Source organism: Pecten maximus, chromosome 2, assembly GCF_902652985.1.
Source record: "Pecten maximus chromosome 2, xPecMax1.1, whole genome shotgun sequence".
In the NCBI taxonomy this organism is placed as follows: domain Eukaryota; kingdom Metazoa; phylum Mollusca; class Bivalvia; order Pectinida; family Pectinidae; genus Pecten; species Pecten maximus.
In genome coordinates, this window is record NC_047016.1 from 24158065 (window position 1) to 24302243 (window position 144179).

Genomic DNA, 144179 nt, shown 5'->3' on the forward strand with positions numbered 1-144179 from the left:
CTATACCACTATCCCAACGTACTATACCACTACTCTCACGTACTATACCACTACCCCATGTACTATACCACTATCCCCACGTACTATACCACTACCCCCTTGTATTATACCACTACCCCTCACGTACTATACCACTACCCCCACGTACTACACCACTACCCCCACATACTATACCACTACCCCTACGTACTATACCACTACCCCTCACGTACTATACCACTACCCCCATGTACTATACCACTACCCCCACGTATTATACCACTACCCCTCACGTACTATACCACTACCCTCACGTACTATACCACTATCCCCATGTACTATACCACTACCCCTCACGTGCAATACCACTACCCTCACGTACTATACCACTACCCCCACGTACTTTACTACTACCCTCACGTACTATACCACTACCCCCATGTACTATACCACTACCCCAACGTACTTTACCACTACCCTCACGTACTATACCACTACCCTCACGTACTATACCACTACCCCCATGTACTATACCACTACCCCAACGTACTATACCACTACCCCCACGTACTATACCACTACCCCCACGTATTATACCACTATCCCAACGTACTATACCACTACTCTCACGTACTATACCACTACCCCCACGTACTATACCACTACCCCCACGTACTATACCACTACCCTCACGTACTATACCACTACCCTCACGTACTATACCACTACCCCTCACGTACTATACCACTACCCCCACGTACTATACCACTACCCCTCACGTACTATACCACTACCCTCACGTACTATACCACTACCCTCACGTACTTTACCACTACCCTCACGTACTATACCACTACCCTCACGTACTATACCACTATCCTCACGTACTATACCACTATCCTCACGTTCTATACCACTACCCCCACATACTTTACCACTACCCCAATGTACTATACCACTACCCCCCACGTACTATACCACTACCCCCACGTACTATACCACGACCCCCAAGTACTATACCACTACCCCCACGTACTACTACCCTAACGTACTATACCACTACCCCAACGTATTATACCACTACCCCCACGTACTATACCACGACCCCCAAGTACTATACCACTACCCCCACGTACTATACCACTACCCCAACGTACTATACCACTACCCCTCACGTACTATACCACTACCCCATGTACTATACCACTATCCCCACGTACTATACCACGAACCCCACGTACTATACCACGAACCCCTTGTATTATACCACTACCCCTCACGTACTATACCACTACCCCCCACGTACTATACCACTACCCCCACATACTATACCACTACCCCTCACGTACTATACCACTACCCCTCACGTACTATACCACTACCCCCATGTACTATACCACTACCCCCACGTATTATACCACTACCCCTCACGTACTATACCACTACCCCTCACGTACTATACCACTATCCCCATGTACTATACCACTACCCCTCACGTGCAATACCACTACCTTCACGTACTATACCACTACCCCCACGTACTATACTACTACCCTCACGTACTATACCACTACCCTCACGTACTATACCCCAACCCGCACGTGTAATACCACTACCCTCACGTACTATACCACTACCCCCATGTACTATACCACTACCCCAACGTACTTTACCACTACCCTCACGTACTATACCACTACCCTCACGTACTATACCACTACCCCCATGTACTATACCACTACCCCAACGTACTATACCACTACCCCCACGTACTATACCACTACCCCCACGTATTATACCACTATCCCAACGTACTATACCACTACTCTCACGTACTATACCACTACCCCCACGTACTATACCACTACCCCCACGTACTATACCACTACCCCTCACGTACTATACCACTACCCTCACGTACTATACCACTACCCTCACGTACTATACCACTATCCTCACGTTCTATACCACTACCTCACGTACTTTACCATTACCCCCACATTCTTTACCACTACCCCCACGTACTATACCACTATCCCCATGTACTATACCACTACCCCTCACGTGCAATACCACTACCTTCACGTACTATACCACTACCCCCACGTACTATACTACTACCCCCATGTATTATACCACTACACCCACGTACTATACCACAACCCCCACGTACTATACCACTACCCCTCACGTATTATACCACTACCCCATGTACTATACCACTACCCCTCACGTATTATACCACTACCCCTCACGTGCAATACCACTACCTTCACGTACTATACCACTACCCCCACGTACTATACTACTACCCCCATGTATTATACCACTACACCCACGTACTATACCACTACCCCAACGTACTATACCACTACTCTCACGTACTATACCACTACCCCCACGTACTATACCACTACCCCAACGTACTATACCACTACCCCCATGTACTATACCACTACCCCCACGTACTATACCACTACCCTCACGTGTAATACCACTACCCTCATGTACTATACCACTACCACCACGTACTATACCACTACCCCCATGTACTATACCACTACCCCCAAGTACTATACCACTACCCTCACGTACTATACCACTACACCACGTACTATACCACTACCCCCATGTACTATACCACTTCCCACACGTACTATACCACTACCCCCACGTACTGTACCACTACCCTCACGTACTATACCACTACCCCCACGTACTATACCACAACCCCCACGTACTGTACCACTATCCTCACGTTATATACCACTACCTCACGTACTATACCACTACCCCCATGTACTATACCACTACCCCCATGTACTATACCACTACCCCCATGTACTATACCACTACCCCCATGTACTATACCACTACCCTAACGTACTATACCACTAACCCCTCACGTACTATACCACAACCCCCCACGTACTATACCACTACCCTCACGTACTATACCACTACCCCCACGTACTATACCACTACCCTTCACGTACTATACCACTACCCTCACGTACTATACCACTACCCCCACGTACTTTACCACTACCCCGCACGTACTATACCACTACCCCTCACGTATTATACCACTACCCCCATGTTCTATACCCCCGTGTATTATACCACTACCCCCACGTACTTTACCACTACCCCAATGCACTATACGACTACCCCACGTACTATACCACTACCCCCCACGTTATATACCACTACCCCCATGTACTGTACCACTACCCCCACGTACTATACCACTACCCTAACGTATTATACCACTACCCCCACATACTATACTACTACCCCCACGTACTATACCACAACCCCAACGTATTATACCACAACTCCCACGTACTTCACCACAACCCCAACGTATTATACCACTACCCCCACATACTATACTACTACCCCCACGTACTATACCACAACTCCCACGTACTATACCACAACTCCCACGTACTACACCACAACCCCAACGTATTATACCACTACCCCCACATACTATACTACTACCCTCACGTACTATACCACTACCCCCATGTACTATACCACTACCCTCACATACTGTACCACTATCCTCATGTTATATACCACTACCCCATGTACTATACCACTACCCCCACGTACTATACCACTACCCCCACATACTATACTACTACCCCCACGTACTATACCACTATCCTCATGTTATATACCACTACTCTCACGTACTATACCACTACCCCATGTACTATACCACTACCCCCACGTACTATACCACTACCCCCATGTACTATACTACTACCCCCATGTACTATACCACTACCCCCATGTACTATACCACTACCCCCATGTACTATACCACTATCCCCACGTACTATACTACTACCCCCACGTACTATACCACTATCCTCATGTTATATACCACTACCCCATGTACTATACCACTACCCTCACGTACTATACCACTACTCTCACGTACTATACCACTACCCCCATGTACTATACTACTACCCCGCACGTACTATACCACTACCCCCATGTACTATACTACTACCCCCATGTACTATACCACTACCCCCATGTACTAAACCACTACCCCACGTACTATACCACTACCCCTCACGTACTATACCACTACTCTCACGTACTATACCACTACCCCCACGTATTATACCACTACCCCGCACGTACTATACCACTACCCTCACGTACTATACCACTACTCTCACGTACTATACTACTTTCCCATGTACTATACCACTACCCTCACGTACTATACCACTACCCCACGTACTATACCACTACCCCCACGTACTATACCACTACCCTAACGTACTATACCACTACCCCCATGTACTATACCACTACCCCCATGTACTATACCACTATCACCATGTACTATACCACTACCCTAACGTACTATACCACTACCCCCATGTACTATACCACTACCCCCATGTACTATACCACTATCACCATGTACTATACCACTACCCCCACGTACTATACCACAACCCCCACGTATTATACCACTACCCCCACGTACTGTACCACTACCCTCACGTACTATACCACTACCCCCATGTACTTTACCACTACCCCAATGCACTATACGACAACCTCACGTACTACACCACTACCCCTCGCGTATTATACCACTACCCCTCACGTACTATACCACTACCCCAATGCACTATACGACTACCCCACGTACTATACCACTACCCTCACGTACTATACCACAACCCCAACGTATTATACCACTACCCCCACGTACTATACCACTACCCCCATGTACTATACCACTATCACCATGTACTATACCACTACCCCCACGTACTATACCACAACCCCCACGTATTATACCACTACCCCCACGTACTGTACCACTACCCTCACGTACTATACTACTACCCCATGTACTATACCACTATCCCCATGTACTATACCTATACCCCCACGTACTATACCACAACCCCCACGTACTATACCACTACCCCCATGTACTATACCACTACCCCCATGTACTATACCACTACCCTCACGTACTATACCACTACCCTCATGTACTATACCACTACCCTCATGTACTATACCACTACCCCCATGTACTATACCACTACCCTCACGTACTATACCACTACCCTCATGTACTATACCACTACCCTCACGTACTATACCACAACCCCCACGTACTATACCACTACCCCGCACGTACTATACCACTACACCGCACGTACTATACCACTACCCCCACATACTATACTACTTTCCCATGTACTTTACCACTATCCCCATGTACTATACCACTACCCAACGTATTATACCACTACCCCCACGTACTATACCACTACCCCCACATACTATTCCACTACCCCTCCGCATTATAACACTACCCTTACGTATTATACCACTACCCTAATTATCATACCACTACCCCACTGTACCACTTCCCCACATGTTATACCACTACCCCACGTGTTCTACCACTACCCCACATGTTATACGACTTCCCCACGTATTATACCACTTCCGCACGTGTTATACCACTACCTCTCTGTACCACTTCTCCACATGTTATACCACTACCCCACGTGTTCTACCACTACCCCACATGTTATACCACTTCCCCATTGTAACTGTATACCTAGCCTCATCCATAACCTTGATTTACTGTATACCCGGCTTCACCCATACCCTTGATTTACTGTATACCTGGCCTCACTTATACTCTTGATTTATTGTATACTTGGTCTCACCCATATCCTTGTTTCACTGTATACTTGGCCTCATCCATACCCTTGTTTCACTGTATACTTGGCCTCATCCATACCCTTGTTTCACTGTATACTTGGCCTCATCCATACCCTTGTTTTACTGTATACTCGGCCCCATCCGTATCCTTGTTTTACTGTATACCTGGCCTCCTGGTACCCTTGTTTTGCTATATCCATCCGTCCTCACGCGTACCCTTGTTTTACCGTATACCTGGCCTCCTGGTACCCTTGTTTTGCTATATCCATCCGTCCTGACCCGTACCCTTGTTTTACTATATCTATCCGTCCTGACCCGTACCCTTGTTTTACTATATCTATCCGTCCTGACCCGTACCCTTGTTTTACTATATCTATCCGTCCTGACCCGTACCCTTGTTTTACTATATCTATCCGTCCTGACCCGTACCCTTGTTTTACTATATCTATCCGTCCTGACCCGTACCCTTGTTTTACTATATCTATCCGTCCTGACCCGTACCCTTGTTTTACTATATCTATCCGTCCTGAGACATATCCTTGTTTTACGCCTCATCCCATGGTAATTTCGAATTGTCTTACTCTACGTCACAGTTCCATTGGTTTCCTGACCTCGTCTTACACTTATACTGGTATCGTGATATGATTTAACCTACATAAAAAAACCGGATGGCCCTTAAGCTATTCACAAATATCCATACCAGAGGTTCTATAAAAGGACGTTGATATTGAATGTTCACAGTTATGGAGTTAGACGATTAGTCCAAACGTGGTTACCTGTTGGTACGCATGTATACTTCAGTGGGGCAGAGCTATAATTTTGGTGCCAGACACCAGGTGACAAACACCCTTACTTCACACATGCAAATGTTACCTATAACAATTAGTATTAGCTCATTTCTAATGACACTAAAAGTTTGCTCGTTTGCAACAACACTGAATATTTCTCTCATTTATAACTGAACTAAATGTTAGATTCTTTATAGAGGAACTAAACACTGACTCGTTTACGGCAGCACTAATTGTTAAATAATTACATCCCTAAATTTTAGCTTGTTTACGAGCAATGAGACCAGCTGACACATCGACCTGTACACAACAATACAAATACCAGAAACTTGCTATGTGTGAGCAGAGAATAACATGGGAGTCACATTATTGGTCGGGCAAAATGTTCTAACACTGCATACTCACAAATATTAATATCTTTATGTGGAGTTTATTTAAGACGGATTTAACCTTGATCGTTAACATGACACTGAGTTATATTTGTACTACTGTACTACCGATAACTGGAATGGCCTGTCCCTGTCCTGTTAACGTGCATGTGTACCCATATACTCAAACGTGACCTCGACAAACAATTCCAGTGCGTTGACCCAGTTACCGAGTAGCTAGCAAGCGTGATGACCTGTTAACTCTATGGAGAGGTCAGCTTGCGTGTAGTGCGTTTACGAGCGAGGCACGTTTTCTCTGCTCACGTTACCTGATGAGATACACGTTCTAGTGTGTCACGTTTTCATGGTGTATTACACCAGTCTGTGCGACAATAAGGTGGATACAGATTCTACCACCTTTAAATAAACACTCATATCAACTGTGAATTGGTGAGAGAGATTAAGGATATAATAACTGTATTTAAACAGACCCGGACAGGGTACGAGACGAGGCCCTTCGTCATTTGTATCGCTATTATTATAATCAGGATATATAATGTTGTTGATGCCGATGGTGAATTACATGTCATGCATAGATTGTGTTAAACAAACACAATCCACTGATCAAATATCACGATTCTCCGGAGAGAATAAAGACAATTTGATGTGTATTATCTAACTCTTTTACATTGTATAAAAAAACGGCAAAAATACAACTTGTCACAGCACGTCTCTCAATATTATGTGCCAACATCATCCTATTTTAAGGTATTATCATTGTTTTTTAGTTAGTTACAAACACAAATATTTAATCTTTAAATCAATCTTATTGTGTATAAGGCTACTATGAATTAACAATGACTGCTCCTTTCATTTACAAATAAATTGTGTTTTATGATTGTACCCAATTAAACATACGGTTTAGACAGTAGTAGATTATTTAGATCTCTCCAAATAATAACAATAATTGAAAACTACTAATGGTAAAATTCTAGTTTATGATAGAAAAATAGCCAACCAATCAAGCTATTAAAGGATGATGTCTTATGGTTGCACACTCAAAAACGGTTATTTATCCCTATAGGTAAAACTATAGGCTGAAAATACGGACACACGAGTGTGTACCGTAAACATCGGTATATAGACTGACAATATAACGGCACAAGAGTGTGTACCGTAAACCTCGGTATATAGACTGATGGTATAACGACACACGAGTGTGTACAGTAAACCTCGGTATATAGACTGATGATATAACGACACACGAGTGTGTACAGTAAACCTCGGTATATAGACTGACAATATAACGACACACGAGTGTGTATAGTAAACCTCGGTATATAGACTGATGGTATAACGACACACGAGTGTGTACCGTAAACCTCGGTATATAGACTGATGATATAACGACACACGATTGTGTACCGTAAACCTCGGTATATAGACTGACAATATAACGACACACGAGTGTGTACCGTAAACCTCGGTGTATAGACTGATGATATAACGACACAAGAGTGTGTACCGTAAACCTCGGTGTATAGACTGATGGTATAACGACACACGAGTGTGTACCGTAAACCTCGGTATATAGACTGACAATATAGCGACACACGAGTGTGTACAGTAAACCTCGGTATATAGACTGATGATATAACGACACAAGAGTGTGTACCGTAAACCTCGGTATATAGACTGATGGTATAACGACACAAGAGTGTGTACAGTAAACCTCGGTATATAGACTGATGATATAACGACACAAGAGTGTGTACCGTAAACCTCGGTATATAGACTGATGATATAACGACACACGAGTTTGACAGTAAACCTCGGTATATAGACTGATAATATAACGACACAAGAGTGTGTACCGTAAACCTCGGTATATAGACTGATGATATAACGACACACGAGTGTGTACAGTAAACCTCGGTATATAGACTGATGATATAACGACACAAGAGTGTGTACCGTAAACCTCGGTATATAGACTGAAAATATAACGACACACGAGTGTGTACAGTAAACCTCGGTATATAGACTGATGATATAACGACACACGATTGTGTACCGTAAACCTCGGTATATAGACTGATGATATAACGACACACGAGTGTGTACAGTAAACCTCGGTATATAGACTGACAATATAACGACACAGGAGTGTGTACAGTAAACCTCGGTATATAGACTGATGATATAACGACACACGAGTGTGTACAGTAAACCTCGGTATATAGACTGATGATATAACGACACAAGAGTGTGTACCGTAAACCTCGCTATATAGACTGATGATATAACGACACAAGAGTGTGTACCGTAAACCTCGCTATATATACTGAGAAGAGTCAAAATTATAAATATATCTGTTATTAGTGAAAATGACACATACCAAACGCTGAAAAATGATATTTCTGTGTGAAAGCAACCATATTTCTATTTGAAAAATCCACACAGAATTACATTTTTTATCATTAAATCGTCAACAAATGTTACAATTATTTGACAAAAAAACAACAACATTTCTAATGGTAAATGTATTCAAAGCAATTCATAAACACATTAAACCCACAGCTAAGCAAACGAAGTCACTTAGAGTTATCGCTCTTGGTGTAATAAAGCGATAGTTATACCACAACTAAGGCTTTATTCACTGACTTGGTCAAAGCCTGACACTACCCTGTCTTTATGCTATTTTTGTATAATAAATTACATGTATATCTTTTTCTGTAGGTGAATCCATTTTTTTTTTAATTTACTTCTCAATATGTATCTTTCCAAGAAGATATATCTATATATATAAGATATATATTTTCTAATTATTCAATGTTTCAAAAAGTATCCTTACATTTATCCTGTTAAAAAAACAATTAACGTGCTAGTTTATATATTTTTCAAACTTTGTTTGATTCCAGGACAGCCAAGGTATGACCACGGACCGAGAGATTCCGGACCGAATGGTACAAAAGTCGAGTCTGTTCCAGAAGTTGAAATTGAAGAAACACAGGGTGAGGCGTTTAATGGGGAGCGTGGACAGTGCGATGGAGTCCGATGATGTCGTATCCAGTTTTGAGTCATCTGAGTTTGACCTGACGAGTCAACACTCGTCTAGTGACGAAGGTGACAGTGGTTATGGGAGCACCAGGGACAGACGGAGGAAACTAGTGAAGACTCATCAGAAATGTGATATCAAAGCCTCAACGACATCTGTGAAGGATGCAAGAAAGGAGCATGCCCCAAAGTCGAAACAGGCACCGCCTTTTGGTTTTGCATATTATGGAATTACGCCGGATATGATCAGTGGCCAGAATGTGTCGCATCCAGAATCTGAAGCCGACCAAAGACATGCAAATGTAGGATTTATTCCAGTTCTAACTCATATGTTTCCTCAGTATCCGGGGAGTGTCGGGAATACCGTGGACACTGAATCATCGGGACAAAACGAACCACCTAACACTAGTGGTATAAAACCGGTAATTCTAACTCAGTTCCCACCAACATTCATCATGACAGCCAAAGGGCCCGTGCCTATCATCAGCAACTGTGGTCCGGGAGGATTTCCACAGTTTCCAATGTTAAACATGAATCATTCGGAACAGAAAAAGACAGAGCAGTTTGTTCAAATGGTTACTCCTAATCAGTTGGCTGGGATGCAAGTATCTCAGGGTCAGTGTGAAAACCAAAGTCAAACAGATGATACATATACCCAAAAGGAACAGCTGAAAACAAAGACACAGGATTATAGTTTCATAGAACATTATACAAACGGAAGTTTTGTATACAAAGGTATTCTTAAAAAGGGGGATTGCATGACTTCAGAGAATGATCCTTTCCCGATGGCAACGGTGTCGCAAGCATGTCCCAACGACGAACAAGAGGAACAGCTTGTGTGTGCCATCTGCAATGACCGAGCGACCGGTCTCCATTATGGCATCATTACATGTGAAGGGTACATTCATTTTACTTCCATTGTTGGCCCCTCTTGTACTTAGTATTAGTATTGTTTAAAATTCCTGTTAACAGATATGACCATTCAAGGTCAGTCTTACTCGTGTGTGAGATCGGTGCGTGTAGAGTAGTGTGTTTGTGTGTATTTAGGGAGGCTGCAGTATTGTTTGTGTTTGTCTCCTTGTGATAGGAATTGATGCTGACTTTATAGTGCTACCTCACTGAACTTTACCGTGGAAGACACCCAGCAGGAAACCCCACTAGGTCACATTATACTGATAATGGGCAAACTAGCCATCCCACACCCAACAAAATGCTGAGTGCTAAGTAGGGGTAGCAACTTACATTTTATAGACTCTTGTGTGACAGAATCAAAAGCCTTCCCTATCAGGGCGAACGTTCAACCACAGGCCAAAAGTGAGAGAGAATCAAGAAAGACATTAGGACTAAGCCCAAGCTTTAGTCCATTCATATAAATCATGCAATGGAGTCATCTGGCACAATCCTAATGGCCCACCTGAGGAACAGACCCTCTTGTATATATATATACATGTATATATACAGCGAATTGGGAACTTAGTTTTATATACACATTAGCGATGTTGTTTTTCAGGAAAATTTTATTTCTCATCTTTCAAATCATGAAATGGAATTTTATAAAAATACAGAATCGAAAATATGTCGATACTTTACTATAGGTATACATTAAAGAAATTGTACAGTAATTGATGAAAATTAGTAATTTTAATTGTTTAACAGTTTATCTAACATTTCCTCTTTTTTTGCCTAATTGCTATAACATATTAACCTTGTGAGTTGTGAAGGACTTTTGGACATCTTGTTTGTCTTTACAGGTGTAAAGGTTTCTTCAAACGAACGGTTCAGAATAAACGAGTGTACAACTGTGTCGGGAATGGGAACTGTGTGATAAACAAGCTGCAACGGAACAGATGTCAATTCTGTCGCTTCAAGAAGTGTCTGCAGATGGGGATGGTCTTAGCAGGTAAATACACATTCTGCTCTATCAGAGTTACTGCCCCTCCTTTCATGCAAAACCCTCGCCTATCTGTCAAACTTGTGGTTCTCTCTAGAATTAGTTGTCTGTCGGTCAAACATAGAAGTATTTGTGTCGTTTAACAGCTAGACGGCCTCGGGTATCTCGTAAAGATTGCTTTTTGACGACTATAAAGCAAATTAAAATTTCAAATATAATCCGTACAGACATTGGCGGCAGAATTAGATTTTTTACTTCTATTTAATACCAGATTTTAATCTAAGTTTTTTTGTTTATTTCAACCTTTTGTAGCTGTACGAGAAGATAGAATGCCTGGTGGACGGAATTCAGGGGCTGTTTATAATCTTTACAAGGTGAGACAACCAGATATAAACAACTTACCGGACATTATATTAGATATAACATAGATAATACATAGATAATACATATACCTCCCTAGTCCTCGTGGTACATTGTAGAGTACAAGCGTCCAATAGTGTTGTAAGCAGCGGACTTAATGCAAACATTTAAAACCTCCTCGTCCGAGCACTACATCTCTACATTGAATAATTTCAGGTAAAATACAAGAAACACAAGAAGAAAGACCAGATGGTAAAACTGTTCAAGGAACAAGTCGCCCAGATCAAAGTTGATGGCAGTGGTAATAAAATCGAAACGGAAATGGTTACAGAAAGTAAAAGACTACCCGTGCCATTTCGAGTCTCATTCAACAAAGAAGGCATGCCGCAATTTGTTCAAAAAGAACACAGATCCCAATTCAGGCCAGGCAGCACCTTCTCCAGAAGTGCAAAGCTCTCGACGTCAAAACAAATACCATGGGAATCGGACATGGATAGGACTTCTGTGCCTTCAGAAACAGAACTGTCACAAATCACATATTCGCGTGCCTCTTGCTCTACAAATTCTATGTGTAGCTCAGATGGACAGACGCCCATTTTACCGAGCGCTGCTAGTAGTTTTACTGACGAAGAACAGTGTTATGTTCCTACAGAGTCTCTAGGTGGCCAAACGTGTTTGACCTATGACAAACGCTACGCTAATGACTCGGCCAATGGTGGATCATCAGTTCTAGCTCAAAGATCTGTTCACGCAAATTGTAGAAAAAATAACCATTTGTTAAGCTTGTTGGAATCGAGTCACCCTCCAATTAAGGACGAGAGTGAGCCACGCTATAAAACGCAATGCAACTCTACGGTTACATCACAAGCCAACTGTTTTACATATCGGACGGTTCCTCAGTATACTAGAGAAACAGCACCGGAATTTTCATTTGCTAAACCTGATGGTATGCAAAAGTGTATGGACTTCAATATCGCTCGAACGACAACAGATTCCGTTCCTATGGTTAATGATCCTCATCGTTTATTGAGTTCCAGGACTAGTATTGAAGGTATAGCGACAGATAGAGACGAGCTTAACTCGCAGACAAGGGAAAATGTGGATCGGAGCGATGATGTAACAGAATCTATGTGCGGGCATTACAAATGCCATGCCACACAATTATGCCATTATCAGCAAGGAAATTTCCCTCGGGTAAAAAACAGGGAGGCATCTGAACGAGACACCTATAAACAGCTGACACGGGATTGTCGATTGTCAGACTACGCTACGAATGAGGATCGGTTTTCGTCGACCCTTGTTACACAAAAAGCTTGTCAATTAAAGCGCTATTCGCTTGACAATTCATTTTCTGAGCATCTATCGGAAACACAAGATCAGAAATCATTAGAGGAATGCTGCAAAGAGACACAAAGCTATCCACCAAGCGAATGCTTATCGCATCCTCTGATAAATGACTATACCAGCGAAAGGCGGTATTATCCATGTAAATCGGATACTCAGGGGTTTGTACAACGCCTAACATCACAAGAAACAGTGGCACATCGTTATCGAAACACCAACCACTCACCAGAAACACTGAAAACGAATGATTCAAACGAAAGACAGAATACTTTTGCTCAAAACTATTTACAAGATCAACGTTCTTTACCACTAAGCACGGGGAGTATTGGTCTACCAACACCAGACCAGGGGACGTGTGACTGCAGACATTCAGGACATAATCCCGAAGCTACCGCTGGTATACAAACGGGCGATGCGACTGGCAATGATATGAAAACAAGCCGTGTTAGTTTGTCACACCAAGACATTAAATCGCTGCCGTCCTGGCACCCACAACACGGCGAACATCCGGATTATCGGTCAGAACCTGTGTGGAATATTGATAGGCAAACGCCGGTAAATCACGAGGGAAAACTTGCGCTCAGCAACAAGAGATCCCATGATAATTCTAATATAAACCAACGGCACGAGTTGTTGATCAATCAAAATCGTTTCCACGATGGCCACTGTTGTAAAATGACATGTGACTCTTTTCATCGTATCAACGAGCCGGCACCAGACAACCACACGCCAGAGGAAGAGCAGGTGCTTGCTGAGAATCATAGGTCGGACCGGAACGTGCATAAGGATGGTTTACGATTTAATTCGACAATATCGGACAGAACGAGTTTTGAATCACGAATTCACGCAAGTGAATCGTCTCTTTCTTCGTCAGACCAAGAACTTCGTACACCAGAAATTCACCGTCAGTTGATTCAGGGACTTGTGGATTGTAACACATTGTTGAATATTTCCGGTTCCATCAATTTCGACGATAACGATTGGATACAATCAGATATGACAAACAATTTCTGTCGTCTTGCCGATGAAATTGTAGACAAATTAGTGGCATGGACAAGGCATCTGCCTTTTTACAACGATATCCCACTGAACGTCCAATCCCGAATCCTCACGAACCGCTGGCACGAACTGCTGGTGTTGATTACAACATCTCGTCGGACACTAGCTCTCCAAGAGGACCATCGGTCGTCTGATATGACCTATAAAATGCTGCTGAATTTAAACATGCAGAAGCTCGACAGCTACCTGTCGAGGATGTATAAGGAGCCCGTAAATCTGGACAAACACAAAGTCCAGGACATCATGGAACGATTGACTATGATCATGTTCAGATTTCTGCAGATGCGAATTGGAGTCCGGGAATTTGTGTCGCTACAAGTTATCCTGCTGCTCAATCACAGTAAGTCAGTCCGTTTTTTTTTCTCAATAATTTGATCTTTTACTGTTTTTATGGAATGACATATGGTATGATGCAGTTCCTGTTAACATTATACTTTGAACTACCTATCTCAAAAACTCGAGGGCTGGCGCTTAATTCTTTGGTCATTAGTTAACTGGGCTAGAATGCTATCTAGTTTCCTGTTTAGACAACTCTTCTGTGAAAATTTACGAGTCAGTATATAGTATATATACTACAATGACATCTTTGCCATCATTACCTTGTTGTCCATTTGAGTTCTCTTGAACTCTTGATTAATTGCAATTTTCAATATATGCTGTATTTCCATTGATGTTTGATCTGTTTCTCTAAGTGAGGTATAATTCCATGTCAGCCCTATGCTTAACCTTCGTGTTAAGTATTTACACTATACATATGACTTGTTTTTGTTTCAGATGAATCCGCATATCATGCGAAAGTCGAAAGCATACAGAATAGGTACACGAAGGCCTTAGAGTGGTACGTGAAGAGAACATTTCCCCAGGATCCGACAAGACTTAGAGAACTGCTTATCAGATTACCAGAGATCCAAACCGCATCAAGCTTGCTTTTGAAGAACAAAATGATCTACATTCCTTTCTTCATCAATGCATGATGTCGATCTACGTACTGTGAACATCATGATGTCGATCATCATACTGTGAACATCACGATGTCGATCATCATACTGTGAACATCACGATGTCGGTCATCATACTGTGAACATCACGATGTCGGTCATCATACTGTGAACATCACGATGTCGGTCATCATACTGTGAACATCACGATGTCGGTCATCATACTGTGAACATCATGTTGTCGATCATCATACTGTGAACATCACGATGTCGATATAATACTTTGAACATCATGATGTCGGTCATCATACTGTGAACATCACGATGTCGGTCATCACACTGTGAACATCATGATGTAGATCATCATACTATGAACATCAACGTGGAACAGGTCCTTATTGTAGTGTGTCAACAGAACAGTGGCACAGATGTTTATTATAGAGGTGATAATTTATTTTTAATGATGAGAATATATTATCCAATATGTAAATGAGAATTCATGTCGCTTACAAATATGTGTATGGTATATGGTGACATATTGTTGTCTTTTCAAATATGTGTATCGTATATGGTGACAAATCGTTGTCTATTACAAATATCCGTATCTGATACATTTGTTTTCACATGCATGAAGGAATAATGGACGAGGTCATTAACTGTGATGGAATTGAGCAGAAAATAAGTGTGGGGCTTTGATAGCAAAAATGAAAAATGAGAAACGCTGATAGAAAGAAGGAAAATGAGTATACTAACAGTGAAAGGAAGAAAACAATGGCAAATGACGGTGATAGATAGAAGGAAAATTATATTATTTATGGTGATATAAAGAAAGAAAAATAAGTTCATCAACGATAATAGAAAGAATGAAAAATATGTTTATCATGGTGGTAGAAAGACAGAAAATGAGTTTAACAGTATGTTAACTATAAAAACTGGGGGGGGGGGGGGGATGTAAATGTGGGGGCTATGATAGAAAGAAAGGGTATAAAGTCAGCGTTTTTGCTGATATGCCAGACTAATACAATTATAATATTTTTGACATTGTCCAACATTTCCTCAGTAAGTCGAAAAGATTTCTATTTTCGTAATCGGTACGCTTGCTTCATCAATGTTTCTATCTACTATAAAATCTACCTTGTTCATCACCATTTGTTGCACATGTCATCTTCAAAGGTCGCCTTGTCAATATCTTAAGGAATACAGATTGCAACACTGATGTACGTCAATGGATATTTTGTTGTTCCAAATTAAGTTGATACAACCAGTAAACATGGATTATAGACTGTGAAATGTGTTTATAAATTGTTGTAATGAGTTATTTAGCCTCATGATACCAACAACTACATTCTAATTAGGTTTTCATCCTTTAATGCAGTTATTTCTGTTTTTGTTGTCTTATTAAGTATCCCCCCTTCCACCCCCTTCTCCAGTTGTTCCTCTGATGTAGGTTTATTAAGGTGATAGAAAGAAGGAAAATAAGTTTATTAACTGTTATAGGATGGAGAGGAGAGAGTGTGAGATTTTGATAGCAACTGGAGATTTTGAAGATTGTTATGTGATGTAATTCGATATAGTTTTCTTGCAAAAGTATTGTTTGTGCGTGTACCATGCTAATTTCACAGGTAAGGTTTGCCTGATGTTTAATATTGTTTCATGAAAATTTATCGTTCACTTCCGTTGTCGTATTTGTATGTTGTGTGGGAATTCAAGATTGGCAAAATTTGAATCATTTGCTTGCATATAAATTGTGGTACGACGGGTTGTAGCACTAGTGGGATTTTAGGATATGGTTATGAAAAGTTGTTGAAATATATGGGACCACTTGGAAACCCATAGGTAACACTTCTGAATCCCGACTCTGCATGTACCTGGATGTTGATATCCAATAAGTTGATCGACCATAGGTTGCATTTGATCATAATTTGTATTGATTTGGTTGAAAGTGTAAGTTATTGATAAAGATTACAAAGGCGACAGGTTTCTTTGTGTCGTCATCAATGTTAATATAACTATATTAAAGTGACTCAATGTTTGGACTTCGTTCTTGTTCTCTATTTAGTTAGACTATTTACAACATAATACTACTTTATGTAAAAAGTGGTCAAATATTGTACAGCTTGAAACTTCAACCGATCAACATCAATCAACATTCGACATTGTGTTTGTCGTCATTTGCTGTATTTTTATCGGATGTAGCCCGAGTAATCATATAACTAGTCACGTTACTCAAAGAGACAAACATAATATTCTGCTGCTTGACTACATTATAGCGAGATTGATAATCATTCTCAAGATCTGCCAATCACGTGTACTTACATATGGAGTAGAGTGAGTGATTCTACACTTATTTCTGTGTTGAAGTCAATCAAGTTCTTATGCATATAATTATCGGTTCGTGTTAGTGTAACTTGAAGGGGAACGGACGATGCTGTAATCGGTCTTCGGTATTTCATCCATGTGAGGCTGTCTTCAAAATAATGAAAGCAATGTATGGCCACCTCTCTCGTCAAATTTTGTGGGATCTGCAGACATATTTTACGTTACATGTATACAAGCGTAAAAGATTAATAACGTAACGATAATACACGTCAAAGAAGTTATTTGGTCACTTTTAACTCGGACTTTATCCTTTCTCAGATTAGAACGCGATAAGGCCGTAATAAGAGTCCAGTTGACCGGTAGCTAAGCCAGCCGGACAATAACGAGAGGAAATGTACCCATGGTTGGTCGACCCTGGATTAGAAGGTGATGTAGAAATATACTCCAGAATGAGAACCAGCACGTAACTGAGTCCACACGATCAGGAGAAACATCTCGTCAAGGTTGACAAGGACTATCTTAGACTCCGTGGGGTTTTATGTGCCGTTTAGAGAGTCATTTGAGATTAACCTGCAGAGCCAACATATAATAAAAGCGATGTGTGCTGAAATCATGATGCACGGATATGAATAGAGGGAATCAGACACAGAGACATGAAAAGCACGGGAGATCTTACTAAGAAAGAACAATAGTGGAAAAGAAACAGCATTGAAAGAGAATATATTTATCAAGTGCAAGACCTGCAATTAGGATAGAAAAATAAAAACTGCCCAAAGATCAAGTCGAGAGGAACAACAAAGCAGAAATCTGAACGGCCATTTTAAATGTTTATATACCGATATCGATAGTATCTCGGCTAACATGTTAGAGCTAAATCTTGGTATATGAATATGAATCTCATAGGATTAACGAAAATGTCTTACCTTACTAAACAGAATTCTCTATACCTGGACACGGTCTATTTACGAGTTTATGAATAATACGGGTAATTGTCACAAGGATTTACAATGTTTATCTACAAGGGCATATCTTCATGGAGTCGGATTTAATGTGGAAACATATTTAAAGAAAGTGTCTGGATAAGACTAAGATGTCTGGTAATCACGGTCTACCAGTTGGGCATATATACATAGTAATGAATATAAAAGTCTGAATCCTAATTATGAAAGTAGAGAGTAACGCAACAAATTGATAACAAATGTGGATCTAAATCATAGCCACTTCCTGTTAGACAGGTGGTATCTTAACTTCCCTGGCTTGCAAACAAGAAATTTTATTGTAACTGACAAGGAGTTGAGAGTAGAAAAAAGTATCCATCCTTTTGAATGTATCTTTTGTACCACGCTGGTATTACTCGATGTAAACCAATATGAGACACCCGGACCTGATCAACTGCATCCCAAATTATTGAAATAAACAATAAACAATAAAGTAAACAATAAGTGCACCGTTATTGACAAAATCATTGAATATCTAAATAAATAACCAGATGAGAAAAAGCAACAAACTCGGGAAGGACGCACAAGGCGAGCGTGATACACAAGATAGTTCGAAATCAGGAACAGGAAACTACAGACCCGTCAGCCTTAACAACATTATTGACACATGAATAGATAGATATAAACAGAACAACATATTTTACAATGGACAATTCGGCATTAGCGCATTTGCAGTGAATGATGGTATTAGTGAAATAGCCAGAAAGAGGTCAACTCCATGTGATATATACAGACGTGATCAGTGCTGTTGAAAGCGAACAAGTACATTGTATTTCATTTTGTCGATGAATTCCTGCTAAATAGTTTTAAAAGTTATATTTCCCAGAGAATACTGTCCGTCAGTTCTCTTGGCAATTAACTATACCCTCGCGGACGATACTTAATTATACCGTCACCGATGTCTTAACGTCCGTTATGATGATTACAGTTAACATTTTATACCGCTCTAAATTTGTGTTCGGTTGGACAAGTGTGCTGACTACAATGGTCGTTATAAAATGGAACTAGATGGCCTCATATCGTCCATTTTGTTTTACTGACCAGACTGAAAATTGAATGGGTATAACTAGGAACAAGGGGAAACATTTAGTAATTCTCACGAATAGCGATAACCAACTTCAACAGGTGAAACCCAAATGGCTGCCTGTCCTTTCAGTATTTTATAACGAAATAACGATAACAAGAATTCTTTACGAACAACTAGAGACAGCAAACGGACGAAGGGCAATTTGAATATCCCACCACAAAAACTGTTAAAAAATGTTCTATAAGTGACAGTAAAAGAAATGAAACCAATCCCTTTATATGCATAAGAAGTTCTGCTAATAATTTGATGTATTACCTTAGACATTATACTATTTAGATGCTACCTATTAATGTGATAAATGATGACCACTTCTTTACGTATAAGCACGTGTTTGTTAGATTTTTTTTTCAGAGATACAAAAGAGGTATGTTATTTAAATATTGCTACCTCTTTCAAAGAATGGAACATATACGAAATTAAAAAAAAAAAACATCGACATTCAGAATCAATATACATTTTGTATATATATCGGTTAGAAATTTAATCATGTGATTTATGAACTGCTGTAAAATCAAGTTACTGCCAATATGACCATTTGGCTTTTTTTTTTTTTTTTTTTATGCTCAGATATAGGCTCATAGATATATCTTAATATTATATGTATATAGTCCAACTTCTCATTCATATTTCATTACCATACTTTTACATTTCTCGTTATACAAATCATACAAACGTGGTGTTCATAATTTCATCCTCGAAAGTAATAATCTCTGTCTGTCTCTCTCTCTGTCTCTCTCTCTCTGTCTCTCTCTCTCTGTCTCTCTCTGTCTCTCTCTGTGTGTCTCTCTCTGTCTCTCTCTCTCTATGTCTCTTTCTCTCTGTGTGTGTGTCTCTCTCTCTCTCTCTCTCTCTCTCTCTCTCTCTCCTTCAAACACACACACACACACACACACACACCCTTGCACACACGTACCCTTAAAACAGAAGCAGAAACTCTATACTAACGGCAGCATACTTGCATATACGTGCTGGTTTATACACAGACCCACACAAAAATAGAGAATACTCACAGTAAAAACACCATCACCATCAGTACACACGCAGCGTATATATCACCAATACGCCCTTTTCATGTAAACATAATACTTTCATTTACCCATCTTTACACATAGATCATAACTTTCTATTTTAGTACATTTTAAGAGCTAATAAGCTCGCAGAGCCATGTTTATCATCATTGCACATTCTCTATTGATTCTTTTAATCATTCTTTTTTATTCGTTTTTTACATGTTACTCGTTTAAATACATTGCTATGCTTTTCAATAATTTTATATCTCTATATCGTTGTAGGAGTAATTTTCTCTCAAGAAAATGTTTGAATAAAGACACAATTGAACAACTGTCTACCCTTCTATTAGAGATGTGGTAGTGTTTATATATTGTATAACCAATCAGGGACATAAGAATGTTAAATTCTTTGTACTTCTTATCAACAATCTTATATCCTATCACGATGTAATACATATTTCTTAGCTGAACATTGTAATTATGTTTTTGTAAAAGATCATGTATCAAATTCCACAATGGGTCTACACATTGACATTCAATAAAATAGTGTTTATAATCATTCTTAACTTTACATATACAACATTCATCATTATCAATAATATTCCATCTTTTAAGTAAGATTCCATTTGGAAGAATATTATGGAATAGCTTCCATTTGAAATTTTTTCGTTATTCTCTATTAAGATATCATTGATAAATTCAAATAATTCATGAAAAATCAAACCACTGCTTTCTAACTGAAACAAATCTTCCCACATACCTCTGCAGTATGACTCTGATTTCTTTTTTCTTATAAATGCTAAGTAAAGAAACTTATTATTTACCTGATCAAGTTTTACACCCACTCCTTTATCAAAGACTAATAAATCAGAGTCAGTTTGTACATTTACCCGTGCATTATCTCCCTTGATTTTGTCCTTCCATTCTTTAGGAATAGCTTTCTTTACCTGACTTACCTCACTTATCCAGTCTCTCGTTTCTTTTAATTGTTGGTAAATTTTTATTTCATTTATACTATCATTATCAATTATATCGTTGATAAAAATTAACCTGGACTCAATCCAGGTCTTAAAAATTAGCGACCTTCCGTTAAGTTTGATGTGTTTATTTCCCCAAATGATCTCTTGACAAATATCTGTAAAGTTATAATCAACGATCGGCGCGTTATTTTCTCTAAGTTTCAACCATGATTGTAGGATGTTAATATAAAAATATGGTACATCGTTTTTTGGAAGGTTGCGTATGTGTCCTGGGGACATACGAAACAACACAGTGGCGCCACCAAGCTTTTCCAAATAATAATTTGGAATCACCTTCCAACAGGCGTCTACAGGAGATACTAACCTTTGTATCCAGGCTACATTTAAAACATCAATATGGGATTCAACATCCCGTATTAATAAACCGCCTTCCGATTTATCACTTATCATAACACTACGTTTAACACGCTCCGGCCCATTGTTCCAGATAAAACAATATATTTTCCTTTCAAGCTCCTTTATTTGTTCTTTACTTACGTATTGGACACTTGCTAAGTAGGTTATCTGTGGTCAATTTTCTTTTTTTCCAGTTTTTGATTAGTTCATCAATGCTTTCTTTCTGTACTAGATTTTGTAAAACGTATAACCTTTGCCTTTGAACACGAATTTTATGTAGTTTCGCAATATATTCTAATAGGATATCTAATCATTTTGAGAAGTTGCTATTCATTCATTACTTTTGGCTGTCGTTGTATACCTCGGCATTCATCAAACACAACTTGTCGATAGACATCTGTTTAGCAAGTTGATTAAATTGACGATGCATGCCTTATTGTTTAATAAGTTCGATAATGTTCATCATTGACGTACAATCAATATAAGTATACCTGTCGAATCTCCAGTTCAAAGTTTGGTTTGGAACCAGCAGATATTCTCATGTAATTTTGTTTTGACAGAGTACATTCCACTACACATGGTTGTAATAAAATGATACACACAAAACAAAACAAAACAAAATAAATGTCAGATGCAAGTTGGATTTTCAACTAATAAAATGCAAAAGGAACGGTAGTTCTACTTCCGTATGGATGATATTCTGAGGCCTTTACTTCACCACTTCTTAGCTGGTTACAAAATGTCCCTGAAAATTGTACAAAAGACACACGATAGAAGCAACTAAGAATTGGGAGTTAGGGTTAGGTACAGGAAAGCCAAATGACTATGGTATGATTTTATTTGTGCAATATATAATGTAAAATCTGTTATTAATCAAAGAACACCTTAGAACGACAGACAAATTCAACAGTGTTTAATCGAACTACAAAATTAGGCCGATGAAAGAGGCTTGACATTTCTCAAATCCAAAATTGTGTGCATGCATTTCTGCAAAAAACAAAAAACGCACACAACGACCCAAATCTTTCACTTTATTGCACCGAAATTCCTGTTGTCGAACAGACAAAATGTATTGGCCTCATTTCCGATTCAAAACTGTCCTTCATTCCACACATAAAACATCTAAGGGATAAGTGTTCCGCGGCGTTGAAAACTATACGAGTCCTTTCTCATACTATAGGGGAGCGGACTGTGAAATGCTTTTGCGCATTTCTAGATCACTTCTTCGAACAGAACTAGACTACCTTTGTATAGTATACGAGTCGGCACGCAGTTCTTATATGCAAATGCTAGACCCAATCAATAACAAGGGGATTCGTCTAGTCCTAGGAACCTTTCGAACAACACCTGTTAGAAGCCTTCACGTGGAAGCTAATAACAACCTCTTTATGACAGAAATAAAATTTACATTACAGTTTGCAGTTCAACTTAAATCATCCCCCTAAATAGCATGCGCTTGACCCAGTATTCAACAAAAAATACCAAAACATTTATGCAAAGCCCAAAACTACTGCCAACATTTGGTATCCGATTTAAAATCTCCTGCAAGAACTCAACATAAAAATTGACCGACATAGCTGAATTTAAGATATCTGATGTTACCTAATGGAACATACAAACATATTATTCTAATGGTACGTTACATGAGCGAGGTAAATCCAGTATAATGCCCGAAAAACATAAATCCTTCTTTCGGGAATGCATTTCGAATACCCCTTCTCATACAAAACTTTACACAGGTGATTCCAAAGAAGGTGAGAAAGAGACTGTAGCCTGCTGTACTGCTAATTTCTGCACAGACGGCATCTCAATATTTTCCGCCGAAGCATGTGCCTTCGGTTTAGCCCTCGGCCATATCGATGAACATCGTATTAAAAAGGTAAACATGTGTTCCGACTCTGTCTGTCGTTCAAATCTTACAGTTACGAGATCTTAAAAATACACTCGTTTTTTTTTTTACCTGTATTTGTCTCCGCTACACCCTTGTTTATAGTAAGATAATGAATTTTAACACCATGGGCCTAACTAAATAAAAACACAATGCTTTATAGAAATGTGAATTTATTATGAAATAGCACGGTGTACAACCGACAACGATCGCTACAATTATTGTATATTAATATATGATGCAAATATGTTTCTTTCTCTATGCAATGTATTGTGAACGAGAATAAAACAAAAGTTGAATGCAGGCAAAGAAGAAAGACGTGATGAAGTTTCATAAGTAAAACAGCTAGACCATGTACACTAGAATGAGTTTGTCACATATAGTAATCACCATTGAGGTATTATGCCATTCCTTACGAGAATTTGTCTAACTGAATAAAGAACGCGATTAATTTGGATAGACCTCTACACAGCCCATAGTGATAGCCGATTCATACAGACAGGGCCTGTCAAGAACACTGAGCATTAGAGGGTGGTAAGATTTTACCAGTGTGCCAAAGATACCTTTACACATTGAGACTGGTTTCCCATCATGTGACATATCCACATCAAACAGTTATGTTAGATTGGTCATGTACTATGATCTGGAAGAATTCGTGTTTTGTCTGGGAATCTATAGTCGCATACCACGAGTAACATGTACTCAGTGCTAGACCTTTCTACACACATCGCAAAGGTCCCTCGGCTACTACGAAATCTTCCTACTACAGATGAAGAAACATATTAAAGAGAAAATATTAGAGCGAGCTCTAAACACATTGAACAATGTCCCTGTTATGTGTTTTCCAATTAGTTCTATCGTCGGCTTAAAATTCAACCTCGAACCTGTTTCATAAACGTTCCTTAAGAAAATTAGATAACGTAGAACATTTTAGTCAAGGCATTCTCCTCACACTCTGTAATATTTTCCGGTGGCAAGGTTAAAATTAAGGTAAAAGTAAACTTTGGAGTTAAAGTCAAAGCATGGCCTTAAGTTAAGGAGGCATGGTAGACTGAGTACGTTGTGATATCATTTGATTTGAAAAATAACATATACTGTATCTTCCTTGAGCTTAAATTCGCCAATATCAGATACGCCAATCATTCCAATGGCGTACAATTCAAATTTCATCAGTAATTACATTCATTTGGACTGTTACACAATCCTAGTTACTTCCTTCATCTCATATTTATCTACATCACATGTTTCTTCTATTTCCCTCATTTTGTTTTTGTCTCATTCTCTCCTGTTTCCATCATATTTTTCTCTGTTTTTCCAGTTCGTCTTTGCCTGCTGCTCAGAATTTCCCGCGCATTAAAACAGACACGCCCATTGATACGACAGTGAGCCAGCCGATGCCGAACATGGATGCACGCGCAGGTTGAGGAATAGCAAATAGGTAAGCTATTGTGTGACAAATCCTACATCCAGTAAATAACCGGAAGTGGAAGGCAGCCCACCATGGATCGGGACCTGTCAGTACGTACAGCACGCCCACCAGGATAAACGGAATAACATTCTCTACGTCATTCTGATGGCATCTGAAGAAAATGAAAGGCCACGAGGCAAATTAAAAATGGATATTTGTGAACATGCAAATTTTTCATCCAAGCAATAAAAATGTAAGCAGAGGAACCATTCTGAGATGCATTTTTTAGTTGTTAATGGCGTCCAACCAATTACTGAATAAAAAGTTAATTGATGAAAACGTTAAAGGCAACACATCATCACCATCATCATCGATGGATAGGTCATTTTCATATTACATGTTTCTGCCCAAAACGACGGTATAGTGATCCTTTGTCAATTCATCCGATAATAAGAGAAAGGTGAAACGTATCATACATACGTCCGAGAACAAAAACAAACAAACGAAAGCATGCGATCGTGGAAGCCAATATCCACATGGAATCTCATGTAATGTAATATCATTTCATCACAGCAGACAGCCCAATGAGAGATTTGATAACATATAGAAATTTTATTGGACAACAATGGAATTTCACATGGAAAAGAATTAGACATTGACCAAGAAATTGTACCTTCTTGTTCGTTCTACGACGACGTCATTAAAGATGGTTGTTTGACCCTTGACAAGCCTGTCCTCCATGTTGGCGACCACCTGTAATATAACTGCGGCATTCAATCACTGGGCGATTCGTCCCTCCGGAGAGTTCAGAAAGAGGTTTGGTGCGATTACGTCATCAAATATGGCACTCACTTACATTTAATGCCAGTTAGATCAATGTCAATATGGTGAGCGTTGGCAACACATAATCTTCACTGCTTTAAGAAATTAGCTCCACTTTGAGTCCCAAAGGGCCTGTATCGCTCACCTGCGTCCAATGCAAGTTTGAAGTTGATCCAAGTCATTTATACAGACACTAACCTGATAATCACTTGTTAGAAATATAAGAGTAAGCTATGTTTATTCATTTAAACTTATGTTGTAGCTCTTCATTCCAGCACACTACTCATTCAATGCCAGTTATCCGAGTCTTTTTCAAAGATATTACCATATTTGACCCATGTGACCTTGAATGAGGGACAAGGTCCTTGATCCCTGCTTGATACATGTACCTGCCTAATATCAGCTCTCTTTGTCGTTTGGTCAAGATTTTAGTATATTTGACCCCCGTTCATTTAAAATAAACGTGGTAGCCCTCCACTGATTGATATGTTATGAGCCTCATATTGAAGGATTTGAATTTTGCCGGACATATTGCATTTTCAACATAATCCCCTTCAGTATCTACACAATTTTTGCCACTTTTATAGAACTCCTTTTCTTGGCTGTTCAGAAAGTCATCCACTGCATGCATGACGTACTCATCGGACTGAAAGTGGGTGCCTGAAATAGCTGTTTTCAGTTTTGAAAATAGAGTAAAGTCTGATGTAGCGAGATCATGTGAATAAGGAGGCGGATGCTCAATCAATTTAAAGCCACAATCGTGAATGGCAGCCATGGCAATGACAGACTTGTGAACAGGAGCATTGTCCTGATGGAATAACACACCTTTAGTGAGGCTTTGTCGGCCGCGCTTAACTTCCGCCACCCACCTTTTCACTGTAACATATGAAGTGGCATCTTTCCCTATTGTTGCTACCATATCAGTATGGATATCCCTAGGTGTTAAATCCTTTTTATGAAAATATTGGATCACTATTCTTTCACCGATTTTGTCAATTTTGCAAAAGCCGCTTGTCTTGTTTACTTTAGAGCGCTACCTCGTCGATATAAACTATTAAATGAGACCAGTCGTTGGGTACACCGCCCCATATTGTCAGAGAAAAATAAGACTTAAATGGAACATCCTTGAATACCTCCTTCAATACGAGGCTCGTAACAACCTACCTGAGAAATATCCTGACCAGGGCTTATTGGTTATATAGACTTCAATATCTTTTACCCTTGTAATCTTTAAAGTGTTTAGGTCATTAATAAAGACACACTTGGTAGCCCTTCACACCGGCAAGCTACAGACCAAATATCAAGTCTTTGTGTCTCTCGATTATTACAGAGAAGTCGTTTAAAACGATTAGCATATTTGACACCTGCGATCTTGAATGTAGGTCAAGGTCGTTCATATAAACCAACTTTCATTTCTCTCTGTGCCTTTTGCTTAATTAGAAGTCGTTTGAAGATTTTACCATATTTGATTCATGTGGCCTTGAATGAACGGACGGACGACGGACCCCGCACCAAGGCACGAGAGGTAAAATCTGAGGAAATTGTTCTTGAATTTGATAAGTCAATAATAAAACTCTGGTTGCAAATTTTTCCTTTTTTCCCCCCTCATATTGTCTTTGACCTTGAACTTTTGATACCTCAAATAGATTCAATTCATGATAATATTTTGACACAAAAGTGTCTACCCCGTAATCTGAATTATATTCCTTGTGTTGTGTATCACCATTTTTTTTTTTTATAAATGTCTTTTATATGATCAAGTTAGAGAGGTATATCAGGATAAAATGAAATTAGATATAATTAGATATGTCAGAAGATGAAAACCTTATTCCTATTTTGTCAGCTAATAACATTGCGATTTGTTGCTTGTTAATTTCGACAAAACATGCCTAAAATGTAGGTTTCGAATACAGAAAATACATGTCGATCACATATTTTGTACAAAATAGCCATGACAAAACAGGTAATATTTCTTTAAACGGGGTTTGATTTTAAAATGTATAAACATTAATTAATTCTCCTTTGACCTCGAAATGCACGGCCGTGAAAAATCTCACACACAAATATGGCATATAGGGAGGCATTTCAATCATGAAAAATGCTTTTAGACACCTAAAGAAATCTTAACGTAGAAAGAAATCTGTTTTCAGGAAAACTAGTTCAAACGCAGAGTTTGAGGTAAAATATACAGATTTTTGAAAATAGCCCGCAGTTAACTATTTGTCTTAAAAGCATTCCTCTTAAGGCTCTTACAGTTATGTATCACAACGATTTTTCTGGTTGTTGCGATGTTTTTGTCGAATGAATATATAATCCAAGATGGTCAGGTATGGTCCAAAATATAGTATTTATTAAAGGAATGAGTCGGCAGGCGATTTCCGGAATATCCGTAAATCGACCCGTGCAGTCCGAACTCTGGGTTCTAATTGATTTTTACAGCATATAGTACATGGTATTTAACGTAAAGTTATAAAAGTGATTGACAGCCTTGACAGGTATCAGTTAATTATATATGATTGCTCAGCTGGTCATATGTCGGACAGGTGAGATATTCACATCATATTTAGCAACCTTGGCTAGCGAAGTTGTGTTAGCCCATGATACATATTAACAATCGATCAAGTTACATGTTCCATTTCACCAGAGTATTGATATACAGGCTTTAAAAAATAATACCGTATACTAATCCGATTCGCTATGTCCATGAACCTCACACACGGGCGTCTACTGTACATGGGAGATAACCCGTGTCGTTTAAACCTCATTTAATAGTACTTTCAAGTATACGTTGACATACATGTAGTTGTTGTGAGAAGTTATTGGAGCATAAATGTGTATACAGTATATATATGGACACTTGTATAACGCGCATCCAGATCATTTCTAAGATATCCCAGGTAAATTCCCTACCTTCCTACTCAGACGCTGTTTTATCGTGATCAGGCTCATAACCATCGTCTTGAACACACATACAGTTCCATAAAATGCGAATTGTGCGAACACAGGATTGTCAAAAGTGAGTGTGGACGCCATGTTGTTGGTGGTCTCGGCTCACTTCACGTCCGTATGTGTGTAGTGTATGTGTTGTCGGATATTAACACTTTAAGTTATATCCTTGTTGAAAATGTACGTATACATTTATAATAACTTACTGGATAATTACATGTGTTACACCAACATATTGTTTTACCGATATGTGTGTACACGTACGCGTGCTACACCAAAATAAATGCATGCATTACGCCGGTGGGTTACCGTAACATAAAAGTACATTATGTGTGTGAAATGCACACACGTACGAGTCCACCTGAACACGTACGAAGTGCTGTGAATTTCAGCAATTATTTATGAATACGCTGAGCTGACAAATGTTCTGGTCGAGATACGCCAGCCTTCGTCAGTATATGTGTGTTAGAGAAATAATTAGATAGCCTAAACGGCCTGGTTAACATGTCCTGGTATGGTTTGTTTGCTGGTGTTGGTTCATTCTCACTTAATCAACATTCTGAAATTTACCTGTATTACCTTGTCAACAAGTGATTTTTACACCTGAGCGAGTTTCAGCTATATATAGTCTGTTTTTACTATCCACGATAGAAACCAATATAAATGACAAGTTGAGTCATGATGACTATTTATAAGTTAAAGATTCAAATGAATTTATGAAGGCAATTTATCATAAAAGATCTTACATGTATGTTTGCGATAAATACTTAAAATATATTCAGTTTGATTAAATCTACATCATTATCGACCTATAGGTTGTGATGTTGACAGTGACAAACTTGTCATCATATCATCAGCCATCCATCGTACGGTTGAGAAAAAAAATCAGCTCAGTTACGTCTGTAAACAAACACAGCAGCACTGAGTGTCATTTGTAAGCCATCTACTTGTTAGGTAAATGGGTGCCGTTCCTCCTCCCTAAAAATACCTACAATGAATCGGTGATTCTTACTAGTTTCGTATCTGTATCTTTGGCTGTTGTCGGGTTTGTCTGACAAGAAAACGTTTCGTTATATGCAATACCAGTTATAGTTACAATAAGTTATGAAAAAAATCATGTCATTTTTTAAATATTATTCAAGCACAATTTATAGTGCTATATCTTGTTTGATGGAAAGCACAAAACATGTACAATACTTTCACATAAGAAATGGATGTTGATAATCAAGGATGACTCACATGGCTTAAAGTGTCTAATGATAACGTGTTATTCATGTTATTGGAATTAGAAGCAGGCTGGCTGGTGGACGCATCAGAATCGATTAATAACAAATGAAATACATGTCATTGCCCTAGTGGATACAAAAATAATTTGTTTATACAAATATAGTTCGATTATCTATTCTGCCAACATTATGTATGCATTCAGAAGGTGGCCTTGCGGATGACATCAACTGCCATCAACATGGACACAACCAATCCCCCGCCAAACATGAGCGCCCGCGATGGCTGAGGAATTTGACCTAGGTAAGCAACAGTGTGCATGAGACGACATCCGGTGAAGATCCGGAAGTACATCGCAGCTGTTGTCGGATCTGGCCCGCTGGCGACGTACAGCAATCCCACCAAAACAAATGTGACCACGTTTTCTAGATCGTTAAGATGGCACCTAAAACAAAGAAAACAGATATAGTCTATACAATGTATTGTATTATATCGGTGTGAAGTGACTGATTTTATGTCAATAGAAAGACAACCGTTTAACATCAATTAACCTAGACAATAGCAATTGATGTTCTGTATCTACAGATATTTCAGATTAAAATTAAAACATATTAAATAAGATACTTGTGAATGAAAACCTGCGATCATTTACCGCGAAAATATATCTTCACCTATGGTCACATCCTTAATGAAGATGTCAAGATATTCAGGTTTCTTCTTCATATACAACCCGTAGGTGACACGCCCCTTCAACCGTGAAGCTGAACCACCACAGTCAATGTGGCAAGTAAAATTATTTTTCCGTGTAGAAATCAATGTAGAAATTCAACTCCGATTCCGTCTATAATCGCCTTATCTCTCGCAGATACACTTTACTGTTTTATTCCTTCCCATTTTGCTTCATGAGACAGAGTACATTTTTAATAAACTCTGCGTTGAAGCGGTACATCTAGAAAATTTGGAAAATAACTCGAAATAAAAAAATAGCGGTAAACTTATAATAGTTGACCTAAGAGGCAAAACCGAAAAAAGAAGGAAACATCCGTCTTTGAGACGTCACAGAGACGATGAAATCTTAGTGCGGGTTTTAGACAAATTCTCCGACATGGCTCACCTTCTGATGCGCTCCACGGTGGGATCAGTCAATGTCGGCTTACATTCCTTGTTCATGGCCTTCCCTAGTGCACAGTCCTCGGGGTTAGCGAACACCTGGCAACATACAAGAAAATAACGTTTTTAGTCACGCATGAAATAATACTTTGGTTAATAAATATTCAAAAACAATGAGCCACAAGCCTGTTCCGCGCTACCTGCGATAACATAGCTCTGGACGACGGACGGACAATTTCTGACAGATGGTCGTTTGCCGAAGAGCAGTATAGTTCTAGTTCCGCGCGTTTCATTCGCCCTTAGGTCATGGCTGCTCCAACTGCACGTATTCCTGTAATCTCCATGAACTTTTCTTACAGGAAGTCCTGTCTGAGTTTTGCCCGTGTGTTTCCAACGCTTCCACACAAAAACGACGTCTCCTTCGCCCAAACATCAGGTGTTACACTGTTCGTTACCTTCGAAGAGGATATTGCCAAGAATCGATTCCTGATGAAAGCGGCTCGGTTTATCGTCCAATTTACGTGCTAAAATCCATTTCGAATTTAGCGTACAATTTCGGAACGCGAAATGAGTAACATGCTTTGCCGTGCTTCTTTGTTTCTCTCTAAGTTCGTGTAAAATGAACTGTTCTCACTGTTCATTCTTATTTTTCCTTCTATCGATTTCATTTTGCTTCACTAATCTCCTTCAGAGGAAATAAAGTTTGATGATGTAGACTGTAACAAATTCTCAAGTCCCTGTGCCTACCACCAGCCCCGATAATTTAACAAGCGGCCAGTTATTTGTTATTGTGCAACGATTTCAACTAACGCGTAGAAAATATTTTTGCAAAGCCAAATTCTTAAAACGTTGACTACACAAATGCAAGCCAAATTCTTAAAACGTTGACTACACAAATGCAAGCCAAATTCTTAAAACGTTGACTACACAAATGCAGGTGAAAGGTAACATCGGGGACAGACGGGCTAGTGCAAATCACGGTTTGGGTTACTCCTATAATATTACAGGTTAACACGACAGACTACACACCTGACGTATGTTACACACATGAACCTACATTACCATAGTAACAGTCCGACACACACCTGACGTATGTTACAAACATGAACCTACATTGCTATAGTAACAGTCCGACACACACATGAACCTACATTGCTATAGTAACAGTCCGACACACACCTGACGTATGTTAAACACATGAACCTACATTGCTATAGTAACAGTCCAACTTCACACCTGACGTATATATATATATATATATATATATATATATATGTTAGCCACATGAACCTACATTGCTATAGTAACAGTCCGACACACACCTGACGTATGTTAAACACATGAACCTACATTGCTATAGTAACAGTCCAACTTCACACCTGACGTATATATATATATGTTAGCCACATGAATCTACATTGCTATAGTAACAGTCCGACACACACCTGACGTATGTTACACACATGAACCTACATTGCTATAGTAACAGTCCAACTTCACACCTGACGTATATATATATATATATATATATATATATATATATATATATATGTTAGCCACATGAACCTACATTGCCCAATTGACCGACGAGGCCAGACTACACAACAGACGTGTATAAAAAGAACCCACAGAAAAGGTGTGTCACGTGTAACCTGATCCATCTATTCCACCGACACATTAGTAAAGAAAATGTATACTTCTATTAAAAACGTCTGAGTCAGTCTCTGTGTGTTACATTTACGTGGACAATTTCACAAAGACCATAACGTCAGTAAGGGTTGAGGCAAATTACGTTTTGGGAATCTACACTATGGCCGACAAGAGCATGACAAAGATATCAAATTTCATATCTCTGTGTAACATGTTACAATAATTACAAGAGTTAGCCTATTTATTTTTAATTCGATATTATTTGTTAATGCGTTGCCCCCTTGTCCCCTACGGATTCATCGGCGTTTCAACTGATTTGGAGTTGGTTTCATTTGACAAGTCGAAGCTACTAGAGCATACTTTACTGTACGTGTAATTAGGAGACGAAATGTAAATATATCAAAGGTTTTCAAACTATGGTAAGTAGGATTAGTTTAGTATTGTTCATTGATGGCTGCGCTATATTCGTGCTGATGCCGATATCACCTCATGATCACTGAAGCGTACCGCCGAAGATACCCGACAGACACACCACCCGGTCACATGCTGGGATTGGTATTGTGTCGTTGAGACTCTCAAACAAAAGAGTAATACTTTTATTATTCCATAAACCGTACTAGCGCGATAAACAACTTATTCTGTGTATTCCATAAACCGTACTAGCGCGATAAACAACTTATTCTGTGTATTCCATAAACCGTACTAGCGCGATAAACAACTTATTCTGTGCATTCCATAAACCGTACTAGCGCGATAAACAACTTATTCTGTGCATTCCATAAACCGTACTAGCGCGATAAACAACTTATTCTGTGTATTCCATAAACCGTACTAGCGCGATAAACAACTTATTATGTGTATTCAATAAACCGTACTAGCGCGATAAACAACTTATTCTGTGTATTCCATAAACCGTACTAGCGCGATAAACAACTTATTATGTGTATTCAATAAACCGTACTAGCGCGATAAACAACTTATTCTGTGTATTCCATAAACCGTACTAGCGCGATAAACAACTTATTCTGTGTATTCCATAAACCGTACTAGCGCGATAAACAACTTATTCTGTGTATTCCATAAACCGTACTAGCGCGATAAACCGTACTAGCGCGATAAACAACTTATTCTGTGTATTCCATAAACCGTACTAGCGCGATAAACAACTTATTCTGTGTATTCCATAAACCGTACTAGCGCGATAAACAACTTATTCTGTGTATTCCTTAAACCGTACTAGCGCGATAAACCGTACTAGCGCGATACACAACTCATTCGGTTTTGTATTAACTTAAGGCGATAATACAGAGAAGAGGGTTTTCCTATCTTACCATGTGAAAATGTACAAAAAAAAAAGGGGGAAAAGGAAATTCCACATAATTTTGTTAGGACACCAGTGAGTCATCGTACTTGTTTATACACATGAGTGTATTTATGCTCTGACGAAATTAAAGAACCACGATCGAAAGCGAAGATTTTCAAATAGATTTTGAACGTTCCATCATCAACCAGATCACCTGATCCAAATGATATGGTTTTAACTTCACATGCCAATTATATATATGCAATTAATATTGATAATCCATTAAAGCAGATATATAGGTCTGGGCTTGCTGGCAGAAATTTCTCCCTCGACAGTGCTCCTGTGTCGGTGTTTAGTTCAACCTGAAGCCTTGCGACTCATAAGTAGGCATATTTATATATAGATACATTCGAGATAATCAAATTCAGTTGAGCATCTACATGTAGTTTATCTATGCCAGTGTTTACGATACACGTTAACATTCGAGAGGATTGAATAGTGCCTACGTGATCGGTACCAGAACAGGCACGTGATGTCACATCCTGTACTTACCGACTTTCTAATCCGATTAAATGCCGTCAGCGCACTCATCGACATTGTCTTTACTATGACAACGCCACTGTAAAATGCAAACTGCTTAAACAGTGGATTGTCAAAACTTAGTCCTTGGTCAGCCATAATTGTGCAGCTTTTGTGGCGAGTAAAATCTCCGAGCTCTAGGTCACGGGTAATACAGGTACACAAGGTGGAACGCCGAACAGTAGCAAATCTATGGCGGCCTATACCAGTCGGACAGTTAAACTGACTACGTGTATCGCGCTACAAAGGCACAAAACATTGACATACAAACTGGTCGGTGGTAGCCTACATAGCCTGACGCAACACTCTTCGGTTGTATTTTTTTTTTTATTTCTATCAAAATATATCTAATATTGTCAGATCTCAAAGCATTTGTCTGTTTTACGAAAGTTGAAATTTACTATTAAAAAAGAAATTTTGTCTAAATTACATATTGTATTCATTAGACCTATTTTAGAATATGCTTGTGAAGTGTGGGATGGTTGTACCATTGTAGATATTGATAAGATAGAAAAACTACAACTGGAAGCGGCCAGAATAGTAACATGTTTGTCTTTATTTGCTAGTAGACAGTCCTTGTATGATGAAACTGGTTGGGGATAAACTCGAAGACAGACGAAAACAGAAAAAGTTATTGTTGTACAAAATGCATAATAAGCTAGCTCCTTCTTATTTAAATGACATTTTACCCAAACAGAGTAAATGACAATAGTAGATATAATCTAAGAAATGGCCAAGATTTTGTACTACCCAAGTGTTGATATGTATTGTATGAAATTTTTTTTATGTCCAGTACTCTGAAAATGTGGAATTCGCTAGATATATCCACAAGCTAACGCACATTATGTTGTTTGCTTGCAAAGCTCTGGCATTCAAATAGATCATAAATACCATACAAAAACAGTTCAACGCTTAAGTATCTCATTTCAAATGAACACGGAAGTATAAACACGAGACAAGGTCCAGTGTCCTGCCTGTATGGGCTCTCGTACAATACTATTGACACAAGTTTTTAAAGCCTGAACAACCTATGGAACTGAAGGACGTATAAATACATCATTCTTCAATAAATAAAAAAATAGGTTTCCCTCCTAACACGCATGTCCGCCATATTATCGCCGGGTAAAGGAAAACATAGTGTCTGGCACAAATAACTTGAATGTTTATACATCTATCTTCAACGATGGAATGTGAATGTATAGGTTTATATGTTCATACTTAATACAATAAACTGCAAAATGTGACTTCGGGGATTGTCATGTATAATATGTATATAACTTATATAATACTCTAAACATGTATAGATCTCTATAAAGAGTGACATATAAGAACAGATTAATAATGCTTTTCTGTACAAATATTATATAATGACCTGTGAAAGGCAAGTCGGTTTTATGCATAATATGTGTTTTTTAGTATCTCGTAAGTCTGATAAGGCTGGACATTTTAATGTATTATATGTAGGTGATTTATGTACTTTTATGTATTTAAAATGTGTGACACTTAAATGAAATATATCTGATCTTATTCAACATAGCCACGGTAACAGTCTTTATCGTAACCAGAGTTCACTGTATATTGCCATTGTAGTTAATTAGCCAGACGATCACTATTCCAACAGCAAGTCGGGTGGTGAAGTGGTAACTCACTTGCCTTTGAACTAATCTAAATGTAATGGTTATGGAGTTTTTTCAGGTCCCAATACTGCAAAAACATTTTATCTGGTCCAATACTACGAGCCAATTCCATGTGTATGGGTAAAGGAACTACTGCAGAACCATTTCCATAGGTTATGAAATGATATAATTCAAACTAGGTCTGTAGATGTAACAATTCAAGCAAAGATAGTGATAATTGCCTTTAATTTGTTACGATAATTGTTGATTTTACAGGAACTGTGTACATGTAGCTCAATTGCTCCTATTACTCCATTGCCCCATCCTGTTTTCCAAGGAAAAAAACATGTTCTCTATTTCACTTCCAGTCCAGATACAGCTCCGTGATATTGTAATGCTCTCTGGTTTGTTAATGGTATCATTTAATACCTATTGGCCATACCTGAAAATCTTTAGTGAAATATTGAGGAATACCGAAAAGCTTTGTCTACAGATAATAAAAGTCCTTATTTAATACATTGTGTTGTACTTTTTGTTTTATATTTTGTTCTCGTTCTGTTGTCTGTACACAGTCACTGCTGAAAGGGTCTGTTGTTGTCAGCACTATGTGGGCTCACTGAAGTCTCTGGTTTACTTTAATGATAACTCACATTTCGCCCCAACTATCTTTCTTTATTTCGATCAGTTTAGAAAATCTAACACACAGCCTACGGAGGCGGTTAATGAAAAGTTGTAATTTAGAAACTGTGAGGTTTTTTTTATCTAGAAACAACTGGTTGACCAGATAGTACGTTAAATAATGGGTACTTGATGAGTAAAGTTTATACCTACACTGTACTTAAATATAATATGTCAATCCGAAGGTTTACCTGTATCAGGAAATGGGTCAATATCGATATACCTCCCCAGCGTTGTAACAATCCTATGCTATTTATGCAAAGGATATAATAACAATCTATCTGTTCAGATTCAGATTCTTTTAAAATTAATTTCTTGTTTTATAAGACACCTCGGATAGTAGACACATACATATACAATAATAAAATAAAACAGATAGTGTTGTTCAATCATACCATTGTATCAATCAATAAGGTACAGATATACATATCTTTCTGCAGAAGGATGCATTGCATGATATATCATTACATAATTCCAGAATGCAATGCATTTACTTAAATAATATAATTCATATAAAATGATAATTATCACAGTGTGTATGCACTGATACTATATATTCAATTCAGAACAAGTCATAAGAAATGCATCATACATATCCTCGTTATACATATTGTATCATATTAGCTTAGTAATGACTAATGATACTTTAAGTTATATACATGTCTTTAGACTTATATAGGATTAAAATGAAAGTACAGATCTGGTGTATTTGTTTTAACGTATCTTAAGGCAAAACTATATTTAATTACTTCGGCGATTGAAACACAAAGACATGTATTTTCTTATTGAATTCTCCAATATTCCGGATAAACATATATCAATTTAAGAAGACTGGGACGTCTGTGATAATATGGCTTAATATACCTTTGCCTTAAATCAGCATAATAGTTGCATCTCAGTAGAAAATGAAATTCATCCTCAATGCCATTAGCATTACATACTTCACATAACCTATGATCTATCTGACGTTTTCTATACCTTCCTTGTTCAATATATGAATAAGTCTCTCAATGTCTCTCAATGGATCAATATCAAACATAAAATATTTGTTCCTGTTGTCAAATATGTACCGGTCTTCTCAAATATATTTATAGCACAATGACAATGGCTTGTAATTATAACGGTGACCATTACATATGCTGTTTATCTACTCAACTGTCTCCACAGCCATGGGCGATAGAACGTTCATAAGTGTAATTATCTCATGTAAATCTATACACTATTTGAACCAAATGTGCCCATATTCAGACGTCTACCTACAATAAGAGGCCAGGAAGTGGCGCCCGTTTTTATTGATACAGGAGCGTATGATACGAGCGTGTTTTAGTCCCTTATGGCCCCTATATAACAAACATTCGATACTGTTGCTATTTCAAAGATAACATTTCTTATTATCGTATTATTGACATAATGATGTCTAAGTTATAAATTATGACATTTGTGTTTGGTTTTTATACTCGACCAACATCGCTTGCTTACTTTAAACAAAAGTAGCCAACGTGGCTGTTGTTGATAAATTTTATTGTCATTTTTACAACGTGTAATTTGAAATAGCACAACATAATTGGGCAAGTCTGTCGAAACCATTTTCAGTAAAAACCTGATATCGTACAGTTTTGTCTGAAGAGTAAAAAAGCGCTCCACAACTCTAAACATCAACGGAATGCCCACACACTTCGGTATCTAAACATATTAACACAATAAGGAATATCTGCTCTAATGATGGTGGACCCCCTTCCCTCCAAAAAAGAAAGAAAGAAAAAAAATAATAACAATTTAAAAAAACAAAACAAAAAAACAAAAAACAAACAAACAAAAAACCCCAGAAAAACTTGATTTATCGTTATGATATATAGACGTTCGATGTGACAGACGCTAAAATAAGATAACCGCTGAAATGTGTACATTAACAGTAACTGACGAGTATTTGAAGGGGCGTGTTATGGTGTTAATTTCTGTACAAATATATAGAGTAACAGGTAAAATGCATGTATACACATTGTTCAAATAGCAGGATTTGTCGTTTTTAGTATTCAGGCAAAAATGGTCAGCATGATTTCTACTTACAAAGAATGCTATAATAGTTTAACTAATCAATTCCAAACTTACCTGTTGTGGACATTTTCTAACCTTGTTTTGTGCTATCTTTATAGGCAAGATAAAAACATGATACATTGTATTCAAGTTTATAATTCCTATGTTGATGACACCTATTCATACATTTTAACACGTGATACCAGTAGTCCTCCAAGTGAATTTTCATTTGTTAAAGCTAGTTTATACGCAGAGAATGTCACATACATTCCATGTAAGGAAGCGATCTTTGATTCAACGGTATTGTTCCAAATAAATGTAAAAAGATTAATTTCAATCGCCCGTAGATTCAATTTAATATACTTTTCTCATAAAATAGCATCTTAAACGTTCATCAAAAATTGAAATTTTCCGTCGGATACAACTGCTATTAATTATATCATCTATGGGTACTAAGTCATTCGGTCGACATCGTTCGTGAATTTCCGTGATTGTCTCGCAGGAAGACCTGGACGATTTAACATTGATAGCCTACCTAATGGGTATCATACCCAATCGTTAATATGTTTAAATATATGATTATATGTATCTTGGATTTGATGCTATTTATCAATTAAATACACCTTTTTGATTATCACAATACGAATGTTCGCTGTCAATTGCTTTGAAGCGCTAGATAACTAGAAAAAAAGAGGATTACGATACGTTGAAAATGATTACCATACCTAAAATGAAGTCATACTTCAATGAAGTCAGGGTATTATCCTGACATATTGGTGCCTAATTGTGTATTAAATCCGAGCTCTGAATTACTAGATCCTCCTATATGTCGTACCCTTTGTTATAGATGAACCTAACACTAGTTTACACCATTGAGTCGCGTGTAGGTCAGTCTAGTCACCCCCCGATATCCGTTATCGACCCACCCAGGTATTGTTTCAGATTGATCCACAGTCTTATATTGGGACCAAAAAGCTCCCAAGCGGATATTAACCGGTGGTTTAACACGGCGGGCACAGGCCGACGTATGTTAAAAGGCATGCAGAGATACCGTCTTATGTTAACGTTCAAAAAAAGATTTAAGTAACTGGTCCAAAATTTGTATTTAAATATCAACAATAGAAAGAGATTGAGTCGATAATCCGCGTCAATACTGAGGTATTTCGGCCGTATAACAAATCAATATATATATGTTTATTTTAACTGCGTTTGAAACAAATATCATATCATAGGAAACGCTCATTACTGAGGGAAAATTAATCTAAGTTAATTAAGTATATTCCAGATGTAATGATGTTTCACAGGTGGAAGAGGATAATACATGTTGACGGAATAACTGGTGAGTTACCGATAACTAACTGCACTTAGCAACTGCATGCCTATTGTTGTATGTTTTATTATGTTGATTCTGTTGTTTCTAAAGGTTTGTATTTTGTTTTTGCCATGTTTTAGAATAAATAAATGAATTGATAAATGAACTATCAAAAGGGTAAACAAATATATAACTCGCGTCAGTAGAGCTGACTATTCACATAGCTTTTATTACTCACGTACTTAGTAGAAAATAGATTAAACAGATTCTGAGTAATTACCTAATACATTTACACTCTGTAAAACCCAAAAGGAATTTTAAACATTATATTTGTTATAAAGGTACTGCCACTCTTTTTCTACGATTTTATGTAGTGCCTTAGTGATGAATTGACGATAGTAATACCAGTGTTATGATCAAACATGGAGATAAAGGATTCGATATACAATGCACATATCTTATTTCAAGTATTTTACTTCTGTATGTGTGGTCTTGACGCTTTTCTAATTTGGAAGGGTAAATAGTTACTTAATTGAGACAGTCTGGGGTGTGTACCTAATTATGGAACATTGTAGATGAAGATTGTTTTAATGGAGGAACTTGGGTATGTAAAGTTACGCATTGAAGAATTTAGGTTTGAAAAATTATTTATTGAAGAGAGTTCGATTAAAAGAGTTCTTATTGGAAAACATTATACAGATAGAGTTATTTAGAGAAAGTCAGTTAGAATATATTTATTGAATAATGTTAGATTTGCAGAGTTACATAAACTTATTCGGGAATGTTCGGTTTGTAGTGACCTATTCACAAACGTTCTTGTAGGTAAAATAACTTATTCACGAATGCTAGGCTTGTATAGCTACTTATTCACGAATGTTCAGAAAGGTAAAGAAGCTTTTTTTTTTTTTTAAATATTAAGTTTATAGAATAACTTATTCGTTAATATCAGTCTTTAATAGTTACTTCTTGGTGAATGGTAGGATAGGCAATGTGTATTCGAGAATGTTAGACTTGTAGAGTAACTTATTCGTCAATGTTAACATAGGTAATGTGACTTATTCGGGAATGTTAGGATAGGTAAAGTAACTTATTCGAGAATTTAAGGATAGGTAAAATAACTTATTCGTTAATGTTAACATAGGTAATGTGACTTATTCGGGAATGTTAGGATAGGTAAAGTAACTTATTCGAGAATTTAAGGATATGTAAAATAACTTATTCGTCAATGTTAACAAAGGTAATGTGACTTATTCGAAAAGTTAGAATTGTAGAGTAACTTATTCGTTAATGTTAAGTGACTTTTTGGTGAAAGTTGGGTTTTGTTTAATTACTAATTTGAGAATGTAAGGTTTGGATAGTATCATTGTAGATAAATTCAGGCTTATAGAGAGCTAATTATACAGGAATATTGGATTTGTTCAGCAACGTATCCTGGAATATTAGGTTTGGAGAGTTACTTATTAAGGAATATTAGGTTTGGAGAGTCACTTATTAAGGAATATTAGGTTAGTAGAGTCACTTATTAAGGAATTTTAGGTTTGTAGAGTCACTTATTAAGGAATTTTAGGTTTGTAGAGTCACTTATTAAGGAATATTAGGTTAGTAGAGTCACTTATTAAGGAATATTAGGTTAGTAGAGTCACTTATTAAGGAATTTTAGGTTTGTAGAGTCACTTATTAAGGAATTTTAGGTTTGTAGAGTCACTTATTAAGGAATATTAGGTTAGTAGAGTCACTTATTAAGGAATTTTAGGTTAGTAGAGTCACTTATTAAGGAATTTTAGGTTTGGAGAGTCACTTCTTAAGGGATATTAGTTTTGTAGAGTCACTTATTAAGGAATATTAGGTTTGTAGAGTCACTTATTAAGGAATATTATGTTTGGAGAGTCACTTATTAAGGAGTATAAGGTTTGCATAGTCACTTATTAAGGAATATTAGGTTTGTAGAGTCACTTATTAAGGAATATTAGGTTTGGTGAGTCACTTATTAAGGAATATTAGGTTTGTATAGTCACTTAAGGAATTTTAGGTTTGTAGAGTCACTTATTAAGGAATATTAGGTTTGTAGAGTCACTTATTAAGGAATTTTAGGTTTGGAGAGTCACTTATTAAGGAGTATTAGGTTTTTAGAGTCACTTATTAAGGGATATTAGTTTTGTAGAGTCACTTAATGAGGAATATTAGGTTTGTAGAGTCACTTATTAAGGAATATTAGGTTGGGAGAGTCACTTATTAAGGAATATTAGGTTTGGAGAGTCACTTATTAAGGAATATTAGGTTTGGAGAGTCACTTATTAAGGAATATTAGGTTTGGAGAGTCACTTATTAAGGAATATTAGGTTTGGAGAGTCACTTATTAAGGAATATTAGGTTTGGAGAGATACTAGTTAAGGAAAATGAGGTTTTAGAGTCATTTTTAATTCTTTTTATTAGGTTTGGAGAGTCACTTATTAAAGAATATTAGGTTTGAAGAGTCACTTGTTCTGGAAAGTTACAGGAATAGTTATAGTCTCTATAAATCAATAAATCAGTACACAATAATTACCCCGTGTAATATATTATACATAAAATAATGAAATAAAAAGAAACCACATTTAAAATAGTCTACTGTATTCCATTAAAACAAAGACTGACATTATACATTGTACCGCCGATATGTCAATCATAAATGATCGGTGTGTATATTGGGTATATTACTGCTTGTAATACGAGTTATGATCGCTGTATCCGATCTGTCCTGTAGGACTGTGTATTGCACACGCCAGGTGATATACAGACGAAACACCTCCGTAAACATGTTACTAAACAGTGACTTGCAAAAACAAGTACTCCCAATAAAAACCGCCAATTTAAGAAAGTTTTATCGCTGATAACAGAACTGTAGAATCATGTACAAACACATAACAAAAATGCGCTAATAAGGTAGAAAAAATAATTCTGTTAAAAAGAATGCATTCATATACTTCAATGTTCAAAATGCCTATATAGATATGCTTAAGATTTATAGCACGTGCATAGGTTTCATTTATCATAGGAAAACGTGATATGATTAACTAAACGACCTGCCAAACAAAGTGACAATTAATTATCATGTCCCCGGCTCAACGCATTGATAAAATATGTGCATGAAGTAATTAGTCTTTGTTAATACTACATACGTATAATGTGTATCAATTCAAACAGTGCACTCGCACAATACACTTAATTAGTTTATTCACCAATTAATTACCTACCAAGGTCTTTTTATCTCGAGGTGTTATTTCCTGATAATTGGTGATATGTTAGAACACTAGACTTTAATATTTAGACATACCAACAAAGAGTGTCCTTCTAGAATGGGAACATCTTGTAGACGATTATACGGAATGTCACCACACTAGCGACGCCTTGGTAAACCTATTCGAGTCCATCTAAACGTTTCGTAACATTTAGTGGTACCTCGGACATCCGTGTCCGGTGAAAAAACGTGATATCACTTGTGGAGATATGCAAACTTACATAAAACCCCAAATATATGAAAAGAAAAGAAATCAAGTTGTTGCTTAGAAAAAGCCATACCATCCAGTCGCAACAAAGTTTTGGATTACAAAAGAAATATTGTTTGATCTAAAATTGGCTGAAAATATCTCTATCTTCATATGTAGCATGCAAATAAACCAGCCACACTTATTTATAGGCTTGTTTAAGTTTTCATATTTGGTGTGAAATGCATTGCTTAATTTGAAAACCTCAACGGATGACATTAGACATTAGTCTCTGGATTGAACATAATATATAAGTCTTTATATTGAATATAACAAATTAAATGTTAGTCTATATATTGAATATTACAAATTATTACTGAATATTGCTTATAATATATTATTCTCCATTTTGAAAATTACTAATTGCATATAAATAATCTTATCAAGCCACCTTAATATTTCGTTCTCGACAGCGTAGGATTGTGACATAACTGGGACGGAAGCAGTTTGAAGGATCATGCTGGAAGATGAGGATGATGATGTCATTATCGAGGAAGTGGAGGGCGCTGATGGTACGCCCACCCGACCCCTAACGCTTGGAGACTTCATCACCGGAGTTCTCAATGAAAAGATATCTATAGGGGAACTCGAGAGCCGGCGGGAAAACTCGTTTGGGATAGCCATGGGCCTCGCCGCCAGGGTTGTAAACACTGCCTACGGGATTCATCCTTTGTATCCTAAGTACATCTCAACACGAGGAGGCAAGCCCGAACTGGAAAATCTTCGAGCAATCGATGTCAACAAATTCCAATGCTTTATACCTATTAAGAGACCTGCAAAACCCGATACATTCACGGTGATTATGGCGATTTTGTTGTGACTTTCTATCAAACCTGTGTAACATGAAAATTTACAAAATGTAAAATATTTACAGAATCCCATTCATTGCCAACTAAATTGATGTTTTTTTTTCTACATGGCATAACAGGTATGACATTAAATCTCCTTCAATAACGTAACCTTCCCAATGACCATTTCGTACTCATTTGTGTATCATTTGGAAGTTAAAGATTTGATCTGGATCTTATTTTTCAGATGGTGTACAAAACTCCCAGTGAGTACCCTAACCATAGGATTCTTTTAAGTGTCAACGAGAGCCTGTTTTCTGTGGACAAAATGCAGATCTCCAAAGAGTGGGGTCATTGTGTGGACACAAACGGCTTTCTTAGACCGGATTTTATCCTTCACTGGTTCAATGACGGTATGTATTGCGTATCAATGTTTCAGTGGTATGTTTCTATGTGATCAGTCGCAGTTTTTGACATGAGAGGATCTGTATGATTATTAAGGATTTTACATTCTTGAAACAGCTAAGGACATATACAGTCAGTGCTGTTAGATATAGGGCCACTGACGGACGTTTTGTTCCGTCATCGAACTGAAACGTCGTGTCTCCAAACGGTGACACGACAACAATCGGGTCACATTATATTGTCAACGGCGACACAGTATTTTACAACCAACTCATTTCAATGCAAAATGTTTTAAGTGAAAATGGAGACGTCCTCTAATCTTGATTTCTGTCTGCAGGTCTCGCAGCAGCTGTAGACTTTCTAAGAGAAGCCCGACCCCATAAAGCCAAGAAACACCACACCATGGATATAACACATTCTGCTAAAAAAGACGGAACCTTCTTGGTCAACTTCTACACAAACCAGTCCATCCAACCACATCTCTTCTTCACCCTCAACATCGTCCCCTGTATTCAAATCGCAGAAGTCCCCAAACAAAGTCGTCTGCAAGTTCCTATAGCGAGCAGACGACCGTACTACGAATTCCACACAGACTTCAAAAAGCAAATCAAGGACACACTGACACAGGGAGAGAAAATGTTTTATCTTGAGGCCACCGTGATGCCATGGACGAACAGTTGTGGATATGATGGCAGTATTGTCTGCTCTTGGGGTCTCAACATAGGCTGTTTAGAGGACAGGGCTCTTCATTACATATGCCAGATGGCAACTGGGAAGTTTTTCAGAGACGTCATTATGTTGATTGAGAGAATCAAAGACACGCATGCAGTTTGCCTGCATACGCTTACGAATCGTATCATACAAAATGCCATTTTTTATCAGCACAAGAAAAGTATGGGGGTGGTGAAGTCGCGGTCACGTTGGTTCATTAAAGTGATGGAACGCATCTCGTCCCACATGAAGTCAGGGGTATTCCCGGCGTTCTTCCAGAGTAAATACAATTTGCTGTGCGATTTCAAGCCAGATGTTCTGTCCGGCACGGCTGCAGAATTGGACAACATGCTTGAAAGCTTGAACGATATCCCAGAGAATATATATGTATACACTGGTCTGGAAAGTGAATTGGAAGAAATCGACGAAACCAAACCGTACAGAGATGATCCACCTAAGGTAAAAACTGTAGAGGAACAAACACACGCGTCAAGAGGGGAGGTCGAGGAGGATTCGTTGTTTGATAGGACAATAACGACTATGATGAGTGAAACGACAGATCGTTCATACGATGACACGTTCTGTGATGAAAGCGACGATGAACCAATTTTCATCACCGGGCCAGTGAGATACGGGTATAAAAGGCACGAAATACGCCCAGAGTCGAAGATGTCGGGGCAAACGAACTCCCGTTCCTCATCAAAAATGTCGGGCAAAGTGTCGGCTAGTAAAGGATCTACGAATTCTAGCTCGTTATCCAGCAAGTTTGGACAGTCAGCAAGATCAGTGGATAAGGTTTCGGTAAACGGTTCAATCAAGTCAATCGATACTACTTCAAGAAATGGTTCCATCAGATCCTCTGATGTTGTGTCTGGGAAACTGTCCAACAAACCATTTTCGAGATTATCACGGAATAGTTCATTATTATCAATAGCTACTGTGAGTTCCGCATCTAACGTGTCTGTCAATGGATTGAACTGTTCAGTCGGTAAAGCTTCCGAAAATATCTCTAAAGGTTCAGTAGGGAAGGTTTCTGGGCCTGAATCGTTAAATACGACATCAAAAAGCGCTGGACACGTACACAGTTCTACCCCTTCACAATCCAAAACGTCGCTTCAGTCCTCAACTCATTCTTTAAACACGGTCCCAAGGCCGGCCGTAACTCTCCCGTCACTAAAAGGTCCCGGGGAGACCAAACAAGACATCGTATCCAGAAATCTGTCGCCAATTTCAAAGAAATAATGATCTACGAATTCTAGGTCGATTATGTGATTATGTGTTGATTAACTTAACTTGGATGTGAATGTGTTTTCAGTATTATCCGTGTTTGGTTCAGATAAGTTCGTCAATATGTCTAGTGTAGGATGTGGGATTAAAGTTTCAACTGCTAGAAGTAAGGAATGCCTGCAAGTTTTAAAAGTTTGTCATTTACTTGCGAGTATAAGTTATCTTCATATCGATTTCATCAAAGTCATTTAATATACATTAAGTTTTAGCGAGCGGTGGTAGTATCACAAAAGGTGACCATACACATCATGCAGAGGTCACTGTATCTTTGTGATAAATTTAACTTTTATTTTAATTGACAACTTCCTCTTAGAGAGGGTTCCTAACATCGATCACCAATAGTTAGACATTCAGCGAATATTTTGTATGCTGTTAGATTAAATGAGTAATATCAAAGGGCAATCTAAGCAAATATTGTCACCTGCATGTTCACACGGGATTTCTCTTATCCTAATGTATCCTTACTTCCTGAAACTGAAAACATAGTCATCACAATAGCTAGGTAAGAGTTTTGATTACTTACAAGGATTATGTATTAAGAGGTGACCATGGCTTCAACACCATTTTCTTCAACATTGCCATAAAAAGCTAGAGTCAGTAGGGAACTTTTTAGGGGCCTAATGAAATATTGGTCTATAATGTTGGTGCTTGATTTGATGGGGCCAAACCCACATAACATTTAATACACTGTGGACTTTGCAAATTTCATTCAAGCTTGAATTGTTCAAATTTTACATGAGAATGTAAGACTTAATTGAAGCAACACTGTAGTAAGTACTGTTGTTTTAAACAACCTTTTCTAGCAAGTCAAATTTTATTTTTTTAGTTTTTAAGGCGTGGCCAATACTAATGACAGTAATGAGCTGATGAGAAATGACAACAATATTTGGTGTAATGACTGAAATTTATTGATACTCAAACACTTTCAACAAAACATGTACAATTATATATGTGTATGTATCACATAGGTTTTGTACAATAATAACAATGTGAACAGTTTTTTTCAGATTTTTGCGGAGAACGCAAGACAGATTAACATTTCTGTTCAATAATTATTGTAACTTTCTCATACCAAATGGTAACTTTTACTTACACAAGTCATTTTGAATATCTTTCCAATATTCTATGTCTGAAAAATTATTAGGCATTAAAAATTGGAAGTTATTGATCAGAAGTGCTAAATATTACTAAGTTGTTGTTCACATACTGATGTGATACGATAGATACTTAACATATAACCACCATGATTTTAACATCCTATACCCATTTTAGGGTAAAAAATTAATTAATTGAAAACAATATCATCTATCGTCATTTACAAATAATATTCTCAAATTAATCAAAAAAATTATAATAATATATTCATAAATAAAAAATTACAATTTAACTTTTTTAAATTACACTGTTTTTTTTAAACAATAATATTTCAGAAGCTAACTTTAATACAGAGTAATGCCGGATTAAAAAAAAAAAGGAAAATTATTCCAACATTTTGACAGTATGAGCCTTTCATATGAATGTTTTAAATAACATGCTTATGATGCTTCATTAGTCTGTTAAGTATTTTATCAAATCAAAATGTTATATTAAAGCACTATTACACATTTCAACAAATGTACATGTTAGAAGTACATACATACAGAACTTAGTTTAACTTTGTGACATATACCCTGTAAAAGAGTACATAGTAGACATCTATATTGTGGAAGATATCCTAGTGTAGAATAATTCTCATCATCACTGTGACTAGATGGAATCTTTTTACAATTGATGGAAGTCAGGTCATATTTTTTTTTTTAAAGAATGGATGGTTGTTATCATTACCCCCCTTTTCAAAATATTTCCTACTGTGTAGCACTAGAACTAAGGCTCCATATGGAAATGGTATGACATTCCAAAAATAACATATACATATCTGAGCAATGATTTCGATATGCAAATATTTTGTACAAAACTGTTGCCCTTGAAAAGGAAATTAAAAATGTCTTTAGTTTTGACATTTAAGAAATTAAGAAATTATCCTGATATCCTGTTAGACAATTTTTATCAAAACAATACTTGAAAAATTTGACTGTTTCATCAAAACTGACTGGGATGAATTTTAATGAGATCCTGTGACATATATGATAAATCAGGTAGTGGTTGATGTCATAACTCATAGAATTAATATTCTTATTCATCAATCTTTAATATTAATCAACCTTTTAATTAAGCAAAATATGAATAATTATATCTTTTGTTTTAATTACACACTGTACCATACATGCATGCACCTGGATTCTACAAGTTGCGGAATACTTCCTCGATCCTTCAGGGATTTATCAGCATCAATATCTTATTCTATTTTTGTAACTTTAAATTTTATTACATTATCAAATTTTAAAATATCTGTATAATGAGGAGTTGATGCACCACAAAAAATGCCATGGAAATTATATACAGTAGATCTATCATGACAAATAGGTGTAATACCTATATCTGGTAATGTATATTATGGTGTAAATTAAAATCCACAGATTTCGATCCCATTTACTTCTACTTACATCCAACACATTTTTACGGACAAAATATTTTTATTTTGAATTTGATTTTTGCTAAAAAGCAACTTCTTGGTTTGTCATTGAAAATACTTGTACCTGTAATATATTTTAGTAAGTCTAGTCTCATATTCAAATTAGAAACTGGTGTCAAATTAAAATAGGGGTTTCTGCTGTCACATAAACATTTCAATACCCTAGTATCTGAACAAAATGGCTGTATTCCTAGACACAATGTCACATATAGATTTTGAAAGACCTTGATGACAGAAACTTCTCCTGAAGGACATTTCTGATGATTAAAAAAATTGTATATATGCTTGAAAATAGACTTATCAAAGACTTTGCGATCATTTTATCTTTGTACATGTATATATTCATTGTATCAACATTTAGGGGATGTTGGACAAGTTAGTCTTTTAGAAATACTTTAAAATCCTATAACCAAATTCAGATCTCGAAATTCAGATACTATTCCCTCAAGTTTAGTGGAATTTGTTTAACTTTTTACAGAAAGTACAATTAGCCAAGTACTTCTGTAGCACACTGTTGTTAGTGAAGGAAGAGTTAAATGAACTAAGATATGTAAGTTTATAGTGTTTTGTCAGCTGTTGCACCTGTATGTCCGGAATATGTAAAACGATTGTACCTGTTTATCAATGTTGTCAATAAATAATTTGACATATTATACAACATAGTTTTTTTTCTCTCATAAATACACTTAACTATCAAACTATTGAAATTTATTATTTACTTATTTCATTAATTTGCTATTGAAACCTATTTGAAACACTAACTCTAATAGAATTCCCCCTTCACAGTGGCAACAGCCTTGTACCATGATTTCCTTTATGAATTACTGGGTAATGTTTCCCTGGGGGATGAGGGATGGGGTAGGGGTGGTGTGGATGGTGCAGGGGAGAAATCCTGATCTTTAATTAAACCTAGGCGAATAAAATATTGAGGAAAACACAAAGTCCAAAACACTTATCTATACCTCAGTCCCAGGGATAGATTCCTTTTCACTATGAAGTGATGACTTGATAATCAGGATCCTGTTGGGAAGATAGAGATGTTCCAGCACAATGGGACACTCCAGTCTGACAGGTATGGAAATCTTCTGTAGAGCATCAAAAGCTAAATGCTCCGGACTAATAGTTATGGTAATGCTGTTAGGATGATTTGTGAAATATGCTGGTCAACTGTTGTGGGAGACTCGCCAAGGTGGTGGAGTAGAATATCAAAGTAACGTACAGCACTCTCCTCCTTAAAGGAATCTGCTATATGATGATGTCTTCTTGCTAAACTGGAAAAAAAAATGTATTCAGAGCAAGATCAGTATTATTCACTGAAAGTTTAGTACAAAAGCATAATAAATCTTTGTAAAAGTCTAAATTGCAATCCAAATATAAACCTGAACAGTCAGTACATGAGGCTCTTTTGAGGCTGAATTTAAGTTACTTGAGTGAAAGGCAAGTGTAAATTATCTTGTTTTATGATGCTACCAATTCAGTTCAATAATACCACTGTATTTTAACTTTGGGGCAAGTTATTTTGAACATTAATTTGATGACCAGAAATGCTGAAATTTTACTCCTTGCCCTGCCTTAAAATCAGCTACCCAGTATATCTGAGTGGTGAATCCTATAAAGTCAGATTACTTAATAGTGGTGATATTTCAAACTAAATTTGATTAGTAGTCATGATACAAATGGAAATATGTGCATCTGTTTCAGACATTGGATACATAACTTTTACATCATTGTAAATGGCAGAATGCACTGACTTTGGTCTGGTTTATTTTGTTTAACGTCCTACTAACAACCAGGGTCATTTAAGGACGTGCGAAGCTTTGGAGGCAGAGGAAAGCTGGAGTGCCCGGCCCATGGTCAGTACCAGGCAACTGCCCCACATGGGTTTCAAACTTGCAACTTGGAGGTTGAGGGCTAGTGATAAAGTGTCGTGACACCTTAACCTCTCGGCCACCACGACCCCTTAAAGATGCACTGACAAATGGACATTGGATTTACTTACATTTTGATGAGGATGAGACAGACCAAAGTCCACTCAGCTGGTCTAAACAAGATGTTCTGATTACTGAGGCTGCAAAACCAAAACAAAGTCAATTATCAGTGATGCTTCATGAGTTTTGATAGAAATATTCATGTACCCTATATATTGATTACAGATTGTCTGACGAAAATATCTTAAACTGGAATTTTGTTTTTATATATATACTTGGTGTTGAAGTAGTGTTTGGCCCTCAAATTATTAAGAATTTTTTTCTGAGACTGGTATCAATAAATCATAACAGTAACAAAGGAGTATGTTACTCCACAGATCAATTTAGCAGTTTAAATTTACAGAGAGATATAACATTGAAACAGTCGATCCTAGAAGCATTGCGAAATTTACAAATGGATTGGCTAATTTGTTATTTAAGTAGTTGCTAATTTGTTATTTAATTGGTGGCTAATTGTTATTTAAGTAGTTGCTAATTTGTTATTTAATTGGTGGCTAATTGTTATTTAAGTGGATGGCAATGTACTGACCAGTGTTATACTTAAACACCTGCCACCATTAGATGTGGAGTACTTTACCTGAATGTTAACACCAGTTGCCTTACTTCTGAAAACACCTCCTGCATCGACAGCTTCAATGGAACCAGAAGTTCAGGCATTCTGTTACAGAAGATTTAAAACTAGAGAATGTGTATACACCATAATTATATGCCCCACCCTGACGAAATGTGGATGTCCTCAACCTGATGGAATGTGTGTATCCTCAACCTGGTGGAATGTGTATGTCCCCAATCTGATGGAATGTATACACTGTATCCCCACCCTGATGGAATGTGTACGTCCCCAATCTGATGGAATGTGTATGTCCCCACCCTGATGGAATGTGTGTATCCTCACTCTGGTGGAATGTGTACGTCCCCACCCTGATGGAATATGTGTACGTCCTCACCCTGGTGGAATGTGTATGTCCCCAACCTGATGGAATGTGTATGTCCTCACCCTAGTGGAATGTGTACGTCCCCACCCTGATGGAATGTGTATGTCCCCACCCTGATGGAATGTGTACGTTCCCAACCTGGTGGAATGTGTATATCCCAACCCTGATGGAATGTGTATGTCCCCACCCTGATGGAATGTGTATATCCCCACCCTGATGGAATGTGTATGTCCCCACCCTGGTGGAATGTGTATATCCCCACCCTGATGGAATGTGTATGTCCCCACCCTGATGGAATGTGTATGTCCCCAACCTGATGGAATGTGTATATCCCCACCCTGATGGAATGTGTGTATCCTCACCCTGATGGAATATGTATATCCCTACCCTGATGGTGAGGTGTATATCCCCACCCTGATGGAATGTGTATATCCCAACCCTGATGGAATGTGTACGTCCCCACCCTGATGGAATGTGTATGTCCCCACCCTGATGGAATATGTATATCCCCACCCTGATGGAATGTGTATACACTGTATCCCCACCCTGATGGAATGTGTATATCCCCACCCTGATGGAATGTGTATGTCCCCACCCTGAAGGAATGTGTATACACTGTATCCCCACCCTGATGGAATGTGTATATCCCCAACCTTATGTAATGTGTATGTCCAAACCTTGATGGAATGTGCATATCCCCACCCTGATGGAATGTGTATATCCCCACCCTGATGGAATGTGTATATCCCCACCCTGATGGAATGTGTATATCCCCACCCTGATGGAATGTGTATACACTGTATCCCCACCCTGATGGAATGTGTATATCCCCACCCTGATGGAATGTGTATATACCCACCCTGATGGAATGTGCATATCCCCACCCTGATGGAATGTGTATATCCCCACCCTGATGGAATGTGTATATCCCCACCCTGATGGAATGTGTATATACCCACCCTGATGGAATGTGTATATCCCCACCCTGATGGAATGTGTATACACTGTATCCCCACCCTGATGGAATGTGTATGTCCCCACCCTGATGGAATGTGTATACACTGTATCCCCACCCTGATGGAACATGTACAGGCATGCTCCTATCACAGGTAATAGTTGAGGAGTTTAACTTCAGCCTGTAGATTTATGAGACAAGATAACAGTTAAATTACTCACGAGTGATTTAGTTTTTCCATAACAATTTTCTTTCTGATCAACATCTGATCATGACTGTCCACTGTAGGAAGGTGGACTTCTGACTGTTTCTCTGCTGCCTGGTGTAAAACAAATATAGGTACCTAAAATTCATTCTTATATTTCAATGAATTGCATCCACACTTAAATTGAGAATTCATACTTATATTTCAATGAACTGCATCCACACTTAAATTGAGAATATACTCCTCCTTCAGACTTAATCTAAGAGGAACATACATATGAAATTTGAAAAGATCTAAGCGATGAGAAATGGTGATAACAAACTTCAATTGTCAAAATCAATTAATTTTTCTGATCAGTTTCAAAATAACCATGTATAATGAGGGACCAAAGGACACCTAAACATGACAAGAGGCCCATGGGCCTTAAGGGTAACCTGAGATTTGGGGACCAAATAATTCACAAGTTTGGTTGACCTTTAACCATAGAAGCTTCCTTTCATTGAATTTGGTTTAGCGGTTTTGAAAAAGAAGAAGTTGGAAAATGTAAATTGTTTACAGACGCACGACAACAGACAAAAGGCGATTAGATAGAATAGGTCACTTGAGACTTCGTCAGATCTGTGTTGTTTACCAGGTGCAGGGCCCTAAGTTTTTACCTACCACTTCATTGATCATTCCTGTCACATTTGTCTTGCCCTGTAGGTACTGTGCCACCCTTTGACCAAACTCTTCTGTTTCCTCTTTCAGTATGCTGTAATTAGGAACTGGTTTCTCTGGAAACGATGAATCCTCAATCCTTGATTCTCCTACAAGGTCATCAAGGTCATTTTCCCTGGCATCAATTCGCTGACAAAGTTTAGTATATTTTAACTGAAATTCTGTCTCGTCAATTCCGTCATGTGGAGTATCTGATTCCTGTGGTGATATAAGCTCAATAGTTTCCTTGGTAACCCACTGTTTCAATGTTTGACACAGAATCTTTATCACAGACTTGGAAAGTGCCTTAGGGGTTTTATCAGGAGGTTTTAATCTTGGTGCTTGTAAATGTGGAGTGGAATGAGATATCTGTGTGTGACTTTCTGATGGTTTGTTTAGGACAGGACTTGTTCTAATGTCACCCTGTAATTCTGAATCCTGACAATCATCCGAATCTGAAGCAGAATTCACATTAACGTTTCCTGACTCAGAACAAGGAGTTTTATAGGACTCTTTTGTAGGATTTTTATTTCCATGGTGATCAGCTCCTGATGCAGAATCTTCATCATCATCTGAATCTTTTGAGAGTTTCATTGGCTGGATATCTGCCATTTTACCAAGTAAATGTTTTCGTTTACTCAACAAAAGCTCAAGATATTTCATCTTTGATTCTGTTGTCATAGCATCACCAGACTCTTTTTTTACTTGGGAATCATCATTATTGTTAATTTTGGAGGAGTCGTCTTTGTTTCCAACTTTTTTTTCATCAATTGCCACAGAAATGTTTTCCTGGTGAGTACTGGGTACACTTGAATTTTTGTTTTTGTTGGAAGAAAGAGTGTTATCACTTATCCTCAGGGACTGTAGATTTATTTGATCTGGATCATTGGGACTCTTGTTTGCAGGTTTATCTTTACTTTTTGTCTCGTATTTCTCCAGCCTTTCCAGTGACTGTACTTCTTTTCTTATCTCTGGTGTGACTGAAATTACTTCATCTCCTTCCAACCCACTGGAAATATGAAGCAGAGTGAACAAGACATTAAGATAATTTCTCAAAAACAATGATTAACCTGAGGCTAGAGATGGCCTAATTTCTTTCATGCATACATCTAAAACAAGCATATGCTTAATCTGCTATGAAAATTATAAACTGATTCAATATTAAGGAGCATCCGTTGGTTGATTAAGCCATATACATTGTAGCATGCATGCTGTCGCTACAAAACATCTGCTCATCAACAATGCAAGGGAGATAATCACTCCAGATTTTATCATGAGTCGATTCACCATTTGTGAAACAATTTAATGAAAAACTTATGCCAATTTGTGAAATTTCATCTTGACTCCTCATTATCAATGTATTCTCAAATCTTAACGTATGTTTGGTGAAATTTTATAACTACTTGGTGGCTGAAATTTAACCTTTACCATTTTAAGTTGTCTAATGCAAGAATTTTTACATTACTCAATTTCAGGTCTGGATAAGATAACATTATCACCTAGAGATGAAATAATTTATCAAAATATTGGCAAATAAAAATTGTTTACAGACAATCAACAATAGTCATCTCCTGCTGTAACAATGAAATGCACAATGCAGAGGTGTAAAAATCTAAAAATAAACAGATATAAAATAGCATATTGAGTCATCAATATTGTTGATGATGGCTCCTGTGCATATGGTGTCAATGTTGAAAATGGAATTCATTTTTTCTTTCAATGTCTACTTTATTTGAATATTCGACATCACATCATAACAGTTTATAACCTTCTAGGATATGTTAATCTACATGTTTTATTACATGGTGCCACTGACTTGCCTACTGATATAATAGAATCATTCTTATTAACTCTAGTTCTTATCTATAAAAAAGTAAACACTTTCAAATTTATAAATAATAATGTCTATACATTCATTTATTTACATGTATATGAAAGTTCTGTCAATTGAGAATACATCATGAATAGATGGTAGTGAGTAAGAATGTGTTTTCTTTGATTATATATAATACCAAAACTTCTATAATTTTCCTACTGCATAATACTTGAGCTATATCCATATGCTCATAAAACTGGAAATCTACAGGGAAGGACTAATATAGGCTGAGCCTGTTGTCCAATCCCTTTTGCCAATACTAAATATTGATAATTTTCTATGTAAGAATACTTTGTTTTATATTTGTTGTGTTGACAATAAAGTATTTTGAAATTGAAATCAATGTTTTTGATAGTTTTAAAGTGTCACGTTAGTGCTAATTTGTCTTGCACTTACTACAGAGATCCCAGTGGCAGGAGTTTAATGTTTATTTTTAGACAAGTGTCGCCCCTTGATATAAGACTTACCTCGTGGCTCCCAGTGACAGGAGTTTAATGTTTATTTTTAGACAAGTGTCGCCCCTTGATATAAGACTTACCTCGTGGCTCCCAGTGACAGGAGTTTAATGTTTATTTTTAGACAAGTGTCGCCCCTTGATATAAGACTTACCTCGTGGCTCCCAGTGACAGGAGTTTAAATCCTTTGTTAGGCATATGTTCCCGGGTCCAGAGAGGAGCGGTCAACAGTTGTCGCCTGAAGTACTGAGATGCTGTGAAGCACTGGTTACTGCAAAAATTCTGAGAAACCACAAAACAGATGTACATAGTGATACATGTATGTTACTTATCTTATGTTTTACTCAAACTTTAAACATTCGAAACATTTTATCTTATTCTCTAGCATGATTTTTTTAATACAAATACTTGTTCATTTCATTGTTCTGTTATAAAAAAATTGAAAGACTACAATACTGGTAATGAATATTGAAAGACTGCAATACTGGTAATGAATATTGAAAGACTGCCATACTGGTAATGAACATTAAAAGACTGCAATACTGGTAATGAATATTGAAAGACTGCAATACTGGTAATGAATATTGAAAGACTGCAATACTGGTAATGAATATTGAAAGACTGCAATACTGGTAATGAACATTGAAAGACTGCAATACTGGTAATGAATATTGAAAGACTGCAATACTGGTAATGAATATTGAAAGACTGCAATACTGGTAATGAATATTGAAAGACTGCAATACTGGTAATGAATATTGAAAGACTGCAATACTGGTAATGAATATTGAAAGACTGCCATACTGGTAATGAACATTGAAAGACTGCAATACTGGTAATGAATATTGAAAGACTGCAATACTGGTAATGAATATTGAAAGACTACAATATTGGTAATGAACACTGAGTTTATACCTTAAATAAACTTTGAATGAAACTTATTTAAAAGCATAGTTTGATAAATATACCCTTTCTATTTATCTAAGGATCGAGGGAGTTAAGAAATAGGTTTATTTGGAATAAAAACCGAAATGCATTCGGATAAACCAGGAAGTGGTTTGTGCACTTCACTTTTCAGTCTAATCAGCAGACTGATTTATTAGTTCTTTCAATCTTAATAGCTTACCAGTAATTTTAAAACTTGAAAGGAACAATTTACAATTTGATTACGACAAAAATCATGCTGTGTTTTTCATGTGCCATTCACTATTAAGAAGCTCATTTCAAACATGTTTCCAATAATTAATTATGCTGTTCGATATTAAACAGCAAACAACATGTGGCAATATCAGGTCACAATATCTGTGTAAGATATTGTCCGAAAAGTTTTTTTACAAAAAAAATGAGTTGTTTGTGTATGACATTATCAAAACATGATTCAATTTTTTTGTCAAACACTTAACAGAATAAATAATAAACCAATTAAAAAATTGTGTTACAACCAAAACTAAATATTACATGGTAGGGTTGAATTGAAGATATAACAACTACAAAATGTAAGTGATTAATATAAGAATGAGGTGGCTCAATACCTTCCTGGCTGTAATGTCGTACACTTTGTTACTCCTGGTAGAAATATGGTACTTTTGCTTTGGAATCTGCAAACATAAGAAACCTCAAATATTTATTTATTTTTTTGACATACCAGCTACATGTATACATCAATTTGTTTCACATCAGGGATTGATTTAATTATTCTATTTGAAAACTACAAGTAGAATCACACACAATTCGAAAATCATTAATTCTTTTTCTACCAAATGACAAGAAATGATTATAAATACAATTTGTGCACAGGATACAATTTAAAAATTATATCTTCTGAGTATATATATATCATATTTGTACCTATACACAACAGGTATACATATATATAGAAGGTTGGACTAACCCTGGTACACCACTCCTGTAGACAAACCTAACCCTGGTACACCACTCCTGTAGACAAACCTAACCCTGGTACACCACTCCTGTAGACAAACCTAACCCTGGTACACCACTCCTGTAGACAAACCTAACCCTGGTACACCACTCCTGTAGACAAACGTTACCCTGGTACACCACTCCTGTAGACAAACCTTACCCTGGTACACCACTCCTGTAGACAAACGTTACCCTGGTACACCACTCCTGTAGACAAACGTTACCCTGGTACACCACTCCTGTAGACAAACCTAACCCTGGTACACCACTCCTGTAAACAAACCTGGTACACCACTCCTGTAGACAAACCTAACCCTGGTACATCACTCCTGTAGACAAACATTACCCTGGTACACCACTCCTGTAGACAAACCTAACCCTGGTACACCACTCCTGTAGACAAACCTAACCCTGGTACACCACTCCTGTAGACAAACCTAACCCTGGTACACCACTCCTGTAGACAAACTTAACCCTGGTACACCACTCCTGTAGACAACCTAACCCTGGTACACCACTCTGTAGACAAACCTAACCCTGGTACACCACTCCTGTAGACAAACCTAACCCTGGTACACCACTCCTGTAGAAACCTAACCTGGTACACCACTCCTGTAGACAAACCTAACCCTGGTACACTACTCCTGTAGACAAACCTAACCCTGGTACACCACTCCTGTAGACAAACCTAACCCTGGTACACCACTCCTGTAGACAAACCTAACCCTGGTACACCACTCCTGTAGACAAACCTAACCCTGGTACACCACTCTGTAGACAAACCTAACCCTGGTACACCACTCCTGTAGACAAACCTAACCCTGGTACACCACTCCTGTAGACAAACCTAACCCTGGTACACCACTCCTGTAGACAAACCTAACCCTGGTACACCACTCCTGTAGACAAACCTAACCCTGGTACACCACTCTGTAGACAAACCTAACCCTGGTACACCACTCCTGTAGACAAACCTAACCCTGGTACACCACTCCTGTAGACAAACCTAACCCTGGTACACCACTCCTGTAGACAAACCTAACCCTGGGACACCACTCCTGTAGACAAACTTTACCCTGATACACCACTCCTGTAGACACATAGTCCTAAATCATACTTACTTGTCCTAATGGGTTTTGACAGATGGGATAGCCACACAGTTTAGCTATCGCTCGCTCCTCTATTATATCATCGTAGTGATTCGGACATATATGGAGAGCCTGGAATTAGGAGATGATTACACATGTACATAGTCTTCAATGCATATTAAGTATTATTATAGAGTGTATAACTCCATATGGATAGTTTAATATAAAGTTTCAGTAAGTTATGGACTTGGGGGGAATAACACTACTGCTGGGTGTATAGTTTGAGGTATAATCCATCCATTTATCAAGACACAAGTACTTACAGTTACATAAGTTTAGTAGATAGGCCTATTGTAATTAGTTAGAAAACATCTTAAGTGGTGTACAGATGGTATGAATAAATAGCCTAATAAAAGGTTAACCTGGTAAAAAGAAACAGTGTAGATTGAAGTGATGTGATGGCAGTGTGTGTATACCCATATAGTAGTCAAAACTATATACACTGATAGTTGAAGCAGGAATATGTAGGAAAATAATATGTGAAAGAACAGGGAAAATCACATTCCTGCTTAGCGCCCCTTTGGCCTTTGGAACCGTAAATAAATAATTCCAAGCAAGCACTTGTGGTAATGAAAACATACATGAAAGTAGAGTTTGATTGGCCAACCGTAACTTGAGTTATAACAACGAAACAATTTTTTTAAATGTTATTAACAGATTTTTTATTAATAGTAATAGATTTTCTATCTATTGTAACAGTGACCTTGACCTTTGACCTTTTGACCAGTAAAAACAATGCAATGCAAGCATTTGAAGTAAAGAAAAACTGCACGAAAATAGAGTTTGATGGCCAAAAAGAAATTGAGTTATCACAAGAAAACAAATTTATATTTTCAGTAACACAGACCTTGACCTTCAACCTTCGAACCTGAAAAGCACCTGCAAGCAGGCATTTTCGGTAAGGAAGATCTGCATGAAGTTTGAGTTTCTCTGCCCAAAAGAACTTGAATTATCACAAGGAAACAAATTTTCTATTTTAGTAACAATGACCTGACCTGAATGTAGGGCAAGATTATTCATTTGAACAAACTTGGAAGCCCTTCAAACCAGCATGCTACAGACCCACTTGCATTTTTGGCCAGTGAGCTTAAAGTTGAATTGAAAACAAGGCACATATTTTGAACCTATAATAGGATAACATGACACTTACATCTTGCAGCAGAGAAGTTTCAGCAACAGGGCCATCTAACATTTTTTCAACAATGTGAAAAGCTCTTTTCTCACATTCTTGTCGTCTTCGGAGATCATGCTCCACTTTCTTTCTCCGTTCTGCTTCAATATCACTGTTAAAACATAAAAAATGACACTTTTTTTTAAAAAAGAAGCATGGCCAAAATTTGAAATGCAATAAACCCAAATCATGAATTATGGAAGATTGGATTATAGAGCAGATGTTAAGCCTTACTATAGTAGCTTGGTATATATGTCAGTCAGAGATATCACAAACACATTGGCCACATGTAAATCGATCTCTATAATAATTATAAGGTGACCATGACAGTACCCACATCAGATCACCAAACAAGCATTTTAATTTGTTCATTTGTTGAAAATCTAGAAGATGATATACATGTAGCTATAGATCAATTGAGGGATTACTTATATCAAAAAAAGAATATCGAAAGGTGTAAATTATCACCTGAAGTACATGTGACTATTTTTAGAATACTCAGAAATCATCAATTAGCACTTTCGGTTTTTTTCAAATGATGGTACTCAAAATGGATCACAGACTGAATTTTTCAATATTGTACATTTCAAATGATCTTTGGAATTTGTATTTAGTAGTAGTGTTGGGAATCGGTTGAAATTCTCTGATCAATCATCACTTGTGTGTAACCAATCGATGATTGATTAAAATCAATTAATTTCCAAATGTATTTTTTGTATTCATGTCTCAATATTTTGTGAAATGCTTTCAACAACAATTTCAGTAACTAATAAACTGTTATACCTACAGCTACATGTATACCATCTTCCTGTGTGTTTATTGAATTATTACACAGAAAAAATGAACCAAAATTGTCAAGTTTTAAAAAAATTGATTCAACACAGAAAAAACAACAAAAGGATTGTTCATTGGAGTATTAAGCTAACTGGAAATTTTGGCAGTCTATTATATATACTTTGAAAACGAAAGTAGAACTGTGACTTACCATTGAAGGAATATGACTTTCTGTACATTTTACAAATAGTTTTCGTCATATCTAAAGTATCTCTACTTAAAGGACCTTCTGCTTCTAGTTTTCATTAAAAACCAAAATGTTTTCATACAATAGACCCTGCCCGTTTACCGGGAAGATCGTATACGTTAACGTTGCTTCCATGGCTAGTGGCTTATGATCTTACAAACAAAATCTTAGTCATCGGTACGTTTACATTCCTCCTTGTATTACAACACTGTACCACTTATTGCGACGCATGATTTTGTATGATACAAGCATAACCGTTTCCCGTAATCGACTGTGTTGTAGACACTGTCAAGCTTAATTTGCGTATTCTTATCTGCAACCTGGCTAATATATTTTCATAAAACATGATGTAGGGCACATCCGATAAAACTCGATTACAGATTTCTTACTTGATTAATTGATCAAATGTCTCAAACAAGTGATCGACCTCAATTAATCGGAACATCATGATCACTAGTATTTAGAAAAGAATTTTTATCATCAAGATTTTTTTCTTTCGGTTGAAAATAAACACAATCATTGTCGTACACAAATCATTAATTAACAACGTTAACAATATAACAGAAGTCAAGACTTTAAAATATTTATTCTGGTGTCAATAAACTTTGTTTGTATATGCAAACCCTAGAGTTTATTTAAAATTGCTTGGTATTGGATTTAACAACACAAAACTTTGGTTTGGTTTAATTTGGTTTGTTTTGTTTAACGTCCTATTAACAGCCAGGGTCATTTAAGGACGAGCCAGGTTATGGAGGTGGAGGAAAGGAGTTAAGCTGGAGTACTGATCCAATTTGGGTTCTTTAATAGATATATACAATTTGTATATCACTATAAGAGCTCTAAATGGCTGGACGCTCTAACCATTTGAGCCACCTGGCCTATAACATTTAGCCCAGTCTAATTCTGCTACATTCGTCCATCCTTCAACAAAGTCTTCGACAATGAAGACACACATGAGACCCTATATCACCTCCATAGGTATTTATAGTTGGGCTCCAAATTAAATGTAACAGGAGAGGAAAAATACAACAACCAGACTGGGACTCAAAACTCCAGACGAAGGCTCTAACCTTTGAGCTACCTGGTCATCGGCATTCAGCCCAGTGCAGTTCCTCTTCATCTGTACTAAACTGACTTGACATTGTCTTGGATAAAAAATATAGTCTTTTATGTTACAAATGCATTATACAACTTTGTGTTTCTATTTCAAATTATCCTGCATTTTAGCAATGTATTTATCGCTCAAAGTGGTACTGTTACTCAAATGCAGGACTATTACTCATATGCGGGGTTGTGCCTTGCAGGGCCCAGCTGTTCAAATGGTGATCATTAGCGTAATCACTTAATAAATGAAAGTCTAATTTCTCTTTTACCACAAAACCTGGGTGCGTGCTTTAATTATAGGCAGGTAGGAACTTCAGGAAGACTGATTAAAGTGATATAGTCTCATAAAACTTTATCAAGTTAGGCCTAGTTTTATCAGAAATCATTTTATCATGATTTAAAAACTGTTATAAACTGTGATTAGCTGAACCACCTTTGGGACATCTAAGCCCTTATGTTATCATGATTACAGCACAGGTACTTAGGGTAAGAAATTACATTTGTATATATATACTATATAGCCTCGTATTACTATATAAAATATAGAGCTCTATTTTATATAGTAATACGAGGCTATATAGTATATATATACAAATGTAATTTCTTACCCCAAGTACCTATGGATTACAGGTAACAGGTAGGCAGTTAGTTACCATCACAGTAGAATTGTTTGATTCACACGTAAAACTTTTGAGTTTTAGAGACATACCTTCGTTCTTTGGAACCGCCACTAAGCTTCGACTTAGTTTCCTCCGCACGGAATATAGACATTTCGACAATGTTGGCAATGTCAGCGAAATATCACGTTTTGTAGGGCGCCGCCATCTTTTTTGTAGTCTCTAAACCAAATTAATTGTTTACAAATACATCAATATTCTGATTAACAAGTTGTCTTGATTACGCTTAGTCATTACAAAAAAATATAATATTGTTACATACTATGTAATATAAGTTATATGTTCCAAAGTTACTATGAAATCAACATGATTATATTCATTTTGAGAGTAACAAAACATCAACAAATATGGCCGAACCGCCAGGTTCAACTGACGAAGTGTGGTCGGATGGAGAGAGTTTGACAAATGTCCCGTTTGTAAAAGATGTCAAACTCGTGTCCGTTGAACATCCAGCTATTGTTAACAATGTTGATAAGGCATTGGCAACTCTTGGAGGATGTAAAGAATTGTCCAAGGTATCGCCTCGCAAATAAACCACTAACAACGTTAACGTTAGTAACATGCAATAACCCATTTATCACTTAGCTGGAAAAGTAAATGGCCTAGCTAGTCAAAAATGAGAAATGCTTTCCCGATGCAACAGTAGTTAATCTACCGCTATGTGGGTTATCGATATAATCATGAGTTATCAGATGGCTGTTTTTTTTCGAGGTTTAAATACTAGAGGAAAAAAGAAGCGCAAGTTTATTTTCCCTAGTTATTATTTTACATAATTTTTCATTTTTATGATTATTGCATCATTACTGATGAGATTCTCGATTAAATCATCATTACTGCATACATTTTTATGAATTTTGTTGTTCTATCACAGAAGGTGTTTGCGTGAATTCTGTTAAAATAAGGGTACCCTTATAATTATGCCATTTCCTGATCCAAATGAGTATTGTTTGTGCACCTGCCCACCTTTGGCATCAATTAGTTCTCTTTCTCTTTTTAACATTGACCATATCGAGGTGGATATGATTTCACTCCTGAATAAGGGCCTGTGTGAGTTGAGCGAAATTATATATAACGTTGAGCGCTTCCTAACCCTCCTGTCTAGCTGCAGTCCTCCCACAAATGCTCGATCAGGGACGGCATCTAGACTGTATGGTGGCCAGTCAAGAACAGTAACGTTGTCTAGATCCAGAAAGTCACGACAAACCCTAGCACTAGCAACATTGGCCCTCACGTAGTGTGAATTTTCTGACGATCTTACTCCGTAGTAATTCCACATTTCATATAGTAGTGCGCTCTGGCCCTACACCAGACATAGTGTCAGGGTCAGAGGAAACTTAGCTACACGTTGTCCTGCTGCAATTTCAGGTTATGTTTCTGGATGAGAAGAACATGTAGTTTCAAGACCTAATCCTGATATCTTACTGCTTAGTGATTACCATCGATAACCACAAGAGGTGTTTAATTTTTACTCCTTGATCATGAGATATCCCTGTCCATACCATTACAGACCCTCCCCTGCATCTGCCGCTTTCAGTTACACAAGCTTCAAAATATCGCTCATCACGACGTCTATAGTCATCCATCTGACCTGTAAAGCTTAAAGTGATACTGGTCAATGAACAATAGGTGTGACTGTCTCCAATGGTCAAAACGAAACCAATTAGGTACATGTACAAGCAGCCACTGCATTCAGCAATGGCGCCGCCTCTTTGTAATAGGCGGCCCAGCATGGGGATCTTTTCGCCTTAAGAGTTAATTGAATTTATACTGCGTGTATAAAAGATCCAAATTAGGAAAACTGACTTGTGTTTCTTTTTTCTGCAAGTACAGGTCCTTCAGATCAGAGATTAAATCATAAAGTCATATATATGCACAGATTGTAATAGCAAGGACAATGTTCATTGTAAGTGTATTGAAAAATATGCTGCCAGTCGTGAGGTTCAAATGTTAGACCTCTCACTCTCCGAAAAGACATCCTACCACAAGGCTAAAAGGGAAACTCCCACTAGTCTGAGTTAGTCTGATGACCTACATATACTGCTGCGCCTGGACCTTGTATTAGCAATGTTAACAAAACTACAGAAGTAGCCCAAGTTCCCTCTGGTCCTGACACTATCTGGTGTAGGGCCAGAGCACTTTATTATATGAAAACATGTAATTCTCCGACTCTTGGTGTTGCTAAAATTTTGGTGCAGACAAATTAAAAGTAAATATGGCATAACACCTATTTACAACGTAGAAACAAAGGACATGCATGTCCTACACCTTCATGTAGGATTTCTTAGAATTAAGAATCTGGTAGAATTTGATTAATAATATTTACTATTTTGCTTTGGATATTGGTATGTTGAAGGCAATTTCAATTCATTTATTTTATTTGTTCCAACTTTTTTCAGTCCTTTAGCAACAGTAACAAACGGATTGCCTTGCGTTGGCGACCACAGGACATCTACTGTAAGTCTGTGTATGGAGAACGATACCCAACCACTAACTTGTTGATGAAGGTGAAGAGAAGATGGAAGAAAGATAAGCCAGAAGAATCTCAATACCACATTGAGGTCCTCGGGGTTATTGATAACACTTATAAATTCCAAGGTAAGGGTTGTCATCATCTTGGATATCAAATCTAAGATGTTTGAAAGAAAATCATTAAAATCATTACAGATTAAACTTCTGTGGGTCCCTGGTTATTATTTTATCAAATAAATTTGTAATTCTTTTTTTGTCAAATGAAATTTAGAATTCGTTAAAATAGTGATTAGTTATATACACTGAAAATAGTTTGATATTAACTTACAAAACATTATCCAAGAATTGAACTGAGTGACTATTCATACTAGTTTCTGATAGTTTCTCCTTTCTGTATCCTCACCTACCAAGCCTTGGTAGACTACCAGTATCTGCCAGTGATTCGACAGCCAGACAACAGTTACACTAGCCTGACTGACAAGCTGGTCCTAAACACGTTGTGTGATCGACGGGAGTTTCTGGACAATGGTTGCCCACTCTTCCTACCACCTAGCAGTTTCTCTAGGATGGACTATCCAGATAAGAGTTACCTCCTCCGAAAAGACATTGAACACAGACCTGGCTATGTCAACCCTGACCACAACCGTCCTCAAAACCTCATTGGAACAGGTAATTAAGGTTAAATCTATGCACAGACTAGAATTTATTTACACCAAGACTTCTATCTCATACTAACATTTTAATGAGTACTTTTCATATGAATTATTTTTCAATGTTGAAATATTTGTGTTGGCATGGGTTTTACTTATGCATTCTGGTGGTATTTAAGTCTAAGGCCCAAGTTAAATTTGTGAGCAAAGGGAGACAACTTAACTCAGAAAAATTTTTTTTTGAAAGAAGGTAGAACTTTCCTAAGATATTTAGTTTTTCTAGAAAACACAAGATTCTTACTGCAGGTACCAAGTACATTAAAAAGAATTAGTGTACACCATTGAATGGACTCCTATTGAAATTTATTACTTTTATATAATTTATTAGAACTTATTACATAAAAATTGCAAAAACAAAAACAAAACAAAACAAAACAAACCTGGATAACAATCTCTAGTTGTTATTTAAACCATCAGTGTTGTAATTGTAGTATGAGTTTAACATGGTATTACTTAGGTCTGTGGAAAGTCATTACATTGATATGTTTTTTTCTACATGTGTGTATAATTATGACTGCTCTATATGAATTAAGGTTTATACATGTAAAAGTATAGAGCAATCTTAGAGTAAATCGGTGCATAATTTATGAAATAGAAAATAATTTTTTCATTTCCATTAGATTTTGATAAAATATGTACAACACAACTCGGTTTCCATATTTGTATTATTTTCTGTAAGTTGATGAGGTGAAAAGTTAAGTTGATGCTGAGGTGAGGAGTTAAGTTGATGAGGTGATAAGTTAAGTTGATGAGGTGAGGAGTTAAGTTGATGAGGTGAGAAGTAAAGCTGAAAAGTGAGGAGCTAAGTTGATGAGATAAGGAGTTGAGTTTATGAGGTGATAAGTTAAGTTGATGCTGAGGTGAGGAGCTAAGTTGATGAGGTGAGGAGCTAAGTTGATGAGATAAGGAGTTGAGTTTATGAGGTGAAGGATGAAGTTGATGAGGTGAAGAGTTAAATTGATTAGGTGAGGAGTAAAGTTGAAGGGGTAAGTAGTTTAGTTGATGAGGTGAGAAGTCAAGTTGGGCAAGTTGAGGAGTTAAGCTGATGAGGTAAGAAGTTAAGTTGATGATGTGAGAAGTTAAGTTGATGAGGTGAGTTAAGCTGATGAGGTGAGGAGTTAAGTTTATGAGATGAGAAGTTAAGTGAGAAGTTAAGTTGGTGAGGTGAGAAGTTAAGTTGATGAGGTGAGAAGGTAAGTTGATGAGGTGAGAAGTTCATTTGATGAGCTTAAAAGTAATTAGTATTGTAAAAAAATGATTCACAGTACATAACAGCCGTTATATCAGCAAAACAATGGGAATTATATGTTTTTTTAAAAATTTATTTCCACATTTTTGTTTTGGCCAAAAAATAGATTATGCCATCATGGGAATTAAGGTTTTCCTTGAGTAGTTTTGTATAACTGATGTCACACTGGAAAAAATTGTATTGCTTAATCTTGTTTTGTAATACATAGTGCGCCAGAAAAGGACAATTTATACACAGTTCTGTAGTTTTGGAGATCCAGTACCGGACGGTGTATCGGAGAACGTCAAGACTTATCTGAGATCCAAGTATAACAATCCAGAGGCTGAACAAAAACTCAAACAGGTACAACAAGATTTCCCTGTGGCATTTTATGAATGGCATAAACCAACAAGAACAGACGAGTACCAGAGTTTATTTAATTTTTTAATAGGGGCCACAATAGGTCAGTTGGTTAGAGTGGTGGCCACGTAACCTCAGGTGAAGACAGAGGTGCTTGGTTCGATGCTTTCTCCCATGTCGGTTTGCGTTTCTCCGGGAGCTGAGAAACGGGCTAGTCTGTGCTGTTGTAGGTGTGTTCTTGGGCAAGACACTTTATCCTAATTGAATATGGCAGTTTACTCCTACCAGTTTGAACAAGTTACACCGTATGCTTGTGTATAAACTTTTGCACAGGCTTTCTCTTGATGAAACTTGAAGTAAATGTCTTTGTAATCTAGATCTGCTCACATTTCCACATTTAAGAAGACTTATTGTTCATCAGTCTTTTCTCGTATCAAAGTTTTTCAGGAGTATAACTTTCTTAATATTTCATAAATTGTAGACTTTTCACTCACCAATTGTGTTGATGAGTGCATGTAGTAGTGTCCTCATAAATATTCATATATTGTATGTTTGTAACCAGTGTATCAAAGAAACCTTTCTTCTTTTCACAAACAATCTCCATGGTCATGTACTGTTACTGAAGTAAGCAGTTAGTGTAATCTAAAGTGGCCTGGAACTACAGGTATTCCCTAACACGCCTGTAGAAAATGTGGGTAATGAAACTAGTAGAACTCAAATATGTCTGAGCTTTCTGTATAAAACAGACACGATTATTTTCTGCTTTAAAGTGGATTTCTGCTTTTTGTAAAATTTGGGGAGGTCCCTTTTTCCTCTCTGTGCAGTCATGTCTGGCAACAAGAAACAACAAATTAAACATTCTTTTTCATTTACTGAATGTTGTAGCATTTCCTGAAATATATTTTTATGGATCCTGTTTTATGTAGAAATTCTGAAAATTAGGGAGAGTGGTTATTTAGTTTTGGACAGACACACCTTAAATCTGCCATACAGGAATATTCTTTTGCCTTTTTCAGCTTTTTGAGGAGCGCCCTGTTTGGTCGAGAATGGCATTGATTCCACACTTCCCTAAACACAAACAGAAACTGAAGTATCTGCTGCCTCTCACTGGATTCTACTTTTTGAGTGGTCCCTGGAGATGCTTGTGGTGCAAGTTTGGGTTTGACCCTTTGAAAACCACTGAGTCAAAGATGTTTCAAACAGTGGATTTCAGGAAACGACAAGGTGCGCAGTCTTCATTGTCCTGTGAAAGTTATAATCATATAATAAGTTATAAGTAATAGGCTCTATTGAGTAATAGGCTCTGTAGAGTAATTTGGTTTTGTTTGATTTTGTTTAACGTCCTATTAACAGCCAGGGTCATTTAAGGACGTGCCAGGTTTTGGAGGTGGAGGAAACCGGAGTACCCGGAGAAAAACCACCGGCCTACGGTCAGTACCTGGCAACTGCTCCACGTAGGTTTCGAACTCACATTCCAGTGGTGGAGGGCTAGTGCTAAAGTGTCGGGACACCTTAACCACTCAGCCACCGCGACTTCCTGTTGTGTAATTGGCTCTGTCCAGTAATAGGCGCTGTCCAACTGTCCATCTGGTCAAATATTGTGACGTCATTCAATCACTCGTCCTTAGCAGGTGGAGCATGCTTCTTCATACTGCCATGGATTTTCACACCACGAATTGCATGCTTTAGTGACTCAAATATACATGTATATCAGATTAAAAAGTTTCATCTATATGTAGGTTAAAACAAATCCCCAATAAGAGGTTGGAAAACCATTTGCCATGTAGTAAAAAATTGATATGGAATACACAGTTAACCTTCGGTTAGTTGGAATATGTGGATAGTTCATATACACATTTTTTTTCTAGAAAAAACAATGATTTTTTAGCTATAATAGGTCGAACATGGTTGTTTATAACTGACTATTTCTAATAGTTCAAACTTGTCAAATGAAGAATGTATAAGATTTCATTTCGGCAAACTCCAATGAAAGCTCGCGACAACCGACCAAGTAAAAATGACAAGACTTAAATTTGATCAACTTTTATTTCATTTATTTATTTAAGGGTTTTACGTCTGCTAAGACAGCCTAACGGCCTTTCAGCTGACGAGAACAGATAGGAAATTGAGTAGAGTGGGTACAATATGATGTAAGAGGAAAGAGTAGGAAAGAAGAGAGGGGAGTCGTTTGGATAACTTATGGGTAATTTTTGAGACGACTCCCTGAGTCCGAATGAATCCTAACCTGGCACTGTTTAGTAGCAGCTACGCCAACCCTATCGAAGATGAGTGGAAAAGAGAGAAGACCCTACCCTATAAATTTGTTTTAACAAAGTTTTTGACGTCCGTCTTAATACCTGTTAAATAATATTAAAAAACAAAACATTGGCCTAAAAAACCCTATCCTCTGGGGCGGTGTTATCTCACCTACTCTTCAACGAAAGACCACAGAGGGATCTTTATTGTGCAAGTTGGACATTCTTACACGGACACCGTTTTAAATCCCATCCGACGGACTAGGTGTTAGTGGTTAGTGGTTTTGAAGTGCTGGTGTCTTATTTTTGGTGACCTCGCTTGTAAGCTTCCTCCGATGTTTCTCTGCCATAATATGTACTGTCCTCTTTACCAAACGTCCATACTTTCCTTATAGCCACACAATTCTGACATTACTAGTCTGTACACATTCCGATGTTTTACTATAATTATAGTTGTGATATGTAGAGTGTGGGTTTAGTACTGTGGAGGGAAAGAGGAAGTGAGGGATGCAGGGTGATTATGATAAAAAACATGTTATCAGGGTTTGTTGCAGGTCGAATGGTGCTGGGAACAATTTGGTATATGGGTTTTGTGGACAGGTGGTTGGAGGGTATAGTTAGTGGTAGGGTAGTGAGAAGAAAAGAGTGAGGGCTGGGGCGGGGTCCAATATCCCTGGGGGTTGGTTGGGACGTGTATGTGTATTTTGTTTGTGGGTGGTGATGGGTTTCTGTTCCTAGAGTGTTTTCCTATTTGTGAATGTTTGTTGTATGTTAGGTTTATGTGATAAGACAGTGCTCACTTAGGATGTTATTAAAGTACCCCAACAATGAGGACGCGACTGTAAATTACACACAGGACTTTTGCATCCTACAGTGTTTTTGGCAGTTTTCAATGTTTTAATTTATGAGATATAGTACAGCAACATCAAATAATATTAGCTTTGGGTATAGTTTAACAAGAAACGGCAAGTTAAGCATAAGAATTCTACTTTCACTTTGTCACTGCATTCTTGATGGAAGCCGGGATCGACTGCCATGGCAACAATGAAGGCCATGGTTTTAGCAAATTATTAAACATACAAACTTGTACATATAACTTAAAATGTTCCATATAATACAGTATGTCTTTGAAAATTATTTGCAAATAATACATTTAACTGATTATGCTTTGTTACGTTCGTGTAGTGATGTTTGTTTGTTTCTATGCCACCTTTCTACACTAAAAACACAGAAGAGTTCCACTATCAGGACATGAATATTAATATCAATCGTAGTTTTTCCAAAAGTGCAACCTTGTATCAAACTTTTAAAAGATATGAAAAGAGACTTTATGGATAAGAAATTAGCTCATTGATGTAGATTATGATGTGCACCTGAATGGTTTTCGTGAAAAATAGGGGAAATGTTTGATTATAAAGCCAAAAATGCCATAGTTGAGCCTTTCCCCGACAATAAATCAACATTTTTTAAAGGAATCGTGGGCCTTTCCCCAACAAAAAATTGACATTTTTTGAAGGGAATTGTTAAAATCAATCAGATGCATAGGAGTTTTCAGATGCATATTGATACACCCTTTCCATTGATGCAAGAAAAAAACCATATTAATTAGGAATGCTTTTATTTCAGGTTCAGTTGGAGAAAGAGTTGGCATCAAATTGAAGAGGAAAGAGAACCTTCTACAGTACCAGGCCTTAAGGAGGAATGTTGCCAGTGACACTGTTATTAACATCCGGGATATCGTCATGGAAGAGGAGGAATCTGTGAAGCAGCCCAAATCATCAAAGGAAGCAGATACAGAAACACTCACCAAAGAAGTTTGTACATCCATTACTTTTGTAAAATGGAAAAAAAATACTGTCTTAACTTAATTAGATGGTGGTTCAAATCCCGCTTCTTCCTTTGTCTGTCCATATTTAAACTTCTTTTCATCACTTTTTTCCTCAGGGGTACTCAATTGATCTATTTTTCAATTTCATATGCAGGATCTCCTGTTGTGGCTAGTTGTACATATTAAATCCTGAGACTGATAGGAAAAATAATATTGAGGACAGGCAGCCATCTTGGATATCAAAATAAATTGTTGTCTCCATTTGTCTAAACGTACTAGTGGGGTGACACCTAAAGGAGTGTCACAGAAAGAATGAAGTGTAGTTAGGGAAGATAACTCTGGATGAGCACGAAAGACAGAAAAAAAAAAAATGCTGAGGGTGATACAGAAATGTCCGTCTTGAGTTCAGAGGTTCCATGCACGAGTCCTGGTTTATATCAAAATCGTTCAATGTCAATATTTCGACCAATAAGAAGCATCAGCGTGGTTATATGGCAATAAATCCCATGTGGTTGAATTCGAATTCCGCTATTTACAAAAATATACCATTTTGCATCCAAATCCATTGTCTAAACTTCGACCAATCGGAAGCCTTGGCAATGATACCGATACAATGGAATTTGCAGTCCCCTAATACCAATATATACCATATACCAATGGTAATCGAAAACAAAGAATATCTAAATTTTCACCAGGCAGAGGCAAATAAGTCTGCGGCGGCCATCTTGGCTGACCGATCGGAAAATAAAAGATCAGTTGCAAACCCCATGACCTTGAAGAACATTTGTGTCATTTTTTTAAGTGGGACACTAAATAGATTATTGGTTATCTTATAACACTGGTAACCCCAAAAACCTTTATTTCCTTTCCTTTAGCATAAATACCTTCACTTGCTCTTAATTTCCTCACTTTCACTTAATTTTCTCACCTGCACTTAATTTATTCGCGCGACATTTAAAACTCTCAAATACGTTTAAATATTAATACTGGCAAGAGGAAATTGAAGGTTTAGGGGTTACCACTGTAATAATTTTCATAATTCTTCAGTTTTCTGGAATATGACACATTAATTGATTATGAGACATCAATTGGCATCTATGCAAGCATACGTTAGAGTCTCTCATGTGTTGTTGTTCAGTGAGGTAGTCACCCCACTACTATAAGGAGACCCAGCCTCAAAACGATCCTGATTGCAATATATACACGTGGTGATAAAACAACCAAACAATCAACCCTAAGTTCATCTTAGTAACAGATGTACTCGCGGTATTCTAATCGATAAATAATTACATATACGATCAAAGATAAAAACAAATGTCATGCATATCATTATGATGTCAAAATCAGGGCTTCTAGGGACCACAGAACAAAATCAAAAATAGATTGTGGGTTTTTCCCATTTGGGCAGAAGATTTAATAGGAAGGTGAATGCATCCGGGCCTACTGATTGGATATTAAGTTGGCTGGTGACGAAACATCCGCCACCTCTCGATAAAATACGACCCTTTTTCAAAACCCTATTGTGGCCGTTCTATGAAAGATATAGAAAAACTAAAGATACGCTTTTCTTCAGAACTATCTCTTCTTGTTATGTTTGGAGTTTCAAATTTTTGGATTGAATCGCTGATTTTTAAGGACCGGTTAAACAGAAGCTACCGGTCAAAGTGACGATTTTGGCATGTTTGACCCAAAATATCTCATAAATACGAATTTCCACAGGGATACCAGATACATCCAGACCTAGATCGAGCCGAGTTTTACAATGGTTCAAAACCCTATCAAAATTGTATGTGTCATTTTTTCCACCCCCAAATCGCTACAATAGCCGGCAAAAATCGCGAATTAGCTCATACTATCATTACGTTCCGTAAGGAACGATAACGAGTTATCGTCCCTTACTACACTTCATTCTTTACAAGTTTGAATAAATTCAAAAATAAATTAAAAATAAATTTTTAAATTTTTAAAATAAATTCAAATAAATCTGTGTTTAACGTTGGCGTTGACTGGTGTGCATTTAACACTGGTCTTGACTGGAAAGCATTTAAAAAATTATAAATACATTTGAAATAAATTTTAAAAAATATGTAAATCGATTCAAATAAATCTGAATTTAATACTGGCGTTGACTGGTGTGCGTTTAACACTGGCGTTGACCGGTATACATTAAACACTAGCATTGACCGGTATACATTAAACACTAGCGTTGACCGGTATACATATAACACTAGCGTTGACCGGTATACATTTAATACTAGCGTTGACCGGTATACATTAAACACTAGCGTTGACCGGTATACATTAAACACTAGCGTTGACCGGTATACATATAACACTAGCGTTGACCGGTATACATTTAATACTAGCGTTGACCGGTATACATTTAACATTACCGTTGACTGGTATACATTTAACACTACCGTTGACCGGTATACATTTAGCATTACCGTTGACCGGTATACATTTAACATTACCGTTGACTGGTATACATATAACATTACCGTTGACCGGTATACATTTAACACTACCGTTGACCGGTATACATTTAACACTACCGTTGACCGGTATACATTTAACACTACCGTTGACCGGTATACATTTAACACTACCGTTGACCGGTAAACATTTAACACCACCGTTGACCGGTAAGTGTTAAATGGACACCGGTCAACGCCTGTGTTAAATGGACACTAGTCAACGCCTGTGTTAAATGTATACCGGTCAACGCTAGTATTAAATGTATACCGGTCAACGGTAGTGTTAAATGTATACCGGTCAACGCTAGTGTTTAATGTATACCGGTCAATGCTAGTATTAAATGTGTACCGGTCAACGCTAGTGTTTAATGTATACCGGTCAACGCTAGTATTAAATGTATACCGGTCAACGCTAGTGTTAAATGTATACCGATCAACGCTAGTGTTTAATGTATACCGGTCAACGCTAGTATTAAATGTATACCGGTCAACGGTAGTGTTAAATGTATACCGGTCAACGCTAGCGTTAAATGTATACCGGTCAACGCTAGTATTAAATGTATACCGGTCAACGGTAGTGTTAATTGTATACCGGTCAACGCCAGCGTTAAATGTATACCGGTCAACGCTAGTGTTTAATGTATACCGGTCAACGCTAGTATTAAATGTGTATCGGTCAACGCTAGTGTTTAATGTATACCGGTCAACGCTAGTATTAAATGTATACCGGTCAACGCTAGTGTTAAATGTATACTGGTCAACGCTAGCGTTAAATGTATACCGGTCAACGCCAGTGTAAATTGTTTACTGGTCAACGCCAATGTTAAATACATATCCCGTTTTTGCCACTCACTGCACTTAAGCTGGTTCGGAATTTCAATTTCCGGATTTCTTGAAATTTTGCTTAACAACTCATCATACATTAAACATTAGCATTGACCGGTATACATTAAACACTAGCGTTGACCGGTATACATATAACACTAGCGTTGACCGGTATACATTTAATACTAGCGTTGACCGGTATACATTAAACACTAGCGTTGACCGGTATACATTAAACACTAGCGTTGACCGGTATACATATAACACTAGCGTTGACCGGTATACATTTAATACTAGCGTTGACCGGTATACATTTAACATTACGGTTCCGGAATTTCAATTTCCGGAGTTATCGTCCCTTACTACACTTCATTCTTAAAAAATTGACATTTTTTGAAGGGAATTGTTAAAATCAATCAGATGCATAGGAGTTTTCAGATGCATATTGATACACCCTTTCCATTGATGCAAGAAAAAAACCATATTAATTAGGAATGCTTTTATTTCAGGTTCAGTTGGAGAAAGAGTTGGCATCAAATTGAAGAGGAAAGAGAACCTTCTACAGTACCAGGCCTTAAGGAGGAATGTTGCCAGTGACACTGTTATTAACATCCGGGATATCGTCATGGAAGAGGAGGAATCTGTGAAGCAGCCCAAATCATCAAAGGAAGCAGATACAGAAACACTCACCAAAGAAGTTTGTACATCCATTACTTTTGTAAAATGGAAAAAAAATACTGTCTTAACTTAATTAGATGGTGGTTCAAATCCCGCTTCTTCCTTTGTCTGTCCATATTTAAACTTCTTTTCATCACTTTTTTCCTCAGGGGTACTCAATTGATCTATTTTTCAATTTCATATGCAGGATCTCCTGTTGTGGCCAGTTGTACATATTAAATCCTGAGACTGATAGGAAAAATAATATTGAGGACAGGCAGCCATCTTGGATATCAAAATAAATTGTTGTCTCCATTTGTCTAAACGTATTGGATAGATCTTTCCCTGATTCCATGACTGTGTAGATTTACCTTGTTCCCTAGTTAGTCAGGGCGATTTTATAGTGTGTAAGTAATTATTTGTCATCATACGGGTTGTTTCCTGTTGTTTTGTAGGAGGAGCAGTATATCTACACACCGACCAGCATTCCACCCTGTCGACAGATGTTTTACCAGCTCTGTGACATCCGAGCTCCCAGGATACAACACATTATACACAAGAATGACGGAAAGGTAAACAATGTGCTATTGGCGAATTGGTATGCCCCCGGCAATTGCAAGAGCGATTTATAAAAGTTGATATAACTTGTTTCACAATTGTTTTAAAATAAATTTAAAAGAAAATCTAATTTAGTGTTAGGATGATATCCATTGCAAGTACTGAATTAATCAGTTGACAGGCTCATCCAAAACTCAGTGTCATTTTCAGTGCAAAATACTGTAGACTGCAAAAAATAGTTTGTTTTAGTACTTTCAAATTGTTAAATATATATGTAGTTATCTCCCCTAGACCATAAACTTTAAGTCAGAATTGAATGATAGAAATACAAAGTTTGTCACAAGACCATAGGTAAATGAGGTAATTTGTTACTATTAATATCTTTTAAGTGCCATAAAGAGTTTCTTTGTTAGAGGAAACTTTTCCTGTGTACCAAACTTTCACAGTTTTTGCTCATTAGTAGATATCCATACAGCGAAAAACAACTGGCTTATGATTAAAATAATCTGTAAATATTCATTACTGGTCATGAAAGAATGTATCATTTTCAAAGTTGATACGTAAAAGTAAAACAGTGAGAAAAAGCATGTTTCCATATCCTGATAGTGATTATCCATATCCTGATAGTGATTATCCATATCCTGCTAGTGATTATAGATATCCTGAATGTGATTATAGATATCCTGATATTGATTATAGATATCCTGATATTGATTATAGATATCTTGATTGTGATTATAGATATCATGATAGTGATTATACATATATCCTGATAGTGATTATAGATATCCTGATTCCCTTTTTGGAAGGAGAACAGATTTTGCATAAATGGTGATGAGGCTAGAGGGGCAGGGCCCGATAAGGGCTGCTCTGCAGATGAGAATTGTACCTGCAGCCCCCATCGCAACCTTCTTCTTTCTAATGTCTCTCTTGACACTGCCTCACATTTGGCCTTTAGTTGAGCGTTTGCCCCTGTGAGGAAGGCTTTGGGTTATGTCCCTTGGCAGAGGCATACCAGAGTCTATGAAAATGGTAGTTACTACTCCTGCTTAGAGCTCAGACTTATGGGAGTGTGAGAACTGATTCACCCATTGTCAGTATAATGTGACCGGGTGGGGTGTCCTGCTGTTTTTTTTTTTAGCAGTATGCTATCAGTGAGGTAGCACTTTTTAAGTCGGCATCAGTTCCGTACTATCACAAAAAGGACAAACACAAACATACCACATCCTTTCAAAACCCACACTTACACTAGGCCTCACGCATGCATCTCACACACAGAAGAGGCCGTCCTTAAATGACTTTAGCTGTTGTGGTATGTTGGACAACACTAAACCAATCAAACCGGATATAGAGGAAATAAAAGTAAGTCTTTTAAATCGCCACTAGTCATAAAGTACTGAATTGATTGGACCAAATTTGGTCAGAAGCTTCCTTTGTGAAAGAAGAAAAAAAACATGCATAAATGGTGACTATGCACCCCAATGGTCCAGAGGGGCGGGGTCCAATAGGGGAAATAGAAGTAAATCCATGAAATCACTATTTGTCATAATGGACATAATAGATTTGATCCATATTTGGTCGGAAGCACCCAGACTTGGGTGTAGTGGAACTATTTTGAAGAGTCTGACCCCCAGGGGCCTGAGGGGAGGAGCCAATAGGGCAGATTTTGCTAATTATTCTAAATCACTGCAATATCCAGGTGAGCGAGACAGGTCCCCTTGTTTATATATATGCTTTGATTTGTAATTTTTACCTTAAGAGTTGACTATGATAACACTGTATCTATATTGTATGTAAAGGATTTCGTTTTCTACACCATTAGACTTAATACAAGTTTTTCTATAGTGTGACTAGATTCTAATGTAATAAACAGTAAAGCCCAACTCCTGTCAGTACATCATTGGTGTCCTCACTGGCTCCCAGTACATCATTGGTGTCCTCACTGGCTCCCAGTACATCATTGGTGTCCTCACTGGCTCCCAGTACATCATTGGTGTCCTCACTGGCTCCCAGTACATCATTGGTGTCCTCACTGGCTCCCAGTACAGCATTGGTGTCCTCACTGGCTCCCAGTACAGCATTGGTGTCCTCACTGGCTCCCAGTACAGCATTGGTGTCCTCACTGGCTCCAAGTACAGCAGTGGTGTCCTCACTGGCTCCCAGTACATCATTGGTGTCCTCACTGGCTCCCAGTACATCATTGGTGTCCTCACTAGCTCCCAGGATCAAACCATCATAAAAACTACAAATGTTGTAAATCATTTTCCCCTGTTTTGTTAACATTTACAATTCTGCGGTTTTATTCCAGTGATAGTGTCTGATGTCCAGACATAACATAAAGGTTTTATCAATCATCTGTCTCCTTAATGCTCTTTAATGAATGGTTTTACATCAACATAAAGGTTTTATCAATTATCTGTCTCCTTAATGCTCTTTAATTAATGGTTTTACATAGACATGATTACAGTAATTTCACACTACATTAACACTATTATAAATAAAATAGTAAAATGATGTCTACTGTGGGAACACTTCTCACTCTGTATTATCACCTTGTTGACTTTATTTTGTCCGACTGGTTGTTGGATATTTCAAAGGATTTTTATATATTTTTTTTTCATTAAATCATACTATTTGTGATCTATGAATTTTCTTTGTGTCAGTATTTTGCTTTATTTTACTCCCTTTTTTCCCAATCTTAAACTTAAATCACATCTGTGACTAGACTGTAGTCATGTAAACGAATAACAAAAAATTTACAGCCTAAGGGATTAAAAATGATATGATGTTTGTGGTAAACACTGTGTTTAAAAGTTTGTGTGAAGAATGTTATTCAAGAAATATGTTTGGGAGTGTACATGTGTGACCAAACAATATGAAATATTCACATTGATTTCTATGTATCATATACAGTATTAAAAAGTATAGTAAAGAAAACCAACGTGCCAAATTGTTAACAAATTTACTTTTGTAGGATGTAATTTAGATAGTTGTGTACAATCCAGTCACATGGCTGTTGGTTGTTATGAGATTGAGAAGTGGCAGTATCACAAGATGATGACTTTGACAAAATATCGGTCAGAAATCAGTGAAGCAAGGACAGGCAGACATAAATTACGAGGAAAGGGAAAGTTTTTAATAGCAACCAACAGTAACAATATGTACACTGTATTAGCATGATGGTTGCTATAAAATGAGAGGAGTATACTGGTCGGAATTTTTTTTTTCACATGACAAATTATGGGAAACACTGTAGACACTTTGTGAAAAATTAATATATATATATAAACACAAAGACTGTTAAAGTGCAAATATGCTTTCATCAGGTTTGCGTATCACAGTGCTGAATTCATTTATTTCATTTAAAACTTTTTTTTTATGTTTTAAGTGAATAATTTTAGATCTAAAATCTTTAGAATACTTAAGTTTTGTTCATGTTTAAATATTGCATTAGTTTTGATTGCACTAATTACAACATACCGTGCTGATGACATCATGATAGGTACCTTAATATTCATCAGTAGTCAGATCAGTAGATTGTTAAAATCTTATCGTTATAGTTATACACTGTAACCTGAGTACACCAGTATAGATATGCATGTATACACCATAAAATAGGATCTATCTTAAATCAATCTTCAAGTAAAATTACTCACTAAAAATATTAATTTGATTGTAAACAAACACTAATTGTCGGACAAAAAAAAATTGTGATTTTTTTTCACATTTTACCATTTTGTGGACTTAATTGTTTTTGCACCAAAACTCATTTTAAAGTTTTGGGGGTAAGTCCAAAAAAATACACCTATCACCCTTCTAATTTGGTTATACATTCATTAAAAATCCAGGAGTGATGCTGTGGCAAATCATGCAGAAAAAAATTGGCATTTTGGCATTTTGCTATTTAGTGGACTTACTTTTTTTGACACAAAAACTCACTTGAAAGATTTTGGGGGTTAGTTTTGAAAAGCTTGTAAGTCCACAACCTTCTTATTTGGTTTATACATCCATTAGAGGTCTAGGAGCGATATTATGTGACTTACAATTTCAAAATGACATGCTTATACATAGATAAAAAATGAATGCATTGTGTGATTGATGCCGCCGGTGAGCTTTTGCAATCATTGATTGCACTTGTTTCCCTTATTTTAAAGCAGTTTATATGAAAATAGATAATGAATGGTTTGAAAAATCAAAAAAAAATTCGTGTCCTCATCTGTTTTTTACCTTATCAAATGATCAAAAAACAAATTAACACTCTCCCTAATCTGTTTTTAGAAAAAACAGCCGGAGAACCAAGTACATAGTTGTAATTAATTTTCAGATTCACACAGACAACAAGCTTAGGCCAAATCACTCTAGCACCAACAGATTCACACTGATAATTAATACTAAATTAAAAGAACAGCAATATTTTGACCTTGACAATAAGCCAATATTAATCGGGAAACATTTAGTTTAAAATATGTTAATTGTTGTGGTGACTTGATATGTTTATAGCAGGACATGTGTCGTGTTATACAGTAAGGATGTAATTTGAAAATATACCCGTATGTATCAGGAACTAGGTTGTTGCATTTATTTTTGAGTATTCAGTAGTTTTTTGGCTGAATCATCAACATATTCCTGAATAGATATTTTAATGACATTCCAGGGTTGTAAACATTCATTTCATGGATGATAAATTTATGAGCTTGTTTACAAATATTTAGTCGCTGTACACATTTCACACGTGGAATTTTCTGTAAATGCTACCTGTATGGTTTGAGTGTAGCTGCAACTCTATGTTCAGCAAGACAGAAATTTAATGTGGTTTCATTCAAACACAGTTTACTGGAAGATAATCAAAGGAAATTCTGTCACATGTGATTACATCCTGGTATGGTGTGCCCAGCTCTTCATTACAGGGCCTGTGTATACTTAAATGGGATGTAAAGTTTCATCACTGAAAACCACATATAGGTACCCTTTACAGTGAAATAGATACATATATGTATAGCCAAGCAGACCAGTGTCAACTTACGCATGAAAAACATCAGAATTCAACTGATAAATAAAGTAGAAACCATGAAGACACCCAAAACCACACTCCAACTATAATCATATTTCAGATTAGCCTCCTACACACGGTCTCTATCTCCACCTCGACCTATTAGCTAACGTGATTGCACGGTATGAATTAGGCTTTGTATGGAGCTTGCCTTCATTATGATTTTTTATTTATACAGTGTACATGTGATTCATTTAAAGTATCTATACCGCACCTCAGAATTTGTTATCAAGATTTTGAGAGTTTTGTATCGGTATCAAGTTGGATTGTACGTAATATATTCTATTGTTATAAAATGTGATATGCTGTTGACCTTCAGCGTGTCATTATAAAGCTGCTTATTGTATATTCATGTAGATTTCCATGTGTTAGTTGATCATAAGCATTGTATTGATTCAACACCTAAAATGTTATGGATTTTTTTTGTTACCAAACATTGAATAAGAAAATTCCTTGTTAGGCAATTTATCTACAAGATAGAGCTGATTGTCTGATCTTTCTATACATAAACGGGGTTAAAATTTCTTATCACTTCAACTTTTTTTTTATTTTGAAAACTCAACATTCTGAAAACTGATACTTAGTTTCAATAGCTATGTCAGGCTCAGAATGACACGTGAAACTTAAATGTTATGCAGTGTAAAGAAAATAGTCCAGAGGTCTGCTATTGGTTACACTAGGCAGTAGCATTACTGAGCTTTAAAAGGTGTAGAGTTACATTGGGATACTTAAAAATTCAAAGCCTTAATTTGCATGTTTTTCAAATTTAAAAATTAAATACACCACATGCTCTACATAATTTTCTTTCCTGTTCTTAATGATATCTTCTCTCTTAAACATTAAAGATTATTGGCATAATAATGAAGCATTCCTTTAATTTCTGCTCACAAAAGGAAGGGGGTGGGAAGGGTGGGTCCATCTTCCTTCTCACAAAAGGGTGGAGTTGGGAAGGGATGGGTTCATCTCCCTGCTTACAAAAGAAAGGGGAAGGGAAAGGGGGGGGGGGGGCTCCACCTTCCTGCTCACAAAAGAGTGAGGGGGGTGGGGAGGACGAGTGGGTCCATCTTCTTGCTTACAAAAGGAGGGGGATGGAAAGGGGTGGGTCCATCTTCCTGCTTACAGAAGGGGGGGGGGGGGGGGGGAAGGGGGGGGGGTCCATCTTCCTGCTTACAGAAGGAGGGGGGGGGGGGGGGCGTCTTCCTGCTAAAAAAAGGGGATGGGAATGGGTGGGTCCATCTTCCTGCTAACAAAAAGAGGGGGGTGGAAAGGGGTAGGTCCATCTTCCTGCCTACAAAAGGAGGGGGTGAGAAGGGATAGATGATCTTACTGGTCACAAAAGAGTTAAGGTAAGAAGGAGTAGGTTAATCTTCCTGCTCACAAAAGGGTGGAGTTGGGATGGGATGAGTCCATCCTCCTTCTCACAAAAGGAGGGGGAAGTGGAGGGGTTGGTCTATCTTTCAGCTCACAAAAGGTGGAGTTGGGATGAGTTCATCTTCCGGCTCACAAAAGGGTGGAGTGGGAAGGGACGGATTCATTTTCCTGCTCACAAAAGGGTGTGGAAAGGAAGGGATGAGTCCATCCTCCTTCTCACAAAAGGAGGAGAAAGTGGAGGGGTTGGTCTATCTTTCAGCTCACAAAAGGTGGAGTTGGGATGAGTTCATCTTCCGGCTCACAAAAGGGTGGAGTGGGAAGGGACGGATTCATTTTCCTGCTCACAAAAGAAGGGGGAAGGGGAGGGTTGTGTCCACCTTCCTGGTCAAAAAAGGACGGGGTGGGAAGGGATGGGTTCATCTTCCTGCTCACAACAGAGTAACGGTGGGAAGGGATGGGTTCATCTTCCTGCTCACAAAAGGAGGGGGAAGGGAAGGGGTGGATCCACCTTCCTGCTCACAAAAGGATGGGAAAGGTTGGGTCCATCTTCCTGCTTACAAATTAGAGTGGGGGTGGGAAGGGGTGGGTTCATCTTTGGCAAATGTTTTGACCACTTATATGTATATTTACAGGAAAAAACATGCACAGAAAAAGATGGATGGTGTGAGCCGATGGCAATCGACAAATGTCGAGACCTCATGTCATATTACACAATGAAGATATTGAGTAACGAAGAGGAACAGCAGGTTTCAATGGTAGACTACATAGCAAGGCGTAAGTTTGTTTCATTTACGCAAGAATACACAATACAGTTTGTACTGTGAAACCTGTGGTATCAGAAACTTCAAGGATATGTAGGGCTTATATTGAATATATCAGATTATGTCAGAATATACAGGTTCTTACATGGAATATATATTGTGTTTTACAACACAGGTTTTTTTTATAAACCGTTTCAGGATGTGTTGAAACACGCAGGTTTTTACTGTATATTTATGGTAGGAAAGATCAATTTCTTAATCAGCACAAGGAAGACATGCCATATAGAAGTAGATCAATATAATCAGTTAATCTGATTTTTTTTTCTTACAAGGAAAGATTGATTTTATCCAGTGTCCATTCTATCAAGTCATGGGGAAAATCTTTTTGAGTATCCAATAAAAGAAAAGAAAAGCCCTGTGACTGGAATCATCATCTTAAACAGTGGAAACACACAACACAATTGTACCTATAGAGGCCAATCAGTTCCGCCTCTCAATATTGATGCAATGTTGCACCTCAATGGCTTTGAAGTCACCACAAAAACTTCACTTAAATTATGTTTCAAAATTGTCCAGGTTTCATCATGTAGTTGTAGCATTACACAGCCAGTGACCGTGTAATACATATCAAATCAACATTCAGGCGAAAGTATTCATACCTAAACCAGTTAGACAAGTACCATATACGGAAGCCTCTCATGAGTCATTACATATTCCATTTCAACAAATTATGCATAAATCCTTAGTCATCTAGTATACTATATCCTGCCTGTATGTTCTATCAGCGGTATTATCTGTTGATAGGAGAGGATCCTATCAGGAGAAAATTGAAGTAAAAAAAAAAATGTTTACTGAACAAATTCATTTTTTCCCCAAGTCTTTATGAGCTTGACCTTGTTGTACTTGATGATTTAAATATCACTGTCAGGGAGCTACTACTGGAGAATCCCGATTTAGATATCACTGTCAGGGAGCTACTACTGGAGAATCCCGAGTAGTTTAAATATCACTGTCAGGGAGCTACTACTGGAGAATCCCGAGTAGTTTGCAGGAAGAATGTCGAAGAATGATTGTGAATCTGACCCACAGGTAGTCAGGTATACCTGACAGATACATCTGTAGATACAAATTAATATCAATGTTTTGAAATTCTATAAAAATCGATGTGTGTCAATGATATGCTCTTAGACTTGTTTAGTTATTGTACACGATCAACATTTCCTTCGGCATCATTGCTGTGATAATGTAAAGCTAACCCATACTGTTATCAAGGTGTATCATCTGTTGACTGTCCTGTGTTTATCAAAGTGTATCATCTGTTGACTATCCTGTGTTTATCAAAGTGTAGAAAGTGTATCATCTGTTGACTGTCCTGTGTTTATCAAAGTGTAGACAGTGTATCATCTGTTGACTGTCCTGTGTTTATCAAAGTGTATCATCTGTTGACTGTCCTGTGTTTATCAAAGTGTAGACAGCGGTGTATCATCTGTTGACTGTCCTGTGTTTATCAAAGTGTAGACAGTGTATCATCTGTTGACTGTCCTGTGTTTATCAAAGTGTAGACAGTGTATCATCTGTTGACTGTCCTGTGTTTATCAAAGTGTAGACAGTGTATCATCTGTTGACTGTCCTGTGTTTATCAAAGTGTAGACAGCGGTGTATCATCTGTTGACTGTCCTGTGTTTATCAAAGTGTATCATCTGTTGACTATCCTGTGTTTATCAAAGTGTAGAAAGTGTATCATCTGTTGACTGTCCTGTGTTTATCAAAGTGTAGACAGTGTATCATCTGTTGACTGTCCTGTGTTTATCAAGGTGTATCATCTGTTGACTGTCCTGTGTTTATCAAAGTGTATCATCTGTTGACTATCCTGTGTTTATCAAAGTGTAGACAGTGTATCATCTGTTGACTGTCCTGTGTTTATCAAAGTGTATCATCTGTTGACTGTCCTGTGTTTATCAAAGTGTATCATCTGTTGACTGTCCTGTGTTTATCAAAGTGTAGACAGTGTATCATCTGTTGACTGTCCTGTGTTTATCAAAGTGTATCATCTGTTGACTGTCCTGTGTTTATCAAAGTGTGAAAAGTGTATCATATGTTGACTGTCCTGTGTTTATCAAAGTGTAGACAGTGTATCATCTGTTGACTGTCCTGTGTTTATCAAAGTGTAGGCAGTGTATCATCTGTTGACTGTCCTGTGTTTATCAAAGTGTAGACAGTGTATCATCTGTTGACTGTCCTGTGTTTATCAAAGTGTATCACCTGTTGACTGTCCTGTGTTTATCAAAGTGTAGACAGTGTATCATCTGTTGACTGTCCTGTGTTTATCAAAGTGTAGACAGTGTATCATCTGTTGACTGTCCTGTGTTTATCAAAGTGTAGAAAGTGTATCAACTGTTGACTGTCCTGTGTTTATCAAAGTGTATCATATGTTGACTGTCCTGTCTTTTATCAAAGTGTAGACAGTGTATCATCTGTTGACTGTCCTGTGTTTATCAAAGTGTATCATCTGTTGACTATCCTGTGTTTATCAAAGTGTAGACAGTGTATCATCTGTTGACTGTCCTGTGTTTATCAAGGTGTATCATCTGTTGACTGTCCTGTGTTTATCAAAGTGTAGACAGTGTATCATCTGTTGACTGTCCTGTGTTTATCAAGGTGTATCATCTGTTGACTATCCTGTGTTTATCAAAGTGTATTATCTGTTGACTATCCTGTGTTTATCAAAGTGTAGAAAGTGTATCATCTGTTGACTGTCCTGTGTTTATCAAAGTGTAGAAAGTGTATCATCTGTTGACTGTCCTGTGTTTATCAAAGTGTAGACAGTGTATCATCTGTTGACTGTCCTGTGTTTATCAAAGTGTAGAAAGTGTATCATCTGTTGACTGTCCTGTGTTTATCAAAGTGTAGACAGTGTATCATCTGTTGACTGTCCTGTGTTTATCAAAGTGTAGACAGTGTATCATCTGTTGACTGTCCTGTGTTTATCAAAGTGTAGAAAGTGTATCATCTGTTGACTGTCCTGTGTTTATCAAAGTGTAGACAGTGTATCATCTGTTGACTGTCCTGTGTTTATCAAAGTGTAGACAGTGTATCATCTGTTGACTGTCCTGTGTTTATCAAAGTGTAGACAGTGTATCATCTGTCGCCATTTCTTTTATTTAGGATTGTGGCATAAGTCATGGTTAGTTATTAGCCCTGCATGAGATTTTTTTCAAAGTTGTTCACAAATATATGACTGTTGTCTGATTTGTGATGATCATCTTTTAATTATTTTAATTAAAATTTGCATGTTGTTTTTCCTTTGTTAAACCCATGAAATTAATGAAGTCCTGTTATTAGTCTTGTTATGTAGCTCTGTTCCCCTTGTAACATTGTCCTAGTACCGGGTGTTTGTGAGAGATTTAAGTATGTCCTAGTACCCATGTGTGTTTGTGAGAGATTTAAGTATGTCCTAGTACCCATGTGTGTTTGTGAGAGCTTTATGTATGTCCTAGTACCCATGTGTGTTTGTGAGAGATTTAAGTATATCCTAGTACCCATGTGTGTTTGTGAGAGATTTAAGTATATCCTAGTACCCATGTGTGTTTGTGAGAGATTTAAGTATATCCTAGTACCCATGTGTGTTTGTGAGAGATTTAAGTATATCCTAGTACCCATGTGTGTTTGTGAGAGATTTAAGTATATCCTAGTACCCATGTGTGTTTGTGAGAGATTTAAGTATGTCCTAGTACCCATGTGTGTTTGTGAGAGATTTAAGTATGTCCTAGTACCCATGTGTGTTTGTGAGAGATTTAAGTATGTCCTAGTACCCATGTGTGTTTGTGAGAGATTTAAGTATGTCCTAGTACCCATGTGTGTTTGTGAGAGATTTAAGTATGTCCTAGTACCCATGTGTGTTTGTGAGAGATTTAAGTATGTCCTAGTACTCATGTGTGTTTGTGAGAGATTTAAGTATGTCCAAGTACCCATGTGTGTTTGTGAGAGATTTAAGTCTGTCCTTAAGTACCCATGTGTGTTTGTGAGAGATTTAAGTATGTCCTAGTACTCATGTGTGTTTGTGAGAGATTTAAGTATGTCCTAGTACTCATGTGTGTTTGTGAGAGATTTATGTATGTCCTAGTACCCATGTGTGTTTGTGAGAGATTTAAGTATGTCCTAGTACCCATGTGTGTTTGTGAGAAATTTATGTATGTCCTAGTACCCATGTGTGTTTGTGGGAGATTTAAGTATGTCCTAGTACCCATGTGTGTTTGTGAGAAATTGAAGTATGTCCTAGTACCGGGTGTTTGTGAGAGATTTAAGTATGTCCTAGTACCCATGTGTGTTTGTGAGAGATTTAAGTATGTCCTAGTACCCATGTGTGTTTGTGAGAGATTTATGTATGTCCTATATAGCCATGTTTGTTTGTGAGAGATAAGCTCCCGTATGTTTTCAAGCTATAAAATTGCAGACAGGATACTAGTAGGCAGATTATTACTTCACGCTTCATAAACTTGTCAAAAAATGGATAGTAATCATTCTTTGATGCTGAATAGCCACTTTGTGATTAATTTCCATGTGATGGTTTCACGTGGCCTTTATAAAAATCTGAAAAAGTTTAAACTGCCTGATGCCATAATGTTACCTAAAATCTCTCTTTCTGTCCATCCTCCTTGTTAGTTCAGACAAACAGAATAACACCACACAGACAAGGACCTCCCAAACTAAAGTGAATGTATTACAGTGTACGTATGTCATATTATCATTGTTCTCATCTTCTTCTTTTTTTATAAAAAAGTACCGTAAACATGCAGCGTTGTTAGATTGTTTGTGTCCTTGGATATCAGATATCTTCTTTTAAAGTTGTTACTCTCTACACCTGTGTTTCGTTTAGGTTTGAATAAACAAATAATTTATGGATATCAAATTATAATCCTGATTCATGCATTAATAGTTAGATTTGTAGTGGTAGTCAACTTGTTAGCTTGCTGGCACTTTTTGTCTCGTGTACATGTTGTGTTGAATGGGTGCAAACAGGAATTTTCTCAATTAGTGATGTTAAGTCAGATCAGACAGAAAATGGATTTGGAATTTTGAGTTAAGAAAAAGAAAAATTTTTGTTAGACTGAGAATTGGCAATACTGAATAGTTTTGATTTTGAGCTATGATTTTGTATACACCTTGACTAGACAGTCCTTGTGATTAATTCTACCGTCCGTCGGTATAGACACAACTGTACCGGTGTAGGAGTCAATTCTTTCCCCCTGTAAAAGTTTCCCCGGGGAAAGAAATGGCTAGCCAAAAGTTTCCCCAGGGAAAGAATAAGCTAGTCAATTGTTTCCCTGGGGAAACTTTCAGCAGGGGGAAAAGAATAGGCTACTACACCGGCTACTCATTCTAAACTACGTATACTGAGGGGTTTACAACAAAACTTGCTGTCAATAATCCTTAAACATTGTAGATGTGCGTAATCTATATCAGGTTTCCGATCATGATCAGTCAGTCAAGATAGCCGCCACAGCCTCTGATTGGCTACAAAACAAATTTGCTATGACACTTGTACTGTACAATGGAGGGGCCACAGCTGTGGCTGAGTGGTTAAGGTGTCCAGACACTTTATCACAAGCCCTCCATCTTTGGGTTGCGCGTTTGAAATCCACATGGAGCAATTGCCTGGGACGTACTGTTCGTATGCTGGTGGTTTTTCTCTGTAAATGATTGTGGCTGTTATAGGACGTTAAACAAATTAAAATAAACCAAACCAAACTATTCAATGGAATTCAATAAAACTCTGTTGGAGGGATGGTTACAAGATGAATTTTAATCATGTATAAAAAAAAAGTTGAAATTAAAAAATGTAGGTGTAATATGGCACTGCAAAAACAATGGCTGGGATTTTTTTTTGGAAAAAACAAAATGGTCCCCATTTTCTTGGCTCTGATTGGTCATAATTAAAATATTGTTCAATGAAAATTGGTTTATAAGGGTATGAGGGGGCTGTGAATTAAAATGCTTGGATTTTGTTGCAGTATTAACCACACATGTACAGAGGCTTCTGGTTGGTTGAATTTAATATTGTCCAGTTTAGATGAAAATTTGTATATAGGTGTATTATAGGGGACTGCAAATTCAACCATAATTTTAAGGTTTTGGCTGCTATAATAACCACATGGAAGCTTCTGATTGGCTGAAATTTAGGTATTGTTTGATTTCTATGAAAATTGGTTTTAAGTGGTTTTAGGGACTGCAAATCCAACTGCATGGGTTTCGTTGCCATAGAGATCACACTTACAACTTTGAAAATATTGGAGGCATTTGGGGGTCTTTCCCATTACAATTAGTACTTGTCATATAAATGCAATGGAATTTCAACTAAAGTAATTACCAGCAATATTCCTTTTACATTGAAAACCTCGAGCTCCCTGTAATTGGAAAGTTAAATTGACCCCAACTTGTGTTACAAGACTACAATTCATTTCATTATTCTAAGCAGTTCTGGGCCCAACTCTTTTGTGTGGGTCCTAAGCAGTTCTGGACCCAACTCTGTTGTGTGTGTCCTAAAGAGTTCTGGACCCACCTTTGTTGTGTGTGTCGCAAGTAGTCCTGGACCCAACTCTGTTGTGTGTTTCCCAAGGAGTTCTGGACCCAACTCTGTTGTGTGTCCTAAGCAGTTCTGGACCCAACTCTGTTGTGTGTCCTAATGAGTTCTGGACCCAACTCTGTTGTGTGTGTCCTAAGGAGTTGTGGACCCAACTCTGTTGTGTGTGTCCTAATGAGTTCTGGACCCAACTCTGTTGTGTGTGTCCTAAAGAGTTCTGGACCCAACTCTGTTGTGTGTGTTGCAAGTAGTTCTGGACCCAACTCTGTTGTGTGTGTCCTAAGGAGTTCTGGACCCAACTCTGTTGTGTGTGTCCTAAGGAGTTCTGGACCCAACTCTGTTGTGTGTGTTGCAAGTAGTTCTGGACCCAACTCTGTTGTGTTTGTCCTAAGGAGTTCTGGACCCAACTCTGTTGTGTGTGTCCTAACGAGTTCTGGACCCAACTTTGTTGTGTGTGTCCCAAGGTGTTCTGGACCCAACTCTGTTGTGTGTGTCCTAAGGAGTTCTGGACCCAACTCTGTTGTGTGTGTCATAACGAGTTCTGGACCCAACTATATTGTGTGTTTCCCAAGGAGTTCTGGACCCAACTTTGTTGTATGTGTCCTAAGTCCGTTCTGGACCCAACTCTGTTGTGTGTGTCCTAAGGAGTTCTGGACCCAACTCTGTTGTGTGTGTTGCAAGTAGTTCTGGACCCAACTCTGTTGTGTGTCCCAAGGAGTGCTGGACCCAACTCTGTTGTGTGTCCTAAGTAGTCCTGGACCCAAATCTGTTGTATGTGTCATAAGGAGTTCTGGACCCAATTCTGTTGTGTGTGTCCTAAGGAGTTCTGGACCCAGCTCTGTTGTGTGTGTCCTAAGCAGTTCTGGACCCAACTCTGTTGTGTGTGTCCTAAGCAGTTCTGGACCCAACTCGTTGTATGTGTCCAAAGGAGTGCTGGACCCAACTCTGTTGTGTGTCCTAAGCAGTTCTGGACCCAACTCTGTTGTGTGTGTCCTAAGCAGTTCTGGACCCAACTCGTTGTGTGTGTCCAAAGGAGTGCTGGACCCAACTCTGTTGTGTGTCCTAAGCAGTTCTGGACCCAACTCTGTTGTATGTGTTGCAAGTAGTCCTGGACCCAACTCTGTTGTGTGTCCTAAGCAGTTCTGGACCCAACTATATTGTGTGTGTTTCAAGTAGTCCTGGACCCAACTCTGTTGTATGTGTCCCAAGGAGTCCTGGACCCAACTCTGTTGTATGTCCTAATGAGTTCTGGACCCAACTCTGTCGGTGATCAAGGAGTTCTGGACCCAACTATATTGTATATGTCTCAAAGAGTCCCGGCGTATTAACTATAATCTCTAATGTGTGGTGGACCCATCTCTATTGTATGTGCCCCATTCAAGCTGCAGTTGCATCGACTAGGATATTGCTATTTAGTTATTAACCCTCTTTGCAAATCCGTGTAAACTCCTTTCCGTGCCCACCTCTTTGCAAATTGGTGTAAACTCCGGATCCATTCCTTGCCCAGTGCAATGCAAACTGTATTATGCTTTTATACCATTTTTATGACAGAGTTTGTATTCATTATAGCCTTTGGTTTATATATACCGTATTTGACCTAATAAGGGCGCCTGCCCTAATAAGGGCGCCCCTACCTTTTTTCAAGGAAATAAATCTTTGACTGAATGTCAAAATGGTGTTCAAAAGTAATAATTCATGTGAAATATTTTGCTACTTTATGTGTTCAATTTTCTTCAGCAAATTAAGTAACTGGAACACATGTTTTCGCCACATTTTGTGTATTCCTACAGGCTACAGATGACATGTCAGTGCAAAGAGCACCCAAAACTAAACACACATACAAATAATAACTTACCATCTTTATTTGAAGATAAAGTAAAGACTTCATTCTTGTTGATAAATAACTTTTGTTCAGAACAGAAAGCTAGTAAAAGACATTGTAAATCAATTATTAGGTCAAAGAAAACGATGTCTAATATGATCTGGGAAATCACCTGTTTCTATAAATAGAACACAAAAGAGTTCCATTTGAACATAAATGGTGGAACACACGTTCTCTGGTCTAAAGATCAGCTGGCATGGTTTACAAGTTTACAGGAGTATTCAAGTGATGTTTAAGCTTAATATATGATAATGAATAGATATCTTCATCTGGAATATTTTTATGACTGAATATTTTACCGTTTCCACAACCTTGGGTATTCTGCTATAAGGTATAGTCTGTTTCATAAAACTTCAGAATAATTAATCTTAATAAGGGCGCCCCCACTGTCAATTACCCGCGCCCTGCGCCCTTATTAGGTCAAATACGGTATTACTGGTATAGTTCAAAATTATTACAACCAATAACTTTATGCTAGGGTTTGCAGATAATGAATGGTTAATTTACGGTGTATAATATCAACACAGAACAATGACTATCTCAACTCTTTAATTATATAGCTACATGTAGTTGACATGCAGGAGAAGATCATAAAATGGAGTTGTGTTTGATGTTTATTTAATTACATAATGATATATGAACCTAGTACATAAACCGATCCTGTTACACAGGTAAGGTATCAAATTATTATTTACATAATTATAACTCCACCTGGTAGTTGTGAAGGCATCATCAGCTTAATTTCATTAAGTTTGATGTTAGGATAAAGCCCAACAAACTAGCTTTCTGAAAAATAATGACCTTGACCTATTTTCAAGGTGACAAAAATCAACTTTGTTAAGACACTCAAATACCTTCATTGATAAATTGAAAAGACTCTACTGGAATAATGATATGATGCTGTAAGTTTCCTAGTATAAATTACCTTTACCCATAGTCAAGGTCACCACACGGGTCAAATTTGTTAAAACACTCAAAAAACGTATCAGTCCCATACAGGTGAAACCAGTAATGATATGAAATCATGATATTTGGCTGGTACTAGCTGAGTTGGTTCCAGGGATGGGGCTCAATTCTATATATTTTTTTCGTTTTTGCCCATGCTTGGAATTGTTTTGCATAATACATAGGTATTGGCATTAATATTGATCATGAGTTCTGCAGATTTTGGGAAAAGTTATGACCTGAACTGATATTTTTCAGGTTATCAGCTGTGTTAATTGTTGTAACTTTTAGTTTATTCAGATTTAAACATCTGTTTGTCATACTTTTAAGTACGTTCCTTGGTAAAAAAAAATTTAGCCTACATGTACATACCAGTATGTCTAATTTCATACATGCCAGCTCCTCAAGTTGGCAACCAGAAGTTTAGTTTTGACCCGATTTAAAGGTCACAAAACATTGAATACCAGATGAGATATTCAGATATATTCAGGGCCTCCTGGTATTTCAAAATTGTGTGCAAACATTAATCATTACATGTTAATTTTGTTAGGATAAGGGAGCTCCAAATCAACATATGGGCATCAGGCTATTTTGAGACTGACCAAAAAATCAGAAAAAAATGACAGGCTGATATCAGAAATCTCTTTTCCCTTTTTTATATTCTTGTCTATAGATCTAATGATGTTACTTTGAAAAGTCTGTTTCAAGCTTGGCAACATCCTTATGTGAGAATAAATTCTAGCTTCAGAATGAATTCTAGCAGTACAATGGCTATTTACTGCTGTCATATGGCTGTCAATGCTAGATATTTAAAAGAAGAAAAAAAAAAAAATAGGAAAACAAAAATTGCATTAAACAAATATCTTCCAAGGACACCTAGATCCATCTGGAATCTCTTGTTGGTGTACTTGTAGCCCAGGTAAATACTAGCCACAATATACCACTCAGCTAGGGAGAACTTCTCTTTAGCTTGATCGCAATAAGACTTGTAAACTAGAGGTCCCAGGTTCGATCCCTAGCAGAGGCATTGAAATAAATATAACTTTTAATGGGTTCTTTTACATTAGTAGAAATAAAAGATACTCTTCAACATGCAAATATATATCAGAGAATCAGAATATTTAAATTAAATCATTTCAGATGATATTATAACTGTCAAGAAGTGAAAGCAGTGTATGTTTTATTTATTGATCTGTTGGATTTCTAGCTCTATCTTCTACTGTACATGGGTCAACGGTCCAACACCTTACTAATGGCTGTTAGTATCAACAGAACACATTGATATCGGCTGTCTACAAATAGACCACTTCAATAATTCATACCTACATATGTATATTCTGTTAGCTTTATTGATCCCACTATAATGAACAGTTACTTTATCTGATTTTCTACACCTTTACTGTTAAATTATGATTACTAATTATTCTGTCCAAGGACTACATCATATGTGAGCTTATGCAATGATGCAGCATCCATCTGTCATCTGTCATGCATTAACTATTTCCTTTAAATGTCTCCTCAAAAGCCAAAAAGGCCTAGAATCATGATATTTGGCTGATAGGTATCTGGAATACAGCCCCACAAAATCCACGAAAAGAAATTACCTTGACCCATATTCAAGGTCACAGAGGTTAAATGTGTTTATGCATTCAAGCAACTTCTTCTTGGAAACCAAAAGGCCTGGAATCATGGTAATTATTTGGTTTGTAGGTAGCTAGGATGGACCAAAAATTATTATGACCTTGATTCATATTCAAGGTCACAAGGGTCATATTTGTTAAAACACTCAAAAGACTTAATTACTTAATTTCATAGAATCAAGTTCTTCTGATTGTAACTGAAGGCAGATAATCATCAAAGATTGAATACCTGGTGAGTGAAGCAGGCCCATCAGGCCTCTTGTCTACTGATCTTTACTATTAAAACATAGGATCAATATTCTGTTACATCCCATAGTGTTGTAATAACTGTACAGTTCACTGTTCTGGTGTTTCTGATGGGAAAATGTGAGCTCTGACTAATCAATCAATATGTTATAGCGGCTGATGTGTTCGGTTTTATAGAAATCCTCCTCCCATGAGAATCCACTGGAAATTACAAGATAGCTTATCTGTGAAACACATACTGGATCAGTGTTTCCTCCTGAAGAGAGATTGGAGGGGGTGTTAGTTTTCATGTAATCAATATTTATAGTCAGCTTGATCATTGTACTTGTTTTAACAATATCAATCTATTAATATATATTCTACATTTGAAGTTTTAGATAAATATATTTCCTGAAGAGCCATCAATTTATTAGTACGTATACTCTACGTTTGAAGTTTTTGATAAATATATTTCCTGCAGAGCCACATGAACTTACCAGGTAGGCTGTACTTGACACATGCAGTGCCCATTGTCTGGTTGCCTTTCATCAGCTTTTCATCAAAAGACTTCTTCTCAAAAACAATTTGGGGTAAGGTCATGATATTTTGCAAGCAGCTATTGTGGATGACATCTAAGGTATCTATGAAGTAATGACCTTGATCCATAATGAAGGTCACCAGTGTCAAATGTGTTTAACACAAGAGGCCCAGGGTCATGATATTGAACCAGTAACATCTTCTGATGAAGGACTTTGACCTACTTTCAAAGTCAGATATATTAAAACTTGTTAGCAACTTCTGGATATCTAATATAGGCCCAGGGTCATGATATTTGCAAATGCATGCTAAAAATTGAAGACCTATCATTGCATTTGTTCAAATGAATGTTCAGCCGCCTTGTGAGACTTGAAAAAAATTAATGAACAGAAAAGGTATCAATTTGGATTCCACATCCATGACCCTAATCAACTTTGAATCTTTCAATGATTAGGTCCACTTATGTACCTCTTGATATTCTGGAGTGGTAGAATGCCTTGAGATTGCAGTTGGTTTAAAGAAGTCTGATTTTGACCCACTCCAATGATTGAAGAAAGCAATGAATACTTAGTGAGCATTGCAGGCCCATTGGCCCTCTTGTGTATCTCTTCTAATATATGTGCTGTAATATACGTAATGGAGTGAGTTTATATTTTGCAAATTTGACATTTAAAGCTGAGTGTGGTTATTTCACAGCACACAGATGCTGCATTAGGTACATTTGTACCGTAAGGTCATCACCAGATCATCAATACTCCTTGTAGAGATTGGTTTCAACAAATCAAATGCTCCAATGTCTCTCAGGAATATTTTATAGTGATAATGTACTTAATGTAATTGCTCTGATAGTGTCCGTTAATATGTTTTTTTACTAACTTCTGGCTATGTTGTTCTACAGTTGTATTTATCAGACCTCTAGGGGTAGAACCAGTACTGTGTTTTTCTGTTCTGACAGTTCTAGATTGGCTGTTGTTCACTGTGATATAAATGTATACCTGTAAATCAAGGAATATTTTAGTTGATAATTCAAAGTAGAAATCAAACTCATCTCTCAGTTAAATATCATCCACTGTTAAAGCATACCCGGTAAACTGTTGTAAGTAACTGGTGATCACATCTCTTGAGCTCAGATTGGAGACTGTCAACTATATATTCTGACACAATAATTAATTTCAGAAAGGGTTATATCATGCTTAACACTGAATCCAGGGTATTTTCACTTCTTAGAACATCAAAATTGTACCTGCTGCCCCCATTGCATGATTCTTATTGATAAATTATTAGGAACCTGCCCAAGACAAACTAATGTCTATACATTTGGTGCTTACTGCTCTCAGATGTACAGCTTTGTGACTGGGCGAGTTGTCACACTAAACATATGGCGTTTCAGTGTGATTCCACTATAAAAACATTTGGCATTGACCTCATCATTCATGGACACCATCACTTCATTTACCTTATTGGACATTGGTTGAAAAATAAGGATGTAAACCAAAACAAATTACAATGTACAACATTTCACTTTTCAAGGAAACTGCTTCCTTTCAGTGAGATTTGTAGCAATGTATATTCCAGGATTTCATAATGTTGTATAATTATAATGTAACTCTTATGGAAATTCATTCTTATTGAAAAAAAGCAAATATTGAAAACAAAAAAAGTACAGAAAATTGAAATTCATTGGTAAGAAGCAACAAATGTAGAAAATTGACATGTTTGTAAGAAAGGCTGTTTTTTTAAACCAAACTTTTTTTTTTTATAAATGTATCGAAAGTCTCATACTTTATATAATACCATAGGTATGAATACCATGAATTTAATGTAAGCTAATAAGCATCTCTAAATTGGCTGTTCAAGGGTTGAGGGTCACAATAACAGGAACTGTGTGCACGAATCTGACACTAGGAATACATGTATATTACTGATGTGTATGATTTAGATATTACAGTCTACATTTACTTTTTACCTGTACAGGATTGAAATGTACACTTGGTGTGCAGGTGGAAGTGAGATTACACTCTATGTATGGCCACATGCAGCTAATGATCATAATGTTGCATGTTGGCATGCATAAAATTGTAAAAAAAATTAGATATGTCTGCATTGTTAGTATAGTTTAAAGACACATATCGTAAACAATTTACAAAGATTTTTAAATAAAGAATAATGTCTTTCAAAATGGTATTTGTAGTCAAAATAAAGTAGAAAAATATTATGGGTTACTTATTTTTGTTTTCATTGTTTAAAGCAATTTTAAACTATTGCAGAATTAAGATCCTCGAGAACTAATCTGGTGTCGCAGCTTTCTGTCACATGATTGCTAGCTAGCAGGGACATAATTAACTATAAAGTAGTTCAAAATAATTATGTTATTATTTATTGTTTGAATGACGTGTAAGGTTTATTTCTGAAGGACAACTTTGAAAATAAACCTTAATACCTAAAGAGCCCTGCAAAGGATGAAAGCTGCTTGATAGTTGGTTGTTAACTTTTTTTTTCTTATATTTACCCACTCCGAGTCGACACAAACTTTTTTCTCACTATTTAATGTACGGTGTATATACATTTGTATATGTTCATCACCGTACACAACAGGAAAAACACAAAGTACATACGATACATTGTGCAATTAATTAGATATATAACATAGTAACACAAATAAATGATGAAGGAAGAAAACTTGCATTGATGACTTGTGATGTGGTGCGGTGGTATAAGCTGTTTTGGCTAGACGATTGGGATGGCGTAGATAGTGAGTTCAAGGCACAATATAAGTTGTCTTCCTTCATCATTTGTATTATTATGTTATATTTATGCAAAAAAGAAGGGTTACATACTTTATTTTTTAGAAATTTGGGACAAAAAAGCTTGTGAAATTAAAACAAAGTATATCATTTAGGGATACAGTATTCATAGTCGTTATAAAAGACAGAACTTTACTGGCAAACATAACATATATATATAGTTAGTGTGCATTGCGTTTTTGTCTAGAGTAAACTGTTCAATTGGGACTTGTTTTGTTTGCATGCAAAACCCTTGTGCTGAAGTATTACTGTGCATACCAATATCAACCACTTGTTTGTAGTAGGAAATTGGTTTTAAATTAATTAATGTATAGCTATTGTTTATGGGAAGGATTGTACATGTACCCTGGCATCCTGGGAAATCTCCCGTGGTAGACAATAAGAAAGAACCTGTCCATAACTTGTTAAATTTCATTACGTATCCTTTAGGCTTGCAAATTGATTGTTGATTTGTTGCGGTCGGCCATTGTTGTAATAACACATTATTTTTGTTTTTGTTGATCAGAGATAAACATCAGTATTATCTGACACTGGGGGTCGTCCATACACAGTGTAATTAGTATCTGTGATCAAGGCCTTGGAAATGGTCGTCACAGGCCAGATTTCATTATCAGATCTAGAGCCTGTTAAATCCCAAGTGGATTTCTGAATTTAATTGCACATCAGGTTTCTTCTATTGATTAGATTGCTATGAAGCAAAAACAAAATATATCTTATTTTGATCATATTCAGATGAGAATGATGCATAAAAATGTCCTAACTTAAACAAATTGGGGTATCAGAGGGGAGCTGATGTATTCATCACCTGGCTATAAACTGTTCTGTCACTAAATATCTACATTGTGGATAATGATTTACATGTGATAGTACAGCCGACTAATGTCTTAAATAAAGTTAATTTCTTAAATTCCTCAAATATGTTGGAGACACAAAGAAATTAAGATGTAATTATATCTCATGTTTCTGTCCAAGTGTTTAAAATGACATGATTCCCCATTTGGAATATAAAATATTGTACCTAAATACAAATGTACAATATATAAACATCCTGTCTAAGCGATGTCTAAGCTAGACATTTTATATGGTTACTGCTAATCTCACCTTTCACTCTTTTTGAGTTTAGTGTCATTAGGTTTTATAGCTGTTGGTAGATAACCTCATCAGTACAGTTATCATAACACTTTGTCTATATTGTATTGTCATAAAACTTCCCAAATAATATTCTGTATTCAAATAATCTTAGAACTTCTCAAATAATATTCTGTATTCAAATAATCATAGAACTTCTCAAATAATATTCTGTATTCAAATTATCATAAAGTAAAAACTTAACAAATTATATTCTACACATGTATTTTCAAATTATCATAAGCTTACCGAATTATATTCTGCATTCAAATTATCATAAACCTTCCCAAATTATATTACTGCATTCAAATTATCATGAACCTTCCCAAATTATATTCTGTGTATTAAGTTATCTGAGTACTGCATTGCCTGAATATAACATAGGTTTGAAGACCTAATTATCTGAAAACATACAAAACCTAGTTACAGAAATGTACTGCAGCATACAATGCAGCAAATGACATTTCCTAGGGCTGGGCAAGCTGACAGCTTTCCTGGATCATTTCCTCTACATATAGATAAGATCTTGTCTGCAAGCACAGCTAGAATTCAATTATCTCTCATCTGCTGTGAATGTGGTGTGATGACACTCAGACAGTTACATAAAGCTTACCGTCACAACGGTATAGAGGTTTCCATTGGTATTCTAACACAAAGGTTTGATGCAGTAAATACTTTCAAAATAGATTTTAGCCCATCATCATTGAGTCGGTTGGCTCTTCAATTAGTCACCTAGCTACTGGTGAAACTTAAGGGGGACTATAGGAGTCCTCTTCGTCCATATGTACTAAACACCAAAGGTTGTCGGCGCTCTAGTGCCTTTATTCCTTGAAGGAGTTTGATCAAACTTCACACAATGCTAAAGGACCACAAGAATTTGGACAGGTTCGAGTTCCTGGGTTTTTGAGTTAAGGTTAAGGTCACTTTTACTATTTTTTTAGTGGGGGCCAGTAGGGAACATGTGGTCTTACATGTAACTACCTGTAGCTGTCTGTAGTTTGTTGACCCTTACACAATACATGTTGGCATTATTTCCCTGGAGGTACCAGAGGTGACTGTGTAAAAATTCACATACATTATTATCTTTTAGGTCTGATCCTGATCAGAAACTGGAATGTCTTGAATCTTGAATTTTGAGGTTGAAGTTTGCTATTTCTCAGATATTAATTACAATGTGATTTGTCCAAAATCTCACAGGCCTAATCCCAATGTTGAATACAGTGAAACCTCACTTAACGACCACCTCACAATTACAACCACCCCGCTAATTTACCGGCACTTTTCTTCAGTCCCGTTGATTTTTTCTATGTATCTTTGTATTAGTCGCTTCATTATTAATACCACCCCGCTAGGCCATATTACGACCACTTTTGACAGTCCAAATGACCACTAATTAACATTAAATTGACCCCGTTATTGCGACTGGTCGCCTGTGGTCAAACTTACCTGTTGTGCAGCAAGCCATGAACAGCTTGCCGCATGTCAAGCGTTCAATCTTTTGTTTATCTGAACAGACCACCTTTTCCACCCGATGACAGATAAACAAATTATCAGATTATCTACCTAGAATGGGATGTTGTTAAATTGATCTTTTGTTTACTTATCAGGGTATTGACTGGTCAGAATTCTGCCTATTGATCACTTTGTAACCCTGTTTTCCTGTATATATAGTTATAATTAGGGATAGTAGATTTTGGGACTGATCAAAAACCAAGATGGCTGACAGGTAGCCATCTGGACTTGTTTCAGAATGGACTTGTTTTCTTTTAAAACTGAACAGGCATTTTTCATACATGTGTTGCTGAGTAGTGTGTATTACAATTTGGGACTGATCAGATATTAGGATGGCCAACAGGCAGCCATCATTGATTTTGAAAGTTGGAGTTTATCAGCAAGTTCTGTTTGGATCTTTCCCAAGTTGCATAAGAAGATTCCAGTTTGCCTCTTTTGTACTGTATGTTTGAGACTGATAGTGAAAGCAGAAATTGACAGGTGGGGATCTTTGATTTTGATTGTTGAAATTTTAAATTTTCAAAAAGTACTGTATGGATCCTCTTTGTCCCAATCTCCATTCTTGGTTTGATCATGAGAACAAAAGTATGAGAAAAGATCTAACTTAAATAGAATCAATAAAGAATTAGAGATCATGCATGCAGTGTAGACACAATGATGGGTGCCATTAACTCCAATTGGGGATCTCTTGTTAATGGAGTGTACGTGTCATACATTCTAAATGTTTTAGAAACTTTAAAGTTAAAAGATTTTTTGGCATAAGAAGTTTTATAGCAACACAACAATGTACTATTTCCTGTAATTATGAATAAGGACACACTGAATATAGTCTTTATAATATATGAACTTAATTAAAGAACCTCGTTAGCTCACTTTCGGTGAATATATTAAAATGCAAAATATTAAGATAACTAATTGCACACAACAGTTGTGAGAAATTTGTGTGCTGAATTAATAGACTTAATACATATAATTTTAGAAGAATTAACTATTCAATTCTTAACAAAAAAATTGTGATTACTGTACAGTATATTTATAATATTAGAAATGTCAGAAATATTGAGAACACACCCAAATCATTTGACTCTTCAGAAGTAAATCGGAGAAAGCTGTGTTACTATATGTCACTCTCACCTGCCAATTTTAGAGTGTACTTAACTTGATGTGTGTGATTTATAAATTATAAAGCACTGCATAATACATTTCATATCTAATGTCAAGTCGATTATACCGGCCTTTATCTAACTCTGCCTTCAGTAACTTGTCATTTACATTGCTATATCTGTTTGACAGATGTAATAGATGCTCCCCCAATTTACACCCCAGCACTGTACTAAGTTAACATGTACATGTTGTATAAGATACCTAGTAAGAGCAGACAGTGATACAGTAGATAAATTACTGCCAATTTGGCACAATATGTTGTGACATTTATCAAATCTCCTACAGTCCTGTCCTTCAGTCACAAAGCATGGTCAGCCAGTTAAACTGTTACCCTCAATCATTTCTCTATTTATATATACTGACCAAAACTGGAATGGACACACAAAGTCTGAGTATTTCAGAATATGTATTTAAGTCATTGAATTCATTGCCTGATGAACTCTGTAGATTTTTTCTGTAATATATAAAGGAGATAGCTAGGTTAGACATTGATATGTAGGTAGGTTGTACATCTGTATATGGTTTCTCAAAGTGAAAGGTTGGGGTTGGTTTCACAGTTTGGTGACAAATCGGTTCTGATTGAAGTTATAATGAAGGTCACCTACTGAGTGATCTATGGGCCGACAGTAATTATACCATAAAGGGAAAAATAATTGAAACTAAATAAAGAAGGATTTACTATGATGGAGTTATGGCCTACAGTAGCAGGCTGTTGTGATGGTATAGATTCTTATGTTCATATTTACAGTATCCTATCCAGTTCTCTTGATTAAATGATGTCAAGGTTGAATTTCAACTCATCATGCTTTGTCCATGTATGTCCATAGAAGGACGATTGTCACACTAGAAAAAGTTTGTCCCATCTGACTGGGAACATTGCCCAGTGGTCACCGGCACTTGCTTTTCACCTAGGCCACTTGGGTTTGATTCCCTAATTAGAAATGATAAAGTATGTGGTCTTCTGCCCGACTGGGTTTCCTAGGGATACTCCTGTTTCCTCCCACACTATTACCCATTTGGACCAACCAGAGTGATTAATATATTAAATGATATATATCTTTTTAGCCCATTATCATACAATCGCCCTGCGTCTTTTTATAGTCCGTCTGTCTGTCCCTCCATCTGTCCCTCCGTAAACAATTCTTATTTTTGCTATTTTTCAGAAAGTGTTAAAGGGATCTTTCTCAAAATTCATATGTTAGTTCCCCTTGGTCCCTAGTTGTACATATTGCATTTTCGGACTGATCGAAAAACAACATGGCGGACAGGCAGCCATCTTGGATTTTGACAATTGAAGTTTGTTATTGCTATTACTCAGAAATTACGTACTGAAGGGATCTGTCTCAAATTCATATTATTAAGTTCCCCTAGGTCCCAAGTTGTACATGTTGCAATTTGGGACAGATATGAAAATAACATGGCTGTAAGGTGTCCATCTTCGATTTTGACAATTAAAGTTTCTTATCACTATTTCTCAGAAAGTTTCAAAGGGATCTTTCTTATCATTTCATATGTTAGTTCCCCTTGGTCTGCAATTGTGCATATTGCATTTTGGGACTGATCAGGAAACAACATGGCGGAAAGGCGGCCCAATTGCAGTTTGTAATCGTTATTTCTCAGAGAGTCCCTAATGGAATATTTCTGATATTTCATATGTAAGTTTCCTTTGGTCCCAAGTTGTGCACATTGCATTTTGGAACTGATCAGAAAACAACATGACCAACTGGCTGCCATCTTGGATTTTGACAATTGCAGGTTGCTCCTGCTATATTGTATTATTTAAAGTTATTAAATGTTTTAAAGGAAGAGTGAAAGAAGAGAAAGATATTTCCTTTGACTGATATAGATCATTCAGTGGTGGGCGCCAAGGTCCCTCTGGGATCTCTTGTTTTGCAATTGTTGTAAAATAGATAAGACACCCTGTAGCTTGCTGAAAAGAGCGATTTGTAATCTCATTTTGTAAATCTTGCAAAATAGAAACTATTTTAAATGGAAACTCATTCAAACACACACTATGGAGTACCTGATTGATTGAAATTGTTTTTGTTCAAAGGTAAAGTCAACCTAAGGAAGAAGAAAGCACGTATGTCCAGAATCAACAAATTTGGGAAGAACATGTCAGAGTCAAGCTCTGATGGCTCAGCAGACGACCAAGAGATGGAAAAGGGTGATGTGGGTCCTTCAGGAGGAGACGAAGAGATGGAGAGAGAGATCGAAGGAGAGGAGGATGAGGATATGAATGAAATGGAGACAGAAATTCTTGATTGTATCTGACATACTAAATTTGTTACTCTACATCTTAGCAAGGGAAACAGATGTTTTGGTGTACTTAAGTTGCTATTTAACAACTCGGCAAGCAAGAGAGATGTTTTGGTCTAGAAAAGTTGTGTTCTTTATGAGCCATATGAGATGTCGAACTTATATACACATGTATGTGAAACCTGCAGTGTGATGAGAGTGAACATTAAGCCAGTCCTATGTAGGCATATATAAACAAGGGTAAAGAAGTTAATTATTAGAGGCAGAATTTTAATTGACAGAGTGATCAAGTGGCTCAGTGGTTAACACACTCACCTGTAACCAAGGCGACAAGGGTTCAGTTCCCCCTGCAGATTGGTTGTCTGTCTAAACACATGGCTTTTATCTTGATACTGTTAGTTAGTCCTATCACATACTTCATTCAGGCCAACAAGAGTAATAAGTTCATTTAACTAGTTTTGGAATTATTGTGAATAAATGAGACCAGACCTTACAGTCCAACGTTGGACTCTTATTCTACATCCTCGAGCCGAGTGCTGGACAGTCAAACACTTAAAAGAGGGTTATCCCTGTCCATGTTCTCATGAGTAAGTGTATTCCCATGAGTAAATGTATGTGTTCCAATGAGTAAATGTATGTGTGTTCTAATGAGTAAATGTATGTGTGTTCCAATGAGTAAATGTATGTGTGTTCTAATGAGTAAATGTATGTGTTCCAATGAGTAAATGTATGTGTGTTCCAATGAGTAAATGTATGTGTGTTCTAATGAGTAAATGTATGTGTTCCAATGAGTAAATGTATGTGTGTTCTAATGAGTAAATGTATGTGTGTTCTAATGAGTAAATGTATGTGTGTTCTAATGAGTAAATGTATGTGTGTTCTAATGAGTAAATGTATGTGTGTTCTAATGAGTAAATGTATGTGTGTTCCAATGAGTAAATGTATGTGTGTTCTAATGAGTAAATGTATGTGTTCCAATGAGTAAATGTATGTGTTCCAATGAGTAAATGTATGTGTGTTCCAATGAGTAAATGTATGTGTTCCAATGAGTAAATGTATGCGTGTTCTAATGAGTAAATGTATGTGTTCCAATGTGTAAATGTATGTGTTCCAATGAGTAAATGTATGTGTGTTCTAATGAGTAAATGTATGTGTGTTCCAATAAGTAAATGTATGTGTGTTCTAATGAGTAAATGTATGTGTGTTCCAATAAGTAAATGTATGTGTGTTCTAATGAGTAAATGTATGTGTGTTCTAATGAGTAAATGTATGTGTGTTCCAATGAGTAAATGTATGTGTTCTAATGAGTAAATGTATGTGTGTTCCAATGAGTAAATGTATGTGTGTTCTAATGAGTAAATGTATGTGTTCCAATGAGTAAATGTATGTGTGTTCTAATGAGTAAATGTATGTGTTCCAATGAGTAAATGTATGTGTTCTAATGAGTAAATGTATGTGTGTTCTAATGAGTAAATGTATGCGTGTTCTTATGAGTAAATGTATGTGTGTTCAAATGAGTAAATGTATGTGTTCTAATGAGTAAATGTATGTGTTCCAATGAGTAAATGTATGTGTTCTAATGAGTAAATGTATGTGTGCTCCAATGAGTAAATGTATGTGTGTTCTATTGAGTAAATGTATGTGTGTTCCAATGAGTAAAACCAATAGCACCAACTTATTTATTACTGTCAAATTTACATGCATCCAGATCTTAGGAATCTTTTTATCAGCATTTTGTGCCATTGATAGAATAGGGTATTTCAGACTGGAAAAGGACAAAATCTTGAGGTCAGGGGAACCTGATATAATTCACACGGATTTGAAGTTTGACTGAACATATTCAAAACATCACCCCCATAAGTCAAATTGCTTACAAGAGATTCACAGTCAGTGGGAGTGTGCTATAGATGTATATTGAATGGTACAATAACATCTCGGTAGTATGCCGGGGCCTGCTCAATGGAATTCATATGTGTAACAGAGGATGAATCATGTGAATGCGGTGAAAAATTGAAAGCAATAAAATGTTTGAATCTGTAATAAGTTAAAGCTTTATTTATTTGCAGCCAACTGTAAACATTTTATGTGTACATTTTTAATATATAAAACATTCAAATTGAAAAGGTACAGTTTTTAGCTCACCTGGTCCGAAGGACCAAGGTGAGCTTATGCCATACCGTCCGTCGTCCGTCAGTCCGTCAACAATTGACGTCTTCTTCATAACCACTGATCAGAATTTGACCAAATTTTGTCAGAAGCATCCCTATGGGGTGTGGACTCAAAATTGTACAAATGGTGGGGCTGACCCCCCAGGGGTCTGAGGGGTGGGGCCAAAAGGGGTAAATTTGGCTCTATTAATATAAATGACTTCTTCTCTGAAACCATGCAAAGGAAATCGCTCCTATTTGCCTGGTAGCATCACTATGGGGTGAGGATTCAAAATTGTACAAATGGTGGGGCTGACCCCTGGGGGCCTGAGGGGCGGGGCCAAAATGGGTCAATATACCTATATTGATATTAACGACTTCTTCTCTGAAACCAAGCAATGGATATCGCTCATATTTGCCTGGTAATATCACTATGGGGTGGGGATTAAAAATTGTACAAATGGTGAGGCTGACCCCCCCAGGGGTCTGAGGGGCGGGGCAAAAAGGGGTCAATTTGGCTCTATTAATATAAACGACTTCTTCTCTGAAACTGAGCAATGGATAATGCTTGTATTTGCCTGGTAGCATCAGTATTGGGTGGGGATTCAAAATTGTACAAATGATTGGGCTGACCCCCCAGGGGCTTGATGGGCGGGGCCAAATGTGGTCAATTGGGCTATATTGATATAAACGACTTCTTCTCTGAAAACGAGCAATGGATATTGCTCATATTTGCCTGGTAGCATCACTATGGGGTGGTGATTCAAAATTGTACAAATGGTGAGGCTGACCCCACGGGGGCCTGAGGGGCGAGGCCAAGAGGGGTCAATTTGGCTAAATTGATATGAACAACTTCACTTCTGAAACCAAGCAATAGATATTGCTCATATTTGACTGTGAGCATCCTTTTGGGGTCGGGATTCAAAATTGTACAAATAGTGGGGCCGACCTCCCTTGGGGCTGAGAGGTGGGGCCAAAAGGGGTCATTTTGGCAGATTTGACATAAACAACTTTTTCTATGAAACTAAGCAATGGATATCTCTAATATTTCACTGGTAGCATTCCCTTGGGTTAAGGATTCAAAATTGAACAAATGACGGGGCCAACCGCCTTGGGGCTGAGGGGCGGGGCCAAAAGGGGTCAATTTGGTTAAATTGATATAAACAACTTCTCTGAAACTAATCAATGGATATCACTCACATTTGTATGGTAGCATGGTCATGGGGTGGGGATTCAAAATTGTACAAATTTTAGGGTTGACCCCAACAGGGGGCTGAGGGGTGGGGCCAAAAGGGGTAAATTTGGCTAAATTGATATGAACAACTTCTTCTCTGAAACAGCTCATATTTGACTGGTAGCATTCTTTTGGGTAAGGATTCAAAATTTCATAAAGGAAGGAACTGACCCCCCGGGTGCAGAGGGCTGGGTCAAAAGGGGTCAATTGGTTTAAACATCTTCTTTTCTGAAACTAAGCAATGGATATCACTCATATTTGTGTGGTAGCATCCCTAAGGGGTTGCGCCAAAAGTCAATTTCATTTCATGGATTAATGCATTTTTTGGCATTAAAACCTCATGTACCCATTTAAAATGCCTATGATATAATTGACATAGCAATACCAGTGACAAATATACTTAATCATCATTCTTGTTTCATATATCATGAAATCCAGGTGAGCGATACAGGCCCTCTGGGCCTCTTGTTAACCTATCTGAGGTGTAAATTATTAACAGCTGGTATGACATAACCCAATCCTGTGCCTGACATGTTACTTGGATATCAGAATTACTTACCATTACTTACCTAGTATATTTTAAAATGGAATTTAAACCTGTGTTGAACATTTCAAACAAATATCGTCTTCCCAGAATAATATTCTATCAGAGACGTATATATATAGATATATTGGTCTCTCTATTCTATCTTTCTTAAAACACAGAGTAAATATTTTTTAGCCTATGTAATTTGGTCAGGATCATAATGTAAACATGCTCCATAACTACCATGTAAATTTGTAGTGGAAGGTTTTTGCGACAGGAAATGTTTGGTGCTTGATATATAATTCTTAAAGAAGAGATATTTATATATGTGATGTAGAGCCTGTCATGATTCAGGGCTTTACATTTAAAACTTGTAGTTATAAATACCTGTACCCCTAGTTATTCCTCCTTTCAGTGTCATTTTAACAACTCTCCGTATATCTGTCCTTATTCATGATTCTGATGTTGACCAACATATCCTATCTCTGTCATGTAACCATTAAGATAAAACGCCAGCCCTACATTCTACAATTTGGGGGTATCACTCGAATATGGATATGTTCTATTGAATGGTTGTATTTCTGCAACCACCATATTCTCCATTTTCAAATGAAGATATTCAGTAACATGGATCAAAACAGCTAACACAATCGTCAATAGCATTTCACAGTATTAGCTCTCTAAATCAATTTGTACATGTATACTTAGGTTACTTTTGATTTAAGTAAGTAGCTCTTGTAGATTTTCACTCTTAAACCTAAAATTCTGACCAGATTTGACTATTTCCCGTCCTTAGTTGTCAAATGTGGTTTACCATGAATTCGCGTTCAAATGAAGCTCTATGACCTGTGCCTGGTTTGTTTACAGGAAATGTCTATTGTTATAAAACCCTGTATACAAAATATACAAACATTAGTCCCGAGCTTATACGTATACACATGTTACTAGCAAACACATCCTATATATAATTAATTTGATACAGAAGATAAGCGTATGTTCAAAACAAATTGGACATGCATGTGTAAGCATTACTAATTAAAATCGATCGTTCGTAGTTTTGTATTCTATAAAAAGTAAATCATAAGTAAAATATGCATGTACACTAATTAGTCGGTGTAACAATACAGTGATACAAAAACAGCGCGTGCCACACTAGGGAATGCTCAAACAACAATTAAAAACAGAATTGTGTTGCCAGAGAGTCGAATACAGAATAAACTTATATCGTCAGATTCCAGCAAAGAAGTATGGATTATGTAACCGGAAGAGTTCCTAGAGAAAATTAATTTGACTTATCTCATTAATTAGCATGATCAGGAGAAATGACTTGAAGCAATTTGTAAAGTACTATATATCTTCATTACCAAACATTGGTCATGATCGAAACGTAGGTATTACAACATAATTTTAATCTGACATAATAATATTTATATAACACTAATTTAATACGATATGAATAAATCGGAAACATTTAATATGGGACGGAAGGTATCAATAGTGACAACTGTATTATTAACATCGGCGATAGAGGAATGGTGCGCGATAAGGCTTGCTCTGAAGCAACGGTCCCAAAACAATCTATTGTCATCGTCACACGCGCACTGCGGGACATAAATAATAGATCAAAGACAAGGTAGAAAATGACAGTCGCTCCAGGATTCTGCAGAACTCGTGTTTTAAGGTGTCCTAAAACAGCACAATTGCAAATTAAAGTACACCGCACCGTTGCAGACTCACGCTGTGTATCAATGTCGGCTGCTACCTCTTAAACGTCACAAATACTGCATGGAATTGCTGCTTCAATAATACAGGAAACCGAAAGAGTTCAAAGACTGCTGAAATATGTCTAACACCGTTGTTCGAAGTTAAGTTCATATACATATACGTATATATTCATCCCAGCACATTGTTAACAATATAGTTTATTGTCACAGCTGTCAAAACTTTGTTACTACCGTTACACACCGCTACCTCCGTTTTATAATGATAAATGGTATTTTTGGTAGACAGAACAAATTAGAATTAATGAGTTAAACTAGCGAAACACAAATTTCAAGATGACAATGCAGTATATATATTGTGTTGTTCGTTGACGTAAAACATCAATACAAGAAGCTACCTACAGACACCTACATATTACCTTATATAGTTTAATATCAATATAACACACATCTCTTTCTTTAATACGTATATAAGTAATATGTCATCCCTACACTTCCACCAACCCACCCGCCTTTCCGAGGTTATGTTGGAATGATTATCATTATCCAATGCTGTTTGATCCAAGCTACAGAGTCCAATGACTTAAGTCACGCAATCAACAAATATTTATTCACATGCGTTTTTGAATTCTGTTGTTCGTGCAACTATTGATATTGGATTGAAGAGGATTGGCCACGTTAATTTTACATTGATCACAAACAACATGCAATGTAATCGATAGTTTACCATATAAAATAGGTCTACTACATGGCGTATGAAATGTTCAAAGACTTACTAACCGTACTTCATCTACAAGGAGATCCCAATACAATCTATAAACTACCACATCACCAGCACACAATCCAATCAAGTTCGACAATGGAAGAGAAACAACAGCCCACTAGACGCAACACAGAACTCGACGAGGCTGGAACGCAAAACGGAGAGAAAGAAGATAAGAATCTAAAGTTGGTGATCATGTGATATGGAAAAAGCGGACAAGATAGTGACGAAAGAAACAGAATGATTATCAGGACAAGGCAGGAACGCGACATCACACACGCAGACAGGGCAGGAACGCGACATCACACGCAGGCAAGGCAGGAACGCCACAACACGCAGGCAAAGCAGGAACGCCTCAACAGGTAGGCAAGGCAGGAACGCGACAACACGCAGACAATGCAGGAACGCCACAACACGAGGCAATGCAGGAACGCCACCACGCAGGCAAGGCAGGAACGCCACAACACGCAGGCAATACTGGAACGCAACAACACGCAGGAAAGGCAGGAACGCGACAACACGCAGGCAATACAGGAACGCGACACCGCGCAGGCAAGGCAGGAAAGCAACAACACGAGGCAAGGCAGGAACGCCACCACGCAGGCAAGGCAGGAACGCCACAACACGCAGGCAAGGCAGGAACGCCACAACACGCAGGCAAGACAGGAGCGGGGCAAGGATAGAACGCGGACAACATAGAGACGAAAAACCCAATGATATTCAAGACGAGACAAGAACGCGACAACACGCAGACAAGGCAGGAACGCAACAACACGCAGAAAATGTAGGAACAGCGTAAGAATAGAACGCGGACAAGGCAGGAACGCGACAAAATAGAACGTGTTCACGGCAGGACGCGGCACGGCGGGAACATGGCAGATAGAACTTAGACAAGGCAGGAACGTGACAAAAGATAACAATTCATCAACTACCGCACGAGCACATATTGCATGTTCGGATAATCACTGACGGCGGAGAATTCAATATTTTTTTCTGGGGATTCAGCGATATATACCTTTACTTTTCTGATGTATTCTGCTTCTGAAGTGTATTTATTAGGAGATAAACGGTATGGCGACATGGTTATTGTGTGACTCATTATCTGTAGTAGCCTTCTAGGCGTCAGTGTTACGTAATATGAGATTTTACAGAACGATAAGCAGTTCCATTATCCACAAGTACACGAATAGTGATTGAACAGTTCTTTTCAAAATAAGTCAATATCCTTCACTCTTCACCAGTCAAAGCATGAAGGAGTTTTATACAATATAACTCGATTTTGTTCACAAACTTGCCTTAATTTCTCTTTTGTTAAATGACTCATCAGATCATTACAAGTTTTTAAAACTTTTTTTTCTGGCGGCACTACGATATTAATGCTCAATGTTGCCCGCTGGCATGAGGGAAACATCTCACCGTCTCGGACGAATATGGCATGTTATTGTCTACCTCCTCAAATGTATACCGGGCTTGAGTGTCATCATTCGTCCATCTGTCCATCGCACTTGTCTATTAAACAATTTTGCAGAATTTGTCATGCATACATCTAAGGTGGTAGGATGCCAACCTGTTCGGTTAAGACGTTTTGTAGAGTTCGACATTCACATTGTGATTATATACTGTTATGTTGCACGAGTTTAAATATCAATATTGTGCAGTTAAAATTGTTTTTGTTTTATTCATATTTTGAAATGGTCTGGACTTCGATGAGATTTTGCGTTTATTTAATTTCTGTCAAAGCGGGGATATTTGTTCTATGTTATTACGCTGGTGTCATTCAGAACCTCCATGTCTGTATAGAAGTTTAACATCATCAAGAAGTCAAGAATTTACAATTACCTACGATGTTGTTGTTGTTGTTTTTTTTTTTTTAAATTGTATTTGAAAAAATATATATGCTTCGAAAACATCTGTTTCTTTTCGCAAATAAAAAGTGCAAAAGAACGAAACTCAATGGTTTGGTCAAAAGGCCAATTATAAAGGTATGTCTGAACACTCAAAACACGTCCAGGCAGGTACAGAATAGTATAAAGTATAGTTCGCCGTAAAGACAAACTACCGAAGGGATGTTGTGTTGGTTTACAAGATTTCACCTACAGCTATGGCCATACACGTCTTGGTGAAATGATCTGAAAGTTTTAACTTTCCTCAACGTTAGCGAAACATGTATGTTAACAATAAAGAGAAGGCCACTCGAAACACACAAAAGGACATTGGAGAAATTTACAATCACAATGTACCATACAGACAAACAATCGCGTCATCGGCTAGAACAGATATGAATGCCAGTGGATTGATGCACAGTCTAGTGAACAGTCTAGTGAACAGGTCTAGTGAACAGTCTAGTGGACAGTCTAGTGAAATGTCTAGTAAACAGTAGTGAACAGGTCTAGTGAACGGTCTAGTAAACAGTCTAGTGGACAGTCTGGTGAATAGTCTAGGAACAGTCTAGTGAACAGTCTAGTGGACAGTCTAGTGAACAGGTCTAGTGGACAGGTCTAGTGAACAGGTCTAGTGAACATGTCTAGTGAACAGTCTAGTGAACAGTCTAGTGAACAGTGTAGTGAACAGTCTAGTGAACAGTCTAGTGGAACAGTCTAGTGGAACAGTCTAGTGAACAGTCTAGTGGACAGGTCTAGTGGACAGTCTAGTGAACAGTCTAGTGGACAGGTCTAGTGAACAGTCTAGTGAACAGATCTAGTGAATAGTCTAGTGAACAGTCTAGTGAACAGGTCTAGTGGACAGTCTTTTGAACAGATCTAGGGGACAGTCTAGTGAACAGTCCAGTGAGCAGTCTAGTGGACAGGTCTAGTGGACAGGTCTAGTGAACAGATCTAGTGAACAGTCTAGTGGACAGTCCAGTGGACAGTCTAGTGAACAGTCTAGTGGACAGTCTAGTGAACAGGTCTAGTGGACCAGTCTAGTGAACAGATCTAGTGAACAGTCTAGTGACCAGTCCAGTGAACAGATCTAGTGAACAGATCTAGTGACCAGTCTAGTGAACAGATCTAGTGAATAGTCTAGTGAACAGTCTAGTGGACAGTCTAGTGAACAGTCTAGTGAACAGTCTAGTGAGCAGTCTAGTGACCAGTCTAGTGAACAGATCTAGTGAACAGTCTAGTGAACAGTCCAGTGAACAGATCTAGTGAACAGATCTAGTGGACAGTCTAGTGGACAGGTCTAGTGGACAGTCTAGTGGACAGTCTAGTGAACAGTCTAGTGAACAGTCTAGTGGACAGTCTAGTGGACAGTCCAGTGAACAGTCTAGTGGACAGTCTAGTGGACAGTCCAGTGAACAGTCTAGTGAACAGTCTAGTGAACAGTCTAGTGGACAGTCTAGTGGACAGGCCTAGTGAACAGATCTAGTGGACAGTCTAGTGGACAGTCCAGTGAACAGTCTAGTGAACAGTCCAGTGAGCAGTCTAGTGGACAGGTCTAGTGGACAGGTCTAGTGAACAGATCTAGTGGACAGTCTAGTGGACAGTCCAGTGAACAGTCCAGTGAACAGTCTAGTGGACAGGCCTAGTGAACAGATCTAGTGGACAGTCTAGTGGACAGTCCAGTGAACAGTCTAGTGGACAGTCTAGTGGACAGTCCAGTGAACAGTCTAGTGAACAGTCTAGTGAACAGTCTAGTGGACAGTCTAGTGAACAGATCTAGTGGACAGTCTAGTGAACAGTCCAGTGAGCAGTCTAGTGGACAGGTCTAGTGGACAGGTCTAGTGAACAGATCTAGTGGACAGTCTAGTGGACAGTCCAGTGAACAGTCCAGTGAACAGTCTAGTGAACAGTCTAGTGGACAGGTCTAGTGAACAGATCTAGTGGACAGTCTAGTGAACAGTCCAGTGAACAGTCTAGTGACCAGTCCAGTGAACAGATCTAGTGAACAGTCTAGTGAACAGTCTAGTGGACAGGTCTAGTGGACAGTCTAGTGGACAGTCTAGTGAACATGTCTAGTGAACAGGTCTAGTGGACAGTCTAGTGGACAGTCTAGTGAACAGTCTAGTGAACAGTCTAGTGAACAGTCTAGTGGACAGGCCTAGTAAACAGTCCAGTGAACAGTCCAGTGAACAGTCTAGTGAACAGTCTAGTGGACAGGCCTAGTAAACAGTCCAGTGAACAGTCTAGTGGACAGTCTAGTAAACAGTCTAGTGAACAGATCTAGTGAACAGTCTAGTGGACAGTCCAGTGAACAGTCTAGTGAACAGGTCTAGTGGACAGGTCTAGTGGACAGTCTAGTGGACAGGTCTAGTGAGCAGTCTAGTGAACAGTCTATTGGACAGTCTAGTGAACAGTCTAGTGAACAGTCTAGTGGACAGTCCAGTGAGCAGTCTAGTGGACAGGTCTAGTGGACAGGTCTAGTGAACAGATCTAGTGGACAGTCTAGTGGACCAGTCCAAGTGAACACGTCCAGTGAACAGTCTAGTGAACAGTGGTCTAGTGAACATGTCTAGTGACGATCAGTGGACAGTCTAGGAACAGATTCTAGTGGACAGTCTAGTGAACAGTCTAGTGAACAGTCTAGTGGGCAGTCAGTGAACAGTCCAGTGAACAGTCTAGTGAACAGTCCAGTGAACAGTCTAGTGGAGTACTAGTGAACGTCTAGTGAAATCAGTGAACAGTCTAGTGAACAGCTAGGACAGTCTAGTGGACAGTCTAGTAAACAGTCTAGTGAACAGTCTAGTGAACAGGTCTAGTGGACAGGTCTAGTGGACAGTCTAGTGAACAGTCTAGTGAACAGTCTAGTGGACAGTCTAGTGAACAGTCTAGTGAAACAGTCTAGTGAACAGTCTAGTGGACAGTCTAGTGGACAGTCTAGTGGACAGTCTAGTGAACAGTCTAGTGAACAGTCTAGTGAACAGTCTAGTGAACAGTCTAGTGAACAGTCTAGTGAACAGTCTAGTGAACAGTCTAGTGGACAGTCTAGTGAACAGTCTAGTGAACAGTCTAGTGGACAGTCTAGTGAACAGTCTAGTGAACAGTCTAGTGGACAGTCTAGTGGCCAGTCTTGTGGACAGTCTAATGAACAGTTTAGTAAACAGTCTAGTGAACAGTCAAGTTGACAGTCTAGTGAACAGGCCTAGTGAACAGTTCAGTGAACAGTCCAGTGAACAGTCTAGTGAACAGTCCAGTGAACAGTCTAGTGGATAGTGTAGCGAACAGGTCTAATGAACAGTCTAGTGAACAGATCTAATGAACAGATCTAATGAACAGATCTAATGAACAGGTCTAGTGAACAGTCTAGTGAACAGATCTAGTGAACCGTCTAGTGAACAGTCTAGTGAACAGTCCAGTGAACAGTCTAGTGAACAGTCTAGTGAACAGTCCAGTGAACAGTCCAGCGAACATGTCTAGTGAACAGGTCTAGTGAACTGTCTAGTGAACAGTCCCGTGAACAGATCTAGTGAACAGTCTAGTGAACAGTCTAGTGAACAGGTCTAGTGAACAGTCTAGTGGACAGTCTAGTTGACTGTCTAGTTGAACAGTCTAATGAACAGTCTAGTGAACAGATCTAGTGAACAGTCTAGTGAATAGTCCAGTGAACAGTCTAGTGGATAGTCTAGCGAACAGGTCTAATGAACAGTCTAGTGAACAGATCTAGTGAACAGATCTAATGAACAGGTCTAGTGAACAGATCTAGTGAACAATCTAATGAACAGTCTAGTGGACAGGTCTAGTGGACAGTCTAGTGGACAGTCTAGTGAACAGTCTAGTGAACAGTCTAATGAACAGTCTAGTGGACAGTCTAGTGAAGAGTCCAGTGAACAGTCTAGTGAACAGTCTAGTGAACAGTCTAATGAACAGTCTAGTGGACAGTCTAGTTAACAGTCCAGTGAACAGTCTAGTGAACAGTCCAGTGAACAGTCTAATGAACAGTCTAGTGGACAGTCTAGTGGACAGGCCTAGTGAACAGTCCAGTGAACAGTCTAGTGAACAGTCCAGTGAAGAGTCTAGTGAACAGTCCAGCGAACAGTCTAGTGAACAGTCTAGTGAACAGTCTAATGAACAGTCTAGTGGACAGTCTAGTTAACAGTCCAGTGAACAGTCTAGTGAACAGTCCAGTGAACAGTCTAATGAACAGTCTAGTGGACAGTCTAGTGGACAGGCCTAGTGAACAGTCCAGTGAACAGTCTAGTGAACAGTCCAGTGAACAGTCTAGTGAACAGTCCAGCGAACATGTCTAGTGAACAGGTCCAGTGAACAGGTATAGTGAACAGGTCTAGTGAACAGGTCCAGCGAACAGGTCTAGTGAACAGATCTAGTGAACAGGTCTAGTGAACAGTCTAGTGGACAGTGTAGTGGACAGTCTAGTGAACAGTCTAGTGAACAGATCTAGTGAACAGGTCCAGTGAACAGGTCTAGTGAACAGTCTAGTGGACAGTCTAGTGAACAGTCTAGTGAACAGTCTAGTGGACAGTCCAGTGAACAGGTCCAGTGAACAGGTATAGTGAACAGGTCCAGTGAACAGGTATAGTGAACAGGTCTAGTGAACAGTCTAGTGGACAGTGTAGTGGACAGTCTAGAGAACAGTGTAGTGAACAGTCTAGTGAACAGTCTAGTGGACAGTGTAGTGAACAGTCTAGTGAACAGTCCAGTGAACAGTCTAGTGAACAGGTCTAGTGAACAGTCTAGTGGACAGTCTAGTGAACAGGTCTAGTGAACAGTCAAGTGACAAATATAAAATGATTAATGTTTCGACCAGAAAACTATGCATGTTTATCTGTTTCCCCGGGTGGATAACGAGCATGGAACATTAGCGAGTTCCTGGTGTGACAAATAGCTCTGCGCCATTGGTTAGATTAGAAATGGGTTGCAACAAATTGGCACGTTGTAACAAACTGGCATGCTACCAAGCTAAACAGTTAACTGTTTGACTGTTGTAGATACATTCGACCTTTGAATTAACAGAGAAAGTACAGAGTATGAATGGTGGAGTCGGCGACACAGCATATAAAAAAAACATAAAAATGTCAATGGTTTACAGAGAACACATCAGTGTCATTTGCGGATTGTTTCCAAAGAGAGTGAATTGGTATTGCGAGTTTAAATGTATGTCTTCCTTTTGATTAGTAACTCCGATTGTCCTTGTCAGCATCCCGATTCTTTTTACTAGGAAACTGCATATTATCATCCCGACAAATGTTTTATTATTCATTTCGACTTCTTGGTAAACAAATTCATTTGACGCCATGTGGAACCCTGAGAACACCCGAGGGATAGTCTTTAGAGCAGAATAATACTGCATAACAGACAGGCGATATCATTGGCAACATTAAAAAGCACTTATTTCCGGCGAACTCCGAACAGCATCACCGAACGCGTTAAACGTTTTCAAGCGTTTGGCACCACGGTGGACTAAAATGGTGAAAAAAGGCTGGGAGTATGATTATATGAACGATCCATTTCTGATGGAAATGTGGATAAACTTTTACTAACACATAAAGGCAAACTCGAGGGGGAAATATCGCGTCATTAAATCTCAGCGATTCATTCCTGGTGAAATGCAAGAAGCGTGTCACGAGTAGGCGATAACATGTTGAGCAATATAAAAACAACACTTAACTCGACTGTAAACATGCTCATCAATATCATCGATTCTATTTCCTGTCAAATTTTCTGTTTCCAAAATGTTCTATCAGACTAAGATTTCTCTCTGGTGTTATTTGCTAATATCGAAGCACAGGTTTTAAATAATTGGCTTGCGGTACAAACGCAACAGGCATATCGTCGACGTTGGAAATATATAAGGGTAGAGTTTTTAAGGGTAGAGTTGGGGGGGGGGGGGGGGGGGGGGGGGCTGTCGTATGTCATCCAGAACAATAGCAGTATCTTTAGAGCTAACAAACAATACAAAAACATGAGCTGGTTTTGATTGACTATAAAACTGGAGTGACTTCAGCACTTGGAGACATCAATATGTTAAACCAATCAATGTAAAGATGTAACCGTATCATATACATGTACATACAATTTCAACTTAATTGATACTAAGATGTCGCTATTGTCCACAATACTATACAGTCTATATTGACATATGTATATCTATCCATCTTTTCATGTGTTGTATAGAATATATTACTTCGAATCTCACGTTTTAATATGTCTGGAAATGTGCCCGGGTGAAAATAAAAAAGAAATCGAAAGAGAAAAATTAAATCAAAAGTAGCAGACGGTAGTATGATAGCCTGGTCATGAGTGATTTATTGTTAAGCAGATCACTCTTGAATTATAAAATGCAGAGAAGAAATAGGGAAATGTATACTATAACTGGTATAGATAATATGAAGTGGTCTACACATGCTAAAAAAAAAAAAAAAAAAATCGGTTCGAGATTAAAATTTGGAGATTATCCGAAAGTGCGTCTTAACAGTAAAATAGCTTCAGTAGCAAATATTTGATTCGTAGCTAAAAGAAAAAATGCTGATCATATGTCAAAACAAGCTTGATTCCGCCATCAGGGTACAGATCTTTAATTTCAAACAGAGCAAGGAAGGGTGTCAATTGTGTAAAAAAAATCATGATATTTTGCAATGTTTAAGGTTTTTGATACGGTTGCCATGGTTTTTACAGGTCTGAAATACAGAGAAAAAAGGTGTTCATATATCCTTCAATGCTGCATTACAATTGCAAATGTTATGTGGATCACAGATATATATAGTTTCTATGTGTAATACCTAATGTTGATACGGTAACCCGTCTTAAGTTCGTGACATCCCTCTTTGGCCCAGTGTTGTGGTGTGTACGCAACGTCTGAAATACAGAGAAAAAATGTGTCTACATATCGTTCAATACTAAATACAAGCGCAATGAGTCGACAAACGACGTTCTCTTGTGTTTTGTAATCTGCTCACAATGCTGTGTAACAATCTGATGTTGCCAATCTCACTGATTCTCTGCAAAAGATGGACATACTCAACAACTATATGCAGAAAAAAACATATCTAGTCATAATTTTTGCATAGATATATCAATTTTAATATGACATCTCATTCAAGTTAAGTTCACTTGTGATCGGAATTACTCGTTGACTTTAGGTATGTTTGATTCTTTAATTTTACAAGTACGCTGTCTTCTGCTCCTTTATAATTTGATCGTCAAATTTAAGAATGTCATTTCGTATTTAGCTACCATCATATAGATGTATGAGCTATTTTCTGGTTTTCACTATTTTCCATAATCTTTAAAACTGTGACATTTACAAGACCCATTTGTCAAAATCATTTTCTTTATCTTACTTTCTTCTGTTGCATATTGTATCAAACGGAAGTCTGCGCACGCCAGCGGAAGTACCGTTTTAAACATAAATAATGATTGATTGATCCGGGGAATGTGTCACATGATCAATACGCATCGCGTGCTCCTAGATTATACCTAATCTTAGTCAGATCATGGCAGCACAACCATATTTTGCAATTATGAGTTTTAATTAGAGGCCGTAATAAAGGACCTAAGGCGATATTACGTAATCAGGGGATGATAATGGAATGATATGGTGTAGCCCTGCGAGTTCCGAATCATATTTAAGTTTTTAAGCATGTGTCTTTTAAGAGCATAGCTTAATCAATGTCCATATTAATTATTGTTCACTAATTACCGTCCGGAGGCCAGTTTACTCGCCTCGGTCGTCCTGGAGCAATGACAAGCACAGGAAGGATATTTTTTTAATTTGTTGCCACATTTTCTTTTCGAATATCTGGATATATACAATACAGCTTGTGCTATTACATATCAAATATATTTATACTTTGTTTAAAAAAAACACAACGAGTTTCAATATTTACGGTACAGCTCATGCTACGTATTACAATTCATCTACGCTTGTTGAAGAGTACATCAGGATCTTTAACGTTTGTTGTAGAATAGCTGGACATTTACGGTAGGGCTAGTATATTGATATGTTTTATTGTAGATTATCTGGACATTTACGGTATAGCTCGCGCTACGAACTGTATCGTCTCGCTAGAACAAATCGATCGATTCCAGTGAAAATTCTGCTGAATCAGCAAGAACTGGTAAATGTATTGGAAAAAGTGCGACTGCAGCGAGAGTCTAACCTAATCAGTGTTCTACAGAACAACAACAGCCAGGCTTCATTGATAACTCGACCGCGTCACAGTCATCTCTCATATATAAGTAGTCTGTATGGGTTAAGAAAAGACAAACAGATTTCAATCTGGAGCTACTGTGATAATGGTGTAATTAAGATGGGTTAAAAGCAATTTTCAAGGTAGTTAAAATGTACCTATTCCACTCCACATTTGTAAATTTGTGAATAACAATACTCCTGCAGATACATGAAGAGGGATATGCTGACAACAGACAGATACCAAAATTGACAATCAGACATTAGAAACCATGTAATAATCATATATCAGAGGCATTGCCTTAATCAGATATCAAAATCCATTCAATAATTAGATATCCAAAGTCATTCAATAATTAGATATCCAAAGTCATTCAATAATTACAGTAGATATCAAAAACCATACAGATGTCAGATATCAGAATCCATATAATAATCAGATATCTGAAGCCATGCGATAGACAGACACTGGAAGCCTTGCAATAGTCAGATATCAAAATCTCGAAACTTGGAACCAACTTCAGCCTCCTACAATAATCAGATATCTGAAGCCATGCGATAGACAGACACTGGAAGCCTTGCAATAGTCAGATATCAAAATCTCGGAACTTGGAACCAACTTCAGCCTCCCACAATAAACAGATATCAGAAGCCATGCAATATTCAGCACTAAACCATTGCAACTGCCGATGACAAAAAACATCTTTATATGTTTGGAAGTTAATTATATCTTCATTGAACAGAAAAACCAAACGAATAAACCGTTTTTCTACCATATGGTCCTCCAAGTTAGAGGTCAAGGGCAACATGTCTGGGATTTGTTGAGTTGTTCGGTTGTAAAATTGTAATAAAATGATTCTTTATTTTTACAATAATTGTCCTTTTTTTCCTCAGCTCTGTCGTTATTGACAGGTAGGACCACACTGTAGTTTACTTTAAACGTCGTTAACTGACCATTAACATATTGGTTAAATCTCTATTTGGACGGACAGGTGTTAATGACGCTCTATAAAAGGCAAGGTACATTAACGCCGAGATAGAAAGGTTAGCCACCTCGAGCCGGAGTAGATGTATCGGTGGATACACAGTGCCATAAATGATATACGGACTTAGCCACAGTTTGTATCTTACCTCTCTGTAGCTACATGGTTTGTCAATCATTTTCGTACATTAAATACAAAAGTCTTTGAATATATCCCAGACCTCGCGTCTGTGTAGTTACTTCCATGTTTAATGGCTACAAACGCATTTTTGTGCGTCTGTTTTCTTATATCATTGTCACAATGACTTTGTGGAGTTTTAAGCATACCTTACCTGGGAGCTCAACCTGTTAGAAATATTGATATTCGTATGATTTTTGTATTAAATCGAGATATTTAAATCACCCCTGTTTGTGTAGGTTATACATAAAGACGTGTTCCTGTTTAAAGATTGAGTGCAATACATCTTATCCTGCCTTAACAGCTCATTTTCGACAGTTATATTTCTTAATATGCTGCCATATACAGTAATCAAACTACAATTTATGATAATGAGTCCTTTTCAACTGTATTGCTAAAATATTTAGCCCCACGATGTTAAATCTAATTATTATCAGCAATTATGTGAGTCCCATCAACATTCTATGAGTACAGGACTCGGGACTCGCATGTAGATCTTTATTGCCTATACAAAAGAGGAAAACATCATTTTACAGTTTATTATTCACGTGACCTTAGCACATTTTCAGATACTGCCAGAATTGGAGTCTTCGGTTAATTTCTCTACAGTCCCATATCACGTACATGTCTTCTCTTTAATCCATTGGCAAATACTGTTTTTCAATTAATAATACTTTATTTCCAACAGGATTAGGATTTCTCTGCTAAAGAAGGTTACTAAGGTGTTTCACTTCATTGTGAACATGGGAAAAGGTTTTGTCAGTGTGAACATTTGGTGTCTAGTTTGTGTTTACGACACCATTCGGCTATGACAATTCACATCAGTCTGGCCGGGCTGTTTGACTTTCATTTGACCTTGGCATGGTAATTTTGGGATCTAGCAGCCCGTGTCGAGATAAACTGGAAGATACACTAAAACCTTCAACGCCTTTGTAAACAACATGTAATCTTTATATAGATCTACCTAACTCATCAAATACTCAATTGAACTTTAACGATGGATAATTTCCACGAAAAATAAAATATCCACTTTTGATGTCGGGTATTGGTAATCATGATAAGGGAGCACTCTCTACACACCTCCCCACGCCACCACGCTATGAATCTCCTAAAAACGCCCTACCATCCACCAATGGGCGACCTCAGCTGTATCATTATACTATTACAGACTTCCATGGTCTGATGATTTCGATTAATTGCAGTGATAAAGTAGGTGTTGTAATATAGTTTTAAAATATGTGGGTGTTTGTAGTACATCATTAATGTGTTCCCTGTAGAATCCAAAATTTAGAAACAGGAACAGATTAAACATTAACCCCCTCTTAGTCAGGTTATAGAGATGTAACCATTACTCCCTCAAGAAATGACAAAAAGTGTCAATAACAAGCTTAAAACAAACTTTCAACGACACCAAGACTGCGATTCTATGTTTATTTTACGTTATGTTTGTAGGTAGGGTATTTAAATGGCAATTTCAAAAGTATTTTAGGGCATCGGTGTTGAGGGTAGCGATGTTTCAGGGTATCAATAATTGAGGGCATCGATGTTTGAGGATAGCAACGAGAGATGCTGAGAGTAGAAATATTTTTGATGTAGAAACCATTCAAGTTAAATGTTTGGAGATAGAAAGCAGGCGATTTAATATGAGCGTTTTATAAATCATTTTGGTGGGGGGAAATGATTATTGAGGTAAATTTGTCTGAACTCCTGAAGAGACGTTATACAGTAGACCATGTATAATAAATTACACATCAATGAAACATTAACTATTATTTGAGATTTATTTTCCCTTTGTGTTTACACCTACCGTCTTCTGTTGATCAGACAGCTGTCTACACGACATCCTAGTACAAGTCTATACAAGATAGAAACTTGAATACAACTTATCACAGCTAACTAAAGATATCAGTGATAATCTACAGAATTATTTTTATCGCCATGTCACAAAACTCAAAAATCCCACCCCGACAATAATTACAAACATCTTCAATTTAAACTTCTCCGGAGACACAACCACGTATTGGTTGATTTGTTCTGGTAATGGTTTACAGTCCAATGACTTCTAAATCAATCTTTGGACAATTAATGTAAATGTATCTTCTTTCCCGTATCTCCATCATCAGTGTGTATGTATCTTTTAACAGTTATGATAATTTGTACAAAAGCTGTTTGTTATGTGTTCCGTTCAGGGATGAATTGCATTTTGTTTAAAATGTCAAAAACAACAAAGAATAACGACATTATAGCTAAACCATAATTTGAAATTTGCATGGAAACTCTTAAAAATGACAAGATAATAATACCATGTGATCCGGAAGAGTAAGCGTCTTCTACTCCATCGACGTCACCCGCCATACAAATCTAGGTCACGACCACCCCTAAATACAAATTTAGGTCACGACCACCCCTAAATACAAAATTAGGTCACGACCACCCCTAAGTACAAATTTATATCAATTAACGGTTAAGTCACAATCTCAAATGATAGTTAGGGTGGTGACAAAGGAGTCGCGGACGTTGTGCTATTGCAGAATACTACTTTGTAAGTTCAGAACAAATAATTATAGATTCATAGTGAAAACTAGCAGATGGAATCATGTAGAATACCCACATAGAATCTGTTCATACTGTGATATCCATGAAATAGGTGACAAATTAATTTTTTTGTTGCGATTTTAGAAAAATGTTTTCAGAGCTAATGAATATTGCTAATATCAACATCTGTGCAAGTTGACACAAGTTTTGTTTAAAGAATCTTATAATTTGTCCTACTGATTGATACACTGTATATACGTTGAAAGTTGCATAATATCTTTTCTCTGTATATCTGATTCATGAAAAGAAAATTCAATAAAATAAAATTGAAAGGTGAAAGACGTGACTATACGTATTACTTGATTCCCGATATCTAACCGAACAATGGGACCATCAACTGCAGGGTTTCCTGACCGCCAAGTATTCGCTAGAAGGAATACATATTCGGTACCTTGCTGATTCCAATGGTGTTAATCGATGTTTTTTCCCCTTTAAACGATAGGCAGCCAGCAATACCAGTATGTCTATACATCCACTCAGTGCTTAGATTTACATCCTGCTTCACAGCAAGCTAACTCGGACTTCGAATAAATTATAGTAATGAACTAAGCCCTAGAAGATGTTGCAACTCTTCCAGTGTAGCCCCGGATATCTTCTCTGTTTTCTGCAGGCTTCAGCAAGATTCCATCTTCATTCCAACAATATCTGACCAATCCCTTTAAAATGTTATTTAAACAACAGTGGTAATTACCATAAAATCCGTTTACACAAATTCATTTATTACAGCATTGAGGGCCATTTTGATTGCGTATATCGTTGTAAAACACAGTTGACAACGAGCATTAGAATATGTCAATTGCTAACACTGCGTTCATGCTACCGTATTCACAATCAAAATGACATTCGCTATTAGCATAAAGTGTTGCACCATAGTGTAACCTCTCCAAAGTGCAAAACCCTATCCCCGCGAAACGTAGCAATTCTTCTGTGTAACTTATAAGGAGATGTTGACTTGGGTAGGTACATGTACTACGATTTAGACACGAGGATAAAGAGTCTTTATTGGCACACCATCGTGTGATAATTTGATCACTGTACATTAGAATGTATTATTACTGAAAAGCAAACCATAGATGGAAAATGAGTTATCGCATCAAGTGGTTATCTTCCATTATACAGCTAACGTCCCTAGGCGAAGCAGAGGGCGCTGATACCGACTTACGTCCTAGAGGAAGTAGAGGGCGCTGTACACTGATATCACTGGAAGCGTTTTACTTTGATAATCATGTCACGCTGTTTTGTCATCCATCTTCCCTGGAGCCTATGAATTTTTTATTAGGGCAGGCTTTAGTATCATATCCTGGAATCAGCGCATTTGTTAGTGTATGGTACTATAGTAAATAGGAGGTTGTGTTTTATTTGAGTTGGAAAAATGATTGAAACACTTATTTTCTGATACAATTTTAAAAAGAAACAGGGTCACATTAGAAGTAGCCTGGCTATGACATGTTCATTCGTGTGATTTTATCTGACAGCCATGGCAGATCATCGACAAGGTTTGATGGGAAATTCTTTACATCCATCTACATTACTCATTACACCAATCAGATGGATTTGCTTTCATTTAATGACTTTTGTTACCCCGCGAGGTAGACATGATCTCGCCACAGCTGACACCAGGACCAGGAGCAAATTATAGAGTACCACGACGTTAGATTCCATGATTGGCCACACACAGGTAGTAAACAATTCTCAGACCGTAAACATCGCCACTGATAATAAGTCAGCCAGAACAAAGACACAGGGTTCAACACCAAGCAGTGATAAAACATGGAACAATATCTAGATAGTACTCTAACAGCCATTTCTTTGATCAGTTAATAGAAGCCTTCACACAGGCGCTAGCATTTTGGCACTAATGCAACAGTTCCAACCGAGAAAAAACCAAGAGAACACAAGAGGAGTGCTCTCATTCAGCAAGGGTAGTAATCCATTGCCGAAGGTTACGTATAAACAAGAGTACATCAAACCGTATTGAAAGTAAAAGTCGTAAATGTTGTGGTTGGGAAATCACAGTAAAATTAGAGTAGACAAGACAAATACGTCGTTACGTAGAAGACGCTTCTCGTTTGCTGTGACGATAGACAATGGTCGCACTCTGTACTAATTTCCCTGGCAACAAATTCCCAGTGCAAAACAAGGGTCGCTATTATCAAAAGTTCGCTGTTTACTTTGTCCTGATGATACATTCGTTGTGTAAGAACACAAACCGCGATTTTCAAGATGTTTATGTTTCCTTTAGCTTTTATATACACTCCCAGTGAAGAACTCGGGTCGCCATTATCCAGAGGACACCGAGTGGGTTGTCCTTACGATAGATTCCCAGTGAAGAAGACGAGTCACCTTTACTCAGAGGACGCCGACTGCTTTGTCCTAACTATTCATAGTAAAGACCACGGGTCGACACTATTCATAGTGAAGAGAAAGGGTTGCCATTATCCAAAGATTGCTGTTTTGTTTGTCCTGACGATGTACATTTCCAGAGAAGACCTCGGATCGCCATTATCCAGAGGACGCCGTTTCCTTTGCCCTGACGATAATTCGCAGTGAATAGCAATTGTTGCCATTATACAAAGGTTGCTGTTTCATTTGTCCTGACGATGAACCCAGTGGACTCTGGTGACGTTATGTCCTATTGTTTTCGTGTTCGTAATCCAACATAATAAAGGTGTCAATTAGAGGTCATCACTACCCTAACTGTCAATTAAACGCACGTTGTTTTAGTGTCTACTGAGACACGTCATTTAGTATTAATTGCATGGTCAGTTCTTGTACTGTACGTTAACAGGAAGGTAGCCTAACACTTCTTTAACTTCCTGGTGCTTGCTGAAAATAAACACATCAATGTACGTGTACATGTAATAGCAAAGTTGGTATACTGGAAGAGACCAATTATCATTTTTCTCTAACATCTTCATGTATCAGATCGAATGAAACATTTTTGTGTGTAATGGCATATACCCTAGGCAGCTAACACAGATTTCATAGTTTTGTACTTCAACGAGATAATGTTTTAAAGTATTTTCAGAAATGTGAACGGCATGGTATGGTTTACATTGAGAACATTGTTAAGCTTTAGATAGTGTCTCCGATAAAGAACTTTGTCAATTTAAAGGTGCAACCGAGAGGTTTTTTACGGGTTAGATAATGAGTATTTCACCGCTGTTAACTACATTTACGTCGACCAAACGTAACACACACCGATTTCATTCACTGAAAGCGACTACTTTGTCAGGTATCCGGTACAAAATTCGGTGATCATTAAGTAAATATTACAACAATATCGACGTATTGTAGTCGTGTCCACGTACCACCTCGTCACCAGACAGTTTTACGTCTTACCCTGACATGATATCGGGTTTTGAGCAGGTTGTTGAAATTTTCTTTAGTTTCATTCCTTCGTGTTTCAATAATTTTTTTTTAAAAACCAATTAGTAAGTTAGATATCATGCCGAACATTATGATTGGGTCCTGAACGGCTTGTCTGATTTCATTGAGAGCTCATTTCAGGTACATAATGATATCGGGCATGTTTTGGTATCGATGGAAATAGTTAATTGCAAATTTAATTTTGTCTCTAAAAATTTTACAATGACATAACACGATATTGTGCTGCTGAAGAGAACTTACCCACGGACCTTGAAGGCATTAAACTGTCTATCCTATTTTAAACCTTAAAAAAGATACTTTATAGAATTGTATAGGTCCTTGGCCTGACGAAATGTCCAGGCAGTGGAGCAAACCGAGAGAAAGTCGTCCTACACGAATTATATTGGTAATCATATATCTATATCATTTTCAAAAAGAATTATGATAAAACAGTTATTGTATTCTGTCTATGAAGACCTTAAATGTTTTGATATTTAATTTTTCCTTGATATATTGCTTTGTTTGAGCGTCCTTTGCGATGGTGATGTTTGACCGTGGATCACGTTAATGATGACTAAAACAGAAAGATATAACTAATAGATAAATGAAACTCGGCACAAAACGCATTATTTTAATCGGCGGAATTAATAGTGTATAAAATCAATCATAGAAGGTAGCAGACTCACAGGTTTATTTATGTAACTATGGTTAAAAGGAAAGGCGTGTGTACGTAAACTGTTTAATTGTGTGTAAAAACAAATCTAATCATTTTGGCTAGACGAAGTCCAGATATACATATGTAAGTAGGGATTTATACAGATCTGTGATTTCGATCTAATTGTTTGGACAGGTCATTGGTAATACCTCCAATGGTAGTGTGTCTCTTTCATCAGCGATGTCATCCGATAACATCCGACAACATCCGACAATCTTGCGATGATATCTATGTGTCAGACTAGTCAGATATATTATTATACAGATTTGCCGTCAAATATTTGAAATGGCTTTGACATCATGACATATCGGTTGTTTGTTATCATATAAAACAATCACCTACCTTTCTATCAGATCATTAGTCCGATAGGTGACTGGTCAGACCGCAAGGCCAGATCTGGTTTACAGCTATCAACACACATTTTTGACAAACAGGCCAATTATCATGTTTATTGTGTATGTTATGTTTCAATTGAGAAAAAGAATTTGGCGACTTTATTTCCATGCGATACCGTGTCCTTGACTGATTAAATGTGTACATATGTACATTTAACTTAGGTTATGGCTATGGTTATAGTTAGGGCTATGGGATATGGTTATGGTTATGGATTGGAAAACCAATTAAGGATTGAATCTTGATTTGGTCGATTTCATGGGGTCATTAATTGAGTTGCTCTTGAGACAAATTTAATGAACTGCGAAGCAGTTCATGTTGAATTTGTCTCAAGAGCAACTCAATTCATGACCCCATGAAATCGACCAAATCAAGATTCAATCCTTATATTTCAATTGTTTTTTTTTCGAATAAAAAAGTCGGTCTAGATATTAATGTCTCGAAGCTTGTGCAACTACAAATGCGGAAAAGCCCGAGGAGTTCCGGATTGTGCATGTCTAGTCGGCCGAGTAAAATAGTCCGCAATTTTAGGATTAAAAATAGCATTATTTTGTCAAAATAGAAGTATCTAGCTTATCTGGTATTTCATAAAATACAAGAATACATTATACATTTGATAATTTTAATAATTATTCCATGATTATAACAACAATGTAGAAAAAGTGAAATCGTTCCGTGGAAGGATTTTAACCATGTATTCATACGCACTGATCAGTGTTAATCTGGTCAAATTCATGAGCAAATGAAACAGATTAAGTTTGGTAGTTTCATTGAGTCCAACTCGAGTAGAAATTGAAATATTTATAATTGTAGGTAATTATATAGAATATACCCTCATAGATTGTGCTGTGAACCTATCTATAATGTAACTGTGAGCTGTATTATGATTATGATGAAAACACGGTGAGAGTTAGGAACGACAACTCTGGGTAGATAGAGACTAACACAGTAATAGTAAGGAAAGACAACTCTGGGTAGATATAGACTAACACAGTGAGAGTAAGGAACGACAACTCTAGGTAGATAGAGACTTACACAGTGAGAATATGGAACGACAACTCTGGGTAGATAGAGACTTACACAGTAATAGTAAGGAAAGACAACTCTGGGTAGATATAGACTAACACAGTGAGAGTAAGGAACGACAACTCTAGGTAGATAGAGACTTACAAAGTGAGAGTAAGGAACGACAACTATGGGTAGATAGAGACTTACACAGTGAGAGTATGGAACGACAACTCTGGGTAGATAGAGACTAACACAGTGAGAGTAAGGAACGACAACTCTGGGTAGATAGAGACTTACACAGTGAGAGTAAGGAACGACAACTCTGGGTAGATAGAGACTTACACAGTGAGAGTAAGGAACGACAACTCTGGGTAGATAGAGACTTACAGAGTGAGAGTAAGGAACGACAACTCTTGGTAGATAAGCGACTAACACAGTGAGAGTAAGGAACGACAACTCTGCTTAAAGATTGCCTCAAACATGTTAGATCTACACCAAGCAGTCAATAGTCATTGATAATATAATGGACTTTCCTAGGGAAAGAGGAGTCGCTCTAGGGCTGACGGCAGATAGAGTACTGTACAACCCACACGTGGATGTCCGTGGAACACCCGGGATGTCATTTAATCTACTCTTGTTCACGCTCCGACACGCACCTGACTGTGATCGGATCAAACTATCAAACTCTGCCCTGAATCTAATATATTACCAAATCCTCCATGACGCAACGAATGCCGATGGCCATTGTAAGCGAAGGTCATCGTGTCCTACACTAAATAATAGCTCAGATAAACACTGGACAATGCCCTACCTTAAAGACTTCACTGGACAATGCCCTATTTTGAAAGCTCCACTATACTTTTGTTGACGAAACCTTGACACCAGCTTTGATTATAGCACAGTAGCGAATAACAACTAACCACTCACATTTAAGTATGAGACCTACACATTTAACAATGGTACCTAGGTATTCAGTATTAAAGGACAAACAGCAGTGTGACCAGATCTAGTCAGTACCAAAGGTAGGACTACGGAAGTCCGTGGTCAGACAGAATGATATCTTTCCTATATTACGTAGATTAAAATGATTTTCAATAAGTTGAGAACTGTTTGACAATCAATGTGATCATTATTAATACAATGTTTTTATTTGATTGAAAAACATCCGCAGCTTGATGTACAAAAATGTATGCATTAGTTTATTATGCATTGCGGTCTTGTGGTAGAGCGCAGGGCTACGTGACCGAAGGGTTGGTCTGGAAGTACCTTGCAGTAACAACCTGCAATGTACAGAGACGGAACCACAAAGCCAGTCCTTAACACTCGTGACAGGAAGACAGATAATCCTGCCATATATCCTCCCTAATACACTGGTCTACCGTCACTATATATCATGATATCTCTTTTATCTGCTCTGTCTTTTTGTCCTTTTTTTTTTCTTCTATAGGTTTCTCCTTGACATCCGCCCTCATATAACCATGGCTGTTGTGAGAACGTTAAACTCCCTAAAACGATTAAAACAAACTAATACGATTGTCTATCGTCAGTGATGTACCGTTCTATAGCGCTGGTCTACCATCCTAATAACCGAAATGTCGCTACAAGTGTTCTATAGCGTTGGTCTACCATCCTAATGACCGAAATGTCGCTACAAGTGTTCTAAAGCGCTGGTCTACCATCCTAATAACCGAAATGTCGCTACAAGTGTTGTTCTATAGCGCTGGTCTACCATCCTAATAACCGAAATGTCGCTACAACTGTTCTAAAGCGCTGGTCTACCATCCTAATAACCGAAATGTCGCTACAAGTGTTCTAAAGCGCTGGTCTACCATCCTAATGACCGAAATGTCGCTTCAAATGTTCTAAAGCGCCGGTCTACCATCCTAATAACCGAAATGTCGCTACAAGTGTTCTAAAGCGCTGGTCTACCATCCTAATGACCGAAATGTCGCTACAAGTGTTCTAAAGCGCTGGTCTACCATCCTAATGACCGAAATGTCGCTACAAGTGTTCCAAGCGCAGTATCTACCGTCTAGATATACATTCCTAATACAGTGAATAGTTTTTCGTTATTCATATCTGAATTTGCTTCGGAGCTTAACAGTCCAGATGTCTATATGAAATTGATATTTCCCCGATTACGGTTGATCCGTAAGAAACACAACCTTAGCTTGTATATACATTAGATTACAATACTGTTATAATATTTATGCTAAGGTTTTCCGGTAGTGGGTGTGTATTATCTGTTTTGATATTATTTTGATTTGCTTCTCTCTAACCAAAGACAATGTTTATAAATGTATATAATAGTTTTGAAGGTCAATTGATTTAAACAAAGGTATACGTGGATAAGGAGTTAAAGTTTCATGCGAATTTTACAAAACATTCCACAGATATTTGAGTATTCCATAAGGAAGAATGCATTTAGAATCTAGTAAAACATCTTCATGATGATAACGTTTCGCCCATTTAGGTGCAATTGACTGAAGCATGATCTGCCAAAAAAGAGACCAATGGTCCTACATCGAGTGATACTTAAAAATTAGCTGAGTAAGTACTAAAATGGACCAATCTGGACATAAGAAAGGCCGTATAGGATTAGGAGTAAACTTTCTTTAGCACCTGACCATCTCGCTGAGTGTTACATTGGATGACACACAATGGCGGCCCAATATTACAGGGGTACACAGATCGGCCTGATGTTGTAACGTGTTATATCACAATGTGTAGACAACACTACCACCTGTCAGTAATCATACTTACTGTTTTATCACTTAAACACCTTTGATCTACGCGTACATGTAATTAGAAAATGACGTGATTTACGATTTGGGGTCAAGGGGTCATGTAGTCCAGTCTTTTGTGAGAAGCATCGATATTGACCCATGATAAGTGCATGTACTTATACGGCTAAATAGAGGCTACCTTGAAAACGGTATTACCTCGTACAGGTATTTATTTGTATACCCCTACATACATTAAATCTGCGTGCTGATTAACGGACAGCATTCCGGCCAACTGACCACACAAATTACACGGCCGGTTAAATATTTATAGTGACTACCACATAATAACAGCTCATAATGAAGGCCATACCCCGCAGTCAGTGGCAGGATTCTACGTAAGCACCGTAAACACCCCGGGTACCAAATATGTCCCGCTCAATATAGCCTTAATGCAAGTGTCTTCGACTGCTTCTGTATATTGGCAACATTTCAGGTATTTTTGTGAAGAATTTACGATCATTTGACTATCCAGATTGAGTACCCAAAATGTTTTATTCAGAGGGAAATATCTGACATGGCAGTCGTATGTCATGATTAGAGCTAGGGATTTTATGCAAATTAACTACACCGTGCATTTGAATAGCACCTCATTGGAGCTTATCACATTAGAATGAGGAGGTTTTCGATGATACGACTCTCCTAACGATATAAGGCGTCGAATGAATTTGTATGTAATAACGGAAGAATTTCCATACACGAACTCCAGGGTTATTAAGTGATTTTGCTATTTGTCGTTTACAAATGTACAGATAACACCCACGTTTAAAAGATAAATTAAAGAAGATTCCATTAGTATTCCTCTCAGGATGAATTTGTTCGTTACATGTTAAAGACAATGGATATATACACTAATGTACTTAGTATACTTACAGAGAATTTCAACCCGACGGTAAGCTGTGGAGCATTTATATGATATATACTACATGTACAAGCAGTTTTGTATTTTAAAGAATCAAAGTTGGACTTATAGACTACACAGTCATTTTCCAGTTTAGAGCTGCATACACTTACTTTGTGGATATTATTTTCTTAAGTTATTTGGTAGCAAGATCACGAATATATTTCATTTCAGCTGTATGGAAATAGTAGACCCTGTGGCCTAATGGATAAGGTGTCGGCCTCCGGAGCCGAAGATTGAGGGTTCGAGTCCCTTCAGGGTCGATGTTCACGAAATATTTTTTACAAACCGCGCCAGCTAACCATTTACGTCGAAAAAAAACCGTAACGAGGTAATTTAATTCAGACGACACGTGGTTATTTGGTAGCCTTGACGACATGTTGTTATTTGGTAGACGGCACATGACAATTTGGAAGCCAAACGACACGTGGCTATTTAGTAGCCAGACAGCACTTGGTTATTTGGTGGCCATACAGCACGTGGCTATTTGGTAGCCAGACGGCACGGGCTTTTTTGTAGACAGACGACACATGGTCATTTGGTAGCCAGACGACACGTGGTTATTTGCAATTGGTAGTTACATTTATATGTAATACAAATCGTTTGATCACCAGACAGCACATGGTTAACTGTCATTCTGACATACAGATTATTACGAGCTAGTGGGAGTAGGTTGTTGCCATACGATGGGGCTACATTGTATAAGTCAATAGTAACGCACCTGTTTTACGATAAGTATTAAAAGACTTCTAAAGGTGTTGTTTTAGATGCTGTCGATAGCTTTATGTTACGTATTTATGATATGTATCAAGGTTCCTATATCTGGAGTCTCGGTCTCTGGGGCATTTAACATACCTGTTGTTTACCTGTAACCGGCCAACCTGTAAAAGACCACGTGACACACGACACGCAATCACTTCAAACGACTAATACATTGCTATGATGTATCAGATCTCCCTGATCACAACACTGTTTATGTATGTGCTAATGATGCATAATTCAGAATGTTTTGTCTACCGATACCTCTTTTCACAAGCTTCAATCTCATCTGAAATCTCTTTTATAATAAATGAAACGACAGCTCTGAAAGCCTGAGAGAAAGTTGCTTAGCAGGCTGAGTACGACATGATTCGCCACAGGGAACCATACCCAGTAGACGTCTCTTCACCAGCTCAATAGCTTAGGAAAAACCGTATATGTACACGAAATATTTAGGAATTATCAAATGCAAACGTGACGTTTGACTACCAGTTAATATCGCCTGACGCCGTGTATCTACCGTAGCCATTATCAACTACGTCATATAAAACAATATATCTTTCGTGTATTTTTATTTTCTCGATGACGCCGTGTATCTAGTTATTGTCCGTGTATTTTGCTATTGTATATGATCCGGTGTATCTAGTTATTGTCCGTGACGCCGTGTATCTAGTTATTGTCCGTGTATCTAGTTATTGTCCGTGACGCCCGGTGTATCTTGTTATGGTCCGTGTATCTAGTTTGGTTTGGTTTGGTTTGGTTTGTTTTTGTTTAACGTCCTACATGTATTAACAGCCAGGGTCATTTAAGGACGTGCCAGGTTTTGGAGGTGGAGGAAAGCCGGAGTACCCGGCGAAAAACCACCGGCCTACGGTCAATACCTGGCAACTCCCCAACGTAGGTTTCGAACTCGCAACCCAGAGGCGGAGGGCTAGTGTTAAAGTGTCGGGACACCTTAATCACTCGACCACCGCGGCCCCATGTGTATCTAGTTATTGTCCGTGTACTTAGTTATTGACGGTCACGCCGTGTATATTGTCCGTGTATCAAGTTATTGTCCGTGACGCCGTGTATCTAGTTATTGTCCGTGTCCCTAGTTATTGTCCGTGTATCTAGTTATTGTCCGTGACGCCGTGCACCTAATTATTGACCGTGACGCCGTGCATCTAATTATTGACCGTTACGCTGTGTATCTAATTATTGACCGTGACGTCGTGCATCCAATTATTGACCGTTACGCTGTGTATCTAATTATTGACCGTTACGCTGTGTATCTAATTATTGACCGTGACGCCGTGCATCTCATTATTGACCGTGACGCCGTGCATCTAATTATTGACCGTGACGCCGTGCATCTAATTATCGTCCGTGACGCTGTGTATCTAGTTATTGTCCGTGACGCCGTGCATCTAGTAATTGTCCGTGACACCGTGCATCTAATTATTGACCGTGACGCCGCGCTTCTAATTATTGACCGTGACGCTGTGTATCTAATTATTGACCGTGACGCCGTGCATCTAATTATTGACCGTGACGCCGTGCATCTAATTATTGACCGTGACGCTGTGTATCTAATTATTGTCCGTGACGCCGTGTATCTAGTTATTGTCCGTGACGCCGTGTATCTAGTTATTGTCCGTGACGCCGTGCATCTAATTATTGACCGTGACGCCGTGCATCTAATTATTAACCGTGACGCCGTGCATCTAATTATTGACCGTGACGCTGTGTATCTAATTATTGTCCGTGACGCCGTGCATCTAGTTATTGTCCGTGACGCTGTATGCATTTTTTTTTTAAATCTCCGTGACGTACATGTAGTTAATGCATTTACGGATGGCTGTTTTGGATCAAAGGACAACTATATATACTAGTAGATGGAAGATTCATGGAAGGTAAAAGCGCTATAAAGCATTTGCAATTAAAATGCAGAATATACATCACTTTCTGCTGTCTCGTCTCGTTTACAAAATTTTCATGATTTTATCACTGTGGATGTATTTCACTCACGTAACGTTCTGACACTTTTGGATATCAATTCGCGCACAAACAAACTATACCTATCAATTCTATCTTAATGCAGTGTCGACATTAAGGAAAGGTGCGTGACGAGTTAGCTTGCACATTAAATTGTTGTGATATGACTAATAAATACCCGCTCCTGTACAAACAAAATAATTACAGCGGTATTAAACGTACGGGAGAGCTCGTCGGTAGCTTAATGAATTCATTCAAAAGATAAGAATGGTTTTGCTGTATATCTGTCAGCAGTGTAGCAGCATTGATACCAAATATTAAAATAACTATGGCAGTGAAGAGAGAAGTATTTCCGAAAAAAAAAGCAACATAAAGATAAATAGATATCTAACAAGTTGTCAATTTGAACGTAAACTTGGTGACAGATAAATAGAACGTTTATCTCTCTAAATCTGATGTTAAACATTTCTTTTCAATATTAAATTTGGTCTTAAACATTTATTTTCAATATTAAATTTGGTCTTAAACATTTCTTTTCAATATTAAACCTGGTGTTAAACGTTTATTGTCAATATGAACGTAAGAGGGTGACAGATAAAAAAAAGGAAGTAGTAGATAGTGATCTCTAAACTTGATGTACCTGGAACGGAAATGAACACAACATACACACATATATATGATAATAATCGTACAAATCCTTAAAACCAATCAACGCATTCGGACAAAATCTCAAATATATCTTAAACAATAGTAATAAGACTAATGGCAGCACGAAACGTTAGCTGATCCAATGCTGGCGAGTAAAATCATCAAATGGTCAGCTAAAAAACATACACGATTAACTGGAAGCGAGGTGACGTTAATACGTGGTCAGACGACATTTATTTGATAGTCAGGCGACATTAATTTGCGGCCAGACGACATCAAATTGATAGTCAGGTGACGTTAATTCGCGGCCACACGACATCTGACTAATTGATAGTCAGGTGACGTTAATTCGCGGCCACACGACATCTGACTAATTGATAGTGAAGCGACGTTAGTTCGCGGCCACACGACATCTGACTAATTGATAGTGAAGCGACGTTAGTTCTCGGCCTGACGACATCTGACTAATTGATAGCCAGGTGACGTTAATTCGCGGCCACACGACATCTGACTAATTGATAGTCAGGCGACGTTAATTCGCGGCCACACGACATCTGAGTAATTGATAGTCAGGTGACGTTAATTCGCGGCCATACGACATCTGACTAATTGATAGTGAAGCGACGTTAGTTCGCGGTCTGACGACATCTGACTAATTGATAATCAGGCGACGTTAATCAAGTGTATTTGTAAATTTGCAGCCCAAGTCACAGCACTGGCAACATTACTTCCCTATTACATTCGGGAGATATATCGGCTTGTACTGGTTGAGGTAATTTGATAATTTCTCTTTCGTTTTGTATTAAGCATCCCTCGGCAGTATTCTTGCACCCCCCCCCCCCCCCCCCCCCCCCCCCCCCCAACACACACACCTGTTTAATCCTGACATACCACATAAACTCTATGATACGTAATTGCACCTCGGTGTTGATCCTGTCCTTGCCTTCTTGATTGATTCGCTTGTTCTCCTCAGATCACGGTGTCTTCTTCAACAGATGCTATTCTACTTCCTCTTTTGAACAATCGAAATGTCAAAATATCTTAATTGCTCCTAAAAAGTCTTCAACATATGAAATGGGTTTGAAAACAAACACACCACGTTTCTGGTTAATTTAGTGTCTTGAACCTTGTCCTATATGCAGGCCCTCGATTCACCTGACGGAGTGCCTCTGCCCGACTATTGATTAGATGTATTTTATTTTCCTTATGCAAATAGAAATGAAAATGCATATATACGTACCAATAAGATTATTAAGTTAAGAAGTTTCCTCATGTTACTAATGTGAGTTCATTACATCAAAAGGTCGATATACTGGATGTATTTCAACGATTGCCATCGGGGTGTCGACATCCAACTGGGTCCATAGCTCACGTGTCAGAAAACCTTTTGACAAATCATGTAATATCATGAAGTTCCCTTATCATGTTTCGCGTGAAATTGATTTGGCAACATATCTCAAAATTGTAAAAATTCAATTACATATAAATGTGTGATTTCAGTCCCCTCGAGACTCCATAGGCAAAACTGAGGCTGTATAGAAATTACACACTGGTTAATAAATTGCGTCAATGATTTGTTCGCTTCAGTGAATGAACGGATCTACTTGGGTTTTAGACACGCCAGACATCTGTTCAGTATTTGTGTACCTACCCTACAGCCAAAACCTGCGGAATATATTCATATCTATATTTCAGTACATACACACACTTTAATACATTAAGATCCAGCTCTTACGCTTTTCATTATTATGAATGTAGAAGTACCTTAATACTCGTCAATACCTCTAAGGCCCCGACTATTGTTTTACTCTAACTGTACATTGTAGACAGTTTGACACCGACTATCTATATAATAATCAGCCAATGTTTGAACCTTTGTATGTTAACTCACGCTACCCAGTCCATTATGAGTTGTTTAAGATGTAGATAATGTTTGTTTATTTGTACGTGTCATTTCTGACACGTATGATCCCTAAAACTGTTAAAATTTCATCACATTCACGGGACATAGTAAACATCTGCATCATCAAATATTTGTCTTTTAATGTATTCGTATGTGTCTATATTAAATCAACGTCATTGCTGTGACGCCTTCGTTTAACATGTAACGTTAAATGTGATTTTGGAAAAAGGCAAGTCTAATCACGGTGACATTTCATCTCTCTCCGCTTAAAAGTCAGGCCGTTTCCTGTTTTGAATATTTGAACGTTAATTTAATTCAAAGTATTTGCATGTCGCTCAGACAAACAATTTTGAAATAACATTTTATAGCAAATTGGCGCCAGCTGGCTCTAGTTTGATCTTTGAATCGTTTGGTAAAAAAACCTTGAAACAGATCGAACATGTGTGTTTACCTGGGGAACCCGTGAGCGATACAAGTCATAGCCACAGAAACCAGTCCCCGGAACAACTGTATCCAGGGACATGACAGCTTCAGCATCAGTAATGTCTGCCATATACTGCTTGTTTTGAACAAAAGATTACAAATAAAATTGGTTCTATTTATTTTAATGTGTGTTAATAATGTCCTGATCGATACGATTATGAACATGACAGGTTTATGTTTTTATGTAATATGGCAATCATTCTAAATAGGAAGTTTGTCAGTTAAAAGAAGAATTTTGTGGAGAAGGTCAATTGTATGCAAGGATGGAATAAACTGAGTCCATTGGTTTCAATTTTGCGCTAACGTCTTGGTTAAATCGCCTAACAACCTTCAAGGATCCACTGGTCTCAGACTTGTTCATGTAAAACATAATCGGCACAAATACATTGAATTACAACCAGGAAAACAGCAACAACTCAAACAGATGTATGTGTGTTCATATTGGGTGATATTTGTGTATATCGAGTAATATTGACCACTCCAATGTATCGATGTGTTAGATATATGATATGACATCGATTGACCTACAAAACCAATGTCTAGCTATGACATCAGTTGTATTAGTACATACAGACTTATCATCTACATTACACAAATATCTCGATCGATATGATGTTTCATACTACCAAGATCAACCCGACCATTACACAGGAGAATAGTATCTACACGTACCTTTGCCGAGACCATAAACAGGTGTCGATACCATAAACAGGTACTTCTGAAGTTTAATAGATGATTTAATATGTATTTGTCCAACGTTTCATAAATTCACAAATACAACTATGTAAAGCCTCTCTGCCTTGAGACTCTTTATCATAAAGGAGATGCAGTTCACGCAGTATGCTCATTATTTGGGTTAGCCGGAGGTGAAAGGAGAGCTGTTCATTAATTCAACATTAAAAAAATTGAGCATTATCAGACAACGCAAACACTGTCGCCACTGGTAGTACAGCCGGTGGCGAGAGAAGAATCACCGATCCAGACTCGGCCAATGGAGATTCCTTCAAGACTCTGTCGCTTCGTCATCATTTGGGATTCCTTCATGACTCGGTCGCTACGTCATCACTGGGATTCCATCAAGACTCGGTCGCTTCGGTCATCATTGGGATTCCTTCAGGACTCGGTCGCTACGTCATCACTGGTATTCCTTCAAGTCTCAGTCGTTACGTCATCACTGGGATTCCTTCAAGACTCGGTCGCTTCGGTCATCATTGGGATTCCTTCAAGTATCAGTCGTTACGTCATCACTGGGATTCCTTCAAGTCCCAGTCGTTACGTCATCACTGGGATTCCTTCAGGACTCGATCGCTACGTCATCACTGGGATTCCTTCAAGTCTCAGTCGCTACGGTCCTTCAAGATTCGCTTCTTCCCGATTTTTTATCCCTATTGTTTTCCAAACGACTTTCTAGGACTTGCAATATCCCACGTTTGGCCAAATGGCTGAGTATTTCGCTCATATGCGGAAGATTATATAGATCCTATCGCCTTGCCCTGACATAGACAAACAACCCTTCTCTCAAGATTGATTCTAATTCTTTGAAACTACTTGGTAACCAAATACACAATCATTGCTGGCTTTATAACATGCAAAGGTCATAGTATCAAAACGTCCGAGACATTAATGAACAAGGGTAGGGAATGGATCAAATCATGAAGGGAAGGTATACTGGTTGTACAAATGTATATGTTTTACAGACTGTACCGATGTGAGTGACATTATACAAACATTTTACTGATATACAATCAATGACTGTACACGGTAAAAATACTTACATGATAAGTAAACTAAGAACTGAAATGAACCGAATACTTTTAGAATAAAACAGTACGTTCATTTTAAAAAGGCCATTAATTTCTCATTAAAAATGGTATACGACTCTATATATTCCGTAGGTAAAACACCCTGATCAAACTCATTTATCATTATGTTAAAGTTTTACGATAAAGCATGCTTCAGTTAGGGAAATAACAGTGGAATACTTGTATCGTGTTAGTCAGAAAACCTCGCCGGGCTCGGGTACACCAGTAGGCCCTGTTATTATACCCAGGGTGCTCGCTGTATGAATCATGCCGTGGGTATTGGCAAGGATCACAGCTGAGGCCAGAGTTATTGCGTGGGCTGAAAATGTCGATCAGCAGTTTACGGAATCCCACAAGAGTAAGCTGTGATTCCACAACAAATGGACATTGTAAAGATTTAGCTTAGATGTGAAGCTGACAAATTATTGTAATAATTTAGACTTTCCTGTTTTCAAAGTATTCCCACGGTTATAAATCAATTCAAGCGTGTCTCGCCTTAACCGGACATCACATGGTCCAGTTCACTCATGCGTATAGGTCAGCCTCTGGTAGGATCAAACCATTATCAAATATTAACTAAATTCGAAACCCATTTGTCAAAATGGATCATTGCTGTTTGATGGACATGCTAACATTTTTATTGACTCATGTTTAGATTTAGAGATCACAATTATGGTCGAAAGAAAAATGTAGAATTATCATATTGTTGTCAGTACTCTACCAAGCGAACGATGACCTCAAAAACCATTTGTAACCATGGTCAAAACTAATCAAGGTACCTATCGTTACATGTTTTGCGAAGACGACAATGCGTACTGCCATCAGAGCGATGCGCTTCATAATAAATGAACACAACAAAGAGCTGAGTGTAATCGCCTGTGAACGGAACCCCATTCCCAGACAATGCTCCTGTAAGATAAGACTTCGAGCCAAATATACATTTGTTTAAAACTTTTTTTATGGTTTTATTTATCCCTTTAAGTTAAAACCTATAAATAACTAGTGTTTCGTGTTAAACCACGTAGCCCTGCACTGAGGCCCTTTAGAAGGTTTTCAACTTCTGAGTATTGACTTTTCTCCAACTACGGTCATTTCATTCTCTTCATTGGTGATCACATCAAGAAACTTTTATTTTTGTGCATAGAGAAGCTGGCTACTTGCGTCAGATGCATAAATTAAGCTTAGTAATTTACTTTTATAAAACTTTATTCCTGGCGCTTGGAAAACTTTTTTTCTTCTTCCAGGATATCAGAAACTTTAAGCTTAAAGAAATAAAGAAAATGTTTCTTTAAGTTTTTGTATCGCTTTAATTACAGTGGAAAACATAAGATAAAGACGAAAATCAAGGGAATAGTGACAGATATTTCTCTTTTTCTCCAACAGCGTGTGGTCTCGGAAGTTCTGTAATCGATCGTATTTGTGACGATGCTAGATCGCGACAGCTGTACACCTACACCCTGATTTACGAGGGGTACATACGCTAATCTCAGAACCAAGATGATATTTGTTTAACCCTCGAATGTATTACTATAAATGATTTGTCTAGACTGACATTTATGTCACTACAGAACGTTTGTATGGTTATCGCCACAGTTTTATCATACGAGCTGGAAAGATCGACAGAATCCAATCCAGGCTTGTCATGTCTTTTGTGAGAAACCAAATGACA

General features: G+C 37.6%; 7 protein-coding genes and 1 non-coding gene across 10 annotated transcripts in view; 5 read left to right on the top strand and 3 right to left on the bottom strand.

Annotated features, from left to right (window-relative positions):
* Positions 1–17547, top strand: part of LOC117321577 — a 19986-nt gene extending 2439 nt beyond the window's left edge. Inside the window, exons 2-6 of the mRNA XM_033876038.1 lie at positions 9787–10820; positions 11674–11822; positions 12126–12187; positions 12390–14916; positions 15351–17547. Of these exons, the coding sequence (XP_033731929.1) occupies positions 9787–10820; positions 11674–11822; positions 12126–12187; positions 12390–14916; positions 15351–15550 (3972 nt within the window). The 3' untranslated portion in view covers positions 15551–17547. The remainder of the gene's footprint in view (positions 1–9786; positions 10821–11673; positions 11823–12125; positions 12188–12389; positions 14917–15350) is intronic.
* A 5775-nt stretch (positions 17548–23322) lies between these two features.
* On the bottom strand, positions 23323–29489 carry LOC117321579 (microsomal glutathione S-transferase 1-like). Its single transcript, XM_033876040.1, has 3 exons — positions 29333–29489; positions 26274–26353; positions 23323–25772 (listed from the first exon to the last, which is right to left on the bottom strand). The coding sequence occupies exons 1-3, from the start codon at positions 29453–29455 to the stop codon at positions 25529–25531; spliced, it is 447 nt and encodes a 148-aa protein (XP_033731931.1). The 5' UTR covers positions 29456–29489; the 3' UTR covers positions 23323–25528.
* LOC117321578 (microsomal glutathione S-transferase 1-like) lies at positions 28751–35439 on the bottom strand. Its single transcript, XM_033876039.1, has 3 exons — positions 35208–35439; positions 31707–31801; positions 28751–31037 (listed from the first exon to the last, which is right to left on the bottom strand). The coding sequence occupies exons 1-3, from the start codon at positions 35331–35333 to the stop codon at positions 30794–30796; spliced, it is 465 nt and encodes a 154-aa protein (XP_033731930.1). The 5' UTR covers positions 35334–35439; the 3' UTR covers positions 28751–30793.
* Positions 35440–40675: 5236 nt separating this feature from the next.
* Positions 40676–49382, top strand: LOC117321580. Of its 2 annotated transcripts, none has more exons than XM_033876041.1 (4): positions 40676–40901; positions 44812–45194; positions 45434–45599; positions 45929–49382. In XM_033876041.1, exons 2-4 carry the CDS (start codon positions 44856–44858, stop codon positions 47542–47544), a joined length of 2121 nt encoding a protein of 706 aa, XP_033731932.1. In that variant the 5' UTR covers positions 40676–40901; positions 44812–44855; the 3' UTR covers positions 47545–49382. The 2 variants fall into 2 exon arrangements, with proteins under 2 accessions (XP_033731932.1, XP_033731933.1); XM_033876042.1 differs by having other exon boundaries at positions 44817–45194.
* Positions 48482–64461, bottom strand: LOC117321582 (putative RNA polymerase II subunit B1 CTD phosphatase RPAP2). Of its 2 annotated transcripts, none has more exons than XM_033876043.1 (10): positions 64348–64461; positions 61493–61625; positions 60316–60414; positions 58804–58869; positions 57426–57553; positions 54905–55949; positions 54261–54358; positions 52727–52807; positions 52161–52229; positions 48482–51432 (listed from the first exon to the last, which is right to left on the bottom strand). In XM_033876043.1, the coding sequence occupies exons 1-10, from the start codon at positions 64407–64409 to the stop codon at positions 51285–51287; spliced, it is 1929 nt and encodes a 642-aa protein (XP_033731934.1). In that variant the 5' UTR covers positions 64410–64461; the 3' UTR covers positions 48482–51284. The 2 variants fall into 2 exon arrangements, with proteins under 2 accessions (XP_033731934.1, XP_033731935.1); XM_033876044.1 differs by lacking the exon at positions 64348–64461 and adding an exon at positions 63605–63732.
* A 200-nt stretch (positions 64462–64661) lies between these two features.
* Positions 64662–106738, top strand: LOC117321583 (general transcription factor 3C polypeptide 5-like). Its single transcript, XM_033876045.1, has 9 exons — positions 64662–64830; positions 66712–66910; positions 67196–67453; positions 68952–69085; positions 70099–70306; positions 72964–73151; positions 77580–77696; positions 84736–84877; positions 105335–106738. The coding sequence occupies exons 1-9, from the start codon at positions 64663–64665 to the stop codon at positions 105553–105555; spliced, it is 1635 nt and encodes a 544-aa protein (XP_033731936.1). The 5' UTR covers position 64662; the 3' UTR covers positions 105556–106738.
* A 5289-nt stretch (positions 106739–112027) lies between these two features.
* LOC117342194 (circumsporozoite protein-like) lies at positions 112028–116993 on the top strand. The gene is made up of 3 exons (XM_033904251.1): positions 112028–112120; positions 112189–112588; positions 116641–116993. The coding sequence occupies exons 1-3, from the start codon at positions 112028–112030 to the stop codon at positions 116991–116993; spliced, it is 846 nt and encodes a 281-aa protein (XP_033760142.1).
* Positions 116994–135128: 18135 nt separating this feature from the next.
* On the top strand, positions 135129–135201 carry Trnar-ccg. The gene has a single exon. It is a non-coding gene; the product is annotated as a tRNA-Arg (tRNA).
* Positions 135202–144179: the final 8978 nt, after the last annotated feature.

What these genes read in the sequence shown, in the direction of transcription:
- LOC117321583 (XM_033876045.1), top strand. Translation starts at nt 64,663, where the DNA reads ATGGCCGAACCGCCAGGTTCAACTGACGAAGTGTGGTCGGATGGAGAG. An exon ending in TAACACTTATAAATTCCAAG is followed by an intron (nt 66,911 to 67,195) that starts GTAAGGGTTGTC and finishes TCACCTACCAAG; the next exon opens with CCTTGGTAGACTACCAGTAT. An exon ending in TCAAAACCTCATTGGAACAG is followed by an intron (nt 67,454 to 68,951) that starts GTAATTAAGGTT and finishes TGTAATACATAG; the next exon opens with TGCGCCAGAAAAGGACAATT.
- LOC117321578 (XM_033876039.1), bottom strand. Translation starts at nt 35,333, where the DNA reads ATGGCTGACCAAGGACTAAGTTTTGACAATCCACTGTTTAAGCAGTTT. An exon ending in TTAATCGGATTAGAAAGTCG is followed by an intron (nt 31,802 to 35,207) that starts GTAAGTACAGGA and finishes GTATGTTGCCAG; the next exon opens with GTGTTCGCTAACCCCGAGGA. An exon ending in ACCGTGGAGCGCATCAGAAG is followed by an intron (nt 31,038 to 31,706) that starts GTGAGCCATGTC and finishes TCTTTGTTTTAG; the next exon opens with GTGCCATCTTAACGATCTAG.
- LOC117321582 (XM_033876043.1), bottom strand. Translation starts at nt 64,409, where the DNA reads ATGTCTATATTCCGTGCGGAGGAAACTAAGTCGAAGCTTAGTGGCGGT. An exon ending in AAACTTCTCTGCTGCAAGAT is followed by an intron (nt 60,415 to 61,492) that starts GTAAGTGTCATG and finishes TCCTAATTCCAG; the next exon opens with GCTCTCCATATATGTCCGAA. An exon ending in CAACTGGTGTTAACATTCAG is followed by an intron (nt 52,230 to 52,726) that starts GTAAAGTACTCC and finishes TTGGTTTTGCAG; the next exon opens with CCTCAGTAATCAGAACATCT.
- LOC117342194 (XM_033904251.1), top strand. Translation starts at nt 112,028, where the DNA reads ATGGAAGAGAAACAACAGCCCACTAGACGCAACACAGAACTCGACGAG. An exon ending in AAGATAAGAATCTAAAGTTG is followed by an intron (nt 112,121 to 112,188) that starts GTGATCATGTGA and finishes TATCAGGACAAG; the next exon opens with GCAGGAACGCGACATCACAC. An exon ending in AGGAACGCCACAACACGCAG is followed by an intron (nt 112,589 to 116,640) that starts GCAAGACAGGAG and finishes GGACAGGTCTAG; the next exon opens with TGGACAGTCTAGTGAACAGT.
- LOC117321580 (XM_033876041.1), top strand. Translation starts at nt 44,856, where the DNA reads ATGCTGGAAGATGAGGATGATGATGTCATTATCGAGGAAGTGGAGGGC. An exon ending in CAAAACCCGATACATTCACG is followed by an intron (nt 45,195 to 45,433) that starts GTGATTATGGCG and finishes CTTATTTTTCAG; the next exon opens with ATGGTGTACAAAACTCCCAG. An exon ending in CCTTCACTGGTTCAATGACG is followed by an intron (nt 45,600 to 45,928) that starts GTATGTATTGCG and finishes TTCTGTCTGCAG; the next exon opens with GTCTCGCAGCAGCTGTAGAC.
- LOC117321579 (XM_033876040.1), bottom strand. Translation starts at nt 29,455, where the DNA reads ATGGCGTCCACACTCACTTTTGACAATCCTGTGTTCGCACAATTCGCA. An exon ending in AACAGCGTCTGAGTAGGAAG is followed by an intron (nt 26,354 to 29,332) that starts GTAGGGAATTTA and finishes GTTATATTACAG; the next exon opens with GTGGTCGCCAACATGGAGGA. An exon ending in GTCGTAGAACGAACAAGAAG is followed by an intron (nt 25,773 to 26,273) that starts GTACAATTTCTT and finishes CATTTTCTTCAG; the next exon opens with ATGCCATCAGAATGACGTAG.